This window comes from Calonectris borealis, chromosome 1 (genome assembly GCF_964195595.1).
Source record: "Calonectris borealis chromosome 1, bCalBor7.hap1.2, whole genome shotgun sequence".
NCBI lineage: Eukaryota > Metazoa > Chordata > Aves > Procellariiformes > Procellariidae > Calonectris > Calonectris borealis.
This window is the reverse complement of record NC_134312.1, coordinates 121,383,545-121,527,723: the sequence shown is the minus strand read 5'-3', so window position 1 is coordinate 121,527,723 and position 144,179 is coordinate 121,383,545. Positions and strand designations below refer to the sequence as shown.

Below are 144,179 nucleotides of genomic sequence, written 5' to 3'. Positions count from 1 at the left end.
AGGGGAGGACGCCGCGGAGGACGCGAGTGCCGTGGATGGGTGGGATGTGGCGGCCAAGGCTGCTTCAGTGGTTCTTCTGGTGCTGCTCTGCTGCGGGCTGGGAGTGGCTGTTGAGGAGCCCGCGGGAGAGGAGGCGGAGTGGCTCGTCACTGCCGAGCTGGGCCGGAGAGGCTCGGAGGCGGTAGCGCCACTCGCTATAGCCACGGGGGTGGCAGTGGCGTTAGGTCTCGTCGTTGGGATGGCGGGGCTCGTGGCCTCACTCCCGGCAGACACCCCGAGTGAGGTCCCTTCCCGAGCTGGCGTGGCGGGCGCAGTCTGCGTCCCCCCTTTTCGGCCCGCCGTCGTCGTGGAGGGGGTCGCCAAGGATGTGGCAGGGAGGGCGAGGGACGTCTTGGCATTGGGCTCAGCCGTCGTGCCGCTGCCCTGGTTCGTGGTGGGACTTTGGCCTTCGCTGGCAGGAGTCGTGGCACGGCTAGGCGCAGAGGCCGTGGACGCGGCGGGCGAGGGGCTCCCCGTGGACGACGAAGTGGCCCCGGGTTCCGCCGTGGCCTGCCCTACCGTGAGGGGTCTGGAGGTGAGGCGCGCTGGCTGCGTCTCCGCACTGCCAGCCAGCGTGGAGGAAAGGCTGGCCTCGGTGGTATCTGAGGCGGGGGACGTGCTGGAGGTGGATGCCGATGGCTTGGGGCTTGGCGTGCCGGGAGCGGGGCTGTGCGTCGCGGTCTCTGCCGTCGCAGCGCCCGACCCAACGCTGGGAACGCCAGGAGGGGAGGACGCCGCGGAGGACGCGAGTGCCGTGGATGGGTGGGATGTGGCGGCCAAGGCTGCTTCAGTGGTTCTTCTGGTGCTGCTCTGCTGCGGGCTGGGAGTGGCTGTTGAGGAGCCCGCGGGAGAGGAGGCGGAGTGGCTCGTCACTGCCGAGCTGGGCCGGAGAGGCTCGGAGGCGGTAGCGCCACTCGCTATAGCCACGGGGGTGGCAGTGGCGTTAGGTCTCGTCGTTGGGATGGCGGGGCTCGTGGCCTCACTCCCGGCAGACACCCCGAGTGAGGTCCCTTCCCGAGCTGGCGTGGCGGGCGCAGTCTGCGTCCCCCCTTTTCGGCCCGCCGTCGTCGTGGAGGGGGTCGCCAAGGATGTGGCAGGGAGGGCGAGGGACGTCTTGGCATTGGGCTCAGCCGTCGTGCCGCTGCCCTGGTTCGTGGTGGGACTTTGGCCTTCGCTGGCAGGAGTCGTGGCACGGCTAGGCGCAGAGGCCGTGGACGCGGCGGGCGAGGGGCTCCCCGTGGACGACGAAGTGGCCCCGGGTTCCGCCGTGGCCTGCCCTACCGTGAGGGGTCTGGAGGTGAGGCGCGCTGGCTGCGTCTCCGCACTGCCAGCCAGCGTGGAGGAAAGGCTGGCCTCGGTGGTATCTGAGGCGGGGGACGTGCTGGAGGTGGATGCCGATGGCTTGGGGCTTGGCGTGCCGGGAGCGGGGCTGTGCGTCGCGGTCTCTGCCGTCGCAGCGCCCGACCCAACGCTGGGAACGCCAGGAGGGGAGGACGCCGCGGAGGACGCGAGTGCCGTGGATGGGTGGGATGTGGCGGCCAAGGCTGCTTCAGTGGTTCTTCTGGTGCTGCTCTGCTGCGGGCTGGGAGTGGCTGTTGAGGAGCCCGCGGGAGAGGAGGCGGAGTGGCTCGTCACTGCCGAGCTGGGCCGGAGAGGCTCGGAGGCGGTAGCGCCACTCGCTATAGCCACGGGGGTGGCAGTGGCGTTAGGTCTCGTCGTTGGGATGGCGGGGCTCGTGGCCTCACTCCCGGCAGACACCCCGAGTGAGGTCCCTTCCCGAGCTGGCGTGGCGGGCGCAGTCTGCGTCCCCCCTTTTCGGCCCGCCGTCGTCGTGGAGGGGGTCGCCAAGGATGTGGCAGGGAGGGCGAGGGACGTCTTGGCATTGGGCTCAGCCGTCGTGCCGCTGCCCTGGTTCGTGGTGGGACTTTGGCCTTCGCTGGCAGGAGTCGTGGCACGGCTAGGCGCAGAGGCCGTGGACGCGGCGGGCGAGGGGCTCCCCGTGGACGACGAAGTGGCCCCGGGTTCCGCCGTGGCCTGCCCTACCGTGAGGGGTCTGGAGGTGAGGCGCGCTGGCTGCGTCTCCGCACTGCCAGCCAGCGTGGAGGAAAGGCTGGCCTCGGTGGTATCTGAGGCGGGGGACGTGCTGGAGGTGGATGCCGATGGCTTGGGGCTTGGCGTGCCGGGAGCGGGGCTGTGCGTCGCGGTCTCTGCCGTCGCAGCGCCCGACCCAACGCTGGGAACGCCAGGAGGGGAGGACGCCGCGGAGGACGCGAGTGCCGTGGATGGGTGGGATGTGGCGGCCAAGGCTGCTTCAGTGGTTCTTCTGGTGCTGCTCTGCTGCGGGCTGGGAGTGGCTGTTGAGGAGCCCGCGGGAGAGGAGGCGGAGTGGCTCGTCACTGCCGAGCTGGGCCGGAGAGGCTCGGAGGCGGTAGCGCCACTCGCTATAGCCACGGGGGTGGCAGTGGCGTTAGGTCTCGTCGTTGGGATGGCGGGGCTCGTGGCCTCACTCCCGGCAGACACCCCGAGTGAGGTCCCTTCCCGAGCTGGCGTGGCGGGCGCAGTCTGCGTCCCCCCTTTTCGGCCCGCCGTCGTCGTGGAGGGGGTCGCCAAGGATGTGGCAGGGAGGGCGAGGGACGTCTTGGCATTGGGCTCAGCCGTCGTGCCGCTGCCCTGGTTCGTGGTGGGACTTTGGCCTTCGCTGGCAGGAGTCGTGGCACGGCTAGGCGCAGAGGCCGTGGACGCGGCGGGCGAGGGGCTCCCCGTGGACGACGAAGTGGCCCCGGGTTCCGCCGTGGCCTGCCCTACCGTGAGGGGTCTGGAGGTGAGGCGCGCTGGCTGCGTCTCCGCACTGCCAGCCAGCGTGGAGGAAAGGCTGGCCTCGGTGGTATCTGAGGCGGGGGACGTGCTGGAGGTGGATGCCGATGGCTTGGGGCTTGGCGTGCCGGGAGCGGGGCTGTGCGTCGCGGTCTCTGCCGTCGCAGCGCCCGACCCAACGCTGGGAACGCCAGGAGGGGAGGACGCCGCGGAGGACGCGAGTGCCGTGGATGGGTGGGATGTGGCGGCCAAGGCTGCTTCAGTGGTTCTTCTGGTGCTGCTCTGCTGCGGGCTGGGAGTGGCTGTTGAGGAGCCCGCGGGAGAGGAGGCGGAGTGGCTCGTCACTGCCGAGCTGGGCCGGAGAGGCTCGGAGGCGGTAGCGCCACTCGCTATAGCCACGGGGGTGGCAGTGGCGTTAGGTCTCGTCGTTGGGATGGCGGGGCTCGTGGCCTCACTCCCGGCAGACGCCCCGAGTGAGGTCCCTTCCCGAGCTGGCGTGGCGGGCGCAGTCTGCGTCCCCCCTTTTCGGCCCGCCGTCGTCGTGGAGGGGGTCGCCAAGGATGTGGCAGGGAGGGCGAGGGACGTCTTGGCATTGGGCTCAGCCGTCGTGCCGCTGCCCTGGTTCGTGGTGGGACTTTGGCCTTCGCTGGCAGGAGTCGTGGCACGGCTAGGCGCAGAGGCCGTGGACGCGGCGGGCGAGGGGCTCCCCGTGGACGACGAAGTGGCCCCGGGTTCCGCCGTGGCCTGCCCTACCGTGAGGGGTCTGGAGGTGAGGCGCGCTGGCTGCGTCTCCGCACTGCCAGCCAGCGTGGAGGAAAGGCTGGCCTCGGTGGTATCTGAGGCGGGGGACGTGCTGGAGGTGGATGCCGATGGCTTGGGGCTTGGCGTGCCGGGAGCGGGGCTGTGCGTCGCGGTCTCTGCCGTCGCAGCGCCCGACCCAACGCTGGGAACGCCAGGAGGGGAGGACGCCGCGGAGGACGCGAGTGCCGTGGATGGGTGGGATGTGGCGGCCAAGGCTGCTTCAGTGGTTCTTCTGGTGCTGCTCTGCTGCGGGCTGGGAGTGGCTGTTGAGGAGCCCGCGGGAGAGGAGGCGGAGTGGCTCGTCACTGCCGAGCTGGGCCGGAGAGGCTCGGAGGCGGTAGCGCCACTCGCTATAGCCACGGGGGTGGCAGTGGCGTTAGGTCTCGTCGTTGGGATGGCGGGGCTCGTGGCCTCACTCCCGGCAGACGCCCCGAGTGAGGTCCCTTCCCGAGCTGGCGTGGCGAGCGCAGTCTGCGTCCCCCCTTTTCGGCCCGCCGTCGTCGTGGAGGGGGTCGCCAAGGATGTGGCAGGGAGGGCGAGGGACGTCTTGGCATTGGGCTCAGCCGTCGTGCCGCTGCCCTGGTTCGTGGTGGGACTTTGGCCTTCGCTGGCAGGAGTCGTGGCACGGCTAGGCGCAGAGGCCGTGGACGCGGCGGGCGAGGGACTCCCCGTGGACGACGAAGTGGCCCCGGGTTCCGCCGTGGCCTGCCCTACCGTGAGGGGTCTGGAGGTGAGGCGCGCTGGCTGCGTCTCCGCACTGCCAGCCAGCGTGGAGGAAAGGCTGGCCTCGGTGGTATCTGAGGCGGGGGACGTGCTGGAGGTGGATGCCGATGGCTTGGGGCTTGGCGTGCCGGGAGCGGGGCTGTGCGTCGCGGTCTCTGCCGTCGCAGCGCCCGACCCAACGCTGGGAACGCCAGGAGGGGAGGACGCCGCGGAGGACGCGAGTGCCGTGGATGGGTGGGATGTGGCGGCCAAGGCTGCTTCAGTGGTTCTTCTGGTGCTGCTCTGCTGCGGGCTGGGAGTGGCTGTTGAGGAGCCCGCGGGAGAGGAGGCGGAGTGGCTCGTCACTGCCGAGCTGGGCCGGAGAGGCTCGGAGGCGGTAGCGCCACTCGCTATAGCCACGGGGGTGGCAGTGGCGTTAGGTCTCGTCGTTGGGATGGCGGGGCTCGTGGCCTCACTCCCGGCAGACGCCCCGAGTGAGGTCCCTTCCCGAGCTGGCGTGGCGGGCGCAGTCTGCGTCCCCCCTTTTCGGCCCGCCGTCGTCGTGGAGGGGGTCGCCAAGGATGTGGCAGGGAGGGCGAGGGACGTCTTGGCATTGGGCTCAGCCGTCGTGCCGCTGCCCTGGTTCGTGGTGGGACTTTGGCCTTCGCTGGCAGGAGTCGTGGCACGGCTAGGCGCAGAGGCCGTGGACGCGGCGGGCGAGGGGCTCCCCGTGGACGACGAAGTGGCCCCGGGTTCCGCCGTGGCCTGCCCTACCGTGAGGGGTCTGGAGGTGAGGCGCGCTGGCTGCGTCTCCGCACTGCCAGCCAGCGTGGAGGAAAGGCTGGCCTCGGTGGTATCTGAGGCGGGGGACGTGCTGGAGGTGGATGCCGATGGCTTGGGGCTTGGCGTGCCGGGAGCGGGGCTGTGCGTCGCGGTCTCTGCCGTCGCAGCGCCCGACCCAACGCTGGGAACGCCAGGAGGGGAGGACGCCGCGGAGGACGCGAGTGCCGTGGATGGGTGGGATGTGGCGGCCAAGGCTGCTTCAGTGGTTCTTCTGGTGCTGCTCTGCTGCGGGCTGGGAGTGGCTGTTGAGGAGCCCGCGGGAGAGGAGGCGGAGTGGCTCGTCACTGCCGAGCTGGGCCGGAGAGGCTCGGAGGCGGTAGCGCCACTCGCTATAGCCACGGGGGTGGCAGTGGCGTTAGGTCTCGTCGTTGGGATGGCGGGGCTCGTGGCCTCACTCCCGGCAGACACCCCGAGTGAGGTCCCTTCCCGAGCTGGCGTGGCGGGCGCAGTCTGCGTCCCCCCTTTTCGGCCCGCCGTCGTCGTGGAGGGGGTCGCCAAGGATGTGGCAGGGAGGGCGAGGGACGTCTTGGCATTGGGCTCAGCCGTCGTGCCGCTGCCCTGGTTCGTGGTGGGACTTTGGCCTTCGCTGGCAGGAGTCGTGGCACGGCTAGGCGCAGAGGCCGTGGACGCGGCGGGCGAGGGGCTCCCCGTGGACGACGAAGTGGCCCCGGGTTCCGCCGTGGCCTGCCCTACCGTGAGGGGTCTGGAGGTGAGGCGCGCTGGCTGCGTCTCCGCACTGCCAGCCAGCGTGGAGGAAAGGCTGGCCTCGGTGGTATCTGAGGCGGGGGACGTGCTGGAGGTGGATGCCGATGGCTTGGGGCTTGGCGTGCCGGGAGCGGGGCTGTGCGTCGCGGTCTCTGCCGTCGCAGCGCCCGACCCAACGCTGGGAACGCCAGGAGGGGAGGACGCCGCGGAGGACGCGAGTGCCGTGGATGGGTGGGATGTGGCAGCCAAGGCTGCTTCAGTGGTTCTTCTGGTGCTGCTCTGCTGCGGGCTGGGAGTGGCTGTTGAGGAGCCCGCGGGAGAGGAGGCGGAGTGGCTCGTCACTGCCGAGCTGGGCCGGAGAGGCTCGGAGGCGGTAGCGCCACTCGCTATAGCCACGGGGGTGGCAGTGGCGTTAGGTCTCGTCGTTGGGATGGCGGGGCTCGTGGCCTCACTCCCGGCAGACGCCCCGAGTGAGGTCCCTTCCCGAGCTGGCGTGGCGGGCGCAGTCTGCGTCCCCCCTTTTCGGCCCGCCGTCGTCGTGGAGGGGGTCGCCAAGGATGTGGCAGGGAGGGCGAGGGACGTCTTGGCATTGGGCTCAGCCGTCGTGCCGCTGCCCTGGTTCGTGGTGGGACTTTGGCCTTCGCTGGCAGGAGTCGTGGCACGGCTAGGCGCAGAGGCCGTGGACGCGGCGGGCGAGGGACTCCCCGTGGACGACGAAGTGGCCCCGGGTTCCGCCGTGGCCTGCCCTACCGTGAGGGGTCTGGAGGTGAGGCGCGCTGGCTGCGTCTCCGCACTGCCAGCCAGCGTGGAGGAAAGGCTGGCCTCGGTGGTATCTGAGGCGGGGGACGTGCTGGAGGTGGATGCCGATGGCTTGGGGCTTGGCGTGCCGGGAGCGGGGCTGTGCGTCGCGGTCTCTGCCGTCGCAGCGCCCGACCCAACGCTGGGAACGCCAGGAGGGGAGGACGCCGCGGAGGACGCGAGTGCCGTGGATGGGTGGGATGTGGCGGCCAAGGCTGCTTCAGTGGTTCTTCTGGTGCTGCTCTGCTGCGGGCTGGGAGTGGCTGTTGAGGAGCCCGCGGGAGAGGAGGCGGAGTGGCTCGTCACTGCCGAGCTGGGCCGGAGAGGCTCGGAGGCGGTAGCGCCACTCGCTATAGCCACGGGGGTGGCAGTGGCGTTAGGTCTCGTCGTTGGGATGGCGGGGCTCGTGGCCTCACTCCCGGCAGACGCCCCGAGTGAGGTCCCTTCCCGAGCTGGCGTGGCGGGCGCAGTCTGCGTCCCCCCTTTTCGGCCCGCCGTCGTCGTGGAGGGGGTCGCCAAGGATGTGGCAGGGAGGGCGAGGGACGTCTTGGCATTGGGCTCAGCCGTCGTGCCGCTGCCCTGGTTCGTGGTGGGACTTTGGCCTTCGCTGGCAGGAGTCGTGGCACGGCTAGGCGCAGAGGCCGTGGACGCGGCGGGCGAGGGGCTCCCCGTGGACGACGAAGTGGCCCCGGGTTCCGCCGTGGCCTGCCCTACCGTGAGGGGTCTGGAGGTGAGGCGCGCTGGCTGCGTCTCCGCACTGCCAGCCAGCGTGGAGGAAAGGCTGGCCTCGGTGGTATCTGAGGCGGGGGACGTGCTGGAGGTGGATGCCGATGGCTTGGGGCTTGGCGTGCCGGGAGCGGGGCTGTGCGTCGCGGTCTCTGCCGTCGCAGCGCCCGACCCAACGCTGGGAACGCCAGGAGGGGAGGACGCCGCGGAGGACGCGAGTGCCGTGGATGGGTGGGATGTGGCGGCCAAGGCTGCTTCAGTGGTTCTTCTGGTGCTGCTCTGCTGCGGGCTGGGAGTGGCTGTTGAGGAGCCCGCGGGAGAGGAGGCGGAGTGGCTCGTCACTGCCGAGCTGGGCCGGAGAGGCTCGGAGGCGGTAGCGCCACTCGCTATAGCCACGGGGGTGGCAGTGGCGTTAGGTCTCGTCGTTGGGATGGCGGGGCTCGTGGCCTCACTCCCGGCAGACACCCCGAGTGAGGTCCCTTCCCGAGCTGGCGTGGCGGGCGCAGTCTGCGTCCCCCCTTTTCGGCCTGCCGTCGTCGTGGAGGGGGTCGCCAAGGATGTGGCAGGGAGGGCGAGGGACGTCTTGGCATTGGGCTCAGCCGTCGTGCCGCTGCCCTGGTTCGTGGTGGGACTTTGGCCTTCGCTGGCAGGAGTCGTGGCACGGCTAGGCGCAGAGGCCGTGGACGCGGCGGGCGAGGGGCTCCCCATGGACGACGAAGTGGCCCCGGGTTCCGCCGTGGCCTGCCCTACCGTGAGGGGTCTGGAGGTGAGGCGCGCTGACTGCGTCTCCGCACTGCCAGCCAGCGTGGAGGAAAGGCTGGCCTCGGTGGTATCTGAGGCGGGGGACGTGCTGGAGGTGGATGCCGATGGCTTGGGGCTTGGCGTGCCGGGAGCGGGGCTGTGCGTCGCGGTCTCTGCCGTCGCAGCGCCCGACCCAACGCTGGGAACGCCAGGAGGGGAGGACGCCGCGGAGGACGCGAGTGCCGTGGATGGGTGGGATGTGGCGGCCAAGGCTGCTTCAGTGGTTCTTCTGGTGCTGCTCTGCTGCGGGCTGGGAGTGGCTGTTGAGGAGCCCGCGGGAGAGGAGGCGGAGTGGCTCGTCACTGCCGAGCTGGGCCGGAGAGGCTCGGAGGCGGTAGCGCCACTCGCTATAGCCACGGGGGTGGCAGTGGCGTTAGGTCTCGTCGTTGGGATGGCGGGGCTCGTGGCCTCACTCCCGGCAGACACCCCGAGTGAGGTCCCTTCCCGAGCTGGCGTGGCGGGCGCAGTCTGCGTCCCCCCTTTTCGGCCCGCCGTCGTCGTGGAGGGGGTCGCCAAGGATGTGGCAGGGAGGGCGAGGGACGTCTTGGCATTGGGCTCAGCCGTCGTGCCGCTGCCCTGGTTCGTGGTGGGACTTTGGCCTTCGCTGGCAGGAGTCGTGGCACGGCTAGGCGCAGAGGCCGTGGACGCGGCGGGCGAGGGGCTCCCCGTGGACGACGAAGTGGCCCCGGGTTCCGCCGTGGCCTGCCCTACCGTGAGGGGTCTGGAGGTGAGGCGCGCTGGCTGCGTCTCCGCACTGCCAGCCAGCGTGGAGGAAAGGCTGGCCTCGGTGGTATCTGAGGCGGGGGACGTGCTGGAGGTGGATGCCGATGGCTTGGGGCTTGGCGTGCCGGGAGCGGGGCTGTGCGTCGCGGTCTCTGCCGTCGCAGCGCCCGACCCAACGCTGGGAACGCCAGGAGGGGAGGACGCCGCGGAGGACGCGAGTGCCGTGGATGGGTGGGATGTGGCGGCCAAGGCTGCTTCAGTGGTTCTTCTGGTGCTGCTCTGCTGCGGGCTGGGAGTGGCTGTTGAGGAGCCCACGGGAGAGGAGGCGGAGTGGCTCGTCACTGCCGAGCTGGGCCGGAGAGGCTCGGAGGCGGTAGCGCCACTCGCTATAGCCACGGGGGTGGCAGTGGCGTTAGGTCTCGTCATTGGGATGGCGGGGCTCGTGGCCTCACTCCCGGCAGACGCCCCGAGTGAGGTCCCTTCCCGAGCTGGCGTGGCGGGCGCAGTCTGCGTCCCCCCTTTTCGGCCCGCCGTCGTCGTGGAGGGGGTCGCCAAGGATGTGGCAGGGAGGGCGAGGGACGTCTTGGCATTGGGCTCAGCCGTCGTGCCGCTGCCCTGGTTCGTGGTGGGACTTTGGCCTTCGCTGGCAGGAGTCGTGGCACGGCTAGGCGCAGAGGCCGTGGACGCGGCGGGCGAGGGGCTCCCCGTGGACGACGAAGTGGCCCCGGGTTCCGCCGTGGCCTGCCCTACCGTGAGGGGTCTGGAGGTGAGGCGCGCTGGCTGCGTCTCCGCACTGCCAGCCAGCGTGGAGGAAAGGCTGGCCTCGGTGGTATCTGAGGCGGGGGACGTGCTGGAGGTGGATGCCGATGGCTTGGGGCTTGGCGTGCCGGGAGCGGGGCTGTGCGTCGCGGTCTCTGCCGTCGCAGCGCCCGACCCAACGCTGGGAACGCCAGGAGGGGAGGACGCCGCGGAGGACGCGAGTGCCGTGGATGGGTGGGATGTGGCGGCCAAGGCTGCTTCAGTGGTTCTTCTGGTGCTGCTCTGCTGCGGGCTGGGAGTGGCTGTTGAGGAGCCCGCGGGAGAGGAGGCGGAGTGGCTCGTCACTGCCGAGCTGGGCCGGAGAGGCTCGGAGGCGGTAGCGCCACTCGCTATAGCCACGGGGGTGGCAGTGGCGTTAGGTCTCGTCGTTGGGATGGCGGGGCTCGTGGCCTCACTCCCGGCAGACACCCCGAGTGAGGTCCCTTCCCGAGCTGGCGTGGCGGGCGCAGTCTGCGTCCCCCCTTTTCGGCCCGCCGTCGTCGTGGAGGGGGTCGCCAAGGATGTGGCAGGGAGGGCGAGGGACGTCTTGGCATTGGGCTCAGCCGTCGTGCCGCTGCCCTGGTTCGTGGTGGGACTTTGGCCTTCGCTGGCAGGAGTCGTGGCACGGCTAGGCGCAGAGGCCGTGGACGCGGCGGGCGAGGGGCTCCCCGTGGACGACGAAGTGGCCCCGGGTTCCGCCGTGGCCTGCCCTACCGTGAGGGGTCTGGAGGTGAGGCGCGCTGGCTGCGTCTCCGCACTGCCAGCCAGCGTGGAGGAAAGGCTGGCCTCGGTGGTATCTGAGGCGGGGGACGTGCTGGAGGTGGATGCCGATGGCTTGGGGCTTGGCGTGCCGGGAGCGGGGCTGTGCGTCGCGGTCTCTGCCGTCGCAGCGCCCGACCCAACGCTGGGAACGCCAGGAGGGGAGGACGCCGCGGAGGACGCGAGTGCCGTGGATGGGTGGGATGTGGCGGCCAAGGCTGCTTCAGTGGTTCTTCTGGTGCTGCTCTGCTGCGGGCTGGGAGTGGCTGTTGAGGAGCCCACGGGAGAGGAGGCGGAGTGGCTCGTCACTGCCGAGCTGGGCCGGAGAGGCTCGGAGGCGGTAGCGCCACTCGCTATAGCCACGGGGGTGGCAGTGGCGTTAGGTCTCGTCGTTGGGATGGCGGGGCTCGTGGCCTCACTCCCGGCAGACGCCCCGAGTGAGGTCCCTTCCCGAGCTGGCGTGGCGGGCGCAGTCTGCGTCCCCCCTTTTCGGCCCGCCGTCGTCGTGGAGGGGGTCGCCAAGGATGTGGCAGGGAGGGCGAGGGACGTCTTGGCATTGGGCTCAGCCGTCGTGCCGCTGCCCTGGTTCGTGGTGGGACTTTGGCCTTCGCTGGCAGGAGTCGTGGCACGGCTAGGCGCAGAGGCCGTGGACGCGGCGGGCGAGGGGCTCCCCGTGGACGACGAAGTGGCCCCGGGTTCCGCCGTGGCCTGCCCTACCGTGAGGGGTCTGGAGGTGAGGCGCGCTGGCTGCGTCTCCGCACTGCCAGCCAGCGTGGAGGAAAGGCTGGCCTCGGTGGTATCTGAGGCGGGGGACGTGCTGGAGGTGGATGCCGATGGCTTGGGGCTTGGCGTGCCGGGAGCGGGGCTGTGCGTCGCGGTCTCTGCCGTCGCAGCGCCCGACCCAACGCTGGGAACGCCAGGAGGGGAGGACGCCGCGGAGGACGCGAGTGCCGTGGATGGGTGGGATGTGGCGGCCAAGGCTGCTTCAGTGGTTCTTCTGGTGCTGCTCTGCTGCGGGCTGGGAGTGGCTGTTGAGGAGCCCGCGGGAGAGGAGGCGGAGTGGCTCGTCACTGCCGAGCTGGGCCGGAGAGGCTCGGAGGCGGTAGCGCCACTCGCTATAGCCACGGGGGTGGCAGTGGCGTTAGGTCTCGTCGTTGGGATGGCGGGGCTCGTGGCCTCACTCCCGGCAGACACCCCGAGTGAGGTCCCTTCCCGAGCTGGCGTGGCGGGCGCAGTCTGCGTCCCCCCTTTTCGGCCCGCCGTCGTCGTGGAGGGGGTCGCCAAGGATGTGGCAGGGAGGGCGAGGGACGTCTTGGCATTGGGCTCAGCCGTCGTGCCGCTGCCCTGGTTCGTGGTGGGACTTTGGCCTTCGCTGGCAGGAGTCGTGGCACGGCTAGGCGCAGAGGCCGTGGACGCGGCGGGCGAGGGGCTCCCCGTGGACGACGAAGTGGCCCCGGGTTCCGCCGTGGCCTGCCCTACCGTGAGGGGTCTGGAGGTGAGGCGCGCTGGCTGCGTCTCCGCACTGCCAGCCAGCGTGGAGGAAAGGCTGGCCTCGGTGGTATCTGAGGCGGGGGACGTGCTGGAGGTGGATGCCGATGGCTTGGGGCTTGGCGTGCCGGGAGCGGGGCTGTGCGTCGCGGTCTCTGCCGTCGCAGCGCCCGACCCAACGCTGGGAACGCCAGGAGGGGAGGACGCCGCGGAGGACGCGAGTGCCGTGGATGGGTGGGATGTGGCGGCCAAGGCTGCTTCAGTGGTTCTTCTGGTGCTGCTCTGCTGCGGGCTGGGAGTGGCTGTTGAGGAGCCCGCGGGAGAGGAGGCGGAGTGGCTCGTCACTGCCGAGCTGGGCCGGAGAGGCTCGGAGGCGGTAGCGCCACTCGCTATAGCCACGGGGGTGGCAGTGGCGTTAGGTCTCGTCGTTGGGATGGCGGGGCTCGTGGCCTCACTCCCGGCAGACACCCCGAGTGAGGTCCCTTCCCGAGCTGGCGTGGCGGGCGCAGTCTGCGTCCCCCCTTTTCGGCCCGCCGTCGTCGTGGAGGGGGTCGCCAAGGATGTGGCAGGGAGGGCGAGGGACGTCTTGGCATTGGGCTCAGCCGTCGTGCCGCTGCCCTGGTTCGTGGTGGGACTTTGGCCTTCGCTGGCAGGAGTCGTGGCACGGCTAGGCGCAGAGGCCGTGGACGCGGCGGGCGAGGGGCTCCCCGTGGACGACGAAGTGGCCCCGGGTTCCGCCGTGGCCTGCCCTACCGTGAGGGGTCTGGAGGTGAGGCGCGCTGGCTGCGTCTCCGCACTGCCAGCCAGCGTGGAGGAAAGGCTGGCCTCGGTGGTATCTGAGGCGGGGGACGTGCTGGAGGTGGATGCCGATGGCTTGGGGCTTGGCGTGCCGGGAGCGGGGCTGTGCGTCGCGGTCTCTGCCGTCGCAGCGCCCGACCCAACGCTGGGAACGCCAGGAGGGGAGGACGCCGCGGAGGACGCGAGTGCCGTGGATGGGTGGGATGTGGCGGCCAAGGCTGCTTCAGTGGTTCTTCTGGTGCTGCTCTGCTGCGGGCTGGGAGTGGCTGTTGAGGAGCCCGCGGGAGAGGAGGCGGAGTGGCTCGTCACTGCCGAGCTGGGCCGGAGAGGCTCGGAGGCGGTAGCGCCACTCGCTATAGCCACGGGGGTGGCAGTGGCGTTAGGTCTCGTCGTTGGGATGGCGGGGCTCGTGGCCTCACTCCCGGCAGACACCCCGAGTGAGGTCCCTTCCCGAGCTGGCGTGGCGGGCGCAGTCTGCGTCCCCCCTTTTCGGCCCGCCGTCGTCGTGGAGGGGGTCGCCAAGGATGTGGCAGGGAGGGCGAGGGACGTCTTGGCATTGGGCTCAGCCGTCGTGCCGCTGCCCTGGTTCGTGGTGGGACTTTGGCCTTCGCTGGCAGGAGTCGTGGCACGGCTAGGCGCAGAGGCCGTGGACGCGGCGGGCGAGGGGCTCCCCGTGGACGACGAAGTGGCCCCGGGTTCCGCCGTGGCCTGCCCTACCGTGAGGGGTCTGGAGGTGAGGCGCGCTGGCTGCGTCTCCGCACTGCCAGCCAGCGTGGAGGAAAGGCTGGCCTCGGTGGTATCTGAGGCGGGGGACGTGCTGGAGGTGGATGCCGATGGCTTGGGGCTTGGCGTGCCGGGAGCGGGGCTGTGCGTCGCGGTCTCTGCCGTCGCAGCGCCCGACCCAACGCTGGGAACGCCAGGAGGGGAGGACGCCGCGGAGGACGCGAGTGCCGTGGATGGGTGGGATGTGGCGGCCAAGGCTGCTTCAGTGGTTCTTCTGGTGCTGCTCTGCTGCGGGCTGGGAGTGGCTGTTGAGGAGCCCGCGGGAGAGGAGGCGGAGTGGCTCGTCACTGCCGAGCTGGGCCGGAGAGGCTCGGAGGCGGTAGCTCCGCTTGCTGTACCCACGCCAGTGGTAATATTAGTTTCAGTCGTCGAAGTGTGGACTGTTGGTATTTTCCCTGTAATTATTTGAAGTACTTTAATACTCTACCCAGTATAATTTTATTCTGTGTGAAGATTTCATTTTTCTTTCTCATCTTTATTTTTTTTCCTTTCCTTCCTCATTTTCAATTACATACTTTCTTTGCTTTTCCTTAACTACCATGAGATATTTATGCTATTTCCTTTTTTATTTGCATAGATTTGAGTAGCTGTTTACCTTACTGATTTCCTGATAGTAATTTTCTTTTGTGACATTTTAGAAATTCACATTACTTTATTATATGCTTTGCTGTTGATAGTCCACATTGTCTTCAATTTTTTATGTTCTTTTCTTCCTCTAAATGTTATTTCTTGTACACTTAGGGATATGATTTGGTGTTGGACTTGGCAGTGTGAAGTTTACGGTTAGACTTGATCTTAAAGGTCTTTTCCAACCTAAATGATTCTGTGATTCTATGATCTCTCTAAACTAAAATGTCTAGACTGTTAACTCGGAAAAGTAATAATGAAAGGAATGCATTTTTTCAGCATGATTTTCTCCTCAGCTGTTTCTGTGTATTTTATTATTTCAATTTCTTTATTTTGCAAGGCAATTATGACTTTCTTATTTACTGTCTGTCAGGCAGGAGAGAAAGCTTTTTCTGTGCATATATTTATGTTGATGTCCTAAATCATAATAATCATGGGAGAAAATTTATTGCTTTCTTGTGTTTACCTGTATCTCTAACTATGAATAAATTGTAACTACTTTAGTTCGCAAGTATGAAGATGACAACATTTCCAAGACTCCTGAAATTTCTTTAAAGGGAAAATCAAATCCTTTTTCCATTTTGATTAAATACTCGGGCTAATTTGGGCTCATTTCATTTACTTGCTCAGGTAATTTAACCTTGATTTTGAGGAGTGTTTTTTTTCCTACTAAAAACACAGACCTGGTCTTCTGTCCTATGTTAATATTACTCCTTAGCAACACTTAGTTATTATCCTGGGTCTTTGGTTTTGGCTGTATAATACTTAAAGGATTCTCAGAGAGGGTGTACTGCAGTAGCTGTATCAAGGTCTTAAGAACCACATTAATTAACTTCTTTTGACTCTGCTTACCTGTAAAACCAAAGTGGTATTTTCATATCATTTGGTGTATACATAAAAGCTTGTAATGTAACAATAGACATTTTGCAAAATTCCTCCTACAGACTGATATGGTTTTTGCATCCCAATACAGCTTGAATTGTAAGACCCTGTGCTTGTATCCCTTGGATTATTAACAGCAAGTACTGATCACTCAAGAAACTTATACTCATGTGCATTGAATGACATGAAACTAGACAGTAAGAATAAAATAATGCAGCCCTCTGAATTTCTAGATGTTATTTCAAAAAACTCTTGCAGTACAGTAAGAACACAGCATAATTAATACAACCTGGTGCATGCCTTCTTATGAGTCTTTTCCTAAAGAGTGTCTCAGGGGAGAAAAACTGGTGAAATAGATCATTCATTGGTCTCACAATAATCATAAGCTTTAGGCTAAAAAAAGTCATAAAATCTCATCAGATACTGCATGTTTCATCTTTTAGGTAAGAGTTTTCCAAATACTTTGCTCTTATTCTTTTATCTACTTAACAGCTTTATGTCCCTACTAAAATACCTGCTGAAATACTACACATACAACAGAAATTTAAAAAAAAAAAAAATTAACTGTAAATATTGCATGTTTTTGCATTTTATATTGATTTTCAGCCATCCAGCCCCCCGAGATTATAATTTCAAATGTATCTCAAGGACATCCTTTAAATATATAGCAACAGTAAATAATCAAATAGATTTTAACTTACACAGAAAAAAAGAGAAAATGAAATGCCAAAGGTAATTCCAAGTCCCCATGTTGAGTTTTCACCTCCTTGCAGTACTCTTTCCATTTGTGAAAAAGACATTTTGAATTGAAGACTTCAGTAATTTAAACAGGGGTGAGGCTGCATTATTATGTCTCAGGCTCAGCCAATCCCTCACACAAGTGGGATCACAGCCAATGTAATGAAATTCTCACACCTGACCTGTACTATAATAAATTCCAAAGTTGTCTGTTGAAGTATGCTTGCCTTTCTTTCATGGAACAAATTCTGAATGTGCTCCAAAGGCTGGTGAGTCAAAAGGAAAGACAGACAGAATTCAGTGAGCAGTGCATCACACCTGAACATCTTTTTGTTCAGGATATTCCATAAGCAGAATATTTTAACAACCTGGGGCCTGGGCAATGCATGACTAAGATACAGAACTGAGGACCCTTGAGTCCAAAAGTCTTGCCCTAATCAGGAGATACTACTTTTTTCCTCCACATTTTCCTGTATTTTTAATTATTTAGGAGTAAAAGTTTAAGTATTCAGTTCTAACTTGTATTTTTATTGTATTAGAATGGCAAATTGCTAGAAATGCACCAAACAGACATCAGCCTTTGGTTCTCCAATACTGTAAGGAGGCTGGAGTTGTAAATCTCTGCTACTTCACCTCTTTGAACTAGGTGGAAAATACTGGATGACCAGGACTCTTATTCTAGCTGAGTTTACGCACATTTTCTTTAGAGATGAGCTCCTCCTAACTATAGGCAATTGATACAGTCACTGCTGGTCACCTGCTTTGGGTCACAACTTTACCGCAATGATACCATACCCGCCTTCCTTCTCTTCAGTGACAAATCATTATAGAAGCCCCAGGCTTCTGTGTGCCTGTGGGCTCATCAATGACTTAAACATTTACATTATGTCATATTTTTAATACCCTTTCCTGCCTGAGATTTATGCTGACAAAAGCCTTCATTAAATCATTTTCAGTGAGATTTTTTTTTCAGCCACACTATGTGCAGAGAAACACTGCTAAACAGTCAGAGCACTTGTGGTCCTTTGCAAAGGGAAAGGGCTCCCTCTTACGCTGCAGCACACCAGGAGTTAATACCTGCCTCTCTGGGGGATGCTACCAGTACTGGCACAGAAATAGCAGTAAACGTATTTAAATTTCCTGCACGCTCTGTCTGGAGTGGAGTAGGGTGGAGTGGAGCAGAGTAAGGCCTGAAGAAGGAAGACCATTATTTATATGAACTTTTTTCAAGTTTTTTATAGATATGCCAAAACCTGGCATATCTATAATTACACGAATTCTAGATTTTGCTCCAGCAGTTATGTTTTCTAAAATGAGTTTCATTTTGGTTTTACTTTGACACGGAAGTAAGATGAAGACAAATAGTCCTTGAAATGAACCCAAGAAAGGGTATTGTTGTTCTCTGGTGTGAGGTAGCAGATTTCAGTTTTGTGCCTTGCTTGATGTAGGAACTCCTGACTCAGTCAGATATTTTCTTAGCAATCACTTGTTTACAGCTTTAACTGAAATGCTTAAAAAACGCATATAAGCTATTTCCTCTTGCATGAATCATTGGAAATTCCATCTTCCTTTTACTCAGAAGGTCAATGTCTTCAGGCTCCTCTCTTTCTTGGACTCCCATTAGCCTAACACTAGTCTTTAACTCATACTCAGCTTGGGCACTTATGGTGGTACCATTCCACACACAAGGGTAGTGTTTGGATCTAATCCCCTCCCATGACCTCTGCAGGTCCTACTTATCTGCGAAAATGTACGAGCATCAATGCTCTTGCAAACCAGAGCCTTCTGTCCCTATCAAGGAAAGGGCAGAATATGCCACTACCTACCTTTCTTAACCAGGATCATCTTCTATGAAATGACAGCCATAGAAAATTGCCTGCAAAGTCTATTATAAAGTCAGGTTTTTAACTACCTTAGAAGAAGCACCACTGTTTTTTAGCCTACAATGACATTTAACTTGTATGAAAGATGAAGTCCTTTATGAACCAAAAGAACAAACCAAGTTCGAGTTTAGTAGTATAAGCCCATTTTTACTAACATACAGCAAATGACATATTAACTTAGGAAAAAAAAAAAGGCACCTCTTTTTTCGGGGGAATAGATACAGTAGGGTGGCTGGTTGTTTCATTACAGCCTGTTACCAGAGCTGAGGTTCAGGTAAGCCTCCCTGTTAGGCAGCCTCGATTTCACAGTTTCTCTTTTTACACCTGTGACAATTTATGCTGCAAAAGCAATCTAACTTCTAATTCAGCTTGCCATATATTTTACCATAAAAGTGGCTTTCTGGCAAATACAGAACAAGTTTTACCACGTGCCTTAAAGATATGAAAGTTCCCAGTATCAAACTGGTGATCCTTTTCAAATTTTTTAAATGTCTTTTGATTCATCTCACCAACCTACAAACTCAAGATTTGACTGACCACCTATTTCTTACATGTATCTTTCAAAGCTTGTGAGGAAACGCAGGTTACGCCTACAGGTAGGAGGTGAAGATACAAAAGGAAATAACAAGTTCACTTCTTAAAACCTTGGCATTCCTTTGGGATGCTGAAAGACTCTGGACTTTACATTGCAAAAAAAATCTTAAGATATTAATTTCCATCCGCTTAAGAACATGTTGTTAAAAGCCCATGTTTACCAAGGCCTTAGCTTCTCAAAAAAAAGGACGAAACTGAAAGATATGCAGAAGGCAGCTTTATTGGCAAAGGCAGTATCTTTTATTAAGTCAAAGAATACAATGGGGAGAAAAATAAAACCCTTGTGGGCATCTAAGCCCCTCAGCCAACTTGAATCACAAGCAGCAAATATTGGGGAGAAATGCTAGTTACTTCTAGCTGAAAAGATAAACAACCCATTTCGAGGTACTCAGTTTTCTAATGCTCCCTTCTGCCAGCCATCACCAAGCACTTCCAGACTCTCACTTGCCCATTTATTAGTCAAAGATGGAATTTCTTGGGAAAAACACAATTCAGGGGAAGAGGATAATGCTATTTTTAACTTCTTTTTTCATATTGTAGTACCAATCTATCATATCCAAGAACCTCCAAAAACATATCAGTACTGTCAGTGTATTGCTCTGTGGGCATTAGGAGTGAAAGAAAAAGGGTTTTTTAGGTAGGAACTGTACTTTCCACATGTATAAAAATATCTGTGAGGCCACATAACTGTCATCATTGTTAAAAATCAAAATCTGTTCCACCATCTTCTTAGAATAACACAAAAGGAGCTCTGTAATCAACCTGTTCCCATACAGTAATGCCTGTAATTGAAACAGCCTTAGTTAGAAGCAGGATGTACCTGCACTGTTACAAAGTACGGCCACAATATGAATTTCCGACATTCAAACCCTCCTGCCTTCTGCGGTGACTCAAGAGGTTTTTGCTGGAGGAATAGTTGTTTGGTTTTTTTTTTTTAATACTAGCTGTGGGTCAGTGACATTTCCAGCTGACATTCTGTATCATTTGCAACTACACTTGTGTAAGAAGTGCCCTATCACTGAATTTTCTCAGAATCAGGAAAGCCCAACTAATCTTGATGTTCGACTACAGACAGTTAGTCCTGAAAAAAAAAGTAGCACTATAACACTAATGAGACTATGCTGCTTCTGTGACTTCATTAGCAACGTTTCTTGACTTTCTTCTGTGCTGTGCAGATGTATTAGTTCGGTTGTAGCTATATCAGGGAATTTCTAACACAGCACTGCATAAAGCTGTGTAGAAAAATTGTCCCCATAGGTCTGGACAGGAAAAGGAAGAAGAGAAAATTACTCCAAACAGGAAAGTCCAGTTCTCCACCAAGCAGCATCACTGATACAGCATCTGCTTCAGAAACACATTCAAATAGCCCACTGCCAGAGAACAAATATTCATGTTAATCATAAACTACAGATGAGAATTAAGAAATTAGCTGTAGGTTCCAGGGCAGAATTCAAAAGACAGCACTCAGCCAGGGATTATTGCCAACAATAACAATATAACTTCACTACATAAAGCAGGCACCCAAAATAGTGACTCCCAAGGAAGATCCTCCTGTCTTGGAGGCTTGCTGCATGGGATCTAATGCCCTTCTCACAAATTAACAGAAATATGGTGGTAGACAGAGAGATCAGGCTGCTGTCAGCATGGCTAGTGACACGCATTGCTCCGATGGCTCTGTTTCCCTCTTCATGTTTCATTCGCCTAATTCTGAAATATTTTCTTTTTTCTCCAAAATAGGACTTCCTAGCACCACTGAGATGTTTCCCATGTGTAGAAGATCTACATTCTGTAGCATAACAATTGTAACTCTATGTAGCGTGTCAAACCTTCTATGGATGCACAGACATAGCTGTCATGGAGAACCTCAGAAGAACCAAGTTAGTTGATCTATCAGAAAGCACTTTTTGATAAAGTTTCACCTTTTTTGAAGGATCCATTTCAGTAGCATCTGCCAGCTGAACTGACTCTCCCTGAGGCCACAGAATCATGGAATTTGAAACAACTGCTGGGCACATAAGGCATACGGCTAGAGAAGAGGGTGGGATGGCCCTTCTTGGCAGCTGCCAGGTATGAGATTGGCAGGGCTGTCATGCCATGTTGCAGCTTCACTGTCTTCTGTGAAGCAAATCCTGGTGCAAAACCCGCAACTGTGCAGAAACATTTTGAGCTAGTTCTAATTGTTCCACCAACATAGTCCAAAATCAGAACTCTGATAATCTATATCTACCCCCATGATCAATTCTTTTATTTCACCTACTGCATATTGGAACAAAGAACTCTTTCAATAAGCACCTTTTTGCTACAGGTAGTGTTTCAAGATGTTTTTAAGAAGGGTTTTTTATAACTCACTTTCTCCTCTTAGCAGCATTAGTCCAAAGAAGTCAGCCACACAGTTTTGAAAATTCTTTGGGCTCAGCATTTCCAAAAGTGCCAGCAGGCATGAGAGCCACAGGAATCTCTGTGTTGTTTCAACACTTTGAAATTTTACCTCATATTGAGTCAGGACTCAAAATGTTACCTCTCTCCAGAGAACTTGTGATACAAAGTGTTTCGAAAAAAAAATTTCAGTCTTAAGGAAACTTTTGATTGCAGTCAGGCTGAATGGTCTTGTTTTGACTCTTATCTGAGTTTGAACACTTTCACTTTCCAACTGTATTGAATTGTAATGTTATCTAAAATGCAAAATTATAAAGGCAAAATAAAACCTATTTGACAGTATTTTGGAAAGAAGTGTTGTGATAACTTCTTCCTGGTAATTTCAGTGAAATCAGTGCACTTCTCAGGGAGAGTTTCTTCTCACGTAAACAAATTTTTTTCAACAATTCTCTTCCCAAGCCAGCAAAAAAAAAGTTAAAGACCTTTCAACAGAGCAGTATTTTTGCCAGGGACTCCTCTATGTTGATCATTTTCTTTTACATAACTTAGGTAGAACTAGATCTGGAAGATTTCAGGACCAGAATCAGAAGATGAGACCATCACGAATAAAACATACTCATGCGAAAGATATGTGGGGATCTCTTTTGCCTGAGGACTAAATGCTGAACATTAATTAGTTGCTGTGTTACATAAGCAATTTATTGCCAAGAAGTCACTCTATACCTTTGGCTTAACCAACTGTGTGTAGCAGCTAAATATTCCCTGTTCGAACACCCTTGGAATTCAGCTGAATTCTTACAGTCTGGGTTGGATCCCCCCGCACAGATAGCTGCATGGAGCTGCTCTCTGCTAAACATTCAGGTAGAGTGACTGACACTGTATTTCTCACTAGTCCAGCCTGCAGAGGAACCCACAGGCTGTTAGTTTAAATTTTCTTTCACTAGTTTAATTCTTCTTTCACAAAGAATTATTTCTAGCAACAAGACAGCTACAGCCTTTTTTTCTAGATAGGTAGCCCTAATATAGAACTCATTCCACGGAAAGTCTGTGTTCTTTCCTCCTTAAATACAGTGAGTAAATAAATGCATAGATCAGGTAAATGACAACATAATGAACATCTTCAAAGGAGTGAGCATATGCAAAAATGAGATAATAAATGCTTCATATAATTATACAAATATAAATATTATACACATTACAGCACGCATTACCCTGAAGGTGTGCACAACATCTACATAGATATACGATGTGACTCTCCCACTCCTCTGCATATCCTCAGTTCTGCAACAGAATGTCAATGCCAATTACTATAATTAGTGACAAAGTTAATTCCATGAGTATGTGGATTATTGAATGCTTCCAGCTGCTTTTTTACTCCCTATGAAATAACAGTCCCAAGCTTTGTGGATTTTGAAAAAAAATAATTGCCTGTAATGACTGCTCAATGTACCTGGCATGGCAGCACAATCCCTTTTTGTACTCCAGAGCTACACAAAAAATGACCCTATGCAACACAGCTGTGGGAACAAGAAGTCAGCGACATTTGTGAATAGGGTACAGACAGCTTAAACAGCCTTGGCTTGCTACCATCCCAACCAGGATAGCCAATTTTTTAGTGCTCTGCATAAGTTCGTAAAGGACGATTTAGCTTAAGGAATGACTTTTGATTTGCCTGTGACGTTGCTCTGGGGCAACTCAAAGCCATCAAGGTCCTTTCTAGATTAATATAACTGCAAGGCAAGGGCAGCTAGGCTTTAGCTATCCATGCCTATTATTCGGGAGGAACCATTTTGCAAGTCAGATATGACAACAGCAAGGGCTTAGCTGGAATGCAAATTACTCTTCTGGGGCCTGCCAGAATTAACAGGAGGACGATGGGACCCATAGTCTTGTTTTGTTCAGTTTCAGGACTGAATATAATGGAAGGCTCTTTTTCCTTGTTGCTGCCTGCCTTTGTAGACTCCAGCAGGAGATCAATGACTAAGATTTGTCCCCTGCTGTTATTTGTGTCTCAGTTCTTTATAATGCTCTTTTCTTTCCTCACTTTCTTTAATTTGGTCTCATTTGCCCTCCAGAGAGATATTAATTTAATATTTTTCTAGCCTACCTTCTGACTTTGGAGACCTCCTCCTCCACCAGCCCTATTTGTCCATAGCTTTAAAAATACACGTATAATAATCTAGCATCTTTATCTAGCAAGGATATTCCCAGAAATGGTTGATGCAGTAAAAGGATCTTATTCTAAGCAAATTTAGCTAATGACCCTTCTCTAAAGCATCAATTCTTTCAAAAAATTTCTTCAAATTTGTATACAAGCCCAGCAAAGGAAATAAGCCTGAGAAAGTGCAAACCAAACATCAGACACAATACCTGAAACTTTTCTTCAGCTTGTGTTTTTGAATCTAATTATGGCTACAGAGCTCTTCTTGAATCCCTCAAGTATTTAAGCATTTTGCTGCTTTTTGAAACAATGGTAGTTTCGCAGAAATACTGAATGCCCTGCGCTCACTGTTATCGCTATGACTTTGAAAAGTCATACCAGTTTACTGATAATCCCGCTTCAGGGATCTAGATAACCTGCATGGCAACACATTGCTGATAGTGAGGATCACAGCTTAGCAAGGCACTGGAGTGTTTAAGTAAGGAGGAAAGGCCATAAACACATATTTACAATCAAGCAGGTACTGCTGGATTACAGCTTGACAACACAGGGCTGAGTCAGGAAAACATTTCAAGTGTAGAGAGCACAGGATAACAAGAGTATCTATGATCACTAGCAAATGAAACAATATTAAAATCATTAAAAATATTAACAATTAGCAGAGCAAACTCCAAGCCCTCCAAGCCAGTGTTAACATTGGCAAAGTCATTTGACTTCAATGCCTAAGGATTGTGAAACAGAACCTTAAAGTTTGCATCTCTATAGCACCTGCCATCTGAGATTTTCAGAACGTTTTATGAACATGATTTGGCTACATTTCACAATGTATCTGCCCCAAGGGTTTCTCTAAGCTTCATTTCCCTGATTATATTAACAGAGAAACTGAGTGGTTAGATATCTGGCTCAAAGTAGTTACACAGAAGAGTTCCTGAAAACTATGAATACCACTACTTAGAGGCTAGAAATCTGTCCACTTCTGCCAAAGATAGCTTTCAAGTGAATGAGTGCAGCAGAGCAATTGGTACTACAAGAGGTGGAGAACTGGTATGTTGAAATTTCAAACACTTGGAAAACTTTCTATTTCCCTGAAGAAAGCTTAAAAGCTAAATAAATTTAAGTGATTAAACAATGTGAGGATATGTATCCTGTTTATTTACTTCTACAATAGGAATGCAAGTTGGGGAGAGCTGTAAGTAGAAATTCTTGCTATGTGGTAGGTGAACAGAAATAGAGAAGCTTTAGGAATAATACTATATTCCTATATTAAGAAAACCCCCTGTTTGATTTTGAGGAGAAAGCTGCAACACTTCCTTATGATTTATGTATTACAGTCATGGTGTGAAACCAGCCATTCCACTGAATGAATTCAAGTTTTGGACATTTCATTAAATGTCTGACAATACAGAAATTGTGTTACAGTATGTACTGGAATCTGTTTCTTTCAGGCATTTTATGTAAGATGAGGCTAACATTCCTGTTAGTCCTGGTGTGAACCTTGGCTCTACAGGCATCCTGTTGTACTAAGAGTGGACAGAGGAATTCTTTGCGGGACATTGCCTGACATACAAATTTCACTCAAGATCCCGCAATTTCTAACTGATCAGATATGGGTAGAGACAAGCCCCTAGGCTCCCATTATCAGATTACAATGGATGATACCGTAACAAAGCTAGCAGTATGTGGGGTCTGCCCCCTGTGCAGGAAGACTGATCACTGAAGTGTCTCTCAGCAAAGTCTTCCCAAATGGTAATAGTAAGGTGGGATGAGAGCTTCTAGCTTTCAGAGAGCACTTGAATTGTCTTTTTTCTCTTCATGAAGCAACTTTTCTGGTGTTTATTTCTCCAGCAAGGAAAGTAGGGAAAATCCAGCTATTGATGGCAGATCCCTCTCAGAGTCATCTTTCAAGACAAGGTTTCCTTGAGGATCCCCTTCAAGTTGCACCTGAGCCAGACTGTTCACCGGTTTGTGCATCCAGAGCCAGGGCATCGCTGCAGACCCTGCATGTTAGAAGATCACTGTCCTTTGGTCACACAACAGAAACCCACTTGAGGACCTTCATGGCTGTTTGTGTCCATGCTGATACTAATCTCTATATTCAAACTGTCAAACTGGACGATAGACTTACTTGCTATGAAATCACTAAGCTGGATCAACAATCAGCAATCATGGCACATTGCAGAAGAGGTCAGGATACTTCTGTGGCCTCCCGGTAGAAGATCACAACCGTGTACAAGTGTAGCACAGACACTTAGACTTTTAGTTCACCTTACCCAATAGTGCACCATTTCAGAGCTACATCAACGTGACTTAACGTTTGATAGAAAGTTCTCACAATTGCCATTCACTAAAGTCTCTGAAATGAACCCCTCCTCTCCAGATGGATTAAAAAGGGAGTGCTGTACCTATAGTGTGAATGAATCATAAATGCTCCCTCAAGAAAGGAAGAAAAGGTTACCTACTGATAACTAGAGTACTTCGAGATACATTGTCCATATACACATTTATTACTCATTCTCCACCATCTGTCTCTCTGATCAACAGCTTTCTGCAGGTGAACAGAAACCACAATGCATAAAATAGCTTGGGTGGAGGGTGGTATATGCCCCTTTGTGTGGAACATAAGGGGAGGTGGGCCCAGACGTTGCTGAAATGAAAAAGCCTCAGTGCTAAGGTCTTTATGGCATATGGTGTATGTGTCTTTACAGTATACGAGTATAGGAAATATATAAATATATGCACATATGAAATACAAACCACAAAGAACACTAGCTGTTGAAAAGTAACTTCCTTTTCTATGATGTGATATGTATTACTGTATGGGAGACATATTTCTGTATGGCTTAAAACTAAACATAAATCTTTTTTAGATCAGCAACTGGGTATTTCATATAATGTTTATTTCTTCCACTGTCACTTTTTACACTGAAACCTCTTTGGAGAAGGGACAGTAATGTCCTACAAAGTGTCAGCACCAAGCACAGGGACTCCACAGCCAATCTGGCCTCCTTACTCTACTGTAACACAAATTAGTAAACACATTTGTTTAGCATTTCTATCAACCTTTTCTTCTAGTTACTGTTGAAGACATGAAAGGAACTGTGAACTCGGTCTCAAGAAGTGAAAACTGGCTTCATAAACCAGATGATTCTGAATTAGTCTTGCAACAAGGTGCTGACAGCTCTCTGTTCAGCTCTGCTAAGTAAAAGGGGTGGGGAAAATTACACTGGTGGGTGAGATGAAAAGAAATGGGGAGACAAGCCAAGGAAAAAGCCTTTCCTTCATTGTATAATCCTGAGTGTACACCTCACTTTGCAGTGCTAATAGCGAGGTGAAAACTGCCTTCTAACTTCCGCTTATCCTGTTAGTGACTCAAACAGCATGTGAAAAAAATTTACGGGGAAAGATTTTTATACAAGTGTAAAAGAAAAGTACACAGCTGGGGTATTTAAAGAAGTACAATAATACAAGAACATAAGTACTCTTAAGTATACTTCTTCGTAGGTTTCTTAGTTAACTGCAGGATTTGTTGGCTGAGTGAAAGTATTTTTATAAACCTGACTCCAATTTTCACCATATGGGCTGTCCAAATAAGCAACACTACCTGAAAGTTAATGTCAAATCTATAAAATTAACCTACAAAGGTCAGTACCTGCATTCATTTAAGGACTAAAAAATGTAGGTGTCCGTTCTGATCTTATCATTGCAGATCTGTGTTTGTTTTTTCTTCAGTACATTCTTTTCTGCTTGCTCCTGGAGCTGAGACATGTGTAAATGCATCATGACATAGCTTGACAGCAGGATTGTTGAGGGCTTTTCCCATCGTCCATTACTATGGTGGCATGCTGTGGCTGACTGCACTTCGTTGGCACAAGGTACACATAAGGGAGGAAGGAGAGGACCAAGACTACATTACCTGAGAGGAAGTTTGGGAAGAAACCATGGCTCAGTCACAGCGCAACTCCTCCAAGCACAAGAAGGTAGATCTCGACTAGGGACAAAACATGTCCCACTGGCATGTTCAGATGATGTGTGTTCTCTAGAAAGTGATAGCGAGCAGGACAAAGTCATTCTCTATCTCTTCCCTCCAAGTGTTATCAGAGACCAGTCACCAGGCTAAAAGTATCACAGCACTGTACTAACTAGCACAAAACCCTGAAGCTTGCCTGAGTGCTAAAATTTGTCTTTGCTCTTGTCACATTATAAGCACTTTGTTTTGTGCTCTGATGTTCAGACACTTAAAAGCATCCTTTCCTTCTCCAAAATGTTCTGTAAAACCCCTTCTCCTCATTGCTGCACATGCAGGCAGAAAGTTGTGCTGTGGGTCACTGTCGCAGCTGGTTGCAGGGAACAGGTAATCAGATCAGTTCCCAGGACTAGCAGATCTCTGGTAAGCAGGACAAAACAATCTCTAGGCTGAAGTAAGGAGCACAGCAGGCCTCCACAAGGTCAAGTTGGCAAAGAGGCACAGTGGACCAAGCATTCAGGAATAAGCTCTGCAACTCTCTGGAACGGAAGTCTGCATGCTAGACATATTGTGGTCTGGGCTGACACACTCACACACAAACTTCAGCACTTGCCTTAGAAGTCTCAGACCTGTGTAGCAACCTCTCTTAGTGAGTAGAAACCTCACTGGCGACAGTGAAGGAGTCACAATTGCACTGGAGTATGCTACGGATTTGTACACACCTTTGCTGAATGCTTATTCCAGTTCCAACTTCAGTGTCCTGGACCAGCTTCATTAATATTTTATCTCCCTGCCCTCTCCCTGCCCTAATGCATCACCTGTTCTTTAGATGTGGGTTCTCTGGGAGAGGAGTTACCTGATATTCTGTGCCTACACTATGCCTCTACCTTCCATAATATAATACTCCTTTGGGAGTAGTGGATTGCAGTGTGCTATTGTCCTAGCTCATCCAATTAATTACGTAAAAACACAGGTGAAGGGGGAGTTTGGGCAGTCCAAGATAGCAGTTTTGAACTGCCAAGACTTAAAAACACAAATGTAAGGCTCCTCTTCACAAAACAGCAAGAGGATCCAGAGAACTTCAGGTTGGTCAGCTGTATTTCAGTCTCTGGGAAGTTTATGGAGCAAAACCCCCTGGAAAACTTTTCTTTCAGGCATATGAAGGAAAAGAAAGTGATTGGGAACAGCCAGCATGGATTTACTGATCACAAACTGTGCATGACCAGCCTGAATGCCTTCTATGATAAAATGTCTGGCTCTGTGGACATGGAGAGAAGAGCAGATGTCATTAACCTGGGCCTTAGCAAGGCTTTTGACAATTTCTCCCACAGCATCCTTCTATCCAGCCTGGGAATGTATGGACTGGATGGGTCAAGACAAGCAACTCCTAAACACAGTAGGAGTCTTGTGTTCAGTTTTGGAACTCCCCAGTACAAAAAATATATCGTGAGACTGACGCAAGTCCAGCAAAGGGTTACCAAGACAGTTAAAAGGCTGTGCACATGACATCTGGGGGCTTGAGAATGTCCCTGGTGTGCTGGTTTTGGCTGGGATAGAGTTAATTTTCTTCATAGTAGCTGGTATGGGGGGGCTATGTTTTGGATTTGTGCTGAAAACCATGTTGGTAACACAGGGATATTTTAGTTACTGCTGAGCAGGGCTTACACAGAGTCAAGGCCTTTTCTGCTCCTCACCCCACCCCACAGCGAGTAGGCTGGGGGTGCACAAGAAGTTGGGAGGGGACACAGCTGGGACAGCTGACCCCAACTGACCACAAGGATATTCCATACCATATGACGTCATGCTCAGCATATAAGGCTGGGGGAAGAAGAAGGAGGGGGGGATGTTCAGAGTGGTGGCGTTTGTCTTCCTAAGTAACCATTACACGTGATGGAGCCCTGCTTTCCTGGAGATGGCTGAGACCTGCCTGCCGATGGGAAGTAGGGAATGAATTCCTTGTTTTGCTTTGCTTGCGTGCGCGGCTTTTGCTTTCCCTATTAAACTGTCTTTATCTCAGCCCACGAGTTTTCTCACATTTACTCTTCTGATTCTCTCTCCCATCCTGCTGTGGGGGGAGTGAGCAAGCAGCTGGGTGATTCTTAGTTGCCGGCAGGGGTTAAACCACGACACCTGGTCAATAGGCACAAAAGAGAGTCCTCTCAACAGTCTGCCAATAAGTTAGTTCTAGTATGTTCACACAAAGTGCTTTCCCCACAAGTCTGTAGGCAGTGCGTTGGTTCGGGTGCTTCAGGCAGGGAAAGGGAGGTGGAAACTGTGTCATCCTGTGCTGCTGGCAGGCATTGGCTGCTCTGTGTTTTGTTTTTGTACTGACAAAGGATGTCAACTCAAGGTGCCCCTTTTTTAGGAGAGAGGTACTTGGATAGTCTGCAGTGCAAGTGTGGTTAGATGAACATGAAGGTGCCTTAAGCTGGAAGAGCTTCTGCCCGTTCCCATTCAGCTCACTAATTCTAGTCTGAGTGCATCCTGGACAGGAGACTTCTCCTTTCACTACTCCAATACAAAAAAAGATGACAACATTAGTATATGGAAAAGGAGCATTTTTGGTTTGAGGGAAGGCAGGGAGCCTTAGTGGGTGTCTTCACTAAGACCATCAAAAGCTGTGGGAAATGGGTGAATGCTATTCAGAAACAACTATGTAGCTTCTACTGTTTCCCAGACACCATTACTCTCCAACTGGATAGGTTTTTGTGAAATCCACTCGCCCTTCCTTCCTCCCTCCCTGTTCCCCCATGTTCACCTGTGACTGACATCGCAGTGGAAGTCATGCCTGCTCACACAAAGAGCCCACAAGAAGAGATGTCCCCAGCACAAAGATTAGGTATGACCCAGCAAAAAAATTGACTGTTTTTCTGGATCAGGCAGTGCATGCATGAATCGAACTTACAAATATGTACTCATATTTCTTCTTTATTTGTTCAGAAACTGTCTATTTGATTTGGTGTGTTAAAACAGATAGCTTAACCCACACTGGCACTGCTTAGTCCATGCCGATTTGTGTTCCTGTTTGCATATAGATTTTTTTTTTTACAGGATGATTATCTGTCTATATCTATAGAGAGGCTTCTGGGTTTGCTTGTTTCCTGCATACTCGTACTGGGAAGCAACACTTACCCAAACCATATTTAACTCCTGACAGTTGGAATTAATAGTTATTAATATTGCTGCCAATCCAGAAATAGAGGGGGATGGGGGGGTTAGAGGTTCATTTTCTGACTGGAAAAACATGTTTTCTTTCTTAGGCTGGTTTCTCTCTGCTAAGTTATTCATTCGAAGACATCCTCTCATAAGATCCCAGAAAGGACCCACTCCTAAGCCATGAAGGCTGAAATTTGACTCATTTTGGTTGGCTCCCCAAACTCCCTTAATGTCCCAAAGCTTTTCCCCCTTTCTCCAAGTAAGTAAAATCTTAGCTTCTCCAAGCTTCTCTCTGCGGATGAGGGAACAAAACCGTGGAGGGTTCTGGTAAGATTTACCACTCGACTGTGGTCTCTTGCCACCGTGGGTGGGTTCATTTGGCTGGTGTAGTGAACTTACCTGCCACACTCCAGCCTTGCCAGAAGCTCAGTATTCTAGTTTTTCAAAGTGTTTTCAGCCAAGCTACTGTTGGCTGAAGGGGGAGAGGAGTCTGTCCACCCCAAGAGAAAGGGGGGAAGAGGGGAAAGGGGAGAGCTTTGAATCAGGAATGAAAAAGCAGTTTTCAATAGTGTTGCAATCACATGGCAAAATACCTCAAAAATGTAGAACTATAAATGCATTCCAGTTTTAATTAAGAAAGTTCCTTCTCACCTTCTAGCTGGTCAAAGCTGAAAAGAAATGAGCAGGTGTAGGACAGAACTAACGACACACCTGATCTTGATGTTGTCTCACTCATATCTCTCCTTGGCTTGTTCTCCTAACCTGGGGAACAACGGTAACAACGTGAGTAGACAGTTAACAGCTTTGCCAGATGGTTATCAACAGGGAAGTGGAACTATAAAACGAGTCATTTTGACATCTCTAAAGATCAGTGACAAATAAATGTTTTATGGCATATAAATATGGGAATGTGCAAAATACCTGCTCATCCACATACGTGAATGCAGTAGTTGGAAGAGCTAAAATATTGCATACATGCATCAGGCCTCAAACCCTCTTTAGGGCATGGGATGCTTTCCAGAGAGGCCATGGGCAGATGAGCAGGAAATACATTCAAGAGCCCAGCAGAGGCAAAGCTACATGAAGGCAGGCTCACACTACCCCTGCCCTCCAAAATTTGGGCCTTCACTTCTACCAGAGGTTTGATTTCAACCCATCTGACCATAACGCTCAAATCGTGCCACTGGCTGCGGTAAGAGAAGAGTTATCTCAGTGACTTAAAGCTATAGAACAGGATCTGTATTACGGAAGCTATTTCCATTTGAAGAAGTGTAGAAATGACTCAGTATCCAGTTCTGTAAAGAAGGCGTATGGCCTTTGATCTGTATGGCATTGTATAGAATGTGTCATTTGCCACAGGACAAAAAAAAGAAACAGCCGTAATAGGCATTGTGTATTTATCAGATGAAAGTACACAGCAAGCAGCAACAAACTGCAAACAACTAAATTATTATATCGGTTGCTATTTTAAAGGGAGAGGTTGAGAAAGGTGTGGAGGAATGAGTGAGAAAATTCTTTCCTGAGGTCAGAACCACCAGCACAGACTTAAGAGAGAGTTACAGATCAGGCAGCTGGGGGAAAAGCTCTTTACATGTTTTGTGTGTGACGTCTGTATCACACAGATTATCAATAATGATTTTCTTGTGCATGGCTCTGCAAATCCCAAAGCTAAAACCACACATTGAGAATTTACATATATCTGTGGTACAAAAGAATATGACATATATTATGCAGTAATAAACGCACCTTGCCAAGACATGTCAAGTCACTAAGATTTATAATCTGCCAGAAAATATAACACTTTAAGTAGTTTGTATTGGAAATATTAAACATGTTCACAACAGAAAAAAGATTTTTTTGTGTAGCTGTAAAGAATGTGGTAACCTGTGGTATTCTTAGCATCTGTATCTAGCACCTACTCAGCAATACAGGAATATGTATGCTAAGCACTTATGGGGGCTAAGCACTTCCTGGGATCTGAGTTAATGTAAAGCTTGTGAGACCACTCACAGTTTCCCTGTCAGCAATTACCAAGAGAGCTTTAGAGGCAATTGGCACTGGTTTTGACAGTCTTCCTCCAAGTCTTTTAGGATTAATTAGCAAACACCTCATTAAGAGTGTACCCCATTTTTCCAGGCCATCCAAAGACAGAGCAGATAGTCCCTTTCTGATAAATATACATGTATCTAGCAGACAGCTTTCTCACAAGTACAGGAATTCTTCCATACTCAGCCTTGGTGATTGTTAAATGTAATGCAAAACGTGACTCGGTTAGAAATGGGAAGATCAACTTCTCAACTTCTCCAACAACGGTCTGCTTTGCTTGGTATTAAATGGTACAATATTTATACTAATTCATTTATCCACCATCCATATCCTATAGTCAGGAAATAAAATTAAAACATGCATTGATTGATATATTTGGGGCATGGTTTCAAACTACTTTGAACAGTTAGTTATATGGCTTCTTCTGCTTATCAGTTAAGCAGGAATAATGTGCCAAATCACTAGAGAGTTCTCACTATAGAATGAAATGTGTAGTGAGAATGAAACGATACTTTCATTTCAGATACGGAACAGCTTCCACATTCTGCTGGGAAGGAAAATCCACCAGTGCAAAATCACATGGCAAGGAAGTAATGTGGGAAAAACGCTTTCTCCACGCATAACTCATTGCTGGCTTACTTTAGCATGTGTAGTACATGAAATCTGGAAAAGAAAAGGAAGCAACTGACTTCGCAGTGTTACACAGTAGGGCAAGAATTAAATATAAGAGATGAGCTTTAGGGCTTGTTTATGCTCCTGCTGATATGAAGGGGAAATTTAAATGCTTTCACACCAGCCTTTCTCAGCTGAAGAGATATATCTTGCTAATGCAAGGTTACTACCTTAACAGCCCCACTGATCTTTAACTACAACTTTGGGTGAATGCAGCCTCAGAGATGTCCCTTTGCTAACTTCTTTTGAACATGCTTGTGTCCTGGTTTTGGCTGGGATGGAGTTGATTTTCTTCCTATTAACTGGTATAGTGCTGTGTTTTGGATGTAGTGTGAGAATAATGTTGATGACACACTGATGTTTTGGTTGTTGCTAGGTATTGTTTACACTAGTCAAGGACTTTTCATCTTCCCATGCCCTGCCAGATGTGCAGGGGGCTGGGAGGGAGTGTGGCCAGGACGGCTGGCCCAGCTGGCCAATGGGCTATTCCATACCATATGACGTCATGCTCAGCATATAAGGCTGGGTGAAGAAGAAGGAGGGGGGGCGTTCGGAGTGATGGCGTTTGTCTTCCTAAGTAACCGTTACGCGTGATGGAGCCCTGCTTTCCTGGAGATGGCTGAACACCTGCCTGCCGATGGGAAGTGGTGAATGAATTCCTTGTTTTGCTTTGCTTGCGTGCGCGGCTTTTGCTTTCCCTATTAAACTGTCTTTATTTCAACCCACGAGTTTTTCTTACTTTTACCCTTCTGATTCTCTCCCCCATCCCACCTGGCGGGGGGGGTGAGCGAGCGGCTGCGTGGTATTTGGCTGCTTTTTGGTGCACCGGTCCCAGCATATCCTGCAAGTGGGATTAGTCACGGTGATTAGAACCATCATCACTATCTCCTCCTCCTTGTCTGGCCACTTTCTATGAAAAACAGCATGATCAGATCAGAAGTGCCTAGCTGCAACTAGAGACTCCAGGGTCTGCATGCTGAGTGGGCAGAGGATCCTCATACCATAGAATCATAGAATCGTAGAATCATTAAGGTTGGAAAAGACCTCTAAGATCATCGAGTCCAACCGTCAACTCAACACCACCATGCCAACTAAACCATGTCCCTAAGCGCCTCATCTACACGTCTTTTAAATACTTCCAAGCACCAACACGGATAACCAAGCTGCAGAGAAGGGCGGGAGCTCATACCAGTTTCTTCATATTACTTGGCTGCAGGCTCTAGGCCCTGGCCAGCATATCAGCTTCTTGCATTTTCCTCTGAAGCGACCGCAGAGGGTATTTAAGACCTGCCAGAGGCAGTATGGTGCTATTCCTCCTGCCAACGATGCATGCATACATATATTTTAAGACCTGCGACAAAAATGCCAAACACCTGGGCAGTCCACATCTTCTGCCACATCATAATAAGCCCTGGTAAACTCTGTCCCTGTGTTGTGGTTTAACCCCAGCCGGCGACTAAGCCCCACACAGCTGCTCACTCACTCCCCCCCCGGTGGGATGGGAGAGAGAATCGGAAGGGTAAAAGTGAGAAAACTTGTGCCAGTCCCTGGCTTTCATCCAGACACAGCGGCGAGGGGGAGCAGCCTGGCCCACATCAAGCAAGGTATGGGTATGGCCCACATCAGGCAAGCTCCTGTCAGCCGGTCTCCTTGTCCTTCTGCTACGTGCCCGGTGATTGGCACCGAACCACTCAGCTTGCCTGGCAAGGCGCTGCTCTGTAAAGCAAACCGGGGCTTCCTCCCTCCGTTTTCAGAGCAAGATGTTGTATCAGCTGCCAGACTCCCGGTCTGCGCCCGTTCAAATCCCTCTGTGTATCTTACATTCAGACAGGTGATACAAGTGCACAGCTGTGAGGAGCTGCTTCCCGCCACTCTGTGAAATCGTCGCGGAGGCCAAAGGCACCACCGTGTGTCCCCGGGAGAGAGGGAGAAGCAGAGAAAGGGGAAGCAGGTACAAAACATTAACTCACCCAGTTGTGCTGAGCGTATTAGTCAAGGCTGCATTTACAGGAAAAATGTAGCAAAACTTTCCATGAGACTTTACTTAGATATATTATTAATGTAAGGTTGGTTTTCAAGGTCACCATGAAGCACTTCTTAACTACAGCAGCTGTAACTGCGGATTTTGTGTGTAACTAGACAAATGCAAGTAACTAAACCTGTGTCACTAAATGTGTAGAGCATGGCTAAGTGATTCTGTCAGAAGTAGGTTAGCAGGGTCCATCTTATTCCCCGAGGAAGCTCTAAAAGAAAAGGCAGTTCTGTTTGTATCTTTATGGGGATTGGGGAAGAAAACAACCTCCTAGCAAGTGTGCTTAGAGCACAGATACATTTTGTTCAGCTGATAGTTACTAACACATGTTCCTTAACAAAGGAAAAATAAGCCATACAATCACAGAAAGAATTTAAGGTCTTGTTCCATCCTTTATCAGATCTCCTGCTTCATCCATCATCTGCCAAATGCAGCAGGAACTCCAGTAAGAAGCTGACATGCAGACTTACCTCAAATATCAGGACCTTGCACAAAGGGAGGTTGTATTTTTACTCAGCACCTCACTTTCAAAAAGCCCAGGCACCATCACATTAAGTTCAACTGCATTTCGTACTCTTAATTTCAAATTTCATTTGCCACCATGAAATAATTGAGCAGATGCCTGCATAGGCCTGAATGAAGACTTCTGTGAGGCAACGTATGTCACATTTTGCTCTCAGTGACAATTGGCTGAGGCAGTCACAGCAGTTGAATGAATATGAATGGCACTGTTGCTTTGCTGGAGAACTGAAAACAGTAAAAGCAAAGATGCACTATACCAAGACATGGTTCAAATATTGGTTGCTCGTATCAATGGGAAGACACTACCATTTGTGGTTACAACAAAGGAAGACAGTAAGTCAATAGCATAGGCCACCTCAGGTGTTCCTTTCTCTGATGCGTATGGCTTTACTCCATGAAAATACCAATATCAGTTTAAGAAACAAATTTTGGGGGAAGTGCTAGAAATGACAAACCTGGAAGTTACTAAACATGTATCTTCCCAGGGAGGCCGTGCAGCCTCCAATGGTCTGTATTAGGGAGTACCAGAAGAGGGATAGTACGTTATCTTCAGTAGTACTGTCGCATAAAAGAAGTCCAGGATATAGGACATCCAGGATATAGGACAAGGACCACAGCCTGGACATCCTCACATACTGACTTTGGCTTTCATAGAATTCAGGTGAAAGTTAGATGTCATTTCAGGGGAGAGACTAAACTTTAGAAGGTGGTGCTTCTTATACATCTGTAAGACAACAGAGGTGCCTTCCTCCTGTTTACGAACAAGATGTCACAGCTGTAGCCAAACAAGTAAAAAGGAGGAGAACAGATGGATAGTCAAATAAATGCTGAGAAACTCATGAAATTGGCAGCAGTATCTAGTACTTCCTGAGAATAAGTCATCTGATTTTTAAATGGACTGCAAAATGTAACCTCAAACAACCTATCAGCTGAAAATCTTTCTGGGACATAAAGAAAACACCTCCAGAAGCCAATAGCACCTTGTTCAATTGTACTGCTGACTTATGCCTTACTGACACAGACAAGAGCTGTGGCATCTGGTTTGGTCCTGTGCTTTGCAAAAGCTGTTCCGTAAAAATTAAAGTTGGATTCAGTAAACCTCGCATTCCAAATTCCAGTTCAGCCATATTTTCACATTCTTTGCTGAGTAACTCAGTGGACAACGTTACGTTCTCACTGAGCGGGTATGATAGAGTGCACAATTAAATATGCTAGACTAAGCTTAAGAAAGCTATTCATGTATAACATTCAGTAATTAGTCTCTCAAGGTTGGCACTAGAACAAACACAAGACCCTTCTATCTCCATGTACTAGTAATAGCCATATTTGTTCAAACTGTTGATGTGCAGCACTTCCTTCATCCTCTCGAATTGCCAGATGCCAAAGGCAGCTAATAAATGGGAGCATTGTTTGTGGCCAGCTTTTCATATCAAAGCTCTAAGCAGTACAAGAGGCAAAGCCAGACATTTCCTGAGTGGATGTGAAGAGTTTAAGTATTACCAAACATAAGCCATGAAGAACCAACACTGTCAATAGTGTTATTAGCTGTCAGCACATTCCCAAGGATATAGTGATATTGTTTGCTGGAAAGATTTTACCTAAATGAAAATTCTACCCAAATGTCTCTGTCAGAAAGGCAGCCTCTTCTTGGAATTCAGAGTCACCTTCACAATCCTGGAGCGAGCAAGGTTTCTGGGTGCTTTGGAATGGATTTGCGTCAGCCTGTTGAGAATACTGATACCCCATAACCTACTGCACCATGCCTGATCCACTTCCCAACATCAGTGAAAGTAGCTCCATAAGGCCACCATACTTGGAGTTCCCCAACACTCCTCAGTGCTTATATGAAGCTTTCTTATTTTTCCCTTGGATTTTCCCAAAGGCTCCATCCAGGTGAGGAAGAGTAAAATGTCCCATGTAGCAAGGTGCCAAGTAGTCACTGCACCGTCAATAAACTAACTGGGGCATATTTTCTCTTCTCTGTGTCCTTAGGTTCTGATTCTCCTCAGAGTTATTTGTAGCAAGAGAAGACACAAAACAGGTAAAGAAAAGCAACTGTCAAGAGATCATGTTCTTTACAGGATTAAACAGAAAGTTCATGGAAGAGAAATGCCACTTTTCTTTTGAAATTGATTACTTCCATAGTAAAGCAGGAAAAGGAGAAAATCAGTATTTAAATAAAGGTTTATTACTTCATTTGTGCCTACAAATACTTGCAATTTTCCATAGTTTTGTATGTGAGAAACTTGCATAGGGAAAAACACTTCTGCTAATACTTTCTCTGAAAGGACAGGGAGAGAAAAAGGGAGAAAAGTAGGATCAAATCAAGCTTTCTGCGCTGTGTAATTGCAGTATTCCTAAACATGCTGAATTTTGTCTAACACACACCCAAACACACACAAAGGAAGCTTGATAAGAGTACTATATCTTTTCATTCCTTACAGTTATTATTTCAACAAATCCAGTTTCTAGGCAGCAACATGTATTTACCCTAACTGCCCCAATACAGTTATAGCCTTCATTATAGGTAGGGCTGAGCACCAGCTGATATAAAGAGAATAGTATGAGCGGACATTTCGGGTTCCATTGCAAGCACTACACCAGTGATTTATTACTGACACTTCCATACAGCATTTGAACTTCATTGTTTTGGTCCTTTACTGCTCTTTTCCTTGCCAACTCCAAATGTTCTGGCTTTTTCTCAATTCCTCTTTTATACTTGTGTTACGATTGGTTTTGGTGGACAACTCTCTGTCTGTGTTAAGTCTCTGAAACTCTTCTTTCTGTGGATTTCAGAGGAAAAATCTCTGTTTTGGGAAAGAAAGGCAGGAGAGGCAGAGAGCAGTTTCAGGGGAATTTGCTGCATGTGGAAAGGTTCTGCATTGACAAATCTCCTGTGTTACCTCCAGCAGACAGTGTCACATCCAGACTGTGTACCTAAGAGTGTCTTTAGCACAAGGTGGTAGCTGCCCACACAGCCAGAGGGAGGTGAGTTGAAGAAACAGGCAGAGATCCCTTGAAAACTCTAGGCTGAAGTACTGTCCGCAGTGGGCCTGCAAGGATCAGGAGATAGCAAGGAGAGAAGAGAAATCTGCAAAAAAAAGAAGGGGGTCTTGGAGAAAAGTAGTACCTCTACAGAGAGGATACTACTCAGTTGTAGGTTTGCCACAAGCCCTGCAGGACAGACCCCCGGGCAGAGTAGATGTTACGGAGCAAATCAAAGAAGCCATTAGGCGGCTCTGTGCTCTAGGCTTTCTACCAGATTGTAGCCAACATCATGTTTTTAGATCAATTGCAGTTAAATATTTTCAGTTCCTTTAACTTGTTTCCTTCCGCAGCCTACAAGAAAACTTTCCAAACAGGCATTAAAAAGTCAGCACCTTTATATTTTAATGGACAAGGAAATTTTCCAATTATCTCAGCTTTTTCCCAACCCCACTGGGGGTCCCGCTGGGACCAGAGTTTGGCAACATTATAATACGAGAGAGAGGAATAACGATGAGTGTTTTGCATCAGGTGTCAGCAGTGTTGTGTTCTCAGTGAACAATAGGGACATTAGGCACGCATACCACCGGTCTAAAGTGCTTCTTAGGAAACAATGTAAGAAGTCAAAACTAAACCTTCATTTCTACATATTTTTCATCCATTGTCTCAAGTAATTATCTAGAGCCAGTGTTTCATTAACAGAACAAAAGGTGGGCAACACCAGACTGGAAAGGGGAGATGGTCAGAGCTGCTCCTCTAGAAGATTTCTCCTTGGTCTCAGAACTACTGGTTTGGTTAAATTGCCTGATCACTGATGTGGGGAACTGACCACAGCAGTCTAAAATGAGCCCTCCAAAGCCATCAAAACTTGTCTGAGCAGCAGATGGGGTGGACGAGTAGAGACATCCTACTGCACCTCATACATTTCCTCCTTCATAGAAAACACCTGTGAAATGCCTCAAAGGAATTAGGATGTGTTCCTCTAAAAAGGTGACACGGTCGATATCCCAACTTACGTGCATCTATACCAATGCACAGAGCATGGGTAACAAACAGGAGGAGTTGGAAGCCACTGTGCAGCTAGCAAGCTACGATCTAATCGCTATCACTGAAACATGGTGGAATGGATCGCATGAGTGGAGCACTGCAATTGATGGCTATAAACTGTTCAGAAGGGACCGGCAAGGAAGGAGGGGTGAGGGGGTTGCCCTCTGTGTAAAAACATTGATTGACTGCACAGACCTGCCTTTGAAAAACAGCGATCAACAGGTTGAGAACTTATGGGTAAAAATTAGGGGCCAAACCAACAAAGGAAACTTTGTGGTTGATGTTTACTACAGGCCACCCGACCAAGGGGAGTCTGTTGACAAAGCATTCTTACTTCATATTTGCAGGCTCTGATGCTGCTGGAGACTTCAATCACCCTGACACCTGCTGGAAAAGCAGCACAGCAAGCTGTAAGCAATCCAGAAGACTCCTGGAGTGCACCAAGGATAATTTCTTAGTCCAGGTGATAGACAACCCAACCAGAGGAGAAACGTTACTAGACCTGTTGCTTACCAACATGGATGAACTAAATAGAGATGTCAAGATTGGCAGCAGCCTAGGCTGCAGTGATCATGCCCTGGTGGAATTCACAATCTTGAGGTATATGGGCCAGGTGAACAGTAGAGTCAGGACACTGAATTTTAGGAGAGCAAAGTTCCAGTTGTTTAAGGAATTAGTGGATGGGACCCCCTGGGCAACGGCCCTCAGGGATAAAGGAGCTGAACAGAGCTGGCCACTCTTTAAGGACATATTTCTTAGAGCGCAAGGGCTCTCTATTCCCATGTGTAAGAAACCAGGAAAGGAAGGCAGGAGACCAGTATGGCTGAGTAAGGACCTCCTGGTCAAACTAAAGTGTGAGAAGGAAATGCACAGGCAGTTGAACCAGGGAGGTGTATCCTGGGAAGAATATAGGGATGCTGCCCAGATGTGTAGGGATGGGGTCAGGAAAACTAAGGCACAGTTGGAGCTGAATTTGCCAAGGGATGCAAAGAATAATAAGAAGGGCTTCCACAGGTACGTTGGTCAGAAAAGGAAGATTAAAGAAAATGTCCCCCCTGATAAATAAGACAGAAGAACTAGTGACAACCGTCATTGAGAAGGTTGAGATACTCAATGAATTTTTTGCCTCAATTTTCAATGGTAATCTCTCTTCCCACATCTCTCAAGCCCCTGAACCTCAAGGCAGGGACTGGGGAAATGAAGTCCTTCCCATCGAAAGTGAAGATCAGGTTTGAGACCACCTGAGGAACCTGAATATACGTAAGTCCATGGGACCCAACAAGATGCATCGCAGGGTCCTGAGGCAATTGGCTGATGTAGTTGCGAAGCCACTTTCCATCATATTTGGAAAGACATGGCAATCAGGTGAAGTCCCCAGTGACTAGAGAAACATCACACTCATTTTTAAAAAGGGTAAAAAAAAGGACCATGGGAACTACTGACCAGTCAGCCTCACCTCTGTGCCCAGTAAGATCGTGGAGCAGATCCTCCTGGAAGACATGTCGAAACATAGGGAAGACAGCGAGGTGATTAGAGACAGCCAACGTGGCTTCACCAAGGGCAAATCACGCCTGACTAATCTAGTGGCCTTCTACGATGCAGTGGCTGCATCAGTGGACAAGGGAGGAGCTAGGGATGTCATCTACCTGGACTTATGTAAGGTCTTTGATATGGTCCCCCACAATACTTTTGTCGCTAAATTGGTGAGATATAGGTTTGACGGATGGACTGTTAGATGGATAAGGAATTGGCTGGATGGCCATGTCCAACAAGTTACAGTCAATGGCTCAAGGAGTAGAAACCAGTAACGAGTGGTGTCTCTCAAGGGTCCGTACTAGGACCAATACTATTTATATCTTCATTAACAACATAGACAAGGGGATTGAAGGCACCCTCAGCAAGTTTGCAGATGACACCAAGCTGAGTGGTGCAGTTGATTTGCTAGAGGGAAGGGTTGCCATCCAGAGGGACCTTGACAGGCTTGAGAAGTGGGCCCATGTGAACCTTATGAAGTCCAACAAGGCCAAGTGCAAGCTCCTACACCTGGGTCAGGACAATCCCCAGTATCAATACAGACTGGGGGATTAATGAATTGAGAGCAGCCCTGCAGAGAAGGACTTGGGGTTACTGGCGGATGAAAAATTGGATATGAGCTGGCAACGTGTGCTTGCAGCCTAGAAAGCAAATTGTATCCTGGGCTGCATCAAAAGAAGTGTGGCCAGCAGGTCGAGGGAGGTGATTCTACTCCTCTACTCCACTCTCATGAGACCCCACCTAGAGTACTGCATCCCATTCTGGGGTCCCCAGTACAAGACAGACATGGACCTGTTAGAGCAGGTCCAGAGGAGGGCCACAAAAATGATCAGTGGGCTGGAACACCTCTCCTATGAGGAAAGGCTGAGAGAGATGGCGTTGTTCAGCCTGGAAAAGAGAAGGCTCCGGGGACACCTTATTGTAGCCTTTCAATATATAAAGGGGGCTTATAAGAAAGACAGAGAGAGACTTTTTACCAAGACCTGAAGTGACAGAACAATGCACAATGGTTTTAAACTGAAATGGGGTTAATTTAGATTGAATATAAGGAAGAAATTATTTATGATGAGGGTGGTGAACCACTGGAACAGGTTGCCCAGAGAAGTTGTGGATACCTCACCATTGGAAGTGTTTAAGGTCAGGTTGGACGGGGCTTTGAGCAACCTGATCTAGTGAAAGCTGTCCCTGCCCATGGCAGGGGGCTTGGACTAAATGATCTTTAAAGATCCATTCCAACCCAAACCATTCTGTGACTCTATGATACCTCAACTGAACAATCTGTTCCGTGCCTCAGCACGAAAAGGAGACACAAAGGGACACAGCGCTGAGGAAATAGTGACTGGCAGCCACTGAAACACAGCACAGAAAAAAATGACAAATAAAGGAAAAGGGTGGCATCTGTGCAACACTTTTGCACAGGGATGAGAAAGGAAGCATTTGGAGCAAGTGCTGGTGCTCTTCCCTGCTTTTCACACTCGGGTCAAGAGAAGTCCACTAATGCCCTCAGGGTAAGCTTCATTGAGGGTAAGCTCTGAATATGCTGCTTTTGGAGCAGCTGTCAGAACTGTACAAATCAAATGCCCAGAGAGGCTGGTGTGACACTAGTTTCAGATTGGGTCACCACTTTGCTGCAATACTATTATTGGATTGGGAATGTTGAATACTCTTTTGGTTGTCTTTGCTGCAAAGCATGAAACTGAAAATACATTTGCCCTTTGTAATGTTGAAGAAAGAGACCCTTAGTAAGTGTATGTACGTAGTTGTTGGTAATTGCAGTCCAATGGCGTTTGGATAAAGTCATGTATTGTGTTTTGAGTGATGTTTGAACATTATACTGATACTTAAACAGTTCTTCAGAAGCTGCCACATCCACATGTACATGTCCACATGCACATCCACAATGCACATCTCCATACCTGTGACTCTATCCTAAAAGGAAAATATAACAGTACAAAAGTCAACAATAAGTTACAAGAGTGCTTTTATTAAGACACCAAAACTCCACTAAACAGACTCAGTCACAATAGCAGTTTCTGCTGAGCGTGCAAGGTATCAAACACAAGCTACTGATTTGCATTTCATCCTGAAGACTGGTGCTCAGCTTTTGTAAATGGCACAGCTCCACTGAAATCAACAGGCAACTCTCTAGTCCTGTCACTTTCAAAAGGTTCAGGACTGTAAGTACTAAAAACTAGAAAAATATTTATAGTAAAATAGCTTATCCTTTCACTGTGTGCAGAAAGCAAACACATTATATACTTGAGAGCAAATTGAGCACAAGTTAAGAGACTCCTACATAATAAAAAGCTAATGGTTATGTTCATCAGACTCTAAGATTGCAAAGATAATTTGCAGTTTCACTAATGAGTTGCAACCAAACGGATCTTTTTTTATATCAGGATCTGGTAACTGATATTTCAGCAAGGAAAAGATAAGTCAAAGATTTTTACTCCTTATAGATTCACTTGAATCAAAAGCAGAATGAAATGATTATTCTGAAATGTATTGGTGTCTTTAAAAGGTGTATATATAACCTCTAAGATCAATCAGTACGACCTTTTGCAAAATGTAGAAGTCCTTTACCCAGTAATCTTATTACCTAACAGAAATTGGACTAGGGCGATGGAAGCTAGCAGCTTTCCAATGCTATTCTGTACCTAAAAAAAATCAGTACCTAAATGCTATGGCTACTAAGAGTATTTGTGAGTTCAAGTTAGTGACCAATTTCCACTAAGAGTTATTTACAATGGTGTCCATTGAGCTTAAAGAGGAATTAGCTTGTTCACTGTAAATCACTGAATTACATGTGACCCAGACGCAGCAGACTCTTATCACTGCGCAGGAGGAATGCATGCAGCAATCAGAACCAAAGGGTGGTGGGGACAAGTTACCACACCGCTTTACTCTCCATCTTCTAACACGCTCACTGAAGTGAAGGTTTGGGGCAGCAGAGTAAAGAGGAGTGCCCTGGGAAAGAGTCCTGCAGGAGACGCTTACTGTGTGGAAAAGATTTTTGTTCCAGTTTACCCAGCGGAAGAAACTGTTGTCATTCATGTCCTTCTAATGTATGGAGCATGTAAATTAAACCTTTGCTGCTGCACTAACAGTAGGGTCTTGAAGCCAGGAAAAATTCAGCTCAAATTTATAACTATTCTGTTGTAATTGGAGTGCTCTCACTTAGGTGGGCAGCACACTGTGGCTTGACTGCACAATCATTGTGGTCTAATTAAACAGAATATGTAGGTACCAATTGACTTATCTGGAAAAACATGGGCTGCCAGTAGGAAAAAATAGTTTCTTTTTTCGTTTTTTTTTTTCACTGAGTCCTTGTCGATTAAAGAATTTACAATCGAATCTCAAAACTCATGCTGAAGAACACTCCGAGTAGGTTAAGCTCCAGATTCATGGTGCCTTTTCTTTATTTGGTGGCAAATCCAATACTTGCTCTCCAGCTTCTGTATACTTAAGGCGTTGCACAATTAGGTCTTCAACATTGCTGCAGCTCAAAGTTTCAACCTCACCTTAAGTCAACAGTGAATTACAAACTGAAAAGGAGATCTCTCTAAGGGTTTGCTGATTTACTTCCTGGAATATTTATAGAAACATGCAGCTTGTTAATAGTAATGGCACAAATGATGCTAAGATGGGCACATAGTAATGTGGCACAGTAGGAGAGCCAAATCTTGGAACTTGAATAGAGAACCATGAAGTCGTTCTTTTTTCCCTTCTATTTTATCCATGGAAAAACCTGCCAAAATTCACTTCAACCTGGAGCTGCAGTCACAAATAGTTCTTAGGACACCAGGAAAGAGCCAGATCGCTAAAAAAAAAAAAAAAAAAAAGAGGGGGGATAGAAGCTTTTTGTATGCGACATTAATTTGGAAGAGTCAGTGTTGCAACCAGTCATGACCACCATTGTGAAGAGTAATGAAAGCCAAATGCTGAGTGAAGACAAGCTTCAGTTCTCCATGTGATGAGACATGATCCAACTATAAAAAATAGAAAACAGACTAATCATGATTGAGAAAGGTAATCAACTACCTTCCAAAGAAAGTAAATACATAGGAAAGAAGAGCTGAGTAGTTCCAGCATCTAAAAGGAGCCATTAGCTGAGACTCCAACGTGATGTATAAGCGTTATGAGCCTGACAATAGCCTTTGTGCTACAACCTCATTGCACAACTCCAGAATTCCCATTACTATCCAGTATTGCAATCACCCGTGACCATTCATGAAAGCAGAATGATGAATGAAGACAAGCCATTCTTCTCTCTGTGGAGAGACTCGAGGCTTCATATATAGCTTTTAATTTAACAGACCTAGATATGCCTTTTATGCTGGATTACGGCTCCCTAGTGGGACCGGTATCACGGATGGCACTGGACAGCTGCTGGAGCTGTACCAAGGAGCCCAGGTACCTTCCCTTCGGGCTCCCGACAGGCAGCCCTGCCCAGCCTTTGGGAAGCAATCAGAGCATCACCCTCACCTACAGCGATCTTCTAGGAGCTGCCCATAGATGACTACAGAGGGTGGTCTCCGTAATGTAAGACTAGGGGAAATAGAGCCAATAGTGACTATTCAAGACTTTACAAGCAGATAGCTGGGATACAGTCTTCCCTGTCCTTTCTCTGTGATATATATTAAGCGTTATTGTACTTAGTGAAGCAAACTAAATTATCTGCAAATAATGATGATTCATGATGAGTCTCGTGAATTTACTGTGGTGATGGCAGCTGCATTGTCATGTATATGAGGCCTCCATCAGGAAAGGGTTACTGACTAACTCTGATAACAATGTCAACTAAGCCTGTTCCCAGGAACAGAATTCAATCAGATCTGCAGTAAATATCCTTGAGTTGTGAAGCAAAGGTGTTCTTTTCCAGCAAGCCAGCTTTCTCATCTCTTTCTCCTCCTCTTAAAGGGACAAACATACAAATGGTGGTGAGCAGCTAGAACACACTTATTTTACAGAAAAAGTGCTGAATCCTACGGTGCTCTGGAAAAGTGTTAAATTCACAGGTTGCAGAGGCAGAATGTGTGGTAGTGGTTAACACTCCTCAGAGATGTCTTTTCAGACTCTCTGCAAGCACTTGTAAGTGCTGCTTATGCATTATCAATATTTCAAGCTCTCTCTGTCTAACATCCCACTATTTTCTTGAAAAACATCCCCCCCCAAAAAAAAAAATTGAACCCAAGCTTTTGCAGAAAGGGCTAACGTCTGAAGCAAATTAGCTTCTGAAGCAGATTTATAGAGAGAGTGGTAAAGTTTCTCTCCTTTATTACACCAATCCATGATCCAAAACGAAAAGTGATATGCTTTTTGTGGAAATGGTTATTGGTGTTCTTCTAAAGTGGTGTGTCATGTACTCTGATTGAGACCGAAGTCATGAAGGAAGATGAAGAAGAGAAGGTTGTCTTCCTCTTCTGTAGTCTGCAGCATTTGAAAACAGGTGAGAACAGTAGGAATTTCATTCTTACTTCGACGATCTTTACCCACAGCAAACAGAACAGGAGGTTCAAATACTCTTAAACAGAGGAGGATCATCTGCAAGTATTTAACCATTTCAGGAAAAGATAAACAGCTAAAAAAGGTAACTGATCATGATTCAGTACTCACATCTGGTAACTTGGAGATTGCTAATCGTAGAACACTTGGTAGCTGAAGTTGTCAGACTTGATTCTGAAGTTGTATCTTCCTGTCTTTCGCTGGTACTGGAAAATGAGAAGGCTCACAACTCCCAGCACAAAGACAAACACAGTAAAGGCAATGAGGATGATGTATCCAACTCCCATTCCAGCCTCTGTCTCTCTCTTCAAATCAGATGCTTGAAAGAACCAAGAGGTGAAAGGAAAAAGGTTTGAAATTCCTAAATCTTTTCCTGGGCTAAGAAACAAGCCCTGCCTTCAAATTAGCCAACATGCCTGTTGAAGCACAGGGCTGTGATACAGAAGTGAATCAGCCTTTTGGGGAGGGTGATTCTCATGGAAAGGTCTCTGAGCCAGAGTCCAAGTTCTCTTTTTACATACAAGTATAGAGTCCCTGCAGACATGAGTGTGACGTGTCTTTGGAATTTGACTCTACAATTTTCTGTTAATAAGAATTAAAGGATCAGCACTGGTGACTTTTTGAAATACTGCCTTACTTTCAGAATGACCCTAGAGGTGAAGCATTCTCCCATCTTAATCCTGCCCCCATTCATCTATGATTATTAAAACCCACTGATTTGCTTTTATCTCATGTGTAACACTTCTTTAAACAAAAAGTATTTAGGGAAGGATTCTCCATGTGTGCTGGGTCTCTAAGCTCCCATTCTAGTCAGCAGAGATCTGGCTGGGGCAGTCAGTGGAGGCAGGCAGGTGAGTCACACTGTCTGGCAGACATGGCATGGGACCTGCAGGAGACCTATAGTCTTTTGGAATAGCACCCAGACACTGAGGGGAAGGAAAGAATAGGGCACCATGGGTCAGGAGCACTAAATGCTTATGTGTGGGCAAGAGTCAAGTCCCTTGTTGCCAGCGGTCTCCCTCACCAGGAGGCTCCACTGACCATCGGCAGAACGTGTTCGCCTGGTTCACATGTAGACATTCCCATGTATTTGTCCAAATCTGCAAGCAGAATCCCCTCTCCCTTTAACATTATGCCTCTATTCATGTTTGTACATGTACTCTTGCACGCTTCTAATTCATTCTTGTAAATGCTTGATGCACCTACAAAAACATCTATTTGTCTGCATACATTTTCAGGACAGCACTTATTTAGCCAAGCAGTACCTGAGGTGCACAGATAATGCATACATGCCTGGCCAAAGGGCACTGTTGGCAGCCACAGAGGTGCGCAACAGCGGTGTCCAACCTACGTAACATCCAGGGCATCATTCCAAGACAGGCCAAAGCAGTGTTGCATAATATATTTAGGCTTATTTCTGAGTTTCAGTATGAAACAAAGGAATAAAAAAGAAGGTGCACAGTGGAAATGGCAGCCTGTAGCCAGACACAGACAGAAGAGGCCTTCCTGAGGACATGTATCAATGGTCTTTGCTATAGCATGTGGCCAAGCAGTAGAGGCAGAGCAGTTAAAGCTTTTTTCATGTTTCATTGCAGCAGCTTAGCTGACATCATAATTCATGTTGTCTCCTTCAACAGAGAGACGCATATCACTGTCTAGGTCTAGCCTCACACTTAAAATGCAATGTGAGTCTCCAAATTGGAAATAGGAGACAATATCTAGGACTGCTACCTTTGCCTAGGAATCGATGTAGTACAACCCAAATAAAGCTACCCTCACTAGAGTTCCTTTTGTGTAATGACCATTTTTCAATATTAGAAATGCATTGGGGTCTCCAGTGAAAATGGGAGTGAGATCTGCTTGATATAAGTGCTGTACAAAGAAAGCTCTATTAATTGCTAAGTTTTGAAAAAAGAACTAATTCAGAAATTAACATTGAAGGCCTATTCTAACAGACTAATACTTGCATATAATGGGAAAAAATACAATATGCTAAGTCAGAGCCAGTTTCTAGGTCCAAAAGAACATTGTGACCATCACAGCAGAGGAGAAAAAAATACCCTGAACCCACTAACAGTCCAGCACTAACTTATCTCCACAGTCAGAAGAGTGTTAACTGACTGGCAAAACAGGCAACCAGCAGGAGGAAAGGGGGTCACTTCTGTCTATTCACAGTAGCCATGTGTTAAAACTCTGATACTGGTGTGTACAAATACTCTCAATGCATGTTTTATGCTAGTAAGATATGAATGCAAATGGCTGGAGGAGGCCAAATGACTGAAAATGTTAGGGGCCACAGGTGCCCTTGAAAACATCACTTGGGGTAAATGCAGAAGAGGCAGATGCATAACAAATTAGACCTTGCTTGTACACAGTGCTGGTGTTCACTCTCTATTAACCTGTATGTACCACTCCATCAGATTAACCAAGGTGCTGTGCATCAGCCGTGCTCTGCCATTTTCCCTCACGGTAGCAATGAAGTCAGTACCAAGGAGTCTAAGGAAACACAACAACACAATCTCTTATCTCCTCTGATTTTGGACTCCAGAGCTCAATATAATTGCGGTATAACAATAGTGTAGAGTAAACACTTGAAAAACTGATTGCAATCTAAAAAATTCAAGCTGCTTTCACACTTTACAATTGTAATAACTGTTTGATTTTGTGACTGTTGTACTTGCTACCCTGTGCAAATAGCTACCCGACGCACTTTATCCTCTTCCTTTCTATATTCCCTTGACAATCTGACAGTCACTTCACCGAGGAGGGCACATGCTTTTCCACACTGCCACATGGCTTCAGTAAGAACGCCTGCTCCTCAGAAAAATATGCAGAGGGGCATGAAAACCTTGTATCACAGGTCTTCAGGTTCCTTTGCCAGTGAAAAAGAATCTTGAAATGACAGTTACTCTGTGTCCCCTTTTTGTAAGCATCTACTCATAACTCACCAGACGATTTACATAGGGGTCCCCAAGACGTTCTGTACGCAGCGATGGTTTCACCAGTCTTCAGGGATCGAACGGCATGGCATCTCTGCAACAATCAATTCAAACTCCAATGAGTAATATGGCTTACTAATTAAAAATACAAAGCCCTCTGATGAGTATGTGAAAGCCTAGTGCTATTCTCACTCATTGGGGTTTTTGTTTCTTAATGTCATGCTTTGTTAAACTGAAATGAGCACCAAATGGAAGTTCAAAAGGAATGGCATTAGGGAAACATCAGTATAAAATCTGTAATTAGTCACACTGGAAAACACTGCTGTGAACAGACATTCCACACAGACAATCTCTTTCTTTTCATTAACTTTCTGTTTGTTTTAGAGAAACCTTATGGGAGAATAAATTTCTCACTATTTCTATATGCCAGGTTTTTGCAAACATTTTTGTTTGAATGTTTCTACTGCCCATGGCAGGCACAGCAGGTACTACAACCAGCACCAGCAAAAGGCAACCTTCAGCCCCTGCCAAGCTGTGTGTCATTTTGAAGCAACGCACAACTCTTCAGTGACATATGAACTACTAATCTGGGAACTACTAGTTTGAAAGCCCTGCCCTGTGAAACCTTGGGGATTAGCTGCTTTAGCTTTGCGTAAGCAGCACTTGCAGAATACACAGCACGCACATCTTTTGCACACTTCCTCGGTAGCACCGTTCAGTTTGTTTGCTATCTTTTTGGTTTAAGTTGCAACCTAAAGGTCTCTGATGGGAACCATAGCCTGTTGAGATTATTCAAAAGATACTGTGGCTCTCCTGGAAGTGCACATAAAAACAGAGAAACGGCAGTACCATACTATAATCAGCAAAAGAAAGCAGGGAAGTGCAAGGGTGTCTTACCAGCTTGTCTACACAAGAATGTCTCACCAGTGTTACCAGCCTGTTACACTGAAAAACCTCTACAATCCACTGTCAGCAAGTGTCTTTAGGTAGGTCAGCCCCCAGAAAAATACTCATATAGCTGCGACTTTGGCTTGCCCTCGAATAGCTTTCCCAGCTAGGCGGATCCATTAGAGAATACGGTTACATAGCTGCTCCCTGATGTCGATGATTTTTTGGTTCCACATGGCCATGGAGCAGCCACGTTCCACCAAACATATGCACGGTGGTGGCACATCGCTCCTCTTCCCATTCAAAGTCGTGTTCCTTATTCATTCCTTACTACATTGCTCCCCAGCCTGTCTATTTTTTTCTACTCTAAACTTTAGAGCACCTTATTCTCTTCTGCCAAGAAAACAAGGAATAAAAAGACTGGGTAAGAAGAAATAATAGAAGATATGTCTCAATTTTGTGGGCAAAGAGATGAAACAAATCTGCCCTGAAGCAACTCAGTATTCTCCAGAGTAGCAGACAGATCAGAGGATCAGATCCCAGACCCTGGGCACTTTCCCAGCCATCTCACATTATTTCCAAATATACTCGTTCTTGCTCCAATTTTCATCAATCTTTGCACCTCCTGCAGCTCCTTTCTCTTCTTTGTGAAAGCCATTGTCATCCTGTGTAGATGTGCCTAGTACTTGTCTTCTCCGCATAGCATTTTAGTCTCAATCTAAGATACTGAATTCACTAACTTTTCATAGGGGGTAAATTTTGCATAGGAGAATGAACAGTATATCTCATATGTATGTAGGAATAACATAGAATATATTAAAGAAGAGGGCCTCACTGATTAACTCCGCTGTGCCTTGTTTATCGCAGATGTCAATCTCAATCAAACCTCACCTTGGGCTAGCAGAATTACCCCATCACAGACCCCTGTAATTCAGATCAAAGCCAGTCCTTTAGTTAACCTTGTTCCTAAACTCTAATCCATACAGCGAAAGCCTGCTCTAACAGCAAACCCGGCGGCTCCTAGCAAAGCAACTCTTTGATTCCTTACAGCAGCCACACAGTCCCTGTCCTGCCCATCCCCCTCATTCCCCTGCCTTGCACCCACCACCATGTCCCTCCTCAGCTGTGCAGGGCACACGGTGAACTCGGAGAGGGCACCACCTCCTCCAAAGGAGGGCATAGGCCGGGCGTTGCTGAAGCCCTGATTTTAACACGCAAATTCAGCTGTGAAAACTGGAGCCGTTTGTCAGTCATGTTTCCTGTTCCTCCCTTTTTTTTTTTTAATCTGGAGGAAGTTTTATACTTTGAGAAAGGAAACAAGTATCTTCTGCTAGCCATTTTTAATCTTTTAGGAAGAGATCGTTTGCTTTATAATGGGCTTAAACTGAGTTATTTAGAGCTAGAGGAAAGTGTTAAACAATGGAGGAACACCAAACTGCTAATGAAAACATCCTTGATAGAAAAAGAGCCAGGAAGGCTGGCAGAGAGAGAGGAGAATTCCTGTGTGTCTGCTATAAAGAAAAAAAAAGCCATCAGCAAACCTTATTTTTTCTTATTTCTGTGGTAGCAACACATTTTTAGATGAAGCAGTGTGTATCAGTTAGAAGTAAAAAGAAACAAAGCAATGCTTTGGAGCACAGACAATTAGAAACTGAAGTTGTTATCAGAACATTGCTTGGTTTATTGCTTTAGAAAGCAATAGGGTTTTAAAAAGCCGTAATAAACTCTATTAGAGTCACAGCCCTAGAAACTTAATGCCACTGAGCTTCCGTTCCTGGCACCTAAACTCTCACCTGGAGAAGCAAATCTCTAGGGGGAAGAAAAGGAAAGAAAAACATCCCAAATCAACTTTCCTGCTGACACTGTCAATATGAGCGCTCGCTTTTTTGTGACATGTCTGTCTGAGCTGACACGTTTCTGAACAGCCTATCTCATTGTGACTTCTGTTCATTGCCTTATAGCCACCCCTCTGCAGAATCTCAGATGCCCCAACTTTGATTTCCCCATTTCTGTGCAAGCTCCATGCTTTTAGCTGTGAGGATGAGGAACAGGAAGAAAGGCGGACACTTCCATATGGTTGTAGTTCTTCCCACTCCTCTCTGCTCTCAGCAGAGAATGAAGGAAAACTTCAAGAGCTAGTCTAAACCCTGTTTGGAAACATTACTCCTTCAATTCCATAGCAGGACTGCATATGGCACGTCGGAGAAAAACAGCATATCGGAGCAAAATACTTACTGTCCTGCAGGTTTTTCCTTGTGTCTCCATACAAATACGTATTTTGCAGTGTAGGTAAACCACAGAATTGTTGACAAAGGAAAAAATTTTCATCTTAAACTGCGCTTTGTTTGAATTCCCATTCTCTAGCAGTGTGGTGTACGTATTTGGGATGGGACAGCTGAAAAGGAAGAGAAAACACATACATAGCAGTTAGGGCTATAGAAGGCATGTTGCGGTCATAGTACATAACTCAGGATGTAAGGTTCCTTTAGAAAACCATAGCCAGACCCGTCATGAAGCAACTCTCCAGCAGTGCAGGGGTGACAAGGGGCTATTTGCTGCTTTATTCTCACAGTATCCAAATAGAATAGGAGATTCGAGAAGTGGTTAGAGAGTTGGAAAAGAGGGAAAGTGGCAGAAGGAAGGACATAAACTTGGCCTCACCAAACACAAAGTGAAAGAACATCATATTAAAAGGAATAGCTTTTGTTACTGAGTTAAAGCTCTATCCTGTATTTTTAGGTGGCGGGTGAGCCCAGGTAATATGACATCAGGGTGAGATCAGGGATCCAGGCAGGAACAAACCTCTTCTTTTACCAGAGGCTGCATTAATACTGTCTGTGAGTCACAACACATAGGAATCAACTAACCCGCACCTTCATTGATGAGAGTCACATCAGGTCTTGGTAATACCTGAACTACAGAGAAATAGATAAAGCACACACTTTTCCATGTTCTTTCACTACTGACTGCCAAAACCACCTATTTCTTCAGGTCAAAAGTACAATTCCTCTACAAAACTATGGGGAAGACAACCAAACTCAAACAACTACCACATTACCCTTTGAAAACATTTTCTTTTCATACTTAACTTCCTTGTTCAAAGAAGGTGTGACCAGTCAGAATGATAAGGGACAGCGTACGTGAATGATGAGGACACACATAAAAGGCATTTAAAATGTTACACATTAATAGTCAGCACCACTGGAAGATCTAAGGTATGGCACATGCTATTTGCAAGTGGCTTTGCTGTACCTGTTGCTGATAAAAGCAAACGAGAAGGGATCCACTGAGTTATTAGTTGGAGTCGCCCAGCAGTCAGTGAGGACCACCTTGAGCTTGCTGCCTGCTCTCTGGATCCCCACTTCAATCAGTACATCATCACTGGCAGAGACACTGAAATTTTTTGGTATTGGGGAGTTTCCAATAAACAACTGCATTTCTGTTCTGAAGTGTCCAGATCCATGCAAATCCTCAAAGATGGTGTAAAGTCTGAAACAACAATTAATCTCCTTTAAAGACCACAAATTTGACCGTGTGTTTCTATAAATCAGTGCCTGTTTCTCCACCTCTTGCACATTTAAGTAATGAAGAGATACCTGCAGTCCAGGATGTTAGGACACTGTTCAAGAGGAAAGGGTGAAAATGCATCGAGTTTTTAGTTGGGAGGGTAGGGGCCATGGAAACGCAAGTGGGAAAACCAAAGGGTGGAATGTCTGGCAATACAAATAGAGCAGAGAGAGATATTTGAGTGGAGCTGACGGGGAACAAGACTATGAGCTGTCTTAAAGTTCAAAATAAGGAGAGTAAAAGCTTAGTGAAGAAAAGAAGCGCCAAAAAAGTTAAGGAGAAGGGACAAATCTGAACAGTAAGTGAAGGACAGGAGAAAATTATAGAGCTCGGAGAGACGGGGCCTGACAAAGACTTTGCAGGGGGGTAGAAAGGAAAATACAATGTCTGGAGGGTTAGGAAACAGAAAGTGGATTTGGTGACGACAGCTTAAGCATGGTGCTAGGCAAGAGAGAGGAGGTGCACTTGTACGAAGGGAGAACATTCACCATCAGAGCAAAGCTTGTGCTGCCACCTTTTCTGTGAGCGTGGGTTTGATTTTCTGTGAACAGTGAATTAGATTCCATCTTACTTGAAGATGGGGCCTTCCATAAAAAAGTATCTGCATTACATATCTTCTCTTTTTTCCAAGTTGATCAAAAGAGGATTTGTGGGGGTTAAAAATTGCCATCCTCAGCACCCACATAGCAGTCTGCATGCCTACATCAGTTGAAAAGATACATCATTGTTATGTTCCAAAAGCAGGAAAAGACTGTTATTGCTACACGTGATTGCCCAGGAAGGCAAAGAGGAGTCAGGAATTCTGGCTCCCGAACCTGAACCAGTAGCTTCCAAAGGTTTATTTTCATCTATGGTTTAGCCGGGCAATTGCCAATCTTGTTGGCTGTTGGATCTATCAACACCTTAGATGGAGTAGGAGAGAAGCCCATAGCAGGGATCACCTGAGCACAGGACTCACAGGATGGCAGACTACTTGGCATAGCAAGGACTGTCACTGGGTACAGCGAAGGTCCCTGAGGATTTTTCTGATGCAGCAGCGCTCGGCCACACAACAGCATTTCAAAGCAGAGAGAGTTGTTACTTACCCTTCTGCAGTGTATCCAGAGGAAGTCAAGAGATCGTTTTGAAACACACAGTGAATGGGACTGGCAACTTTTAAATGGTGGATTACTCCCTGAGCAGAAACGTCATTCCGAAGGATGGTTTTCACTATGGTATTAGTCACGTTCTGGAACACAGAAAGAAGAAAGCACAACTTGTGAACATCAGCATATCTAGGGATATAACAGAACTACAGGCTTACCAGCTTCAAGTGCTTAGGAATTCTCCATTCTCCTGGCTGCAAAAATCAAACAGATTAAACCTCTAGTATCTTATTTGCTGTACAGTGAGACAATGAAAATCCACCAGCCTTCCTCAGTCTGCTCCACAAGGGAATTTCTGTACTTTGACATGGCCTGAGCATAGCGTTTTGTTTGGGAGCCAAAGAGATAGCCATCACTCTTGTCCCCATTACTGGTAGCAATTGGGGTATTTGACTAAATATGATAATGAAATTGCTTTTAAGAAAAGAGAAGCTTCTGACAGCTGCAGAGGGAACCCAGAGAGACAGGGGAAGTGACTCTCAGTTTGGAGAAGGCCTTGAGTTTTGCTACCTGACCCCAAAGATTCCCCTTCTCTTTCTTGCTTGCCCTCCTCCCCAAACAGCGAGGTAACTTTCCACTCACAGGAAGAGGTTTTCTTTCTTCAAAGAAATTTCTTCGTCCAACATTTCAGCAACTAATAGACTGTACCCCTAGCTAAGGATCTGCCATTGCCCCCCTCCTCACCCCACCCCCGAGACCAAAACAAAATGCTCCGGGGCTTCTTCGCATTCACCAGCTCAGGGGACTTACAGTCTCAACTTCAGTGCCACAGTCGTTCCAGCCTGCCTGCAGCACAACGTGAGTGCCGTTGCTGATGCTCACGTTGCAGCGAGGCTCCCCCAGGTACAGGGAGGTTTCCGGGATAGACTCCTGCTGTAAAAATCTCTTCTGGACAGCAAGGACGATCTTCTCGATTTCACAGAACACTCTCACTGCATCTTTAATGGAAATCTCCTGGGCAGGTTTAATGACGGGGACAGGAGATGCTTGAGGAGAAACGTCAGGAGTTGACACAGAATTTGTGGTGAGAGGAGGCAGCATCAGGCTGGAGAACATGGTGTCCTCCAGAGCTTTGTGCTCAGCAGTAGAGAAGTCCAATGAAGCAGGGGAGGAAACATAAGATGAAGTTTGCAAAGATGTTGCAGGTAAAAGTGTGCTGTGTACAGGTCTCTCATCCATCAGTGTTGCCTCTTGGCTGACAGGAAATGCTGAAGAGTACCAAAAATAAAGGTACTGTTGTAATTTACAGATTCAAATTGATTTCATAAGGTAAGAGCAAACCCTTAGGAGGAAATTCACAGTTACTGGCAGGAAACTAGCTTCTTTTGGTTTTTTAACCCGCTCTACTTACTGCCAAAGCTGTGGCTTTTCTTTAAGAAAAGCGCAAGACATACATAAAGCTGAAGTCCTTTATTTCCTGAGAGCTGCAATAATTAGTGTGCTCATGGTAAACATGTATATTTAGCTTTTGGAGTATCAGTGCTTGCAAGAGATCCCCAGCTGGAAGCTGCTCAGCAAGTGTTTATGTTTTTTTTGCCTAGTACTCTAGGAGACTGCACACTTCTGGATGTGGGGTATAAACAGGAGCAGAGTTTGTTAAGAAACCTGGCCCCATTTGTGACCAGTTGGTACCCAAAAGATATGATCCTGAGCGTTTTGGAAAACCCATTTTGGGGGAAGTGCAGGACAAACCTCATGTAGCAGGCCCACATTGCACATATGTGTCCTGAGAGACACAGTGGGGAGTTGAACAAATGTGTTCATAGCAATCTTTAATGTTTTCAGGAAGAAAGCAAGCAGGGGAAAAGGGGAAGCACAGGTTGAGATCAATGTGTGTGTCGCACACCCGACAACCAGCACAGGCTCTGGGGTTACCCCATGGCTCTTTGCTGGCAGAAACAACCTATTTGAATACAGTCCACCACTGACTTAGAGAGCACCAAGACAATAAACTCCATTTGCAGTGAAACACAAAGGATGTGTCTCATCGCACAAAAAATCTCTTAAATAATTTTAATGGGTTATACAAATCGCATCTATTTCCCAAGCAACATATAAAATCTGTACATATATATATATATATATATCTCCTTCTGGAACTCCCCAGGTTTTGGAAATGCCCCAAATTTAAAAGTTGCTGATTTGAACGGAAGAGGAAGAAAAAGAAAAGCCTGAGCTCTTTCAGAGCTGAATTTCCCAAAAGCTCATTATCATAATGCTAAATATCTTGGTTAAACAAAACTGAGCAAAAGTCGGTATCAGTTGACAAATCCTTGTGACTTCACCCAGAGTAGCTTATCGCTGTGGTTACAAAACCAAATATAAATTACTGAAGAAGCCCGAAAGAATTTAGGAGCTTAAAGACCCGTCATATGTCAGCTAACAAATGATTTAAGGAAAGAGAGAAGCTATATGAATTGACTCATACAAAAAAGTAGTTTCTAATACCAACATTTCATCCCTGCTGCCATACAGAGGTCATAGTGCTTTCTGTTACCTCCTCTGTTATCTCTGCTATCCCTTCTGATACTGCTAATGAAAATAACTAACAATCTTGACAATCCTATCTAATTTTAATGGCAAATATGAGAAAACAGGACTGTTAAAAGAACCTTACAAAGACAGCATTAAATATTAATATAGTAAACTCTCATGACGGAGTATTACAGTCAGAAATACTTAAAGTCTGCTGCAAGACTTTTCCTATTAGGATCCAGCTGAAAACAATGAACCAAATTCATCCCTGGCAAAATTTCAAGACCTGTGGCAAGTGTGACCATGATCCAATAAAGATCAGACCACTAAGTTTTCAGTTAGCCATTAGACAATAAAAAAAATTTTTGCCTTCACAGCTTCTTCCAGGCCTTTCTGGATGCACATCAGCAAATCCTTCATTGCAGCTGCACTGGTAAAACCCAAGTGTGTTATGGCACGATGCATCCGGGGAGCAGTCATCTTCTTCGCTTTTGCACTCATCATAATCTGTTGGGTATATTCAAGCAAAAGGCAAAGGTTGAGAGTGTATAAATGAAAATGCGATGGTTCTGAAACTGGAGCATGGTCGTATTATCATGATATCACGGCGGGATGACACCTCTTAGGTGTGATACTCTACTGTACTTGTCAGGCAGCTGCTGGGTCTAGAAGAGGTGGGACACTGGAAGAACAGCCTAGAGGGCTAATTGCAAGGCACTGACAAAACCCTGAAGGAGCTGTGCTACCAATGATGCTCAGCAGATACTCACTGAAATGTAGGCACCCTGCTGCAGAGCTCCTATCCTCCTAAACTGATAAACAGCCCAAGGGGACGCTTCTAACCCGGGAGCAAAGCAGAGGGAAATGTGTTTCAAAATTATTTTAAACACAGCTAGTTATGTCTGTGTACAGGGACCTGTTTCCACTGGTAGCTGATAAAACCCTCTAATTTGTGACCACTGTTTCTAACGTCTCTGTATCTTCTTCTCTATAAAATTAATGCTAGTTATAGACAAAAAGACCAGTTGGTTTTGTCCTTCTGGATCAGGAGTACCTTACTTATTTAATCTTTTGATGTTCTCTGAAAAAGTTTAATGGATGGATAAGCAGGAGCAATATAAGGAGGGAGAATGTCTTTTCATCCATCTGTTTTACAGATACTTTCACCTCAAAAAATACAGATTAATAATAGGCTTTATCATCTTTCTAGTTCTGAAGAAGTATTGGGATACAAGCTGCTCCTTACCGTTTATGGCGAGATTGCTCTTGTCAACTGTGAAATAGGAGCTGTGTTCAAAGGCATCACGAAAAGTGGTGATGATGTAGTAGATATCCACATCTTCTGCAATCAGTAAATTGAAACTTACCACTGTGCTCCCATTAGTAATACCCGTTATCAACACTTTAATCAGACCAGCATCCATCTGCTGAAGAACCTCAAGGGGCAGAGATTTATGTACCTGGAATAAAAACAAAATGCATGTGGAGATGGATAGATAGAAGCAATTACATTTTAGGCTTTGTACGCTGCCCAGAAGACAGCATTGCACATTACAGTTGTGCTTCATAGTCTGGAGGGAAGCAGCAGAAAACTGACCTTTTGCTTTATAACGTTTCCATTCTACAGCAGCTGAAGGATATGGTATATGTTTAACCATGCATATCAAACAAGCTAAGCAATTAAGATACCTCGTCTCTCATTTGGCATAGGTCCTTGCCTCTGGTAACAGCAAGGGAGGGAGGAGACTGCAGGGAAGCTCCCATGTTCTGCCTCTCAAAATGCCTCCAGGGAGAGGGGGCAACCCAATACGAGGAGGAGCTGCCAATGGAAGTGGAGAGGCCTCCTGACACTCTATGCTGCGTATAGATCTTGGAGGGCTCCCTTAGCTCAGGTATGTTACAGCTTAGAGCAGACCACCCTCAAGCCTTTCTTCACAGGTGATTTCTCACCAGAGCCCAGCAAATAAGCAAAATTCTCCTGCTTATCATTGAGTGTAAACTTCCCTCTTTTTAAATGCCTGGACCAGGGTAAAGAAAACAGAAGGGTGTTTCATGCCATCAGCACTGCCACACAATTCAACCTTCCATCAAGTCAGTCCTCGATTTGATTTCAGAAATATTTCATTGAAGTCTTCCCCTAGGAATATCACATTATTTCTGCAAATTCTGACTGTCACTGGGGCACACAGCCCCTACTCATGGTCCTCGCCAAGAGTCTAAGAGCAGGGCTAGAAGATGGCTCTGCCCTATTTTGAACAGGAACAGTCACTCTCAAAGTATTGCAGCACCAAATCACAGCTGAACTTAGGGCAGTCTAGAGAAATCAATAAAATAAATATTCACGGTCTGTACACAGTGACCTTGGAATTCAATAGCGGACTAAGAAAGAAAATGCCACCTTTTTCAAAGTACACTGAGCCTTATTCATGATAGCCCCCAAAGCAGCCTTCCTTACCACACTGAAGAGCAGGAGGGTCTGCTGTCTGTGGGATGGGAAAACACAACGCTGTGTGAAGCTTTGCATCAGCTGGGCTGCTCAGCCTCTCCACCATCCAGCTGGATGGAAACACCAACCCCTCTCAAAGAAATAAACAGACTGGAGCTGCATGTTCGACCTCTTCCCTTTCCACCCTCCAAGGCTGGGTGGTACCTCTGGAGGGCAGCTGCCCATGAGAACATCTCCTTCTCTTCCCATGGTCTGGAGGGCAGACCATGGGGTAGGGCACCCGGGCATACGCAGGAGTCCAGGGGGGACGGACAACAGCTTTCGCTTTTCCAGCACCGTTCCCCTTCATCTCCAGGCCCAGCACCAACCACAGGAGGAGCAGACACAGGTCAGATGGCATCACCTCACAGGACCAACCCCAGACAAGACACAAGGCTAATATTAATTCAGCTTGAAAAAACATGTTGAGAAAACATTATACACAGAAATACAGACCTATTTCTGAGAAACTCACCACAAAGAGAAACTGGTAAACATCCACAAATGCTCCCCTCAGTCCTTTTCCTCTAGTCGCCCAGACAAGGGGCCCGATAAGACTGCACTGGACTCCCTGCCTACCTGCATGTCCCAAGGGAAAGCAGGGCACGCACACACACACACGCCGAGGTTTGCATGCCAGATCTTGCCCCAACATCTAACCACAATGCAGGCAGAGTGCATACCTGAAGACTAGATGCCAGGGTAAGCACAGGCTGTGCAATACCATCCATCAACGTCCTGAAATTTCCATTACAATTGTATATTTTCTTCTCGCCCTTTCTCCAGGAGATGCTCCCAGATCCTCTGTGTTTCTTAGTATCTTTCACATGTGCCTGGGAAGTCTTTTTGAATTCTTCCACACAAATAAAAAGTGCAGCAACAGAAAGTGTGGGACATAACTCTCAAGCCTGCATCAGGCAGGTAGTACAGGCTGTTCTGAGCTATTGGTATTAAAATTGCACTTAGAAACTGCCAGCAAAAGTGCAACAGGAGACCGTCCATGGTAAGAGAGCAGCTCCCAGCAGCACATGAAGGACAAATCCCATGCCATTCCTGTCAACCCTCCTGAGCCTGGGATACACACAGCTTCCTTCTACAAAGCAGCCACTAGCTACAATGCAGGACAGAGAGAGATGGAAACAGCCATAGAATCACCTAAATTTTTGTGATTTCTCAGCATACTTGCACTTTGCCTTCACCCTCCCATGGCTGTCAGGCTCCCAGAAGATGCCAGCAGAGAGGAAGGCACAGAGCAGCAGAGCAACCGCACCGTAAGGGCCAGACGAGCGGCACTCGGCCCAGATGAGAGCTGGCACATCGCTGCCCTGCGCAGGAGAGTCGCACCTCTTTCCCAGCACCTTGCTCTGCTTTAGGACCTCTCTTTAGGGTACATCGCTCACTTCCTTCCCTAGCTCAACTTTCCAGAGAATTAAAGGGGCAGGCAGGGGCTACGTTGCGGTCACCTCCAACCCCTTCTTCCTCTACACATCTCCTGCAGGAAATATCTGGAGCAGCCGGGCTGGATTTCAGCCATGAGTTTAAGGCAGAGCTTATGTCAGTGGTGTAATGCCCAGGGGTGCAGGCAGTGACTCCTACCAGGGACAGCCCAGGGAAAAGGCAAGGCAAGGGTCAGCGGTGGGAGCCGATGGCAGAAGCAGCCTCATTTCTCTTGCACCCACGCACAGAGCTCACGCATTTTGTGCTGGATTCTCCCAGGTGACCACAGCTCTTGCGCACCTATGTGCCAAGCCTGACTTACCTGCCTGCTGTGTGTTATCCAGCCCCTACTTACTTGCCTGCTATATATTATCCAGCCCTGCAGATGGCCCCAGATTTTGCGGGCATGCTGCAGCCCTTTTCTGAGTCGCCAGAGCTGATGTGTGTTGCATGCGCTTGGTGGCAAGGTAACACTGCACAGAGCAAACCCCCTGATGCCCCTGGGAAGGGCTCCTATGCGCCTGGAAGTCCCACACAGCAAACCTTGCAGTGCCTCACAGGGCAGGCAGGCAGAGCCGGGGGCATGGAAAGAGCTAACTTCCCTATGGAAGCCTGGGCAGACCGTAGGCTGCCCTCGTCAGCCTCAGAATCTCCCGTTTCACCAAGCCAGGGGACTCTGGGGCCCCTTCTCCTCTCTCTTTCTGCTGTTTCACAAGCATGTACTGAAAAGTTGGAGGTCAGCCCTAATTTTTCATCTTTCATAGTTTTTGTCTGAACTTCTGGACATTAAATACACACACCTGTGACATCCTCTTAGCCCATCCCCAACTTCACCAGTATTCCCTTCTCATCTATCTCCTGAGGATTTTATTTTATCAGTGCTTCTTTTTACTAAGACTTAGGAATTTTTTTTGTCTGTTTTTGTTTGTTTGTTTATTTTGTTTCTGTGTTTATTCATATTTTTCCTCACAAAGCAGGACTCTGAGCTTGGAAGGTGTCAGGGGGACATTCCCTGTATGTGCATTTAGCCACTAGGTGACACTACAAAACCCTTTATCCAGAAGGCTACATGATTTCACAACAGTAAAGCCTTTTGGCTTCAGTAAAGCCTTTGACACTGTCTCCCACAGCATTCTCCTAGAGAAGCTGGCGGCTCACGGCCTAGACAGGTGCACTCTTCGCTGGGTAAAAAACTGGCTGGACGGCCGGGCCCAGAGAGTTGTGGTGAATGGAGTTAAATCCAGTTGGCGGTCGGTCACGAGGGGTGTTCCCCAGGGCTCAGTACTGGGGCCCGTCCTGTTCAATATCTTTATCAACGATCTGGACGAGGGGATCGAGTGCTCCCTCAGTAAGTCTGCAGACGACACCAAGCTGGGCGGGAGTGTTGATCTGCTGGAGGGTAGGAAGGCTCTGCAGAGGGACCTGGACAGGCTGGATCGATGGGCCGAGGCCAACTGTGTGAGGTTCAACGAGGCCAAGTGCCGGGTCCTGCACTTGGGCCACAACAACCCCAGGCAACGCTACAGGCTTGGGGAAGAGTGGCTGGAAAGCTGCCCAGAGGAAAAGGACCTGGGGGTGCTGGTCGACAGCCGGCTGAACATGAGCCGGCAGTGTGCTCAGGTGGCCAAGAAGGCCAACGGCATCCTGGTCTGTATCAGAAACAGTGTGGCCAGCAGGAGCAAGGAGGTGATCGTGCCCCTGTACTCGGCACTGGTGAGGCTGCACCTCGAATACTGTGTTCAGTTTTGGCCCCTCACTACAAGAAGGACATCGAGGTGCTGGAGCGTGTCCAGAGAAGGGCAACGAAGCTGATGAAGGGCCTGGAGCACAAGTCTTGTGAGGAGCGGCTGAGGGAACTGGGACTGTTTAGTCTGGAGAAGAGGAGGCTGAGGGGGGACCTCATCGCGCTCTACAACCACCTGAAAGGAGGTTGTAGCGAGGTGGGTGTTGGTCTCTTCTGCCAAGTAACAAGCGATAGGACAAGAGGAAATGGCCTCAAGTTGCGCCAAGGGAGGTTTAGACTGGACATTAGGAGGAATTTCTTTACTGAAAGAGTGGTCAGGCCTTGGAACAGGCTGCCCAGGGAAGTGGTTGAGTCACCATCCCTGGAAGTATTTAAAAGACGTGTAGATGAGGCGCTTAGGGACATGGTTTAGTGGGCATGGTGGTGTTGGGCTGACGGTTGGACTCGATGATCTTAGAGGTCTTTTCGAACCTTAATGATTCTATGATTCTATGATTCTAACAGGTATCAAAATAATGGTTGATGAAGTGGGGCTAGAGAAAAAGGAAAAGAAAGAGTGAACTTTTTAGAAGGAAAAATTCAATATATAATACCCTTGAGTATGAGGTTTTCTTACTAGACAAATAAATTAATTTGGGATCCATCACTGTATCTACAATTTCTGTAGTACACAAAGGAAACACTAGCAATGCCAGACCAGGAGAAATTTGTATGCCAGAAGAAGAGCCACAAGAAAGGGCAAAATTAACACCAGCATCGAGGGAAGGGAATGTCCCTCGCTGAGGCAAGAAAAACAGGAGGCAGATAAAGTCCAAATTCAGGGCCAGATGGACACCACACTAAAACCAATTTAACAGGATTGGAAAGGCTAATAGGTTTTTTGAGCAAAAGGAAAGTGGCAGGGTCAGGCAGCCATGCTCATCCCATGGATGTCTGTGGCATGTTTGGTGGGTTTTCTGGAACCACCCATCCATGGGTCCCAGGCAAAATGTCATCAGCTCGTTGGAGCTATTGTGGGTACCTGCACAGGAGCCTGCATGGCCAGCAGAGCAGGGAAATGTACTGGCAGTCTGGAAACTGGAAATAAGTTAAGTAAAAGGTACATTAATTTGAACAGAACCCTGCATGAAGCCTCTTTTTTCACTCAGAGACAAAAAAACCCTCCCCACTGTCTGTGTTTTGGCTGCACCTTCAGAGGGAAGGTACTAGAGCACACATCTGCCCAGCCACCATCACCAGCAGCTTTAAGGATGTCCCAAATTGGGGATAAACTCAAATTAACAGAAGGGGTGAAATTACACTGGAATAATGAAACTGCCTTAATCCCTGTATCAACACTCGTTCCACATTCAGATAGCTTTAACTGCAATCATTTTAAGTGCACTAAGCTACATCAAAAAAAGGCTATGTCACTTCCAGATGAGGAGGTCACCTTGATAAGGCAATATCATTTCACAGTTTTTGTCAATCAGTTAAGTTTAAGACACCCAAATTCAAAACAACCTTTTCCACTCAGGAATTTAATGCAGCTCAGTGAATGCATTTTCAATCCAAACCTTTTGTCTTCCTGATTCATTTTCTTGAGGACAAGCCCTAGCTGCTATGATATTCTTCCTGGCTGTTGTAAAAGGCAGGCTGAGGAAAACCCAAGAAGACTAAAATTCTCTCTGGCCCTTAGCTATGTTGTTTTTCAGTTGCATTGCAAGGAGGATGGTGAAACTAGCCTGGACAATGACAGTGCAAGTTATCACATCAAGTTTTTACCTCATTCACCTCGTTACTTAAAGGACGGTATTTCCGTTTGCTGTGCTGCCAATTTAACCACATGGCACTTAAGTGCTGGGGCATCTCTACGCTAAAGAACATTATATGCATTAGGATTTATAAATCCTCTGAATTGTAGATGGTGACTCCAAAGAGCTTTAAAAAAAATCTCTGGCAAAGTTTATTTAACTGGAACCTGATAGTGCTTTTAAAACCCATGAAACTTTCCTCACATACTTCAAAGGATCAATTTCTGGCCCTTATAACCTGAAAAGAAAATATGCAGATCTTTTTGTTTTCCTAAACTTCCTTTTCCTTGGCATCTAGAAACACAACGTTTGAAACAAAACACTCGCAACATATTTTGCCATGTACAGTAGCTATGATACTATAGCCTATATACAGCGGCTCGGAGAGAGATGGAATCAACGCTAACACATCTCGCCGGCTGATCCACAAAGCCGGTGCACTTGCAAAAGGAGTTAGTTCCTTATAATCACAAGTGATCATTTTCTGCCTGGAACTTGGAGAACTGGGTAAAACTGACACAAAAGCTTACTTTAGTTCCTTTATGTAATAATTTTACAAATCTTCCAAATATATTTGTATCGATGATTTTCTGGATTAAGGTATCCGACTGAGTAGCCCATGAAGAAAATCTATTCATTTTAGTCCATTTTAATACTATGCTATTCCAAAATAGCCTCGGGCAGAGAGTGATGCTGAATGAGAGTGAGGTCAGTGGAGAATTGTTCCCTTTTCACTTTGCTAATCACATCACTCTCGTTTTGTGACTGTTTTTCTGATGTGACAGCTTTGGGCCAAAACAACTCCGAGAAAGCAGTGCTCCGCTAACACATCCAGAAAGGTGCAAAACGGTAACGACCAGTGGGAAACTTATTTGATATCCAAGAAAACATCACGCACAGCTAAACGGATCACGCTTTTCCCTCCTTGCAGTCGTCTCTATCTCCACGCTGGCCTGACCTCTGCCCGAACAGAGGCCGTTGTCAGTGCACCCGCTGCGGGCAGCTGCGCTTCAGTGACAGGTTGTAACTCTGTACACAGCGAGGGCTTGCGGAGGCTTCTGCAGGATTTGAAAATTCATATGATTGTCAGAGATGGATTTACCATCACAGTTATCAAGGCCTCTAAAAATACAGACAGTTAAGGGAGATAGGGAGGCAATAAAGCAGCCCAGCATAACCAGTGGTTTTCCAAGCCCAGCTGTGTTTGAGTAAACACCAGCAGGAACAAACTTCTGATAAATTCACTAAGAAATTAGGAGAGTAATACTGTCAAAGGCAATGCCTGACAACTATGAGAGCATTAAAGGCACGGCTGATATCGCAGTGTGCTTTGATATCGTGTGCTCTAATTAGAAGTGAGGGCAGAGGTGACTTAGCAAGAAACCACCCCCTTTCCAGATACGGGGCTACAAAAACAAGGAGGATTATAAGAAATGTCAGCCTTAAGGTATTATGACAAAGGGTAATAACAATCATACAGTTCATTAACATACTGCTGTGCAAGGCAAGGATATCAGAGCACTTCGCAAATATCCATTAACTTTTCACCACATCCCTGGAGGAAATCAATAAGCCAGCATAACTGGGCATGAGAAGCAGAGGAAATGGAGGTACCAGAGAATCCCCAAATCCTGATCTCACTCTAAACCACAGCTGCACGCTCATCCTGCAGTCTCAGACAGTGAGGGGGACCCAGACCCTACAGGTGTGTCAAGGGACGCACATGTGGCATACAGCCTTCACGGGAAAAAGATCGTACGCGTGGTTCCATTGAGACCAGTAACAGATCACGTCCTTCTTAGCCACTTACTTCATCAACAAAGAGCTGTGCAAAGGTTTGGTATTCCTCACTGCTTGTATTGCTAAAGCCCGGAGAGTATTTCACATTTGTTATCCGTACGGTGCCACTAAGTTTCTGGACAGCTGCAAAGTAAGAAAAAGACAATTTAAATACGTGTTCAATGGACTGTAGTCCATGGACAAGTGTGTGACAGTCACTGGCATGCCTGGCCACACAGGGTATGCATCAACTCATAACAGCAGAAGGCCAGGCCTCTGAAATGTAGCCAAAACCCCAAATGCCTAAACATAGGTATCCAGCACCTTAGTCTGTCCTCTCTGGCCTCTGGATGCCTCTCAAGAAGGGCACAGACCTCCTGTAGGTCTTATATCTGCCAGCTCTGTCTTGGATGCCCTGGGGCATCTGAAATGTTGCTCTATGGCTATGCTCAGGCACCTGAATTGCTCTCCTAGACTCAGCTAGCTGTCCCAGCCCCCTCTACACGCAACGGGGCAACACCAGTCCCTTCAGGGGGCAAATCATTCCAGCACCAAGGTCCTCCCTCCAACCTCAGAGGAAGGCTAGACCACTGCCTGAGATTAGACATCTACGTTTTAGGCAGCTATTGTAAGATGAGATGAATCCCAACAGGGCGTACGCCTCCTCCCTGAAGTTGTATCTGCTGAATCACATTAAGGCAGTCTCAAATGTTTTAGGTCATTTCTCACTATCACTGGTTTTGGCATTGTCATTACAGACGCTGAAGGTGATCACAAGCAGGAGCAAAAGGGCTTCTCAAGACATGATTCATACCCCAGCACCCTTTTAGTGGCTAGCCAGGCAAGCTGACTGCCATCACCCAATACCGTGATCATTGCCAGCCAATTTTCTTCACAGTGCCTTCCAGCTGCTAACAGATCATCACTCCTAGCGCATCAAGATCTAACATTTCAATGTTTTATATGAATATAGGATAGTCTTCACCAAAGGCTTCAAGAACTCTATCATCTGGCTATGGATTCAATTTAAAATTGTTTCTGAATCAAGTTACCAGTCTTTACTTTCTGGTGTACCAGCTTGCTTTCCTCCCAACACACATATGTCCTGATTTCAACAGTATATAAGACACCAGGTTCCAGCTCTGAGACTGTCAGACTCCTATACTGGGTTTTAGTCTCCCATATTAGCTGCTTTTTCTGAAGCAACAAAAATTGAAAAGCAGGGCTCTGCATAAACTCTGTGGACCATGTTATATCAAAGTTGGTTCTAGTCACATTGGGGACAGTAATCATTTGAGCTGGGACAGGTACTAGAAGAAAAGAAATAACCAAGTAAAGCTTTGCAGGTGAGAGGAGAAAGTCATGCCTGCTTAAAGCAAGCCGCCAAAGCAGGCTTTATTTATCTCAGCACACTTCCAATCTCAAAGGAACCCTCACCACTACCAGTCAGATCAAAGGATTTGGGTTTGCTTTTTGCTATGGCTTGTCCTGTCATGTGAACATAGTTATTTAGGAGATAAACCATATTCAGTTACCTGATGGTGAGAAGGGAAAATGTTCTGAACAGTTTTTGAACAACAACAAAAAAATCAGTATTTAAAAGACATGACAGACTATGAAGAGTTGGCTGAGGTTGACCCGCCAGGTCAAAGACGTTGCCACAAGGAGGAGCTATATATTAAACTTCACCAAACATGGATTTTTGGCCTCTGAATTTCCTGCCCTGGGCTAGTGAGATACCACTATAGTGGCTCTTCCTCTTGTTCCCCAGGCATAACCCCTTCACAAGCTTCTTTCCCAGCAAAAGCATTTGGCTGAACATTTGATTCATCAGGAAAAGAAAACAAGTTTTTATAAACAGAACTTGTTTGTGTAGAATTCTTCAATTTGTTTTCCAGCTGGGATAAAATGACCTTTGTTTTTTTGACAGTTAAAATTAGCTATTTTGATATTTTTTAAAGAATGAACATTTTTGGGTTTTATTTAAAAAAAAAAACACCACACATTTTTTTACTCTTCCCTACATTGAGAGGGGGCAGGGGCAACACAAAGCAAAGCAGTAAATGGAGCTTTTCAATTTAGGTCAACATGTTGTTCGGTCCAAAATTATTTATTTCCTCCATTTGGCCACCGAGGTCCCAAACCAGTTATTTGCCCGGCTCTGTTCCCAGGTCTCACCAATGCCAGGCAGAATGAAGGATACAACATGAAGAAGAGAGGAGACAAAAGCTGAGCAAGGGCATCGGCATGGCTGCCCAGAGCTTAGCAGGACTGGAGAAGTGGACACTGTGGTACTGGTGATCAGGACTGGTGGCACAAGAGAGGCTGGAGAAGCAGCAGAGCTGGCCTTACACGGCTGAAAAGGAGGTTTTCCAGGGAGAAAGGAATGAAGGAGAACCAGAAGTGGGGCTGGATGAGTGGAAACCCCCAGGAACAGGAGATCATAGGGAAAGGGAAGAGAAAATAGCAGAGGGGAGTACGGTTTGGGATCGGAGAGATGTGGAGGGCACGAGAGGCAGGATAAAGACAAGCAGAAACAAAACTGAAATAGGTATCACTTACTAACACACTAAAGAAAAAATACATTTAGTGATGGGCAGAGACAGCAGCATTCCTATCCCAAACAAAACCGTAATTTAAAGACCAAATCTGACTCTAACCTTGAAAATATGATTCAGCTCCAATCAACAGAAAAATCCCCTAATTAGCTGCAATACATCTGCCCAGACCCAAACAGATGAAGCCCTCCCTGCCAGCCTAGTTACTCTCAATTACAGCTCTTGAAAAAGTGGCTCACAGGTTTCCACGCAGCTCCTGCCCGCAGGGATTTGCGGGGCTCTGCCTAATCCATCCTCCGCTGAGAGGAATAGGAAGGCAGGTCGTTTGCCCTCCTGGGTCTCTAAGGTAACTCTACAGGCGGCTGCTGCTGCAGTACCCTGCTGCCAGAGCATGCAGGAGAAACCATGATGTGTGGCAAAAGGACAAGCAGCATATGTTTCCATGAGCCACGCTCAGTGCACTGTATGACTTGCTTCATCTGCTTTGAAACGAAGAAATGTAACATCGATAAAACTAACTGCCAAATTACCAGAAAGAGAAATTATTTTGACATGCTCATTTAGAAAAAAGTGCCAATTCCTGCAAGAAAAGAATTTTGACATAGACAAACTAGTTTCAGATGCCTTCACCCCAGACCACTGATTCCAACTGTGCATCCTTCTGGACCCTGAGTGAGGCTTTGCTTCTCACTCAGCGGAATTACCACGTGTGCCGGACGCATACTCACTGCGGTCCATGGCTAGGCCTGGCGTTGGGCTGGGAGCTGGAGAGGCGCCTGGCAGAGCTGGTGACCCCAGGGCTCCAGCATATTTCTCGGACCAAGAGCTGTTCTCTTGTCCCATCTCTACATGTGCTCTGAGAGTGGCGTTGAGGGTGGGAACACCAGCATCCCCTGTGGCCGGCAGAGCTGTACCAGGACCACCTTGAGAGTTAGCTTGAGACACATCAAAAGCTGTGTGACTTCCAGTGGTAGCAAAGGCCGTTTGATTTGGAAACACCAGCATTGGTGAACTGAGTTGCTCTTGCCCAGCTGTGCCCACGGGCGCATTTGTGAGAGAAGCCGCTCGCTGCGATGCACCGGGGGAAGCCTCTGCCACAGAGCTTTGCTGCGACGGACTTATAGCCAGTTCCTTGCTGGCTGCCACCCCTGTGGCCGTGGAGCTGTTGTCCCTGCCGAAGCCCATCTGTCGTGCCAGGCCTTTTCTCCAAGGGGCTGGAGCAGAGCTGGTGGGAGAATGACCGTGGGGCATTTGCTTGTCACCCAGGGGCAGTGCAGCAGGGAGGTGTATGGTGGTGCTCATCTCGGAGCCTACAGCAGCCACCATCTCAGTGGTGGCAGGGGAAGCAGGGGCTGCAGGGCTTCCTTCTTCAGGAGCAAACTCCATGCTGTTTGTTACTTCAGGAGCCGTCGTTTCAGTGAGAGGGTCCACAATCTCACCTGCAACACAGCAAACGCACATTGAAATGGGACCTCAAACTGGATGAGGAGGCACCAGGGTCTGACCTGAAAATGGGGCTGAGACCACTCAGCCATACGTAATAGCGTTACAGAAAGAGGTCTTGGATATTTCACTAACACATTGTAGCATATGTGATTTTCATGGTGTTGAATCTGGTTTGTGCCTACACAAAGAAGCAGATTTGATTCCTGGGTCTCCTCTTCTGTTTGGGAGGGCATGGGTCGTTACAGTGGGAGGAAATTAGCCATAGACATACCAAAACAGGGAAAAGTATGTGTCATGTTTCTCAGCAGTCATCCATTTGGCTAATCAAGAAAGATCTCAGAGAAGACACATAATCTGAAGACACATATAAGGTTCACCTTCCTGTTCAGAGACAGATCATATATACGCCTTCAGCCAGAGACTGCAAAGGTGCATCTACATACATGTTGTGTGCTATATAAATAGTTGCAATAAAAGCAGAGGTAGAAAAACGCAATTTATTCCAACCTTTCACGGCTAAGAGAAACTATGTGCCAGTCTTTTGCTCACCCTCACAGTTTCTTCCAGGTCGGGATGGATTGGTATCCATGGTTGTCTTGCATCTGCACAGGTACGAGCCCATCAAATTGATACACTCTGCAAACACAGAGCAGTCATTCTCGGCCTGAGAAGCACATTCATCCCAGTCTGTAAGACCAAAACCAGAACATTGGTCAGTCAGCCTCCCTTCTGGCTGCATTAAGCTAGAAATTCATAAACTAGTCCTTTCTTCAGTTTCTGAATTTATGAATGTGGTCTTCCTTTTTCATCGTTTACCTGACAGCCAAGCTCAGAATGATACAGAACACTATTTGTGGTGTTATTCTCTCACATAAAAATCAGCCTTTGTCCTTGTACTCTGAAAAGTATTTTCTCCAGGTAAAGACCTTTTCAATAATTTTTTTAAAAGTAAGCATTTATTTGAAGTGAAAAAAATACTATAGGTTTGTACTATAGCTACATCAAAAGCATACATTATATCAATTTCTGCGTACAGTACCTCCAGATACATCAGGTAATGAATAGATCTGTTACCACTAGCCACCAGTAGATAGAATATTAAATAGAGACTTAATCCAAATAATTTTCTGCTTCAAATAAAAGGTAAACGTAAGTAACTCCCTCAAGAAGCACTCTTCAGTTCTTAACAGAAGAAGTGCTAAGGGCAAAAACTCTTTTTAGAAAAGATTTTTTCTCGAAGGTAGAGCTGTAAAACTGTGACCCTCTTTCTGGTAGTCTCAGAAAAGAGATCCTGGTTCATCAATGCAGGAATATGCTCTAAGGGTGTTCCTTATGTCTAATTTCTGCTGCTCTGAATCAGTTAGAGATGATGCTTTTGTGGAGTTATAGACCTATTTTATTTCCGAGCCTTTTCACTTTTAAGGGATTTAGATCTGGACTTTTATATTGCCATTCGCACCCTGTTCCAACAAACATGCAAAAGCCAAGTTAACACTTTGGACATGAATAATCTCAGTGAATCCCCTGTGAGCCCTCCCTGCGTGCACTCCCTTGTGCATACACCTTCACTGCCTCAGGGCCCTAAGTGAGGGAGAGCAGAAAACTAGACTGAAAACTGTGCCTTGGGACAAATAATTCTGATCACAGGCTAGAAAATTGTTTTGAACAATGCATTATTGTAAGTGCTTGTTCTGCAACTGTGCAGAGACTGATCACTGTGATTATTTCTCTGAAACAAAGAAAAGTCCCATTCTAGAAACAGAAAGCGCAGAGCAGGTGTGTGCATGCACATATATGCATTTATCTTTGGGCTTGCAGATAGCCTTCCCCTTCTACTTCTTTCCAGCTAATATTTCAATTATTTTTCCTTTCTTCCTCATTAGATAATTGTTGTATCCATGATAGTTTCCATTAGACAATTTCATGTGCCTATGGCCAGCATCTGCCTATTACGTTACAGCCTAAGCCACTTAGAGGGAATACAGAAGTATGCAGGATTGACTAAAGCACCAGCAATGAAAGTGCTCTCATTAATGTCTTACTATGCTATGAGGTAATTGTGACTCTTCATGGCTTCAAACACCATCTGAGAGATGTTCCTGCGCTAATTGCTAAATGACTTACATTCACTGGCTCCATTGTCTCTGAGGGTTTCCTTTCTCATCACTTAGCATGGCTTTTTAAGCAAATTCCTTCACCTCCGATGGCCACATTCAATCACGCATCAGGCGAAAACACTTATGTTCTTTTCTCGGTGCTCACTGGCACTAGTACATCACTCATGCACATACATGCACACACACACTGCACTTTTTTCCTCTATAACCATTGCGTCCCACCCAAGGTGTGCTCTGTGCTCTCTTTCTGCACTCTTGGCATCTCTCTGGCCTTTCACATTTGGCAAGTACCTTCCCCCCACACACACCTCAACCAATAGTCCTACTCCAAGAATTATAAAAAAACCACCTTTGTGTTCGCTCTGATTACCCATTATACCTGTAAGAGGTACATGCAAAGGGTAAAAATCTGTTAAATTCCTTGCCTAACGATGTTGCAGATGCTAAAGGCTTGCATAACTTCACAGAGAAACCCAAAGAAATCACTTTGGATTCAGGGAGTCCTGGAGCTGAAAATAGTTGGTGGCTGAGAGAGTTTTCGTGAGAGGCATCGTCTACCCTTGCTGTATTCTTATACTTCTCCAGGAATTGGCTCCTGGCTGCTACTGAGGACGTAATATTGTGCTAGATGGATCTTGGACCTGACTCAGCACACGTCCCTTTCTCCTTCCTTCCCATGCCTCACACAACAGACAGCCATTTTAGTGTCTCTATTAATCATGGCAGTAAACTTAATAATTTATGGGTCTACAAAGAGAGGTGCAATTGCTCCACTCCCTTCATTTGTGCTATCCCTTCTGACTTCTCATCCTTGCTGTTTCAAAGTTGAATTCCCTGCTCTGCCACTGTCACTAAACCAAGCACGTAGCCTTTTGGTGGCCAGGCTCCACAGAGGATCCAGGTGGCATTGCTCCACCGCTGCAAGAGGAGCTCTGCGGGCTTACTGCCAAAGGGCACGTTCCAGGGCTCTCAGGGGTCAGGAAGCAATACAGCCCAGTATACAAATCTTTCCTTCATGTGCTGCACTTCTTCACCTTATTTTCCACATTTAACTTCAGGAAACTCATGTCAAACAAATGCTTGTTTGGGCAGAGCTAAGAAATAGACCCCTTTTCTCTACCCCTAATGCGGAGTTGGCTGTGCTCCTGGCTAAGGGCGGTGCTACTGGAAGCCAGTTGGCTTTCTGCAATTAAAGTAACCATCCAGAGCTATTGCCTTCTTCCTCCACACTCTTGTGGTCCCAGGATCAATAATGTTTGTATTTTGGCACACATCAGCATCTTGCAATTCAGTATCTGCTACCACTGTGATATTTGTAGGCTTCAGGTGCAATTTGCCTCTTCTGTTGTTTTCCTGTCCTGTTCCCCTTAACCTCCATATGCTCTGCAACTCCAAAGGGAGTTTTCTCTGATCACAGTAAATAAGCTTTTGAGGGCCCAATGCACTGGGGGAGAAGAAAAACCCATTCTGTTGGCTTTGGCAACTCTCTGAACTCTGGCTGGCTCTGCCAGCTGGGAAACCTGAAGCCAGAACTTAATCCTTTGAAGATAAAAATGGTGATTACTGAAGATCAAACAAAAGCCTAGTTTAACATAAATTCCATACGTGTTTCTTTAGTCCTATTCAGAGGACATTTGGGAATTTCTCTAGATGGATTTCTATAGTGAAGATGTTAGATTTCTTTTCTTAAACCCTGGCCCAAATACAGCTCCACAGCCTTGAGGCACAAAACCGTCTAGAGGGCATGTGTATGCTAAAGGCTACAAATATTCCACAGTAATCCTAGCTGCAATTCAGTGCGAGAAAGATATGGCAAACTTCTAACTGCTCACAAGGAGAAAGGAAAATTAGTAGGGAAATCAAGGGCTCCACTCCTCCTTAAACACAGCGGAGGGAAGCAGCGCCTGCAGATACCTGGGGACAGCCAGTGCTCCTTCTTCTGACCCCTTCTGGGCGTGTGGATAAAAGCCCACAGAGGAGTTTCATGTCATGGTTTTCCCTCCAACAAACCACTGTAAGCTCCACATACTTTGTCTCTCTATAAAGTATTTTTCATGAAGAATGCTGGTGATACTGTGCGTGATCAAAATACAAACCCTGTTTTGTTGTTTGGAAAAAAAAAATTTAAAAAATTACCTTCTACTACAGTGTTTTGCTGATCCACCAAAAGCACAGAGCCATTGTACAGGTAAGAAAGCACCAGGGCAAATGTGGAGGCATCGACTGGAAACTCGGGGTCCTGCACAGTGATTCTGAGCCTCACAATGATGCTTCCGGCTTGCAGGGATTCAGTCTGCACTTTCAGCTTCCCAGATTTGTATAAAGCAGAAATGTTGGTTGGAAATGAATTTTCAAGCTGAGCAAAGGGAGAGAAGCATCGACAATTAGGAACCCAACAGGAATAGCTCCTTTTAAAACTGAACTATGGTGGTACCATTTTAAAGATTTATATACACACAACATAGAAAATGTTGTAAAAATAAAAGTTTCAAAGTGTTTCAGAAATCTTACTTTTCAGAGATTATTGAGGCACTGAGAAGTGTGAGTCTCCTTGGTGCACCTAGGTACCCTTGAAAATGGTACTCATCTGACCACTGGTCTTACAAAACAAATTTCATTTAGGCTCAAGGGAGCAGAATTCCTTCTGCCCCTGTTGGCATGCGTCACAGCTGAATTGGCCCTGCATGCGTGGGGTTCCTTGACGTTAGCTCTGTATGTCACGTAAGCTTTTTGTCCCAAGCTTCCTATACATTCACCTCTGCACTCCCAGACACTGGAACTTGGTCATCTCCACTGTTGCTGGAGCAGACTCTGCCTTGATTTTGGCTGCTACCAGCTAGCAGCCCCCCAGGCAGTACCCAGAGTCTGACACTTAGCATCGGCCAGGGGCCAGTCCCAACAGGCGATCTGAATGTGACCGCTGTCCTTCGGAAGACCCAGCTGCACGGGTGCAGGCTGGTTTGTGCCAATTGGTGTCGGTGTCAGAGAATGGTTCAGGAAGTTTCATTTACCAGCATGGGCATAGCTTTAGATCCCAGGGATTATTTGAAACTCACCAGTCCAATTCCAGCCTGCAGCCGAATATAAGGCCAAAGAAATCTCAGGACGAGAGACAAGAAAAATGGGGGTGGATAACTTCAAGAAAATGTGTTTGAGACAGCCCAGCTTCAAGGCAATATCACAATTATGGTTGATTACTGATCCGGTAAGTAGATACATCAGTTGAACAAATGGTGTTACTCTGAACATTAAAGCTGGCATACTGCTGTCAATATTTGAGCTGTGCAGGAGTTGGCAGCTTTGCCTTACATCTCGAGAAGGCATCTCCGTGCGCGAGCCTTTTCTTCCTACATACACCTCAAAGCAGGCCTTTGAGCATGCAATGCAGCGCCATAAATCAACACAGCTTTGCTCCTATTCAGCCAGAGTTTGCTCCAAAAATTCCGACAAACAAGCTGTTTAACTGGTCTAAGTTCAGATCAGGGTGGGGAGGCAAGAAAAAGAGAGGAGAGAGGAAGTGAAAGGGGGATGTTGTTCTCCCAAACACCCAAGGAGGCAGAAGCAACACAGATGAGCAGCGCTCCTTTTTCTTCCCAACCTCATGATGCCAATTAGACCTGCATTAGTCTCAGAGGAGATTCACTGACAAAAAACCTCCTGCACAACAAAAGCAAACAATTTGCAGCTATGGGAAATAAAACCATGTCAGGAGGTTCAACTTGCAATTTCTCATGAGCAAACGCCTCTTCTGTGCTGCCTTTGAAAGTATAGCTCCGTTATTGTTTTTTTCCTCAGATTTTTATTCACATATGTTTATGAGTCCCCCTTTGTTTTGGGAAAGTCTAATTTTGGATGGAGATTCCAATTCCTCTGTATGGGCCCTGTTCTCTACAGCAAAACTGTAAGAGTGCTACATCTGAAAAGTCCCCCCTCTTTGGGAAGCTGAGAGCTGGTAACAGACTTCATGGCTCAAGTTTTGTTCATGGCTGATTACACCTGAGCGTGGACAGTGGCTCCATGTGCGCATGCAATGAATGGGGCTGCAGAAGAAAGCCTGACCCCGTCACTTTTCCTTAAGAAGAAAGAGCTTTGAGAGGAGTCAGACGTTTATTGAGAAGACAGAGCTGAAACGAATGCCAGCAATGTCATTTCAATAATCCATTAAAAAGCTTCAAGTCAATTTAGTGTGAGTTTATTGCCAAACTAAAGATCCAAGGAAAGGAGTCCCTGTTGCATGCCTGCATTTTTAATTCTTTCACTCTTCTGTAGAGGAAAATTCTCATTGGCTCCATTGCTAATAAGGCCAAGGACTTGATCTGTTTGGTCAGTTGAATTTTGTTTTAATTATAACGAAAGGTCACAGGAAACAGTATGATGATTTTCAAGGGATATTTCAGCCAGGCATAAAAACCTCTATTACATTAAATAAATTCTAAATTGGAAAAAATATATATTACACACAGATATTTTAGCATTACCTCTGTAAGCAACAGTCTTGAAAATTCTTCATATGCCGAGCTGCTGGCATTATGGAAATCATCAGTGAAGTTGTAGTTGAGAATCCTCATAGTAATACCAAATATCTTGGCCTCTGTAGGACACAATTATTAAAACACACACTGACAAAGCAGAAGAGGAAAGGATCCAATCAAAACTGATGTACCCAGACCAAAATCTCAGATGAAGGAGGGAGAAGGGGGGCAGAAGATAGAGAGAGTTTAAATCAAGAAAATAAAGCCAATATTCTGCTACAAGCTTCCTGTACATTGGGGACTTACATCAGATCCATAAAGACATTTAGGTGCCTAATTACAACTGCATAAGAAGTGGGTATACACATATCCTTGTGGACCTGACCCTACATAACTCCTGCATTTGAGTTACATCCAGGGTTGAATTGCCTGTGAGCTCAATTCTGGTCACAATTATTATTTTTTTCTTGATCTTGGTAGCGTGGATGACTGAAAATAACAACAAAAACAGTGCATGCCACCTCTATCTGGTAAGCCCTGACAGATAACGTACAGAGCACGTGAGCCAAAACCAAGAGCCAAGGAATCTTATTAACCACTTTAACCTGTATAAACAATCTGAGGCTGTTACTCTTTGGACTGACCTTTGGAAAACTTTTCTGTTTCTCAAGGGCTCCAACTTCATCCTCTGAAGTTCAGCCCCCTGTTTCCATAACCGCTAGACCTCCTACTTTCCCTCTACAAAGGGAGTAATTTCCTTCTGACCCAAACTGGAATCATCCCTCATCTGATCAAAGGGAAGGCTCTTATGGATAAACATAAACAGCAGCATTCTCACTGTGGCCAGTATTAAATAGTACACTGCCTGCTTTTTGAAGAAAATGTGGAGAGATTTATTTCTTTATTTGCATGAAGGCTTAGGAAATAATTTAAGGATAAAGGAAAAGCAAAATTATGTTTGATCAACACACCAGGGTCTCAGGGAGCTAGCATCACTAGCTAATGGAACAAAATTATGCAGGTATTCTGCAAGCTTTCTTACACAGGCCTTGTTTTTCCCTTTAATCCTGGTCACTCCCAAATATTCAACTAAATCTGGCCTTCCTCTGGGCACTCTTGTTAGCTCAGCTGAGCCCTTGACAAACCAGTTGACTGGGTTTCTCACTGGCCACTGCCTTCAACCAGGAAAAATGGGGCCTGATGGGAGATGGGTGGCAGCAGAATGCAGTGCCAGGCACAAAAAAAAAGAAAAAAATGTATTCTAGCTTAGCCTGATATCGGTAATAGTCTGAGTGAGCTCCAGCACTGCTTTATCAACTAAGGCCAGAGCTCTGCTGCCTGACAGTCTGGATTGCATAAATGCTGGGGTAGAGAGAAAAAGTGCTGAAGGAGGTGGAAAATGGAGTTCAGGGAGGACCAAATGGATCATTGCTGAACTGCAAGTGCGTGGAGAAAGACAGAGAGAGAAAAAAAAAAATTATATGTATTTTAAAGTAGCTATTTACCTGTTTTAACGTTTTGATGGGAGATGCTGGTTTTTCCACAGGTTTCATAGCTGATCTCTACTGAATACATCACACCTGCTTCTAGTCCAGACACATCTATTTTCATTTCCTCTGTCTTCAAGTTTTGTATAATCTCTTTGCCCTTGAACACTTGGACTTGGAAAGTATGGTTCAGAGTAGAAGTGACATGCCAGGACATTTCAAAACTGTTGCTGGTAACGCTGGAGATTCGGTGGTTTCTAACTACAGAGGGATCTATCGCAGTCCCAGGAAGAGTCATCACAGAAAAATCAACATTTCATATTTAAAGCATTGTGCTATTCTAAATCCATTATAGACAAGCACTTTGACAATCAATAGGGGAAGCTCCTTTTTACATTACACCAGGACAGATTCTGCCCATCTCAGAGTACCAGGTACCCTCATCCATGAACCATCCCATTAGGGTGATTAATTGGGGTTTTTTTATTTACTCTTTTTATTTCCTTTTACTATACCTGTTCATGTTGAATCTCTAGTAGCACTAGTAATCAGCCAGTGAGCTACAGGTTCGAGCAACAGAAGTAAGTTTGGAATAGTGAATCTGTGTACTCTACGTATGTTGACACCTGCTGTGCCTCTTGTCACTTTAATCATCAAAATGCACCTCTTCAGGCAAAAGCCGCCTTGATTTATGCCTGGAAAAAACCCACAGACCCCAGCTTTTACAGGCTGGGGGCAGAGTCTTGGACAGCGTTTCACCTATTTATGCCACTCTAGTCCGATGCAATCATTGTCATGTCAATGGGAAAAGACAGGAGCCTTCAGAGATGATTCCTCTCCTCAAAGGAGGAGGAGGTGTCTAAATTGGATGAAATGCCTTCCAGCAGAGCCTGTCTGTCTCCACTAACTAGAGAGAGCCCAGACTAGACACCTCTCCTGTAGACAGCTGGGATCAGGTGAGATGCACATCATCCCCCACGCTAACCTAGAGACCATGGCATGCTACTGCCACAACTTCAATTCTTTCATACTAATGGTTAGATTGAGAAAAAAGTTTGTTTTCTTAAATTGTTTCAATAGGACACAATTGTTTCCAGGCCTCTGAGCCAGGTGGCTGCCAAACACCCCCAAAGCCATATGGCCCCCGACCTAGAGGGACTTCAGTTTAATTCCTCTAGCTTCAGCTTGGATCAGAAGTTGCGGATGAAGATCAACAATAGCCAGCCTGTCTCTCTGAACTAGGCAAAGAACTACTTAAAGCTATTTCCTCCCACAAGAAGAACAGGATGTTGTTATAAAAGCATTGTGATAACTCTCACCTGAAAGTGCTGAAGTCACCCATATAAAGACAAACCTACTGGGGTTTGTTCCCCCCATAGTCCTTCAGACAGCTATCATGTATAGCAGGGAGAGTATTCACAAAGGCTAACTCCACTGTAGAGTAGCTTTGACCAACCTCCCTGACTCATGTGCCCCACCAACATCTTCACGGACTCGAAAGCCAGAGGCCCTCATCCCGGTGGGTGTGGCCAGGAGGAGCTCCTGTGGTCAGCAGCAGATCCTCCCATACCTTGTTCCAGGACAAGCCTGGGACATGTAGTGAGCTGGGTCCAGGGCAAGTGAGTGGTGCTGGCCTCTCACAGCCCTCACTGGCATGCTTCTCATGCTGGTGGATTATCCAGCACGAGCCCTATGATGGGACCTGCACTTGAATGGTTCACCAGGCACAAGTGGCTCAGGAAGCCAGCGCGGCCACCTCCACTTCCAGGAGGCCCGTTCCCTTCAGTAGCCATGGGAATAACAGTGGGGCTTCTCCATTGGTCACAGCACTACAGACCCCAGTGAGAACGTCCCGTTGGGGGAGCCTCCCTCTTTCCGTTTCCATAAGTGGAGATTCACTCCAAAACTATTACCAGCTTCTGTGAACACCCTCCTGTAACTCAACCAGCCCCAGGACAAAGGGATCAAAGAGTGGCTCAATTAAAAGCAAGACAATATTCATTCAAATTCAAGGTTACTTACAGCACCCAGCATCTGTAGCCTGGTAAGTCATGGACAAGAGACTTGAATTACTTATAGACAGAGAGCTATTGCTAGTGTTAATGAGATCCAACGCTGAACTTGGAGTAGATGCTGCCATGCCTAGGGGAAAAATAGTAGTATCAAAGAGTTAAAGCATTCCTAACAAAGAAAATCCAAAATAATACCATTCATGTTTTCCGCAGCTGAAAAACAGCAATAGAAGTAATATAAATAGAAATGAAAATAAACGTATCATCTCACAAAAGCATAAAGTAATACATTATCTTAATTTTTGAGATTAAAGGCTTGTAAAATTGTTTTCTAACTAAAGCATTGAATCTGCAAGCACTTATTTATCTCATTATCTTTAAGCCTATTAGCAGGCCCATTGATGTCTGTGGGCTGTCAGTACACGCCTCTATATTTTGCTGAACTGGTACTGCAAAGTATTATTTCACCCATTGCCAAACTCCGTCTGCCTCCAGCAGAGGACCCTGAATAATCCAGGGTGGGATTATACAACCACGGAGTCCCGGCTGCAGTCACGCAGTCAAAATGGGAAGGTGAGCTCATGCAGAAGTAGCGTCACTAATTGCATTTCCCCAGGAGGCCGGGGAGGTGTACTGACACCGAGTGACTTGCTCTGAGAAGCAGTCAGGGTCTGAAGCTAGAGGGTTTGGCAGGTGTGTGAGGAAGCTGAGGGTGAGATAGGAGAAACTGCCAGGTACTGTGAAAGAGAGACACTGCATTTCAATCAGAAAGAGCTAACAGCTGGCTTATGTGGCATCTTCTCCCAACAGCAGGAGAAGGGGCACTGTGTGCTCCAGAAACCTTTGCCTTGCAGGCGGCTCCCGAGACAGACCACAAAGTCCTGCAGAAGCATTCTCAGTATTTCCCAAGGTGAGACCTACGTTTCTTACCTTCCTCTCTTGGGCTCAGCTGGTGAGGGTTGACATCTGCATGTTGATGCTGAGGGTTGCAGCTGTAATAACCCTCCAGATTTACACAGGTGTTTTTCTCAGGACAAGCGTTGAATTCAACATAGGAACATTCATTGACATCTAAGAAGAAGAACACACCTTGCATAGATACTGATATCAACGTCAAGATTGATCTGCAATGTGTGTAGACCAGGTTCTGGATATGATAAATTCAGTGTAAATCTGCAGTAACTCTACTGAAGCAATTCTGGGTGTATATGGGTGCAATGAAATCAGAATGCTGCTCTTCCCCGAAACTAGCCCCCATTCAGCTATAACCCTGTCACTTTGTACTCCAGTTCACTGGAATAAGAGGACAGTTAGTGGCAGCTCTTGCTTACAGTTGCAGGGTGTCATTCAAACCTAAGAAATGTCAGCGGCAGGGAGGAGATCTACCCAGTGATTTCACTGAAAGTTGGACTGAGTTTTTTTGATAAAACAAAGAATAAGACACACAGTAAACACAGAATAAGAAGTGATGACAACGGTGCTTATGGATGCATTTCAGGAGTGAAAATGTTCAGATAACTACACAGTAATAAGTAGTTTAAAACAATTTAAACCAAATATATTTAAATATTTACCTAACATTTAAAAAGTAGGTAGTAATACACTATAGTAATTAACAGATTATAAATACTCCTTGTTTCATGCAAGCTATTGGAAGTAATACATGTCTATAAAACCAGACTATGTTTCCCAAGAATACTTTAAACACTTTTTTAAGAGCCTGTTTAATACAAATTTTGAACACCTTTGATTTTTCATGTGAAGATGGTCTATGCTATGCTAGTAGGAGAAAATAAATTTAATTGAGGAAGCAGGAGTATTCCCCTCCGAACTATTCACTCCAAAGTAATTATTAACTAACTACAACCCTCTCCATTCTATAATGGATTGGTTAGGGCCATATTTGCAAAGTTTACAAGATTCACTACGCTATTTTTGAAAGCAAATTGATAGTCATACAGATGAAATCCCAAGTGAAGATGGATGAAGCCCCCTGAAAAAGCTTCCCCCCGTGACAGGATTATAATAATTAACCTTGCACTTTCGTGTCAATCACTTCATACACACGCTTCACAATGTCCTTCAAGGAAGAAGAAACCTCTGCTAGCAGAGCTGGCTGATGCAGTCCAATGAGAACCTGGGAGGCCACTGTCCCAGCGTATACTTCTGCACGGTTACTCTGGATATGGTGCACAGAGGCATTCAAGGGCTGTAATGCACCAGTAATCTGGAAAACAGGGGAACAAACACTTTGGTATCTCACTTCTTTATCAGCACAACTGTATGCCAGAGGCATAACCTATGCAATGATTATCATCATAATTTGAGTGTAGAAAGCACCAATTCAGAAACCATAGGAAAGTGGCAACATTTAGGTCTGTATTTATGCAAAGTGGGCTCTTCTTATTATTACATTTCACGACACAGTTACAGGACAGTAATGCCAAGCTAAGGGAGATGTGGAGCTTCATGTCAGATCTCAAATGCTTAGGCAGGAGGATGCAACCCAGAAAGATAAGGAAAAAGTCTCTTTGGCATGTAATGCTTAAACATCAAAACCTCAATAGACAGAATATACTTTAGACATGCTATTACAATTAATCTGTAATAAAGCTGTCCAACACTTCTTTCTTTAAGCAACTAAAAAGAATGCTGGCAAAGGGAATAGAAAGAAAAAGAAGAAAAACAAAGACTGAGCAAGAAGGCTGCGACTAAGAGCCACAGAGAGACCCCAGGACTGACCAAGTCATCACAGCTGCGACTCAAGGATCAGAGAAGGGACATGGTGGTGGGCTGAGCGTTACGAGTCAGTGGAGCAGGCAGGGCCTAGAAGACATTCCTCTGAGTAGGAGGTCATCGCAAAGCTTCAATTTATATTTCCTATTTTTTGAGTGTTTGACTTTGCCATAGCTTGCTTTAGACAAGATATGAAAGTCTTGGTAGATCATTGCCCTCTATTCCTTACTATACAGCAACAGGACGAGGGTTTCTCACTTTTTTAGGATATGAGAAGGGTGAATTCAGGTAGGAGGAAAAAGTAAATTCATGCAACATCCTTATGCTACTGCTACTTTCTATTCTTCTGCCCATCAGTGCTAGTTGATGATGGGAGAAGGGTTTCCTTCGCTACTAGCCCACTCCCAGCTGGAAACTGGGGAGGAGTAGAAATAAAAATGGAGGGAAATAGGGAACCGCCCTCTTGGGTACATTCCAAAGGCCACATCCATGGTTTTCTCCATGGCATGGTGGTATCTACTAGGGAAATGCTTCAAGTTTATGGCCTGGAAGGTCTTTGTCCTAGTTCATCAATCCATTTCCTAAATACCACTTCAAGGACAGAGCGAGCCCCCCTCTCTGAGCGCAGCTTTAGTTTGCAGCCTGGTTCTTCCTGCAGATCCTCCTTTCGGGAAGCGTGGGGCTGTGCTAGGGCTGTGTTTTTCTTGGTTGCCTCGGACTCTTCCCACCTGCCGTGTCGGGGATAGGGAAAGGCACGCCGTGTTGCTGTCGCGTGGCTGTGCACAGGTTGTTGCCAATGCTGCTGCTAATCCATGCACGAGGCAAAACCTCGGTCCTACAGCAAAAGCAACACCCTGCTGTCTCCCCCAGCACTGCTTCTGTGGTAAGAATGACAACGAAATGCCCTTGACCCAGACACAGTCCCCTTCCATAATCCTGGGGTTTCACAGTGAAACTTCTGGCGCTGCTGAGTCCACCTGCCATGTAGTTCCCAGTGCCATAGATCAGGTTTGTCTCTTGAAAGGTGTAACTCAAAACTCCTTATTAGAAAACATCACTCTTTGCAGGTCTTGAAATCCTGTTGGTCATAGACCCAAAACTGAACTGAGCCGGAGGTGGAGCAAGCAATTCTTAAGCAGGAAAAAATCCTATATTTCAGAATGTCTTTAAATTGCCCTCGGAAGAGACCTGAAAAATTTACTAAAGAAGCTGATAAATCAATGTTTCTTGAGCTCCTTGAGAATGAGGCTGACATTCATCAATTAGGGATAAAATAGGGCCCAAAAAAATCATCTGGTGAAACAAAGAGGAAGCGACTGGTTATGCCCAGCACAGAGGACTCCGAGATCCCTCCTGGGCTGGAGCAAGTGCTGGTTACTGAGTAACAGAAACGTGGATGCAACGAGCAACACATGGGAGCGTTCGTGTTTGTACGTACCATGGAGTGCAAAAGGCGTGAATGATTCAGAAGGTGGGAATCCACTCTGATTAATTCATTAAAATCCATTTTCACAAGCACTGTCACATTGTACCAGAATGTTCTTCCTGAAGCGTACAAAATAAAAGAGGCAAGTCATCTCAGGTCTGATGCTATAGAAAGCGACAGAGCTATAGGAAGGCTCTGAGAAACCAAAGCAAGCTTTAACTTGGCAAATACAAAGGGCCCATGTACAGGAGTCAGCTACGGCCTCGTTCGCCATATGCTGCAGGCAGCGGCGCCGGCGAAGGAGAAAAACCTGAGCAAAGTCCACTGGAGCCGCAGCACCCGCGGATCAGCACTCACGGGTGTGTGCTTGTTTTGGCCATACTAGCTACTATGGAAAAAATTAACTCTATCCCAGCCAAAAGTAGCACAGAGTGCAAGTACTGAAAATGAATATCCTGGAATGGATCCAAGGCAGATTCCCATATTTGTTTTATGAAGAGCTATGGTAACAGTTTTCCTGCCCACTCCCACCCTCAGAAGGAAAAATAAAGCGTATTTCTATTAGAAGCAGTCTTGAGTTTATCAGTAACATACCCTCTGGCATTGGATCCACACAGCCTGCTCCTTTGGATGAGTTGCAGCATTTTTTAAGGCCTGGACATTCAGTATCGAACGTGCAAGGATAATCAGATGTTTCCATATTCTCCATTGGACAAATACCAGGTCTTGAGGCAAATACACTGGATCTATTGAGTGCTAAGTAATAAAAACATTTCTGAGACAAAAATATAGAAAATTGTTTCCATAAAATCGTGCTATTTAATTTACAGCAAACACCTCCTCCTCATTTTACAAGTCTGTTCTGAAGTCTTCATGGGGAGAAAACAGCAGCCTAAAATACCATTATTTTATTTCAAGAGTGTAAATGTTCTCAGATTTTTGTCTCATTCATGACATTCCTGTTACAAAAATTTTGAATTTATAATTTTCCATCAATAATTAGATAGATAGATAGATAGTTTCTGAATGTGGAGACATTGAAGCACTGCAAAACAGAAAATGTGCCTGATGTCAGCTATGACTGATCCAAATAATATAAAATGATCAAAGGAAACAGGTAACGTCTAAGCTAGAAATCGGGAGTTTTCATTTAACCTTTTGTTGTGACAAAGTTAACCTTTAGTTATGGCAATTGAAGATGTTATGTGAGAGCAGAGACAAAATGCTGTTCTTGGGTAGTTCAGTGGGTTACAGAGAGGGGCAGGAGATCAGAACTGAGCCCGTAGTCTGCAGCCTGGCAGCACCCGCTCCAGTATCTAGTTGAAGATGTCCCTGCTGATTGCAGGGGGGTTGGACTAGGTGGCCTTTAAAGGTCCCTTCCATCCCAAGCTATTCTATGAACTATTCTATGATTCTATATCAGCCAGACAGCCATCCCGGGAGGTTGGTAGCCCACGCTGGACAGCCCTGCAGAGAGGGCAGCTAAGGCAGACGGTTACTGCATCCCAAACCAAGGGTTGGCTCAATGCCAGCACATACTCTTCTCTGGAGGAAAAGAGAAAATATTTCTAAGCTCTACGAACATTGTTTTCACCCACGCTCTCAAACATAGCTCCAAGTAATGCTCAGCTCTAGTCTTTCCAATCAACCTAAAAGATTCCTCTTTTCTATTCATTTCATGCCTAAAGGTTTTTGATCCTACAAAGTCTTGATCCATTACCGAGCAATTAAAGTCATCCACTGGACATGCAGTCATACTTGCATAAAGAAATAGCCTATTAAGACCAGTGGTCTGTGTCTTTTAAGTAGTAGTCTGTTTTAAGACTATGGTCTGTGTCTTTTTGGTGGCCCAAAGCATGCTTGTCAAGGGTCTCTGAAAGGTAATTAAGAAAAGTAAGTATAGCTTAATGATGGGGGTCCATAGCTCCGTTGAAAAACCTGCCAAAACCCACAAGCTGGAGAACAGTGCACTGAGTTGAGACCTCTCAGCACATGCAGGTTACTTGCAGGTGTAATTTCAAAGATTTGCATGCACAATACATGGAACAGCACTTTCCCACACTCTTTTATATTTTATTTGATACACTGTGTGTGTACGCTTTGTGTGCACACAGCCAACGAGAACACGCTTTCACAGGGCTGTGAGCATCTTTCAAAGAGAGTTGGTGTTAGACCCACAGGAACTCTGGGCAGCAAATTAGGAAACTCTATCCCCAACCCCAAGAAACGGCTGACTGCACTACAGGGAGCAGGATTTGCCCTGCTACCTAACGCAGCCTAGTGTGGGCCCCTTCATGCCTGCAAACCAAGGGCCCTTGCCCTCCTTAGTCTTCCCCAGGACCAACTCTGCCTCTAACGTTCATTTTGCATCATAGGCCTAGGTTTGCAGTGGATGAGAAAAAAAAATCAACCCTGTGCAATCTTACTCAAGTTACTTCTGGGTCCAGCAAGCCCCAGTAGTCTTACTCTGCTTCCCAGCATGGACCAGGAACCTCTACTTCTGGCTCTGGGGCTGGCACTGTGGGCCATTCCCCCAAACGGGTCCTACCGCTAGAAAGCCTCTTCCCAATTTCTAGTCTAAAGCCACAATAATGTGTGATACAACCTCAGTTGCCCTGAGATGAGTCCCCCACACATTCCCAGTCTCACGAGATTGCTCCGTCCCAGCCTCCCGGGCAGAGAGCCTAAGCAGCTTCTCGCACCCGGAGCGTGCACAGACACGAACACCAAGGGATTTCCCTGTGTTAGTACATCAACAGTGCTCCTCACTATTCAAACCAGGTGGATCTTGGTAAGCTTGACACAAGCATCTAAATCTCTCCAGCTCTGAGATTCAGGTGCAGTTCAAGCAGGCTTGAGGTTCAAAGCAGCTTTTCCACTGGGGTTTTTTTTGGCATGTTTAGCTGCGGTGTAAAAGATTTAATGAGTCACATGCAATCTCAGAAAACACTATTGAATCCTGGCCGACTGCCACACTAACCATTTATCTAAAATCAAAAGGTCATCATTTTCGCATCAGCGGAAACAGAGATGGATTCACATCACATTTCTGCCTAATTGTACAGATGCACTTTGAAAATTTGATTTATGCTCTCCACTTCTATCATCTTGGGGACAGTCACCTACCAAGCAACACTGCCAGCACTGGGGAGCAAGCCAGCCAACTCCTCTGTCAGTCAGATAAAGTATAGGCTTTTCTCCTCCATTATTTGCATAAACATACAGAAGCAGAAATGCAGCACCCAGCGCTTAGCAACAAAAGCTCAGTTACCAGCCTGCCCGCATGAGAGCTGCCAGGTCTGCTGCAACCGCAGGGTGGGGGGATCTCCCAGGAGACAGGTGCTGAGGGACACCATTATCTTGGCCGTAAACACCTTCCTCTCTCTCCTTCCACCTGGAGGGGCTGGGTTTCACCCAGAGGGTGCAGCAGAGCCAGGGACCAAAACCCTGCATTCGTCTCAGGCATCAGAAGGTGGAGACAAATCTATGATATTATAGAAAGAGCTCCTGGCAAAGCCTGTTACAAAGGCAGACTGACAGTTTTAATTACATGACCCTGTTTTGGGGGTCTTTGAGCATTGCTAGACTTTACCTGCTCATATGAATGCTTTCTATCCCAATTGCCTCTCTGGGAGTTAACTGGGATGGAGGGCACGTGCTGGTTCAGCATCTGACAAATATTTAATACCTTTCCCTGAAAAGACATATTATTCACTAGAATATATTCAGGAGCCATGGGCTGAAATTCGGCAAGGACGCAACTGTTGGACATGGAGGAACATGGCTTTCGAAGCACAAAATCAGTCTGTGCATGCTCAGAATTAACTTAATGAAATTTAGCCACTGCCACCTCCAACAGGTTCATCCCCCCAGCAGCACCGCAACGTGGCCATGCTCTGCCCCGTCGGCACTTGCACTGGCAATCGGTGGAGAGCTGGCAGGGGCCTCTGGTGAGCCCGCAGCTCGGATGCGATTTTGGGTACCCCTGCTTCCCCTGGGGCATGCTGGCGGCAGATGGGGTACACCTGTCTCAAAGGGGGAAAAGGATCTTTGCGCAGGAGTTAGCAGGGCTCGTTGGAAGAGCTTTAAACTAGATTTGAAGGGGGAAAGGGATAAAACCAGGCTCAGTAGAGATAAGCCTGGGGGAGGCACGCCAATGTTTGAGGGATGGGTGTGCTAGCGAGGTCCTTCAGTCTGCCATCTCAGTGAAGGTAGGGGATGGAGATCCATGCGGCAGCAAAGACGCAAGGGTTATGGATGTGTTAGAAACCACAGAAGTGCCTGAGAACGGTCGCATAGGAATTAGGGCTTCTGCCCCCAAAAAGGTGGCAAGATCAATAGCCCAACTGAAGTGCGTCTACACCAATGAACGCAGCATGGGCAACAAACAGGAGGAGCTGGAAGCCATTGTGCAGGAGGAAAACTATGATATAGTTGCCATCACAGAAACACGGTGGGATGACTCGCACAACTGGAGTGCTGCAATGGGCGGCTATAAAGTCTTCAGAAGGGATAGGCAAGGAAGGAGAGGCGGTGGGGTAGTCCTGTATGTTAGGGGGTGTTTTGATTGTCTGGAGCTTAATGATGGTGATGATAGGGTTGAGTGTTTATGGGTAAGAATCAGGGGGAAGGCCAACAAGGCAGATATCATGGTGGGAGTCTGTTATAGACCAGCCAACCAGGATGAAGAGATGGATGAAATATTCTATAAGCAGCTGGAAGAAGTCTCACAATCGCTAGCCCTTGTTCTCATGGGGGACTTCAACTTACGAGATGTCTGCTGGAAATACAATACAGCGGAGGGGAAACAGTCTAGGAGGTTCCTGGAGTGTGTGGAAGATAACTTCCTGACACGGTTGGTGAGTGAGCCAACTAGGGAGGGTACCCCACTGGACCTGTTGTTTGTGAACAGAGAAGGACTTGTGGGTGATACGATGGTTGGAGGCCATCTTGGGCATAGCGATCACAAAACAATAGAGTTTTTGATTCTTGGAGAAGTAAGGAGGGGGGTCAGCAGAACTGCCACCTTGGACTTCTGGAGGGCAGACTTTGGCCTGTTTAGGACCCTGGTTGATAGAGTCCTTGGGAGGCAGTCCTGAAGGGCAAAGGAGTCCAGGAAGGCTAGACATTCTTCAAGAAGGAAATCTTAAAGGTGCAGGAGCAGGCCGTCCCCATATGCCGAAAGATGAGCCAGCAGGGAAGAAGACCGGCCTGGAAAAACAGAGAGCTTTGGCTGGAACTCCAGAAAAAAAAGAGAGTTTATGACCTTTGGAAGAAGGGGCAGGCAACTCAGGAAGACTACAAGGATATCGTGAGGTTATGCGGGGAGAAAATTAGAAGGGCCAAAGCCCAACTAGAACTTAATCTGACTACTGCCGTAAAAGACAATAAAAAATGTTTCTGTAAATACGTTAACAACAAAAGGAGGGCTAAGGAGAATCTCCATCCTTTATTGGATGCGGGGGGAAACATAGTGACAAAGGATGAGGAAAAGGCTGAGGTACTTAATGCCTTCTTTGCCTCAGTCTTTAATAGTAAGACCAGTTGTTCTTGGCGTACCCAGCCCCCCGAGCTGGAGGACAGGGATGGGGAGCAGAATGAAGCCCCCATAATCCAAGGGGAAATGGTTAGTGACCTGTTACACCACTTAGACATACACAAGTCTACGGGGCCGGATGGGATCCACCCGAGGGTACTGAGGGAGCTGGTGGAAGTGCTCACCAAGACACTTTCAATCTTTTATCAGCAGTCCTGGCTAACCAGGGAAGTCCCAGTTGACTGGAAGTTGGCAAATGTGATGCCCATCTACAAGAAGGGCCGGAAGGAGGATCCGGGGAACTACAGGCTTGTCAGCCTGATATCTGTGCCGGGGAAGATTATGGAGCAGATCATCTTGAGTGCCATCACACAGGATGTGCAGGACAACCAGGTGATCAGGCCCACTCAGCATGGGTTTATGAAAGGCAGGTCCTGCTTGACTAACCTGATCTCTTTCTATGACAAGGTGACCCACTTAGTGGATGAGGGAAAGGCTGTGGATGTTGTCTACCTAGATTTTAGTAAAGCTTTTGACACCATTTCCCACAGCATTCTCCTGGAGAAACTGGCTGCTCACGGCTTGGATGGGGGTAATCTTCGCTGGGTAAAAAACTGGCTGGATGGCAGGGCCCAAAAAGTTGTGGTGAATGGAGTTAAATCCAGTTGGAGGCTGGTCACAAGTGGTGTTCCCCAGGGCTCAGTACTGGGGCCAGCGCTGTTTGATATCTTCATGCACAATCTGGACAAGGGGGTCGAGTGCACCCTCAGTAAGTTTGCAAATGACACCAAGTTGGGCGGGGGTGTTCATCTGCTTGAGGGTAGGAAGGCTCTGCAGAGGGACCTGGACAGGCTGGATCGATGGGCCGAGGCCAACTGTATGAGGTTCAACAAGGCCAAGTGCCGGGTCCTGCACTTGGGTCACAACAACCCCATGCAACGCTACAGGCTTGGGGAAGAGTGGCTGGAAAGCTGCCCAGAAGAAAAGGACCTGGGGGTGCTGATTGACAGCCAGCTGAACATGAGCCGGCAGTGTGCCCCGGTGGCCAAGAAGGCCAACAGCATCCTGGCCTGTATTAGGAATAGTGTGGCCAGCAGGAGCAGGGAGGTGATCGTGCCCCTGTACTCGGCACTGGTGAGGCCGCACCTCGAATACTGTGTTCAGTTTTGGGCCCCTCACTACAAGAAGGACATGGAGGTGCTGGAGCGTGTCCAGAGAAGGGCAACCAAGCTGATGAAGGGCCTGGAGCACAAGTCTTGTGAGGAGCGGCTGAGGGAACTGGGGTTGTTTAGTCTGGAGAAGAGGAGGCTCAGGGGAGACCTCATCGTGCTCTGCAACCACCTGAAAGGAGGTTGTAGTGAGGTGGGTGTTGGTCTTTTCTCCCAAGTGACTAGTGATAGGACAAGAGGAAATGGCCTCAAGTTGCGCCAAGGGAGGTTTAGACTGGACATTAGGAGAAATTTCTTTACTGAAAGAGTGGCCAGGCCTTGGAACAGGCTGCCCAGGGAAGTGGTGGAGTCACCATCCCTGGAGGTATTTAAAAGACGTGTAGATGTGGTGCTTAGGGACATGGTTTAGCGGTGGACTTGGCAGTGTTAGGTTTACGGTTGGACTTGATGATCTTAAAGGTCTTTTCCAACCTAAATGATTGATTCTCTGATTCTATGATTCTAATGGGAAAGGCACGGGTTGAGTAACTGAATGGAGCAGAAAACTTGCAAGATCAGACTACTAAAAAGGCTGGGACTTTTTGCTGTGAGAGAAGGCTGAGGGGGATGCGATCAAGGTTTACAAAATCCCAAAGATGGGGAGTAAGGTGAAAGCAGAGCTGGTATTCACCAAAGCCCACAATAAAACGGGTAAAAGTACGCACTTCTTTACCCAAAGGGGGTTGAACTTCTACAATGTGTCAGTCCAGGAGGGTGCAGAGACTGGCAGCTTCAGTTGGCTCAAAAAGGGACAAGACAATTCCCGGACAGGAGGCCCATAAGAAGACACCACGGGGAATTGGCAGGGACGTACCCTCCGACACCCGTAATCCCATTTCTGTGGCTGCTGGGGGCACACAAGGGACCCAAACCACAGGGCAGCCAGAGACACCTGCTTCTGGGTAAGATTCCTCCCTTCCTACCCTGGGGGATATTGCAATGCTGCCCGCGTGCCCCTGGTGACACCACTGTCCCATGACTTTCTGGTGACAGCCCAAGCAGTAGAGACAGCCGTGCTGCAGCTCCCTGCTGCTCTGGTTAGACCCAGCGTGCAAACATCTGCACGCAGGCTCTGAAAGGTCCCAGCCCCGCTGAGGGGGCTACCTGGGCACCTAAAATGAAGGGTTTTTTACTTTACAGTTGTTTTTCTGAAAACCTTAGGAAGTTATGCACACAAAGCATACCCTAATTAAAGTGTGGCCTTAACATTGCAAATCAAGTGCTCTCCAGTTAAGAACCTCCAGGATTAAGGTTGTCTGGGCCTTCTTATTTCACCGTATTTTTGTACACGTGTGCTTAAAAAACAGCCTTCATCACATGCTGATGCACTCTTTTGCTCCCTGGCTGGGGATCAAGCAGGGTTAGATGGCAGATGAGGAAGCTCTCTGGTTTCATCTTATGCAGTAAGGTGGAAGATGGGCAGCAAACCACTCACCAGGAGAAGTAACCATACCATTGATTCAAGCAGGCTGGAAATTAGCCTGGAGAATTGGACCCTGTCTTTGCCTAAAAGAAATTCCTGTACAAGTCTCGTACAACATACTCGTAACAACCTTTCAGAGCCGTGGGTTTTGCAGGTCCAGGAACCTGACCTGCAGCTCTGGGACCTGCTTAGCAATCCAGGGACTGCTCACAGTCACCATCGAGGACACGAGACTCTGCGATCCAACCAGGCGAGTTGTTAAAGGCAGCGCTAAGCACTCTGAAAATCAAAATCAAAATAAATTTTAAGAAAAATTAAAACCGCACCCTAGGTGTCTGAGGGTGGGCACACAAAACGGTTTGATCTCAGTCTCTCTGCAGCTCAGTTGCCCAGCTGTGAAAGACAGAGAACCTCCCTCCCTTCCCGCAGGCTTCGTGAAGACAAATTGCTGTCTGTGAATCGCCCCAGGATTCACCTCCAGAGGTGATAAATAATTCTATGTTCAGAGAGAGGCTCAACAGAGCACTGAACCACACACTGAATGCGGAGTCCAGGATGATGCGCTGCTGGGAAGCTCCTTAGAGGGGCTCCGTTGTCCCTGAGCACCACGTGGAAACGTGGTCCTCGGGGCAAGGCAGTGTGGGATCAGGTAATTAAAAGAGTTTACTAATCTGCAAGCATAAGCACAAAGAGAAGAAACAAAGATTGTTTTTATTTAATTCTACCTTTATAATTCTACCTTTATAATTAATTCTAGCACTTCATAACTTTTAGATACTTAACTTTGCAATTTTTATTTTAAAAAAGTTGAAGTCATTTGTGTGTGTGTGTGTGATACTATCCTAATGGATTGATGGGCAACTAGAGAGAACTACCAGAGCAAGTTGACTAATGATATAGACATTTTTTCCCCAACAATAAAGAAATAAGAAAAGCGAGGCCTGCCATATCCCAGGCAGGGGTAAATGTTTCCTTCTAGGAAGAAAAGGTGGGGAATGGCCAGGAGCAGGTTACCGTGAAAGGTCACGGAAACCTTTCCGCTCCTAGCAGGATGGAGAGCATGCCAGCATGGATAACGTCAAGAAGAAAATAACAGTAGTTCAACAGCATGCTGTGCAGTAATTTCAGCAGTTCCAGTTTCTCTTTTCATCATTTATTTAAGACTGTGTCTAGACAGTGCATTACCATTCACAGAATTTATGACTAATGCCCTGAAAAGCAAAGATACCGGAATAATATAAACATAGAAGTCACCTAGAAGCCATACAAATCCTTTTATGGTTTAAAATATTCCCAAATTAACTTTGACAGGAAGAGTCAAGGTGACCACAGTATTTCATGGACAAACCTGCCCAGAGTGTCCATCAACAACGTGGCAAGGGCAGAGCGGAAATTCTGCAGCTAAGCTTTACAAGAGATTTACAGATTTGTTAATGTTAAATTAAATAAACTCACAACAGCTCTCAAGCCTAAAATATCCCCAGAGATATTTTTAAAAGGCATGGAATTATACTGGGAAAAAATATTTAAAGAGTTACCAGGATGCCTTTTTTTCCGCCTAAGAAGATGGTCTTCATTTTCAGAAGTTCTGAAACACTTTGAAAATCCTGATTACTCATAGAGTTTCTTGTGCAAATAGAGACAACCATAACTAGCTAGTGACTCTTCAACATTTAGCTGACACCGCTATTTCCTTCTACTACAGAATTAAAAAGCAATTTTCTCCGATTGCTTCTCAGCCTTGTCATTTGATACATCTGTGCACACATGTATGCACTTGCATGTGTATCAAAAAGACCTTCCTGAAGTGACTATTCAACACTAATTAGATCTCCTGGAGATTTTCCCCAGCATGGAACTGCTGCTTGGAAAATACATATGATCAACAGTGGGTCCATTGCCAGTCTGAGAAGACTGCCTGGACATACTGTAACCTGCAGGTCAAATTTTGCCCTGGCTGACGCTCCACAACAGCCATAGAGCCAAACAATTGCAGGATACAATAAATGAGGGATGATGTGTATCTAATTATGCTTTCATTCCTCTTCTCTAGCAAATCGTTTTAAGAACAAGTAAAACACAACGACCACTTCTGTTAAACACAACCACTCATCTTTCTGTTAAAGGAATTTTCCTGCTACACACAATATCCTACTAGTAACTGTTGAGAAAATTGCAAAAATTGTTTGGAGGTTCATTTTCCAATGCTCTGAAGCCACTTAAAAGTAGGATGAACACATTGTTCTTTACAGATCCCATGACAAGACATACGGCTCATACCCTTTCATGTCACGTTATATGATCTGATGCAGGAGCAGGTTCAGGGACATTCCCACAGAACTGAGTCACCCAAGTCTTATGACCCAAAGCGAGGACCAGGGCTGCAATAGGACCTTTCCTTTTCGATCTTTTGTTACAGTGTTGAGACTATGTAAATTCCCAGGACAATAACTTGAAAAGGGGAAATGGAGAAAATGCAAAGTCATACTTTGGAGACAAAATTATGTCCTGCAGAACTTTTCTGGATGCTGGAACAGTTCAGTGTTGGCCTAGCTAATCCAAGATGCCTGTTCAGCTTATAAACATGTGGCTTTATCCATTAACAAAAAAAAAAAATTCCTTTTCCCCAAGGAATCCCTTCCACCTACGACTTGAGTTCTGTTAAAAATTAGCAATTTCTTGTTAACAACTGGTAGCCCTGATGTGCGAAGGGGAAAAAGCTTCTATCTTGAGTCAAAGATGATTAAGTCTTCCCAAGTAGAGTCTTGTTAAAACTCAGAAGTTAGATCAGATCCACCAAAAGGTTCACCAGTTTCCAGTCCTCCAACATAGTCCTAGGTAACCAAGGAAGCCCTGAGAAAATGGGCCCTAATGTAGTTTTGATCGGAAAGAGGTTGGTACCAACTTGTCCTGAGGCTACAGGTTGTTTTAAATTAACACCAAAACTGGGTTTGCATCCTGGGAACTGACCCTGCTCCAAATCAAAGCGGATGTTATCCTAGTGCATCCTGAATTACTTTTGAGAGGAAAGTTCCTACTGTAAATGCAAGCAGACTCAGAGCAGACACAGCACCAGGCAAGGCTACGTGAGTTACTGCACTTCGTCACAGATACTGGCCTGAACCAGGACAAGTAATGAGCCCTTGTACAGGTAACAAGCAGGTGCCTTCCTCATGCCCACCTGGAACTTTAGTGAATTTGTGACTAGGGGTGGCAAAGAGCAAGAATCAGGAGCATTAGTCTTTCATGTCTACTCCTTACCATGTTGGACCAAGTTTACTGTAGATTTTTGCAGACTCACTGATGTCAGTGAACAGGAACCTATTGCCCAGGACTGAATTAAGCCTTTACATGTCTCAGTTTAAGTGAATCCTCTTCCATCAGACATTTATTTCAACTATTAATCTGAGTAAAACTTACCTAAAGAGCAGTAGAGTCCAACTTGCTCATATCCTTCACAGCAATCTGTAAGAGTGATGGTTTCAGGGACTTCAACTGTATGATACTGCGTTTTATAGTACGTCCGGGGACACACCATCCATGGTATCCACCCTCCACAGGAAGTGCTTTTCTCATAGGACTTTTGGTAGGCAACCATTTTAAACACATTTTTGGTCAGGTTATAGTTGCACAGATGGTACCCTAGCAAAGAGAGGCCTTTTTCTAGGGAAGAAGAAAAAAAAAAACAGGAAAGAAAGGGATCAGCACTAACTTGTCACCCCAGAGCATAAGTTCCCTGCAGTATCTAGTTAAAAATACTGTTATGAGAAAGCGGGGACAGAACCAACACAGATGAATGATTTCCAGGAAGGCTGAAGAACATCACTTCAGAAAACTGACAGAAGAAAGAATTAGTAGTGACTGCTTGTCATAGGCATCACTTCAGTCATAAAAGGATGCAGATTGGCAGAAAATTCAAAGAGCTCTCAGTGCCTTCAGGTGCAAGGCAGAAAAAGGGCAATTTAACTCAAGTAAGTATAAAGGAAATTAATACACATTAATAGAAATTAACAGTAAAGCAGAATAGACACTTCCAGGGCAGAGTCATCCAAGTACTTTAGATGTCCGCTCCAGGCTCACGCTGCCAAAGTATTCGTCTTTCTCCGCTGACAATAAAGGGAATGAAGGGCGAGGAACCATGGGCAGATGAGTCACAGTAGATGTCTGGAATAAGACATCCTTCAGACATTGCCCTAGGCTAAAACTGGGTACTCATGCATCATTGGGAAGGACTTTCAGGTATCTGATACAAAAGATATTACTGGAGCTCCTATGTTGCCTATCTGCATTTGTAGCAGACCATATTAGACCAGGCCCTTTGAGAGCTGCTGTGGTTCATTGACTTCAGTATAAACAAAGTCAGTAATAAGTTCATTAACTACATGATTTCACGTGGGTCTGGGAATGGGACTCAGCTTCTGGAGATCTGAAAAGAGTCACTATGAGGAGCGAACTTGTTACATGCTTTACTTGAAACTGGAATACTTGAGCAGGAGCAGGAAAAAAAACCACACCACAAAGAAACCCAAACAACAACAACAATAGCAGCAAAACCAGATGGAGTTTAAGAATTAGCAGTAAGCAACCTACAATCATGTCACAGATATCAGGCTGTCTCCTAATGAGATGTTATAGAAGCCGGAGGGGCTGAGTCACCCTGTGTCCCATTTGGGAAATAGATGGGATAGAATTAAAATGCCTATATCGTCCTTTAGACAAAGCAAAAGAAACTTTAATAAGGATAAATGTGGATTAGCTGCAGGGATTCAAGTATGGCAGGACTGTTATTTCTGAGACCTCTGAGGGGACCAGGGCCAGTCAACAGATAGACTGAAGCTAACATAGTATACACAACAACAGCATACAATTAAAATATTTACAGCTTATCTTATTTGTACAGCTTATCTCTTGGCTGAAAAGATGAAACATGTAAAAACAATTCAAGAAAAAAAAATGTCAGGTTCTTAGGAATCATGTGCTTTTATCATGTTCAGCTTTCCAGCTAAACAAAAGATACCTGTGCAATTTGAACAGGGCTGGTAGAAGAGCTTTGAACAGGATGATCCATTTGTAGTGCAAGGACACTCCAGAAGAAAGCATGGGATAGATACCATAGGCCACAATACGTCCCTCAGGCTGGCTCAACCAAATCACCCAGAAGGTCTTCCTCCAGCCCTAATCCTAGCAACTGCTCGAATAAGAACAGCCTGAAAGATATCCCCTGCCTTAGATATTCAAAAGGCCATGAAGAAACATGGATTTGCTTGGAGCAGTCCCAAACGGAGGCAGACACCTCCCTGCGGACAAGGGCACTTTGGAAGAGCAGAAGGAAGCAGAAGGCAGCTGGGACTGACCATAGACCACCCCCAGCCTCCCCTCTCGACTATAAATAACTCGTGTCTGACCAGACCCAGGGAGAACATTGGGCCCCTGGGAATCCATCCCTGCTCTGCCTAACCCATCTGTGCCTTCATCCTGCAGCAAAAGGCAGAGTTTGATGCCAGGGCGTGCTACAGAGGGTGCGTGTGAGAGCAAGAGACCTCACTGCAGGCTCCAAGGAGCCCGTTCTGCCGCTTCGAGCAGGTCAGCAGGAAAATATCAAGAATAAGGCCATATCTGGAAATCCCATCCCTGCTTCCTCCTCCACCCCAGCCTCCAGCAGGGCACCTCTGTGTCCGGTCCCTGAAGCCAGCTCCAGAGACAGCAGCTGAAAGTCCTTCACATCACTAAAATGCACCAGGGCTGTTCTTTGCCCTTAAGAAGAGAGTGAAAGGAGATGGTCATGAGGGGCAGGAAGGAAGACACCCAGCCTCTCTCAAGCCGAGGGGCTGAAACCCATACCCTGCCTGACCCAGGAGAGGACCCCAATGGCTGGGATAGAGATCTGACCAGGACCATGACAGCCCATACCCAGCTGTGGCACGTAGGTCACGGCGCAGGAGGGAACTGAAGGTGAAGTGAGTCAAAGAAAATAAGGTGGCCTCCCACCCTTGGTTAAATTTAGGACATCCCTCTGGGAGAGGGGAAAAGAGAACAAATGTGGGTTCTGGAGCGGAAATCAGAGACCAAGGGCTGCTTTTTATCCAATGCATTTGATGATTACCACTTCACATAAGGCACAAGTGCCTTACAAGAAACAGGTAGCTGTCATTGCATTTTGTAAGGCATTCCCTTGCCACATGTTAGAAGTGCTCCAAGAATACCTACCCCAGCAAATGCTTCTAGACATGTAGACATGTAGGCACGAACCTCGCTTCAGCTTTTTTTTTTCATTAGTTTGGGACCTGAATGGCTAAATACCCTAAGTGGGATGGAAAGAGTACCCAAATCATTTTGGACCTAGCCTCTATCTGGAGAAAGTGCACAAACATCTATTGGTGATCAGGGAAAGTGGGAGGAGCAGGACAAATTTTGTTCTATGGAAACGAGAAAAAGAAACTATTCCACTAAGGAATCATACTGTTACAGTATAAAATTATGTTAGAGGGAGGTAGGGGAGGTAAGGTAGAAGAGCTCAGCCTGGTTCCTTGTCACTATGATCCCTCCATTTCCCCAGAGCTCACGTATTAGCACGGCTAGAGCAAAGCAGACACTGGAAGAGAACAACTGAGTACGGAGAGCACTGAAGATTCGTGTTGTCCGTGCAGAACTGCGACCGTAGTGAGGACATAGCACTGGAAAGCTAAAAATTCCAGAGTCAGCTGAGCTGGCTTAGGCTCTACAGCAATGTGCGACATAAATACAGGTATGAAACTGAGAATAAAATGGTATAGAGTTAGACACAGTTTATAATTAGAAGCTACAGCTGTCAGAGCAGATATGAAATCATATTTCATACTTAAACATTGATACTAGGTACAAAATGAAGCTGCCAAAGCCAAAAGAGAAGGTTTGAGATATGGCTATGGCAGTACAAAAAGATACCCTCGCTGGAAGAGATTAGACTGAAGGTGTCAGGGAAAGGTGCAGCACCACCAACCTTACCATCATCCATCACTTCCACCCAGTTTAAAACAAGCTTTGACACTCTCAGAGTTCAATTATTTGCTGACAGCAGTTTCCTGCTGAGCAATGTGGCTTAGATCAATTTGGGCTCTTTAGCAAATTGGCTTTCTGTTCTCATTACCCCCATCTATGGGATTATGGCACTATCAAATGGAATTAAAATACTGTTGTTTCCAGCAACAGAAAGCCGAAGTCAATCACAAAGCAGGAGAAGGCAGTCACCTGACATAGGGCTACGTTACGCCTATCATCTCTGGACTTCAGGTTTTTATCTCAGTAACCACCAGCTTTCAGCACTGTCAGGGAAAGTATAAATTTTATTATGTTAAGCAAGAGCAGAAACAATTAAAGCAAACACTTTATTAATAGAAACAAATCCTGAGAGGAAAGGCAGAAAGGAAAGTCTGCGTAGGAGCAGGCTGCTTATAACTCAAGGTCAAACCCAGATCAGAACTGAGAGTATGAACAAAAAATCAGCCATAAAAAATGCTTGATAGCATTTATGCCACAGACTTAGCTGCAATTCTGGAAACTTCACTGCTCAAGTGCCAGAAAAGCCACTGTGAGCTGGGATCTGCAAAATCTTTTCTCACTGGAGAACAGCAAGAGCCAAGGACAAGCCCTTTTCTTGTCTTGACGTAACCTTAAAAGTAATCTTTTGGAACAGGTTCACAGAGGGCAGGTTCAAACTCAGCTTTAAAAGGCGAAGGCTCCGAAACATGAAGAAAAATGGATTAACGGCTCGATTTTTCTGAGTATTCCAAATTCCTTTTAAAGTCAATGGTGTTGACTTTAAATGGCATTAGAATAGGGGTTCTGCTGACCCCCAATCTGTAGAAACCTCTTTTGCAGCTGTGACTTTGGCAGAGTAACGGAAAAGTCTGCAAGGCCTTAAGAAATATGGTTTGTACTTTAACTGAGACTTGCAAAACCACTTAATTAAAAAAATGCAACAAAAAGCAGCCAAAAATCACTATCTTTTCTCATCTAAATAAATCAAATCAGAAATTAAGAGCAAATTAGGATTTAATTTCACAGTTACAACATAGCAATTGGGTTAGGTTTTTCCAAATTACAGCCCATAGCATAGATGAAAGTTAAACATGTCTTCTACAGCTTCATTTTATGCATCTCTAGGAAATTTCTACATAATTTCCTCCAAAAGTTTATTTTAAAGACAATTTTCATAAAAATTTTACTGAACACAAAGCAGCGATCCTACTCATTCATTTCTGGCACAAAGGAAATGACAAGGCCTGGGGGTGAAGAGTTGGGGACAAAGGCTATATTTTGGCTTGGTCAGATTTTCTTTGTTTAATTATCGGCAGAGGATTCTTAAATGGTCACCGAGACATTGTCAGCTCTCCGGAGAGTGGCCACCTTGGCCGGTTTATTTCAAATGTATCCCACATCCAAACTAAGCTGTCCTACATAACAGCCCTGGTCCTCTCACCAGGTTTGCATCACTCACCCGTAATTTCATTTCCCCTTCCCTGCCGCGTGGTTGCCCAGAAGATGAGAACAGAAATAAGAGTGATCCTGGTCATTGTATCGCCCGTCCTGGATAAGCCCTTCTTATCGCTTCGTTTCCAAGGCAGTAGAGCTCGATCGTCCTTACATGCAGGCTTTTGGATTAGGGGAAAAGGTGCTCTCTTTTTTTACCTTTTGCAGGTGGGTGATAACTACTGGCAACAGAAACAAAGAGGCTCCGGTGGGAATTTTGCCAGTTCTCTCTCCTTCGCGCTGTCCCCGAGGAACCTGCCTCTTCTACCTGCTCAGCTTGGCCCCCCCTCCCCGCCTCATTTGGAGAAAAAGGCATTTCAAAATTGCTGGGTTTGTCCATGTTTATCCTTCTGAGCACTTATTCCCTCTCGCACCTTGAACACCTGACAGGTAGGAGCCAGATTTACATACCGCGAATATCAGGTATATGCATCTTGAATTTCCCTTCTGTCCACACATCAGGTGATACTATTTTTTAGGTCTTTAATTCTGTACTTTGAAAACAAACCAAGAGTAAAAGCAAACGTCTATGTCAACGGGTTTTCCTGAGTTTAAGCTGTTTCACTAGCTGCTCTCATTGTGCTCCTCATCTCATTGCAATTTCAGCATCACATAAACCACAGCAATGCTAGGCAAACAAGAACCTTATTAGGCAGGGCATGAATCAGGAGATTGGAGAAACCAAAATCCCTTTCTTTTCATTGTGTAAATCACGAAGGCATGTTCCCAAGATAGATGTGCCTGCAGCTTTACAATGCAGGACAATAACTTCAGTGCAGTATCACTTGGCTCACGCAAAGAAAAGGAGTAAACACAATATGATATTTTATGAGGAGCTGACACTGAAGCATGGAAAATCACAGGTACACTTCTTGAAGCTGAGGCAGTATGTTCAGACCAGCACTTAAATACACATTACAGTATTGTAGACAATTTCATGTGGATGAAAGAGCCAGATGTAAGGGAGCCAGAACCACAAACTCTCTCATTTGTGTATGTTCGGAATACCAGTAATATCACTTCTGTAAAACACTGTCAGGCAATCACCGTGTTAGCACAAGGTAGCAGAGCTGGGGCCCTGGAGAACATGCGGAGCCAACAGGGGAGTTGCTGGATGGTTCAGATCCTCTGGCGGAGGGCAGAGCCAGGGCTCCATGTAATGTCGAGGCACTTGTGAGCTGTTTTTCTGGCTTGGAAAATAAAATATCAAGCTTATCAAGAAGGAAAAAAAAAGGAAAAAGAAGAAAAAAAGGAAAATTAAGGCTTGCCCAAACTTCAATTGAAAAATGTTTTTGCAGAAAATGGGAAAATGGGTAGAGGAGAACATTTCACCCAAAAAAAAAAAAAAAATATATATATTTTGGTTTGGAAATATTTCTGCTATGTCTAAGGAGAATGTGTACCTTAGCACCCCTTCTCCTGCACGCACCAGGATGTCTAGTCAGCCTGTGTCCTGCAGGTCCACCATTCACATCTCCTGTCAGCACAGGGAGGCAACAGGGAGACCCTGGCTGTAGGCTGTACAGAGGATGCCATCTGACTTAAAAACCCCACTAATAAATAAAATAAAAAAAAGAGGACTTGAGTCAGTGAAGTTCAATTTGCAAATAGAAATATTTCTCTTAATGGTCTATTTTTTTTGTTAAACAATCTAAATTTTCTGGAAAAAATATCTTGATTGAAATTTTTTAGCTAGCACTCACAAAAAAGATCTTTAGCCCTTAGAAATGACTTGGCACCTTCTGCAAGAGGTGTATGGCCTGGCCAAATTCAAATATAGGTAATTCCAAACTGGCATCTGAATTGGATTGCATTTGGGGCCCCCCACTTACAATCCTAAATTGCTGGATAGGGTTGCCATGTGTCTTAAACAGCTGCTGCTTTCCAGAGTTAGCTATAAAACAAATGTCACCATCTTCACTGCTGAGGACTTCTATGACCGAAGTATGATCCTCCAAATTGCAGTAAAGGACTAACATCCCCGTTTCAAAAGAGTTAAGTATACATGCTCATCTTTAGGAATATTAAAAAACATGGATAAAACTTTGCGTATTTACAGCTCAGTCTTATGGCTGGCAGCTGGAGCAGGCTTATGTTCAGGGTGAGTTGCAACTTTATTGTAGTAATGAATGAAATGGTTCCTAAATACAGAATATGCAGAATCCCCTTTTCAGTCAAAACTGTAAGTAAAGTCAGTGGGTGTTTAATCTAAATAAGAAATAGCTACAAAAGTCATGTGTATTTCAGGATTTACCTTGTAATTTGCAAATCCTTTGAGGTTCTGATTCATATCTGCATTTTTTCTTCAGTGTTACAAGCATTTAGGCACACAGCAACTTAGCTTTTTAGCAATGCAGATATTGGAAGAGACCACCCAGGCAATTAAGCATGCATCCTACGTCGTGTACAACCACTTTCACATCTTCCAGACTCATTCTTGCACTGCGTTAACTGCAGTAAGTTTAAGGTGATGCCCAGGCAGCAGCATGTGCTCTTTCTTCATATTACTGCAGTTGCTGTAATGAGCTGAGCTTACTCAGCACATGTCAATACAGAGTCTCCTGCAGGGAAACTAGATAGATTCATCAATCATTTTGGAAAATGAATCACCTGTATGTGCATGGCTGATTACATAAAATTACATTTTTAGTAACCATTGGTATATTTCATAGGTAATGTTTTGGTCTTTTATTCCTCTTTCCTTTCAACGAGGTGTTATCTTAGGACGCCAGTGCAAAATTTGCTCACTTTTGCTTTCGTGGGGAGGAAGGTCAATGGAAAGGAAGGGAGAAGGACATGTTTAGTGGAATAAAAGCCCTGGCTGTGTGGTGCTGGTAGTGAGCTGGAGTGCACTTTGGAAGGAGCTCCTCACAGTCCTCCTGGCCCAGTCATCTGGAGCTGATCAGTTCTCCTGGCTCTGTTGTTTATATTTTCTGCAGTTACAGTCATGATGTTTGAATTGATTTAAAGTATGCAATTTATACAAAGAAGGGCTGTGTCAATAAAAGCCATGTCAAAATCCATTCTAGGATAATTTTTCAGGATCAAGAAGCAGATTTTTAGAGATGGGATTTGACTCTCCTAGACTGTACTATCAGTAATTGGAATATTGTGGCTGCCAGCAGGTTTTCTCATCATATTTTTTAGGCATTTTTTTCTTTAGACGGATTCATTTTTTATTTAATTAGTCACTTAGAAGATCCTGATCTTCTTTAGGCTAGGAATTTGACACAGAAAGGTCAGTTGATGGAACATTTCTTTTTGCTTTGCAAAAAATTATCTTGTCTATGAAGTAATCACTATTTCAGATGCCCCAAATGGTCATGATGTTTCAAGACAGACTGGTCTGCATGCAGGAAACAGGACTATGCATTTGGGCTCCATGGGAATCTAACAAAAGCTCCAGAAGCCCGAACGCCTTCCCGTAGATGTATAGGACCTAAAGCTTGAGAACCATTAAATCATTTAACCTGATCTCTCAAAATCAGCTGTCAGTAAATTTCTCCCAGATACCTCTTCCAGACTCCCACCATTTCAATCTGATTACAGCCTGTCAGGCTGAGAAAGCCCAGACTATGGCCACAGCAGATTGTGCGAATGGATAGAGGTGCCACCAGTCCCGAGGATCTCCCAGTGGAAATAAACTGATCCAGGTCAGGAACACGCAGGCGAAACCGTGCCGCTAGCTGTCAATGAAGGTGACAGGAAGTTTAGATGGGCCTGATTTCCATCTGATTTCTGCCCCACGATTGCGTTCCCTGGTGCCTGTGACTCCCACGTGAATTTTGTCTCCTCATCAGGGCAGTCTTCAAAACTGCCCTTGCTGTGACATTTCAGATATTTGGTAAGGGTTGAGCTCAAACCACAGTCTTTCCCTGAGTGGGGCATTACTAAGGTTTCTTTCCTCTTCTCCACTCCTGATCTTTGTGAAGCCTGCAGGAACTTAATTGCCTTTGAGCCTGCAGCTGATCTGAAACTGGCTTAAATCAGTCAGCAAGGCCAAAAGGTGTTAGAAGAGAGGAACAGGCTGACTTAGCCAGAAGTAACCTTTTTGCAGCTAAAGACAAAACAAAATAAATCACTCCTGCCATCAGGATACAAACTTATTCCAGCTTCTGAAAATCAGTATGTATAACGGACACCTTAATGTCTACTCCCTGCTGAACTTCTCAGAAACTTTAACTACTCAGCTCTGAGTTAAAACGCTAGTCCGCGATTTCAGGGACTTGAATTCCCTGCCTCTGCCATGGACCTCTTGTGCAGCCACGAGCAAGTCACACCGGTCAAATCTGCCACTGCAATGAAGTCATGGGGGTGGCAGAAAGCCCAGTATTTCAGACCTTGTGAAAGCCATGGCTACAATACTATAAATATGCTTTTGCTTATGTTACCTGAGAAAAAAGTAGAATAGAAAAAGCACTGTTTTGCCAGCATATGCTAGGCCTATGTTAGGGTGGACAACAGCTAAACTGGCAGGTTTTTGAAGGGGTCCTTTTTTCCCTGAGCTTCAGAAGCATACCCAAAAAGTGGAATAGTAACACTTGCTTATTTCGCTGATGTGTTTCAGAGAAAAATGCATTAAAGATGAAGGGACATGCACAAATGACAGTAAAAAGCCATTCACTTAAAGCCCTAAGAGTTAATTAGCTCAACTGTGCAGGCAGAACAGTCCCTGACTGTATTCGGTGATTCGTTCTGTCTCATCGACAAACTGTTCCTCAGGAAAATCTTTGGGTTTTGTTTTTTCCCTGAACACGCAGAAACTGTTTTAAAGTGACTCATGAGGAAAAAGTTCTTATTGGTAACAGGAGGAAAAAATATGAGTCAGGCGGAGGTCATGCTGAACCTCTGCCTGGCCTTGCTCCTCCGACTGAGCGCTGGTTGTGCAATCTCAACACAGAGAAGCTCTTGTTTGCTCCAGTGCTTTGATGGCATGGTCCCATTCCCAATGTCAAGTTTGGTACCAGATGAGACCTCTGCTCACACCTCATACATGGTTTAGCAGTGCTGCAGGGAATTAAGTTCCATCTAAGACATTTCGTAGTGTGCTCCTTGTTTATAACTCTAAAAAACAGGCGTTTTCAAAAGAAAGCAGTCTGGGCAGCGGGTATTGCCCTTTGCTATGAAGGCTTACTTGGAAGAAAAGTCAGAGGGCCTCCTGCTCAGCATCCCCCATGGGGTACAAGGGCCAAGTCCACCTGAAGGTCCTATTCAGCAGAGAGTATCATGCCTGGCCTGTACCAGCAATAGGTGATGGGACCGGAGCCCCTCCTCGCTCTGTCTCGCTGGCTGGACCACCGGCTCTCTGCAGCAAAGGGCCAGGAACACAGCGCCGACCCCGACCTCGCGCTTCCTTGCTGACCCGATGCCACAGGGCTCAGGAATGGCAACGCCTTGTAAACATCAGTGACCAACCCACGGTTGTGGCCAGGCTTCACTGGTTTGCGCCAGTGCCGCTGCCTGCAACCCATTTTTACTGAAGGCACCTGCTGCTCCTCTTGAAAGAAGGATGACTTCCCACTTCTTATCCCTCCTAAACCCATCCGACATACAGCCAGGATACAGATAGGAAGGAGAGAGGACCGTGCATTCAACCGGCAATTCCCTTTGTAAATCCATCTCTTGCACACACATGCAAAATCTGCCTCTGTTAAGCAGGTTTGAAGCACAAAATAAACCAGCCAAAATATACAATTGGCTTTTTGCTGTCAGTCAACGTAAGATTCGGCCCTTATTTCCAGCTAAGAGATATACACACAGACCCAAGTGCACGTTTCTGATGAAAGATTTTTCTAAATTGTTGCAGAAGCTAATCTATAGTCCAAACCCCAGAAAATGTTTCACAATTTGTACAAGATCTTTTACTGATGCATTAGATTTAAATACTTATAGGAAGATTCTCACTTTGAAGGATCTAAAGGAAAATTGTTTCGATGTCCTCCTGAGCCAGCTAAATTAAAAGCAGAGAAGCCTATGAAGGAAGAGGAATCTTTCAAAGCAGAAACACTGGACTAAAGCAACCTACTGTACAGACAGGGCAAGTTATGGCACCCCACTTCTACTGTGTGAATACAGAGTAAGGACTTCAGGAAAGGTTTGCAAAAAACCAGCACATTTTAACCTGGTTAGAAGGTACCAACACTTGAATAGATGTGTTTAGAAGAAGGAATGCAGTAAGTTGTTTTGGGGAGGTGTATGATTTCTTTTTTTCTCCCTGTTAATACCTGTAATTGTGATCAACCCAGACGAACACTGGATTACTAAGTACAAAGGAGGCAGGGAGCTTTTTAAACAGGCAGAAAAACACCAAATGATTAAGAACAATATGGAGTGGAAGTTTGGGGTAAAAGGAAGCTTGGGCTGCAAGAAAAAGAATAAGAGATTTAATCTTTGTGCCAAAATATAATGACCAGAAAGTTGTGAACCCAAATCTGAAGAAACAGAGGGAATCTGAACAAACAGAAAATTCACCGGTAGTTTCAGAGATCTCACTGTATCCTGTGAGGAAATGCTTTTCTTTTTTCATGTCTTTTTTTTTAAAGAAAATCCTGGCCTGCTGTCAAGTAGCTGTTGTTTTGAAATTATTTCTATTTTGAGATTGATACTAAATCATCAGTGTGATTAAATCAAAGGATCTATGGGTTTTCCACGCCTTTGCTCATACCCTTCCCCCAAATAAAGATTACAAACTACTTGTAAGAACCCCTGCACCAGGTGTCTGTCAGAACCAAGCCAAGTCTGAACAAACATTCAGACTTGCCCAGAAGGCACTACAGGGCTAAACCGCCCTCTGAATTACTCAGCAGGAGGCTATTAGTGTCCTGCTCTGACTCTGCATTTTGACACGTATACATTCACCATGGGTTCGCCCACCAAGTGAGTTCTGTCATCTGAAGCATCTGTTGAGTTCAAGCTTTCGCTTACACAGAGGAGAGCAAAGCTCCAGCTCACACAGTGTTTTCCAGCACGCTAGCATGATTTATTCCATCAGTACCTGTGAATTAAGTAATGGAAGAGTGAAGTCTAAGATTAGCTCACAGGTCTCTCGCAAGGGGACACTCTGCAGGACTGTGCAGCCAGAGGGAAACCTCTATCCTCAGAGCATCAGTTTTACATTATACTGGGGAAGAACCGCGCTCCGTCTCAGCAGAGTTTCTCAGCACTGGTATTTCCACTTCTGATGCCAGGAAAACTGCTGCTCTTTCTATACCCTATCATACATGCAGCCCCTGCCTCAGTTAAATACCACCGTCTGCTTCTCCAGGTACTCAGGAAAAGAAAATCATTCCAACCTCCTAACAGCATCAGCTGCTGACATAAACATTGGCACTTTCTCTACGATACCATAGTGCTGAAAGGGGAAGTAGAAATCTAAATGCTTGGTTTGGAATAAAGATTATATTCCATCACTGTCTTGGTAATCCATAAAAGAAAATCGATCGCCTTTTTCGCAAACCTAATCAAGAAAAAGGAGAGATGCCTGGCAAGGAGGTTCGATGTTTGGAGCGCAAAGAGACTTCACACCAGGTTTTGGCATTCTCAGGTGAAGAGAAATATGTGGTCATGTACCGTAAAATAGGAGGAAAATAATTTTCTTGATTTTTCTCTCTTTCCAGTTTTCAGACCACAAAAATGCCAACTAAAATTATCTCACTCTATTTAACTAAAAAAAAATCACATTTTGCCAGATATTGAGAGTTGATATTTAAAGCTCAAAAGGAGATGCTTTTTAAAATGTTTATTGGCTTGTGAAAACAGTGGGTTATTTACTGAATCTGTTCTGCACCCTTAATTAGCACAAATGCCAGTAGGGAAACTTCCTGCGTGCTTTCTCCCATGCTGACCTTCTGCATGAGAAAAATTCCCTAGTGAAAATAGATTTTAATTCCCTCCTTGAAATCAAACATCTGGCTTTGGTTAAGGAGGCACATGACCCTGTCCTTTGCGATATTTGGATTGCAAGTGCTCTGGGGCAGGGAATATTTTCTTTGTTATTTGCTGCTGAAAATGCTATCTTCAGTTTATAGATATAATAATGATAATGCTACCACTGAAGGATGATAACATGATTGTTGTAATGATTAATATTCATTTATCATTCAAATGCCAAGTATAAATATCAGCACGCATATTCCATCACTCCTCATCTTTGCAATTAATTTCTATCATATTCTAAAAACTACCGAATATTGTCGTACTCAAGAGACAGAGCTCATGAACTGATCTAATGCCTTAAGTTCTCATTGAAAGGTGGGAGTCAAGGGTGCGTCAGTCAGTGCAGGTAGTACTGCTGATATAATTACATGCATCAGTTACATCAGTTTAATGAGAGACATGAGAATGTGTGTGCACTTCTTAAAAAGTGGGAGGCAAATGAAATAAGATTGCATCTAGCTCATTTTCATTCAGTCCACTGTTCTTTGCTTCTCAGAAATCTGACGGGATGGATGGACCAGGACTCACTGGCAAAGTCAGAAAAGGCCTTGGCACAGTCTACAAAACTTCCATGCCTTAGCTGCAAAGGATTTAAGGAAGCAAAAGCTTAGCTGATGACACGAATAAACGAATGCTTTGCCTCTATGCCCTGATTCTAAGCAATCATGCACATAAGAGGAAAAATATTGAAGGGCAACATCATTCCCTGCTTGCAAAAGATCTGGTTTTTACAGACCTTGTACTTCCCAAAGCAAGAGGGACAAGAATACTTAACACAACTTAGGGCACTGGAAAAGTTCACATGATGAGCCTCGAGGGCTTATAAACAGCAGCAGATGGGTAGACCCTTAATCATCAGTCCGAGAAAATCACCCTGATGTCAGTGCTGGAATTTGATGCTTCCTCTAGGATGTGGCGAGTATGTTTCCTTACCAGAAAGGTGGAAACCTGATGCTGTGGAAGGACACAGAAAAGTATCCTCATGGGAACCAGTGTATCTTTACGATAACAAGGGTCCAGTAAGAAAGTATTTATCATATGGTCCACAACTAAAGCAGTATTTCCATGTCAAAAATGGCATGGCTGAGGCAGTTTTGCATTCTGAAGAGCTGCAGTGAGTGACAGAAAGCAGCCAAACACTCAGCAAATTGCCTGGAGTTTCATTCGGCACAAGGGTGATGTAGACCTCGAAAAATGGGCTCTGTAATTCTCTGATCCTTGGGGCAGAGAAAAGGAGGAATAGTCAGAACATTTTTACCTTTATGATGCTGCTGAAACACCCTCCAAGAGAGGCAAGAGGATCAAGAGGAGGCAAAGGCAAATTCCAACAATACTGGTATTCCCTTGCTTTTTGCTGTGCCAAGTACAAAAACGGGAGGTCTAGCTTCTTTTTTTAAAAGCAAACATCTGAATTTTGAAGAGTCATATGCCTACATTATGCAACTACCTAGTGCCTAACGAAATGGGCTGATTTTCAATCCAGGGTTTTCTAAAAATAAATCTGGGAGGACTGTTTTCCCAAAAGGGTAAAGGTTATGCACATAACTCAATGTCCACTTAGGAAAATCTTTTCTGCATTCCTACAAACAGCACTAATGATTATCCAAGCAGAAAGGTCTTTTTAATCTAATTTACTTTTAGGTCCTCTTCTGTCTTTCCTCTTTTACACTTCTATCAGTCTGAATAGTAAATACAGATGAATGTTTTGCTTAGTTTTTTTTCTTATCGTGATGTCTCTGCCATTATATACATTTATTTTTATAAACATCTGTGTTTATATTCACACACAAACATATGCACATGTATATATAAACAGATACATACAGGTATATGCATACATATATGTGTATACACACATACATGCAAAGATACAACCATTGCAAGAGGAATTCTATTTGATTCAACAGTGTTAATATATAAATTAAAAATGATGGAACTATATCAGCCTGTTGAAACTTGATCTTACAAACCCCATTTTTCAGCCATGATTATTATACTCTTTAAGCATCACAATTTATACAGAAAGCAACTGTGACAATGAAGGACCAGTTCTGGCACAGGTAGACGAGACAAAGGAGAAAAAAAGAAATAGAAACAGTGGCTTGCATTACAGTCTCCAGCAACTGTGTGCAAACAGTGAGGAGGGAAATGGCTCCCTGCGCACTGGATGCTTGAGTTGGATGTTGTAAACACCCTCTAGAAGCTTTTATCTATCAGTTTAAGCCTCTGTCCTTAACAAGTCTTTACATGCGCACCATAAAGGCAAGTCCCATAGCACCTTATTAACTTGTTTATTCTTTCCAGCTCTCTGCATTCAAGCTAAATCACATTATGCAATTAGCTGCTCTGAAAACAAATGAAATGTATTTTGGTTTTGCGTGTTTAAGGATCAGTTCAAAATCTGTTCTCTTCAAAAAGTATTTGACAGGCTGACTTAGGATTAGTTTGATGTCTGAATTATTTTCCTGTACTATGAAAAGAAGCTGCTGCTGAGGTTATGTTTAAAACCATTGAGATGGCGCAAAAAAATCTGTGACTTGAACAGTGAATTTTGATGATTCGGACAACTTCATCATCTTTCCTATAAGAACAAAAGAAGTCATAATTTTTAGGAGGTAGGCGTGACAGGGTCATCTTGACATGCCACAAAGTTAATCCTGTAGCATATTAATATTTTTTCCATTGAAAAGTCTTGCCTCCAAATTTCAGTGTTCAAGTGATTCAATTATTAGCAACTTCTTCTGGCAGATAAAAGGCAGCACATCTCAGCTACACTACAAGACTTTTATTTGTATGGGAAAAGGAAAGAGACAGTTACCATGTAAACAAAAGAAAAACAAGAACAAAATCTCACTCACTCAGTTGAGCTCATCACCAGCTAAGCCTAATTTTGATTAGCTCTCCCATCAACAGCAGGATCCACTCTAATAGAATTTACCATAAAAGGAGATTTGGGGGTTTACTGTTATCAAAGGGATTGACCAAATGTTAAAATACCAACAGCGAGAAGACACTCAAACTATTTGAAACTGTTGATTTTAGCACGCATTTGTTTTCTAAATGTGTAATACGTCCACCGTGCCTGTCATCGGAATGGCTCTGCATGATTTATTTCATGATCTTCTTCATGGAGTCAGTTCATACAAGCCTGTTTCCAGTATTAATGTATTCCCCAAAAAATGCAGATTGAAGGCGTACACTGGGTGTATCCCAGGTCCTAGGAAAAACTTAACCCAGCCCAAGAAACCATGAAGGTTTTTGTCCTCCTCTTACCAGTATATTCCAGGAGAACAAAGACATTCAACTTGTGCTTTTGGGGGGCTGAATTCAGTCACAAAAATGTCCCAGTCCTACAAGTGACGGTAAAGACTGTTGTTCAGGGGGGTTTGCAGCAGCTTACTTGCCTGAAACCTACTATGGAATTGGGGTCTTCGTATTCTTCTACCAAGCATAGGACATCGTGGGTGTATGAGGTTCCCTTTAAACCAAATCATGCATACATAAATGTCATCTAGAGATACATCAGAAAAATTCATAGTCCTCCTTGAAGAAAAGGGAAAAGATTTTTGCATGCCATGTGAAGACAGGATTATTAAAAAAGAGTACTTAAACTAAAATTTAAATAATAAGCTATTTAGAATAAGTTCAAGCTAATTCCCACTGAAAATAAGTGGGATGAATCTGAGAAAATACAAGGTTGTCTTTCAGTAAATATTTATGGAAATATAGAAAGAGGAACAGAAACTTGGTCATAAATTTGCCAAGATGAATTGAAGGTGTCATTAACATTTGCTCTCTCTGTATGAGCCATGGGTTCTTCCTCTTGGGGGAATCACAGTGGAAAATTGTAAGCAAATTTTTCTGCACAGCATCATAAGATAAATTCCCAGTTCTGTATTCAGTGCCAGAGATATTGCCAGGCAACAGGAAATGATTGCTGTATCTTGAGAGAATGCCCTGAATTTACTATTTTTAGGTCATCCGTTAGTGACACAATGCAAAGTTTCACCTAGGTTTTGTTCCAATGAGCCCACTTGAAGCTAAACAGATGTCCAGAAATTTCAGCAGATTAAAAAACACAAAAAATCTCTTTAACTCACTAAAATCTGTAGCTATCAAGTGACAACAATCAGTATGCAGCTTAGCAGGAATTAAGAGTTTGGCTATGCCCACTCAACATTACCCTTCAGGCTGCCCCATTCAGAGCATCAAGAAGACCTGTGGCGGCCAGTTCCCTGCTGAAGCTTTCCCACGGGCTCCGGACACACCGCCACGCCTGCGGGAACGCGCCAGGCACATGCACGGGCTGTGGCACAACCTCCAGACAGCAACCTGGTCTTGATGACAGGGAAGCCACCATAACCCTCAGCAAATTGTTCCAGTGGTTAATAGTCCCCACTGTTAAGATAACCCTGCCTTCTTCTTCTTTCTTGAAGTTACAACTTCGAGTCCTGGAAACTTGTTAGGTTTTTTGCTATAACATTAATTACCTTTTTTGCTTAAAACATTTTCAGAGGAAATGCTCCTTGCTTTCCCAATTTTTTTTTTTTGTTGGAGAGATGATTTTGAAAGGTTCAAGTCTTTCAAGCAAGCAGAAACGGTAAAGCTCTACCAGAAGCTATAAATTCAGTGCAGGGTTAATGGAGAGCTTTGTGGACTATTTACATGCAGAGGTGTATTACATGACTGTAATAGTCCTCTTTAACTTCAGAATTTTAAAATCCCAAACAGAGAGTTCTGTGTAAGTAATAATGACAAATGACTTCATTTTCAAATGCCTCCTTTAAAATGTAAACGCATACATCATCTTTGAACACAAATCTGTTAGCAATTTGGCATCATAGATGGCATTTTTAAATATCAAACACTTTGATGTTCACCATTCTTAGTGGTATTTTATTTTGTTCGCTACTGGCTAAAAACATGTTTCCAGCCAGGTTTTTCAGCTTAGGTGGCAAGCGGTAATCTGTTAAGCTACGGTTAACTACAACACTTGCAATGGCCTCTCCACACCCACCAGCTGCACCCAACTGACATATGGAGATGCAATTAGGTTGAGTCCAGTTTTTAATCACTGTACACAGAAGCAACTGCTGTCCTTGTGTTGGTACGCACTCAGGTGGAGGGCTGTTCTTGGTGGTTGAAGGCATACCTTGGTGGGAAAAGGTCAGAGCGGGAAGAAAAGCAACCACGCCACCCTCTGTGCGCTGGGACTGTTACCGAAATCAGGAGTAGCAATAACTGCTGACGTAGTATCTGAAATACTCAGCAAACGTGCTGGTCCAGGACATCTCCTGATATCCTCTGCCTGCAAGGTTTTTTGTAGATACCTGGCTGTACCTTAAAACAGCGTGAAAAGTCGTGAGGACTTTCCTCTGAGCTAACTCATGGCTAAAGAAAACAAGTCACATTTTAGCAGCAGAGTGAGCAAAACCCTCCAGCTCACTCCCTGAAAAGCTGTAGTGCAGTAAAGGCAAGAAGAAAGAAACCACCTGGGATTGAGGAAGGTGAGGAGGGGAAAGCAGGAGAAAGCAGAGGAGAGAGAGAGAGGGGAAAGAAGGGAGGGAGGCAGGGAGGAAGGAAAGAAGGAAGGAAGGAAAGAAGGAAGGAAGGAAAGAAGGAAGGAAGGAAAGAAGGAAGGAAGGAAGGAAGGGAGGAAGGGAGGAAGGGAGGGAGGGAGGGAGGGAGGGAGGGAGGGAGGGAGGGAGGGAGGGAGGGAGGGAGGAAGGAAGGAAGGAAGGAAGGAAGGAAGGAAGGAAGGAAGGAAGGAAGGAAGGAAGGAAGGAAGGAAGGAAGCTGTATGTTGCTAGAAATAGCATTTGCCAATTCCATATAGACTGTAATGCCTCCAAAAGACCCAATTAAGGCAATGGAAATACAGAAGCAGTAATGCAGAGATGAATCATCTGACCTAAAATAGAGGGAATGCTGAAACATATAAGGGAAGAAAGTGTGTCATTTTAGCTTTAACAGCAAAATAATTCCAGATATAATCTTTCAAAAATGTTTGGCCAACACAAACCATAAGACAGTGTGGTTACTATAGCTATCCAGGTACAGCGGAGAACTCATCTATTACAAGCTATAGTTTGAAATGGACAGGTCTGCCCTTCTGCAGGTCTCAGACACAAAAGCTAGGCAACACCCAAAATACCACACGTGCCAGCCAGTCTCCAAGAGGGACACTGTCAATTAAGGATATAAAATAATTTAAAGATCAATTTATCAACTTTTTAAAATAGGATGTCAAGTATGTAATGAATTACAGAATCCCCTCTCACTTTCTCTCTTCCAGGTCAGTGTTGTACTAATAAATAAAGTGAGACCACACACTAACTCTCATTGCAATATAGGTCTGCATAAGTTTTGAAGCAATGGAGAAAAAGTTTCCAACGCAGAGAGCCTGCACATATTCCCAGAACTTTTACAACCCTAATTTAAATGAAAAAATGTCCAGCTGAAGGGGGGAAAAAACATATCCAGGCAGCTGAGCAGCCTGCCAGAGAGGACAGAATTTCTGTTCCACATCACACATTTCTGCAGATTCCCAGGAACAAATATGCCCCTTCAGTAACTCCAGAGTCCATTGACAAGACTGCAGGGGTCAGATTCCTCAACCACAGAGGTCAGGGTTTAAGACTAGCTCTAAACCATTCAAACCTACCCTCTCCTCTAGCCTGCAAAAAGCTGAACTAATCTCCCCTGCGAGTGTGTCAGGTTCCAGCAGCAATTCCCCCGTATGCCATCCTGGCAGCATGGCACTCCCTGCCTTTTCCCACTTTGACTACCTCCATCATTCACATCAAAGGGAAATTTGTATTTTCACCACGTTCTCTCCGACAGGGAACTTCCTTTTTGTATTTAAAGACAACTTTAATACAACTTTGTGCTACTTTGGAAATAGGAGGAGACCTTAAGAGGAGAAAGAATGGCTACATACACTGAAACGCAATAGCTAGGTCCTTCTATGCCACTCTCAGACTCTCACTATTTTCTGTGCTTTAATTAGCCATCTGATAAGTGCCACCATCTTCTAATCCAGTGTCAACATATACCTGCATAGCCTTAAAGCCAATTTCAACCTAGGGGCCAATGTCAAGCTAAGATTTCTCTAGACCTGAGCCATCAGATACCACAGCTAGGGAAATGTTTTCTCGTATGTGCAGATATCCAACATCACAGAGTACAAAAATAAAAAACAGTTTAAAGACAGATTTGTCTGCATATCTTCATCCTTTTTGCTATGATTCTGTTTAGCTTCATAATTCGTGCAGAAAAATGTCCAACACTCAGTGTCTTGTGGCAATGCATGTCACATGCACTATAATGCTGAGGCTTCGCTGCAGTCTGCCCAAACAGACATTAACTGCAAGGTGGAAGTCCAGTTTCAGCAAAATTGACACTTAGACACTGTGCACTGAGACACGTGCAGACCACGTGCATTTGCACCACCATACAACCCTAGCTCAGACTGAAGAACTGAGGTACACTGCCTGAGGTCTTCCTATCACTTCCATCTCACTGACCCCGGCCCTTTCTAACTCTGATGCCAAGCGAAGATTCTTGGTGAGAGATCTCCTGTTTAGCCAGCTCTGTAGGGACCTCCCTTAGGTCTTCAAACTTTGATTAAAACTCTGGGTAGTCTGGCTATTAAAAACCCTTCTTTTTCAAGTGCTGGGTTGTGGGGTTTTTTTCCCAAGAAGTCCCATGACAACATCAAGGGAGATGCTGTAAGAAGTCATCATACTGTGAAGAGTCTGGCAACCAAAGCAGTGCAGCTCATGTGTGCGATTTTACCATCAGAGTTGTTTTCAGCCAGAAACACTTTCCTGTGGTTCTCCAGTAAGTATTCTTGTTGAACTGGTCATGTGCGCTCTAGAGCTATGATCTCTGCCAACATAACTAAGAGAACTCATTGGAGAGAGTCATGTTTGTACATTTGAGGGAGGGGAAGCCAACTGTGTAATGGCATGGCCAAATTTCCAAATTTTGCCTCTTCACATTCAGCATTCAAAATGACATATACATAGCGCTGTGTAAACACATATACCTACCAAATGCCTAGAATATAGCACATTACAGCCAGTTAGGCCCCATGCAAGATGCTTGTACTGGAGAGGCAATCAGCCTGTCTGTGGTCCACATATAATTGGCTCATGTATAACGAACAGGCACAGGGAACCGGCGGGAAGAGCGTCAAATTGACAGAGAAGCAAGTCAGGTGAAAAGGCCTCTTCCAGAGCACCGTTTCTGTACTTCAGAAATGTAAAGCAACATTTACTAAATAAATCCCCATTCTATTTTGGGTCTGAACACATCATGCAAAGAATGTAATTAGACAGTACAGAATTGACAATAATAAATTCAGCCAGTAGCATGAATATAAAGACATCAATAATTCGATATCTTGGTTATTTTTGCTATGCCACTTGAACTTTCTACTCAGTAGAATAAATAAGTACGGAGATGACATCAGTAAGACTGCACAGGCTACAGAAGTGCAAAGGTTGACCCACAGTTATTACAGGGCAGTATTTCTGTATTCAGGCCTGAAAGCAAGTTTCAGTTCCTCATCTCAAACCATGGTCATGTCTTTGTGGTGCACAGAAAGGCACGAGAATAAGTTTAAAGTTGTTATAAATGGCAAGTTTTCCTCAGAATACGCATTTTGTAGTCTTAGGACCAGCATGTTAACATCACATATGAAATGACTTAGTGACACACCAGCACCCTTGGGTATAGTACATGAACAAACAAAAAAATAGCTTTTTGGCTGTACAAACAAAAAAATACCATCTAGAAATAACACTTCTGGCACTATTTGATGAAACAAAGAAATGTAGACACAATTATTCAGCAAGCCAATAGGTTTACTTCCTAACTTAAGCATTTTTCACTTGATGAGAACTTACCACAAATCACCTCTAACATTTGGATACAATCTTCTGAAAAGAAAAATAATCCACTCAACACACATATTTTTCCAGCATCTTAACAATGCACAAATGCACTTGCTGCAACTCCAAAAATTACTATCCATCTCTGTGTAATCTCTAACCCCAGAAGATTGTTGTTTGAGGCCACACCGTCTAATTGATGCTAAGGAATTAAAGCATCAAGCTGACTTTTAAAATATACCATAGCACTAATAGCTCTTTGTTGCACTCTCTGATTCACTTACATAAACCTTCTAGAGAACTGAGGCTACAGTCACAGTGCTTTCTGCCAAGAAACTTGATCCCTAAAGCCACTATTTACAGGAAAACGGGATGATAAACATAATTATTGTACTAATGCAAAATTTTGCACTATCATTCCATTTATTCTTCCTGAAAATAAACTTTGCTGAACATGAACAAAAGCATAAGCCTTCCTTTTTTACAAGAAGCGTAAGACACTTCATTTTGCTTTGCTCTTCCTTGCTTGGAAAGGATATGGACAGAATTATAGAACATGCTTGCCATATCACCCGTCTTTCCATTTGCTTTTTCCTGAATTTCTTTACTTTTTACTTTACAGTTTGCCTAAAATAAAGAGCCAGGATGTATACACTTGTAACTAGGAAATCAAAACCACTTTTTAATATTGTCTTACACACTTCCACTGTAATCAGAATACTCAGGATTTTATTTTTAGAAGACTCAGACACCGAACTCCAGTTGAAGTTAATCAGAGCTGTGAAAATTGATAACATGAAATTGCGCCCTATCTGCTGCACTGTGACAGATTTCGTATTTCAGTTGCTCCTGCAGCTTTTTATCAACGTGTTTTTTAAAGTCCCCACGAATGGCTTACTAGTTGCAAATGAAGATACGTTATTCTAAAATTTTAAACAACAGTGATAGTACCATGACCATCTGCCCGCTTAGAGAACGCATGCCTTAGTACTTGTAGCATATTTTTCTCTGAATCGTTGTCCGACCTGTGGAACAATCACGTTTTTAAGTAGGTATGTGTTTACTACTACTTAGCAATTTTCTAGGGTAATATTACTGCCTAGCTTGTCCTTGTCCGGCAGCGTTTATCTGAAACTGTCCGAGCCGTTAGGCATGTGGATTCTGAGTGGAAAATATTAACTAAATTGTGCTATTTGCAGAAGAATGAGGGTGACAGCTAAAAAAGCTCAAGACTTGGCACTCAGAAACTGCAATACCAAGAATGAAGACAGTTTTACATTATATTGCATTATAGTTACTTTCCTGGTAAGAAATTTAAATCCTCAGAAAGAGCCTCGTCTGTCTACCTTGCTTCACACCGGTTACGGAAACACTGCGATTTTTGTAATATTCTCATTGTGTATCTTACTGCCTGGTTGTCTCTCTGAATACTGATAAGTGTCTGTACTTTTGTGACAAGATAAGTAACAGGTTTTAACTAGAAAAAGTAAGATTTCTTTTTACCTGCTAGCATTTGTTATGGGAGATTTCATACAGACATACTAGAAAAAGATAAAAATAAAAATCCAGGCACCCTTTTCCATGCACAGCTGTCAGCAATGAGAAACTGGTAGAAAATTCTATGTCTGTATTTTGGCAAGTCATTAAGTTACCTATGTTTTGGCAGAGTATTTGGAATCGATAAAGCTAGACCTGTAGCGTCTCCAGAAACATTTGCTGCATTCAACAGTGGCTGAAAGGAACAGGTTCATTCAAGTGTTTCCTGTGATCACAAGTAACAGCGCTTTGCTTCTCAGAAGTTCTGGGATAGAAGCCGGTATCTGAAGGAACAGGGTAACAGCCATAGCGTGTCCTGCGGCATTAGCATTTGCTCCACGGATAAGATTTTCAGGGCCAACTGAAAGAGGAGGCAGTTTCTTAGAGATTAATTATCTTCCTCTGCAGTATGTCCTTGGCAATAGTAATTCCAGAGTTTTTGGTGGGAAACAAGACAGACATAACACACTGTCCCTCGGGTACTGCATTTCTGCTATTACAGCAGCTATGGGAGAACCTTAGAGTTTGAAAAGCCACGCTGCCTAGGAGGAGGGGATGCAGCAGCAGCATATACTCCTAAAGTTATCAAAGTACAGAATGGACCTCTCTATACGGACACAAGACTCAAAGAAAAGTTACCAAGATGAAAAATTTTAGCATCTATACCTAGTCAAGGTTCCCCCACCGAAATGAAGCAAAATTAGACTGCATGACATTCCTTCTGAGGTGCGTTCTTTCTTTAACATTTCTCCTTCCCCAAAACCAAGCTTTTCTCTGCAAAAGTCTTTCTCAGCTGCTAATACAGTAGTGCCTAAGGGTATCTGAGATACTTCTAAGGCTCTCTAGAAGAAAATAACCTGATGTCATTAGTTTTAAATTAATCACACAAGGTCCAAACCTTCACTGAAAAATTTTCAGGGGTCTCTATATGAAAAAAAGCTGAAACTACAGATCCAGAAAAAGACAGCCTAGCTCCAGGATATGACTTTATTCAAATTATTTTTATATTGAAAATGAAACAAATGTTAGCATTAAAAAACCCTAAACTATTCAGAGTACACAACTTGGCCCTATAGAACAGTATTTGCATCACAAAAAATAGTAACTTCTCATACTTACACATACAGCGAAAGCAAGTGTTTTAGTTTTTACATGTAAATTTTCTCACAAAGTCCATGTATAATCATCCATACTTTTAAAATCGTTTGCTTTACATTCTATGTTTTGCAGGGTTTCAGTTTTTAACAAAATTCCAGTGATTAAGCTTGTTGGCAAGTATGATCAAAAGTTAATCTGAGCAGCTATTGGATACTCTGAATGGAAAACAAACCTTATACTCAACAAACATGCATCTGGTAATAACAGCTGCAACCACACACACAGAGATTAAAAATATATCAAACTAAGCACTCCATCAAAGCATTTAAAATTAGAAATGTTTGAAAAAATGTTCATAAACAAGCTATTCTTGAAGAACGAGAAAGTATTCAAATAATTGTGAATGGTATATTTGACAAAATTAACCTACTTAGAGATAACTTAAACCCCAAATAATTCTACAGCATGAATTCCTTGCCTAGATTTCATTAGAATCAAGAAAAAAATAATTTACAGGGAATTAAGGCATCCATACAACTTTAATAACATCAAGTCAATCAGACTCAGTCATGAAATACAGTCAGATTGAGTCTTATGTCCCTTCAAACCACAAAATCTTTGAGCATTACATTCAAAATTATCTCAAATCATCTGCTTAAGGTAAGAAAGAACTACAGAGAATTGCTGTCTGGTGCCAATATTATACAAGCCACTACATAGTCTCTATTCTAATGGCTGCACTTTCACTAGGGAAACTGACAAATTAAAAATACTGGGAATAAATACTGGCAATAAATACTGGCACAGTAAGACATACTTATACACATGTGTGCGTACACCTCAAAGACCACAACTTTTTTCGGCAGAGCAATTCCAGCACGAAGGACACAGGCCCTTTTGAAGAAGTGTGGACGAGAAAACAATTATGCAAGACCAGTTTGTTTCTGCTTGGCTGAGAAATAACTGAGTACATATGAAAAAAGTTAGCAGGGCCTTGCTAGATTTACGAGCTCAGGTTAGTTTCACAAATGCTTCACCGGCAGCACAGCCAGTGTCACTGCGTAAACCGGTTTATGCGAACAGATCCAACTGCTTTCTTAGTTGTTTGTTCCCATTACCACAGCAGGCCCGCTATTGTGCCAGAGCAGTTGTCTGCACACCCATGCAACAAACCAGATCAGGGAACTATTCCAGATAACACCAAGCAGCTCGCTTGGTTTTCGTCCCGGCTCATCACACAGCCACACTCATGTCAGGACAGAAGCAGCAGTGGCACAAGAAAAAAAAAACCACTCCTTTACAGGCAGCAAGTTTGCAAAAACACCAAAAGAGCCAGCAATAGCAAAAAATGTATCTGGAGAGGTGAGAGAGGAGCTGGACCCACTGAGGAACATCGCCATTTTTCCTACATGGGGCTTAGCCCATTTGCAACAAACTCTTGGCAAAAAGGTTTAAACGCAGTGCTAAACACATTACAGAGATTCTAGTAGCTGCTTCAGAGTATTTGTGACTTATGTGGAGTATCTCAAAGCACTGTTGGAAAACATGTATGCGGATTAGATGTTAATCTCTAGAATTTGAGCTGTCCTTAATGAAAATGGGCCAGATTAGCTTTCAACAAAAACAAGAAAAATCTTGTAATTCTAATTTCTATTTTAATACTTGTATTTTGACACATAAGGCCCTATTCAGGTATTTAATTCAAAGTGGATAATTTCAATGAGAAGCAAGCCTAAAGCAATGATAATGTCCATTGTAATTTCTGAAATCGCATCAAGATGAACGGGTACAGCAGTTACAAAGGGTCTGAGCCAAAATCCACCAGCACCCAGGCATGTGCCTCCCTGCTAATGCCGGGGAACGGTGGACGAGCTTGCGAGGACGCCACGTGCGTGCCACCAGAAATCGAGCCTCTTCGCAAACCGCCCTGGACCTTCCCCCCTACGTTTTAGAAAAACACGGACTTACATGAAAAAACCCACAACAAAACAGACAATTAAATTAGGGGAACTGCGAATTAACGCTGCCCGCAGAAGTTTCCCCCCCCAGACCCCCGCCCGCAAGTCCGCGGGGCCAGGCCAGGCAGGGGGTGCGGGTTACCACGCCGGCACCCTGCCAAACCCCGCGGTGACACCGGCCCGACAGTGGGGGTGCGCGGCGGGGTGGGGGACCTGCCCCCGCCCCCGCGCCGCGTGCCGGACCGCAACACCCCCCTCTCCCTCTCCCCGCCGCGGCTGCCTCAGTTTCCCTCCCGCGCGCGCCAAGCCGTTAGCGGGCGGGGGGGCGGCAAGGGGTGAGGGTGGCAGCCGGGGACGTGCCGGGGGACTCCGGCGTTCGGCGCCCTCCCCGCCACGCGGCGCCGGGCGCGGGAGGCGGGAGGCCGGGGCGCGCGTGAGGGCTCCCGCCCGCCGCGCTACCTGTGGGGGAGGGGCGGCGGGTGGGGGATCCCCCGTAACCGTCCCTAACCGCTACCCTCCCCGCCGCGCCAGCGCCTCGCCCCCCGCTCCCCCGCCGGCCAATCGGAGCGCTGCGCACGTGACGAGCGTTCCCTTCGATGACCTCATCCCTGGTGTGGGATGACGTCAAATTCAAGATGGATGGAATCACGGCGGTGGCAGCAGCGCGCGCGGGCGAACCGTGAAAGGAGGCGCCGAGGGGGGCAGCAGGGGGGGGCGCGGCTGGCGGCGGAGAGGGTGAGTAACGGCCGCGTCTCGCGCCCGTTTCGGGGGCTGCCCGCGCCGTATGGGTCTCCCCGTGTACAAAGGCGTCTTTTCCTGACGTAACTCTGAGGTGTTTTTTTTTTTCCCCCCACCGAGCGGGGCTGCGGTCCCCGAGCAGAGCGGTGCGCATGCGCCGGTTACGAAACTCGTCTCGCTCGCCTCCGCGCATGCTCCGTTTGCTTTGAGGAAACGGCTGGTGCCCGTTGCGCCGGCACACGCCCGCCACATAGCCCTGCCGGGCTGCCTTCTGCGCATGCTCGGCGCCCGCACGCCGCTTCAGCTGTCCCTCGTGCGCGTGTGCCGCGCCACACCGCCCCCCTTTTCCCGGACTGGGATCCCGCGGAACTGCGCCTGCGCGGCGGCAGCGCCTGGCGTCGCTCTCCTTCACGGCGCATGCGGAGCGGCGCCGTTGCCGGGCGGGGGCGGGGGCGGGGGCGGGGGCGGGGGCGGGGGGGGGGGGGGGTAGTAGCGGCTCCGCGGGGGGAGTGGGGCAGAGCGGAGCGGAGCGGAGCGGGGGGGGCGGGCGGGCGGGCGCTGGGGCGCGCGCTCGCGCCTGCGGCCCCGCTAGGGCTGAGTGGGGTGGCGGGAAGGTGCGCGCGCCCGCGTGCAGGTGTGCCCCTACCTGCGCCGCGGCGGGGGGGGGAAGGCGCAGCGGCGCCTCGAGAGGCGGTTACCCCGCCCCGCCCCGCCGCAACGGCCGCGTGAGGAGCGAGAGGGACGGGGCGCCTCGGTGGTACCGGCGCTTCCTCCTCCGCGGGAGCTGCGGCTCAGGGCTCTCCTCGGGCAGATACCGGCTGTGATCCGAACTGTAAAACATGACCGAGGATGCGGGAGGTCTGTGCCCCGGTGTCACAGGTCCTCCCCGGTGTGTCTTGAAGGGAGAGCCACGCTAGCCTGCATATTTCAGGGCGGAAAGCAATCCAGCAAGGTTCCTGCGACCTATAAGTACATGCAGGTATTAAACGAAGTGTAGTTTTACTAGTCCAAGCGCTCTTTGGCTATATTCTTCACGAGTAGGAGAAAGTACATCTCGTAGTCTAGTGGAAGAATCCTCTGCGCTGTGTACCAGCATGGGCTATGCATTTGCAGAAAGCTGTGGAAGGTATTTTGCCCGATCACAGCTGTCGGAGAGAATTTTACTTTAACGCTCTTTGAAGTCCAGACTGTCATTATATGTCCAGATCGGATGCAGCTCGTGTAAAGTATCGAACGGCAGGAAAACTTAATCTAAAGGAGTTATTATGAGGCAGGAAATATTGTGGAATTTCATTGTGTACGGAGTAAACTCTTCTTAATAATTAAATGGCACTTGTTTTAAAAGCTATTCAGTTTTTTTGTTGTTGGACTCACAGCGGAAGTAAGAGGTAGGTAGGCTGTAGGTACAAGAAGAGATTGTGATGAATTACATAATCACACAACTTTTTGTGAATACAGTGAAGATCTTGTAGTTAAGTTATAGTTAATATTTTTATCCTTAGATACATGTTAATATGAAAATAGATTTTTTAAAAATGTATTTTTGTACAACAAGGCTTTCGATATTAAATCAGGAGTAGTAAATATGTATTACAGGTAAATCTAGTACTGCTTTATGTTTGTATTGCCTGAACACTACCAATTATAGTGTTCTCTTCTGACTTTGCTCAAACTGACAAACTAACTGCTTTGACTAAAATTTTCCACCAGGGTTATGCTGATGTTCTTGAGGGGAAGTTTTGAGCAAACTTTAGCAACTGTTTTTGTATTGTTTGCAAAAAACAAATTATGTGGCCGTCTCTTGGGTGGAAGGGGATCTGACATCCCTTTCTCTCAGAAATTTTATTACCCACATGTTATACAGTTGTAATCTCATAAGAACATTTGGTTTATGCTACCTGTAGAAAATCCACCCAACCTGTCTGGATTGTGAACATTTAAAGAACTGTCATTTGCATGTTCTCAGTAGGGACTCGCAGGGAGATGTCACAAACTACAGCCTCTCGAGTTTTCAGCTACAGCGATGTGTGCCAGACCAGGATTTATCAGGGGTTTCTCCAGCTGTGAGCTCCCCTGAGCCTGCTGGAGCCAAGATAACCCCTGGGGATCAGAACTGAGAGTGAGTGACCATGTCTCTTGCTCTCAGTGGTGCTCTTACTCCTCCACTAATTTCAACATTGCCCCGTGATCCAAAACAGGATTAAAGCCATAATGAGTTGGGTGCTTTTTTAACGCTTAAGGTAACTTACCCTTTAGTACGTATTAGCACTCTTATTTAATATAAAAAGAGGCAATAACTTATAAGAAGTTCCTGAAGTCCTCTTTGCGCTGCATATTTAGTGGTACACAAGTATGATAAGTGTGAACATTTGTGCTTCCTTTGCCTGCTGTGTAGGTTCCAAGTGGCAGGGTGATACTCTGTCAGCTGACTCAAATTCAACATGCTTCTCAGACTGAGAACCCTCCAGAGTGCTAGAAGCTTGATATCACTAAGAGATTGGGTTTTGTGAGCTCGTGTTTTTTGTGTGTATGATGCTAGAGAATACTGATACACAGAGAATTAAATAGTTGGTGCTCTGATCATCTTCATAGTAATGGGTGACTATGCTTTCCTTAAAATTAGTGAGAGGCGTGCCAACATTTGGGTTTAAAAGGACAACTTTACAGAAAGCCGTGAGCTTCATACTGTATTGGTTTTTTTTGAACTTCGGTAGCTGTGAAGCAGTTACCGTAAAAAACATCAAGTAATTTCCCATTATAGTTTTCAAGGTTTTGAAAGTTGTTTTATCTGCAGAATAGTGATAACTACGGTCTATAAACAAGTGTAGACTTACAGAGTAGAGGAAGGAGGAGCTGAGCAGGGGAAGTTGGGCTGTAACCACCATATGGTTTGTACTGCACTGGGAGGTACTGTGCTGTGAGTCACACGCTACAGTTGCAGCTATTTCCAGCTCTCATTAAAAGAAATTCTCAACTTTTGAGCAAGTGAGCTGTTTCATAATGAACTCTGCTACATTTAATGATCAGAGATCCTCGGAAGGGAAGAAAAAAAAATCTTTAGAGGCAGCAAAATCATTTGTTGCAAGTGGAAAGACTGCAATATGCCCTGCTTTAAAATAGATACTCTGTGCAGAGGGTGTTGCTTTCCCCAAATGTTTATGGTATAGATTTAATATTAGTCTATGTATTGTAATCTTTTTTTCCAATTTTTTCCCTAATGATAATATCTAAGATAGCAGTTCTCTTATATTTTCTTTCATTCAGCAGTGAAATAAAAAAAAAATCTGTTGTCTTGCTTATTGGTTACTTCATGTATTATGTTGTTCTAGAATAGTTCAGGCATATTTTATGAACAAGAAAAGAAAGTGTTGAGCAACTCTTCTTCCTCCCTAAACTCGTTCTACCTCTACCACTACCACCAGCAGTTCAGCAGTCTTACAGCCCTTCAAAAATAAAGTTTTAAAATCACCTAGTCCTGATTGTTGAGGGGGTTTTCCCTCTGAGATTTAGTGAAACACCACACCTTTGTGGTGGAAAAATCTTTCCATACAATCTGTGATGAAAATGCATGAAAAATCCTGTGGCCAAATAATTTCAAAAAAATGTTGTGAAACTTGTCCTTTCACAGTAATTTGTATACAATTAAATTGCATTCTTCATGAAAGGAAGAAATACTTTTCCCTTTTTTGTCTCAGAGCATTAATCTCCTTATCCATGGTTTATCCTACATCAGCACTTAACAGTGTGAGTGATCTTTAGGATGCAATTCATTCTCGGTAATCTCTTTGATAAGTTGTGGTTAGCGCAGGGACAGTTCTTACACGGGGGACAGTGAGTGTCCCTGCAGCCCCCTCACCCCCATCCCTCTGACTCGCTGATTTCCCTCCAGCACTGTGTGGCTCATGCATAGGCCAGCACCAGGCCTGACACCACAGTGTGCTGGAACTAGGTGTACTAGGAACTAGTACGAGTAGTCCCAGTGGGGTGGGTGCCCACCAGCTGAAAAACATTAGAACTACGTTGGGGTGCACTATTTGGCATTCTGGTCTGAATACGTTTGTGAGTATCTTCGGAGAATTTTTCAGAAATAGTGTACTTGGTACAGTAAATATGCCTCACAAAAATCCTTTTAAAGTAAATTAAGGAACATGGAAGGAAAAGCAGCAGAATTACAGTGATTTCTAATCACTGTTTGCAACAACTTAATATACCTGTCACAACGAAAAGGCATTAGTTTATTTTGTGCTAGGATATAACTCTGAGTGCAGTCCTTCAGCTATTGAGGTCAATGGCCAAATTCCCTGTAAGTTCAGTAAGAATAGGACCAACTCCTTTCTCATAAATACTTTTGAGAAATAAAGAAAAAATACGTAGTGTTCTTGTTCACGGAGGAGGATTTTTTAATTTTTTTTAAAAAAGTATGTGAGATGTTGCCTACCTCCAAATGCACGTGGATTTTGAAATAAGCTGAAAATCTTCCATGTGCTATTCATGACCTTGTAAATCTCTTCTGTAAAAGTCATGTAAAATTGCTGTTGTCTTTCCGCTTTTACAGTATCCTGTATCGTCTTACCAGTGTCTTGTCCAGAATTAATGATGACTGAATGGAGATGATGGCTGAATGGCGTTTTCTTTGGATCCCTTCAGTGGGTGGAAGATACCTGCGTTCCCTGAATCATAAGTTTCTCACTTGGCAATTTTTTAGGCTCAGCTTTTATATCAGTTCTGCATGACTTTTCCCCCCATCTCTTGTTTTCTTACAGAAACCTTAGTGTAAGCACAATTCTGTTGATAGAAAAGTACCTTATATGGGTATAATTGGCTTCTCTTCCCATCTAAAATACGCTATGCCTGTAAAAAGCATCTTTATATTAATAGAAATATGCCCACGATTAGGGTTTGTCATTTTCATATACCAGCAAAATTAAAAGCAGTATGTAGACAAGATTTTATGGTGAATTGGGCGAGTTAAACAAAGAAAGAGTGGCTCATATAGTGAAGCAGATGACTGAATATTATTCAGTTTGGTAAGTATGTCTCAGCATTACCAATAAAATAATAAAGTCAACCTGTAGAAAGAGTACAAGTGTACACATTTGGTGTGTGTCTCCCCTTCTTCAAATTCTTGATTTCATGCATCTCTTGCCAAAAAATCACATGAATTATTGCTGGGGATGACGTTTTTGTAGGTATTTGGCTATCAAGCCTTTTGGTCTTGTCCCATCAGAGAGTTTAATGGCAATGTTACAAAACTCAAGAGAATGAAAACTGAAGAACTCCTTAGGGAAAGGTATTTTTAAACTTTTTAGTCTCTTAATTTAGTTTACAGCAATTTTGATGATGAGTTACACACCTTTCAGTTGAGGCATTGAGGCCAGGACAAATATTTTATCCAACTGTGTTTGATGTGTTTTAATCTTCATGAGCTCTTTCAGGAAGAATCAGAAAAGCTGACGGCCAGTGCACATTCCTGCCCTCTCCCTTACATCCAGTAGTTGTGCAATCCCATGGTCAGCTGGATCAGTTTGCTGATCTGATAGCAAGCTAGTCCTTCCTTCGTGGGGGAGGAGACATGGACTGCTCCTTGCAGGAGCAATCCCTAGTTAGATTGGACTGAGAGTAAGATGAAATTGCACTCTTAGCTGCTGCTTGTTTGTAAACAAGAATGAGAGGACAAGTGGAGCTTTGTGGTGTTACTCTGACATTTTGTAGTTCACTGCAAGTCGGGAGGAGCTATTTTGAGTGTCAATTGGCGAAACTACGGGTGTGATCTGAATGTGAAAGGTAGCCTCTAACTTCTAAGAGAATTTCTAGTCTGTATCAGGAAAACTGCTAATTATTTGTCTCTAGTGGAGGGCAAAATTGAGAGACTGCACAATATTATAGTATTTCTTCTTTTCCTATCCCTAAATTTCTGCTTCTGTATGTGTGGAGGATAAATAGTTGGAAATCAATACATCAGTTTCACACACTAGCAAATATGTTATTTATCTGATTTTATGCCTGTCTTCATACCGGTGAGTCTCCCCTTGCTGCTGACCTATTGGGAATGAAAAACATTTGTCTTCATGAAGTAAGTTCACAGTATTGTCTGCAGTGGAAAACTGCAATAGCAGTTTGTTCTGGTTTCGGCTGGGCTAGAGTTAATTTTCTTCCTAGTAGCTGGCATAGTGCTGTGTTTTGGATTTAGGATGAGAATAATATTGATAACACAGGGATGTTTTAGTTGTTGCTGAGCAGTGCTTACACTAGTCAAGGACTTTTCAAGTTCCCCTACTGCCCTGCCAGTGAGGAGGCTGGAAGTGCACAAGAAGCTGGGAGGGGACACAACCAGGACAGCTGACCCAAACTGGCCAAAGGGATATTCCATACCATATGACGTCATGCTGAACAAAAAAAACTGGGGGGAGTTGGACGGGGCGGGGGGGGTGCGGCTGTTGCTCAGGAACTGGCTGGGCATCGGTCAGCCGGTAGTGAGCAATTGCATTGTGCATCACTTGTTTTGTATATTTGTTTATCATTATTATTATTTTCCCTTCCTTTTCTGTCCTATTAAATTGTCCTTATCTCAACGCACGAGTTTTACCTTTTTTCTGATTCTCTTCCCCATCCCGCTCGGGGGGGAGTGAGCAAGCAGCTGTGTGGTGTTTAGCTGCCTGCCGAGTTAAACCACAACACAGTTGAAATCACATTTCGTTAAATCCAGGAAGACAGAATCCCCGAACTTCCAGCAAGAGATTACTCAAATATTTAGTTAGAAAAAGATTATAGAAGTGCAAACAATCTTGCTCTGCAGGTTTGGAGCTTTTACATATAGCTTTTGGGGGTGTGTAGGGGTGTGTGTGTGTAAATATATATAGACTGTGGGAGAGTATCTATGTTGCAAAGGCTATTGATGGGAGTAGAGGCACTTGATAAACTGTTGTCAAAATCAAATAATAAAATCCAGCATAGGATCCTTGAGTTGAAGTTTGAGCAGTGCAGGTTTCTTTTGCATCTGGACTCTTGACAAGTAATGGGACTTTCTTCTGGCCTTGTGTCTGAAACAGCACACGAATTATCAGAGCCATCAAATCCTCTGCAAAGCACTCACAACTGAGTGCAACATTCCTGCATTTACCCCAGGAAATCACTTGTATTTCTTGGCAGAGTTTTATAATCCATGTTTCTTTGGGTTTTTTAGTGGGTTTTCCCCCCCCACACTTTCCCTGTTGAAACCCCTGTTAAGTCTCCCTCGCTGCCTGTCTCCTCTGTGTGCGTTTCCTCCTCCTTCCTTGTATTCTCTGCTTCTAACTGCAGTTTCTCACAGCCCTGGCGCCTCCTTGCTGCAACATTGCATCTCATTAGGTGTTTCAGAACATTGCCTTTCCCACTGCCACCCCCAACATGCTATTAACATAGCTTCAGCTGACAGTATGTCGTTATAATGGAAGTCAGCAGGCAACATCAACATCTTATTTTAGTTGCTTATGTATTTGCAAGTGTAAGCTGTTATGCTGAAACTGTTCACACAAATATCTGCCTGATTCTATTTGTAAAGTTTCAGCATCGGTGACTTCATTGTTTCTGAAAGTGAAGTTTCAGATGGGTAAAGCTGATTGAACAGCTTGCTGACAAAGAACAGGTAGTTTCATGGCTTCACTTGCTGCAACTCTGAGGCTCATCTGACCTCTTCAGTGAGCGGATTAAGCACCTAACCTATAGCAAACAGATATAAAAAGCTGGGTTGATTTTGTTTGTTTGTTTGTTTCCTGCTTCATTTTAGGGAGCTGAATCAACTTACTGGGAGGTCGAATGAGCAGCAGAGCTAGTGAAAGGAAGAGGAAGGTACCACAGGGCTGGGAGGAGGAGATGTGTGAGTAAGGGACAGAGGAAAGGAAGGGTAACTACTACTTCAAAGGCAGGTACATGTTGAAGATCAATAAACTGCTGGGCCAAAGATTAAGCTCTTTCACCCTTTCCTTGTAAAGAGCTTTCCCGAGTAGCGTTTTCCTTTTTGCAGAAAGTAATTTTGAAATAGTAGAGGTGTCTTTTTCTATCCTTGTTCAAAAAATCTTGTACCAAATATGGTACTTAAGGCTCTGAAATTTAGTTTGCTGAGATCAGTAGAGGGCTGTTAAAGATTGACACTAAAATCTCTTCCTGGCTTCCTGAAGGAAGGCTGCAGGTCCTCCTGCTGCACTTGCCCTTTCTGGGTCTGGAGTCTTGCTCCTCCTGAGGACCCGTAGCCACTATAGCATGTACCACCTGGACACAGACAATGGGAGATTTTCTGATATGCTCCTGCTGTTTCATTGATGTCACCCGAACATCATGGAAGAAAAGAGGAAACAGCGTTGTCTCCAGTCAGTAGTGAAGATGGCTGGAAAAAATGATTGGAGAGAATAGAAGCAGATTATCTGGAGGAAAGAGCTTAGGTAGTTAATGGCAAAATAAACTTCAGCTGAGGAAGTATGAGTCCTCAAACACCTGGAATCAAATCTAGTATTACAAGAGTCTGCCATAGTTCTGTTATCTACACAATAGCTAGGCACACCTTTTGTGTCGGGGCTGAGTTCACTCAGCCAAGCATTGGCTTCGATGGCAAACTGTTGTAAGGAGTCCCTGCCTTCCTATAGCTGCTCCGCTGCCACAGTTTGCTGCCCCTTCAGTTATGCCAATGCATTCGTTCTTGAGGTTATGCTTTAATACAAAAAATGACCAGCATTTGAAAAGAAATAATATTTGTTTTTTATTTATTGTCTGATCTGCTGTGTAATACAGGCCTGCAAATATTTGTACTGGCACAGCTGAAGGAGGAGTGAACTGCAGCGTGCAGATAAGATGACCAAAAGAGAGCAGGAATGTCTTGGATCAACTTTGTTACTGAAAAGTGTTCATGCAGTGAAATTTTAATACATTGTACATTTACTGTGATAATCTTTGGGCGTTTTTTACATTTAAGTATTTCAGGCTTTCAGATGATCTGTGTAAATGTGTTAAAATGGTTCTGCAAACCAGTTCTGGCTTTGTTTCTTAACGTATCATAGCTTGTTTTATTTCTGACTGTTGTGTTTAAAGGCTATTAAGCTGAAAGTCAAGCACTTGAATTAGGAAATACCAGGATTAAAGCTGCCTTTGCAGGATTAATTTGGTCCCTTGCCATTTGTGTATGTTGCAGCCTTGGTTATTGTTAAAGTGACAGAGTTACATTGCACCAAAGAGCTCTGCCTCCTTCACTGCACAGGAGAGACCTTGCTCTGAGAATGAAAGGGAGGATTGTAATAGGATGCTTGTCTCTGTCTTGTTTAATGTAATAAATTGAAGGTGCTCTATGAATAAAAAAGGAGAATGTGGAAAGAAGGATGGGTGACTATTGGATTCTGTTTTAGACATGTAGATTTTACATCCGTCTCTCCTAATAGCATTACTATGTTACGATGGACAAAGGAACACATAATAATTACATGGTGTTTATTCTGCAAGTGTCTTACACAAGACCCAAAGCCTGGGTAAAGCAGATTAAAGTGAAAGATTTGAAAATACTTCAAAGCGTTTGACTAATATACCCCTTTCTCACTGTGTCCTTGAAATATGGGTTCTGCAGCAACTTCTGTTGGGTGTCTCTACAATACTGTTTGAGTTCAAGTTTCCTTCATAAGCACACTGTTGATCTGTTACCTTCATATACCATGCTGCAGCCTGCATCCCAGATGGATCACTTCAGTTTGCAAACTCAGTTTCTTTCAGATGAAACCAAAGGAAAAGATGCATTCCTGGAACATTTGTTCTAATAACACTCTAAGTGTTAATGGGTGCTCAGACCACGAGACTGGGTTAGGGCCAGTCAAACTCCACTACTTTAAATTGCAGTGGCATCCACAAAGGAGACAGGTAGCACACCCTCCCCCTCAGACAGTACTTTTAAGCAAAACATACAAAGCAAAACAAAAAAGATTGGTTTCTCAAATTCATAGAAGCTTGACTATTCTGCTCTTTTTAGATGGAGCATAGATAACTGTGCATTATAACTATCTGAGGTGAATTAAGGATAAATTAGTGTTTGTGAAACAACACTGCAAGACACTGAAACACTCAATAAAGGGACAGATCTGGTGAGGAAACAGAATTCTGCCTTTGCTGTTGCCGTGACTCTATTAACTCATTCGGTAGTTTCAGGTGTAGAAGTGGTTGCTCGGTCCTATGATATGATCAATGCCCTGAGACACTGTATGCGGCACCCTTTGATGCATTTCTCAGTAATACCAATTCAGACTTTGATCACTTATTTATATCCATTAGTTGTAAGATTTACCACCCCCATTTATTAATTATGGGTTATGGCTTCTTAATATTGTTTTTTATTTTGATAAAGTTTTCAGTTTTCCTTGTAAGCTGATGAGTAGTGAAACCTTTTTGTTGTAGTAGCACACATCATGTATAAATATCTAAAGAGTAGTTTCTCAACTCAGCTGTAAAAAGAAGATAATTGCTTTTAACAGACACATCATTGACTTGTTTTACTACCACCATAGAGGAAGGCAGTGTAAAATTCTTACAAGTTAACTTCAACAGAATTGTAAGAGTGACCATGAAAAAAAAAGAAAATTGGATATTGCTGATTTCTCTATGTGTATGCATGTGCACAGACATATAAATTACAATTCATGCTACAGAAGTTCTTCCTTTAAACTGACCTAAAACCTGATTCTCTTCTTTTGTTAAGATCTAATCAGGAGTAGTCTATTGAGTTACTGAGACATCCTGCAGTACGAAGTGGGCTGTGTTTTGAAGCATATGGAACATGGGGATTTCTGCACTGCAGTTTAATTTGTGCTTATTGTACTCTGGGATGCACCTGAGGGTAACTGTTCCTCAAGTATATGGGTTGTGGGCATAAAGTGCTCTTATACTAATGAATAAAATGGGGAGTTCAGTTCTCTGATTGCTTTTGAGCTAGAAGAAAGCAATGCAGGGATACTTCAATTATAATTGTGAAATTTCCAAGAAACCAGATCCTGTCAGTGCAGTTATAAGTGACGCATATTTGATAGCTTGAAGTATATATCTACAACACTTATAAAACATAAGCAAACATGATGAATTAATCTAGATTACAGACAATAATCCTGCTTCCTTCTCCCTTCCCAGTATTAATGCCCTTTCCATCATCCTATTAAAAATGACAACAAAACCCTGTTAATTTGTTTAGTCAGCAGGAGGCTGTCAGGGTTGCTTAGCCTCAGAAAGGTGACTTGGCATAACTAAGCTTTAGATATCTGATTGAAGAGTTTATCAATGCAGTTGTCAAGATAGATCTTCATAAAGCTGAGAAAAAGATGATCCAGAGTGAAATGATTGAACTCTTCCTTCATGTGGACAGGTGTATTGCAGGAAGAGAACACAGCCTCCCTGCCCCACAATTAGTTAGGTGTAATATTCTTGGTGTAAGATCAGCTCTTAGTGGTGTATTTGCAAGTGGGCACGTGAGCTGGTTCTTCTCATGCCTGTGCATCTGTTGGAACTAACAGTATTGTTTTAATTCCCATACCTTTCCTCCAAACAAGCTGTTTTCTTCAGCACTGTGATGGTGGTTTAGCCAGTTTATAAAGTACAGAGGAATTAGGTGTGTTTACTTTCTCTCTAATAACAGTTCACATAAGGCAACCTACAACTTTTTGTTGTTGTTGTTCTTTTTCAGAAACGTCGGAATCATGGAGGGGCTCTTGCATTACATAAATCCAGCACACGCCATTTCACTTCTAAGCTCATTGAATGAGGAGCGTCTAAAGGGACAGCTGTGTGATGTTGTTCTTATAGTAGGGGATCAGAAATTTCGAGCTCATAAAAATGTTCTGGCTGCCAGCAGTGAATACTTCCAGACTCTGTTCACAAATAAGGAGAATGAGTCTCAGTCAGTGTTTCAACTCGACTTTTGTGAACCAGATGCTTTTGATAATGTGTTAAACTACATTTATTCTTCATCCTTGTTCATTGAGAAAGGCAGTCTTGCAGCTGTGCAAGAACTGGGCTACAGTCTTGGAATATCCTTTCTTACAAACATTGTTTCTAAGAGTCCTCAAGCTCCTTTTCCAGCTTGCCCTATTAAGAAAATATTGTATCAAGATGAGGATGAAAGTAGTTCTCAGAAGAGAAGTGTCATTGTCTGTCAGAACAGAATTGAAGCACAAGCGAAAAGTATAAATCAAACACAACATGATTTAAGCCATACCTCTAAACCTTCACCCTCTGTTGCTGTCAAAACTAGCAGTAGACCACAAGTAACAAAACCAACTGAAACGCTTCACAACTTATCACTGACTGAAAGGAGATGGCTGAAAGAAAGCCCTGTGAGCTATACCAAGCTTCATGAAACTTCTGGAACTGTGGAGGATCAGAGCAGAGGTGGTTTAGTGAAAAGGAACACAGTACTGCCTCAAATGCCTTTAGCAGAGAAAGAAATTGCAAGCGATGAACCAGGAAGCAGTGGTCAGCTTTTAAGAGGAAAGGCCGCAGAGATGTCATTAAAAAGACCGCGTCCACCGGTCTTGTCTCTGCGTGGCGCATCAGAATCTACATTTTTGTTGCGAGAGGCAGGAAAAGGAAATGGCCAAGGTGAAGACAGGAATTTGCTATACTACTCAAAGTTAGGACTAGTAATCCCATCTAGTGGATCTGGTCCAGAACACCAAAGTATTGACAGAAGTGGGCCACTTGTAAAAAGTCTCCTTCGAAGATCACTGTCCATGGACAGCCAGGTTCCTATTTACTCACCTTCTGTTGACCTAAAACCTTCACAGGTATCATCATCCTCCTCACCGGGAACTAATGATTCCCAGAAGGCATTTAATGTTGTATCTCAAAAATCATCCTTGAAAGAGTCATCGGAGAAGTTAGTCTTAGATGAAAAACCACAGGTAATACACCCACATCGCCTTAGGTCTTTTAGTGCCTCTCAGTCAACTGATAGGGAGATTGCTTCCGCTCTCACAGAGGTGCGAATAAAAACTGAACCTAGCAGTCCACTTTCAGATCCTGCTGAAATAATAAGAGTTACAGTGGGTGATGCTTCAGCACCGACAAATAAAGACTTTCCTTTTAAAACTGAGGATGATCATAAGGAACCAAGTAGACTTCCAGCAAAACGGAGATTTCAAGCTGATAGAAGACTACCATTTAAGAAACTGAAGGCGGATGAGCAGGGTTCTCCTGGGTCAGAAGATAACTTTGAGGAAGGCTCAAGCCCTACGCATCTTGATGCTGATTTTCCTGATTCTGATGTCAGTAAAGATGAATACAGTGAGATGGAAGAAGCAAGACCAAATAAAAAATTTAAATGCAAGCACTGCCTTAAAATTTTCAGATCAACAGCAGGTCTTCATCGTCATGTTAACATGTATCATAATCCAGAGAAGCCCTATGCTTGTGACATATGCCACAAGAGATTTCACACAAATTTCAAAGTGTGGACGCACTGCCAGACACAACATGGAATTGTGAAGAATCCCTCACCTGCTTCCAGTTCACATGCTGTTTTGGATGAAAAATTCCAAAGAAAACTGATCGATATTGTGAGAGAGAGAGAAATTAAAAAAGCTCTAATAGTTAAACTAAGACGTGGCAAGCAGGGTTTTCAGGGACAGTCTGCTTCACAAGCACAACAAGTCATCAAAAGAAATTTAAGATCGAGAACCAAAGGAGCCTATATTTGTACCTACTGTGGGAAATCTTATCGTTTCCTCTCGCAATTTAAACAGCACATAAAAATGCACCCAGGGGAGAAACCAATTGGAGGAAATAAGGCTCCTAAGCAGAAAGATCACATTCATATTGAAAGTCCAGTAGAAAACAAAGAGGTTTATCAGTGCCGTCTCTGCAATGCTAAGCTCTCTTCGCTTATTGAACAGGGAAATCATGAGCGACTCTGTAGAAATGCTACTGTCTGTCCTTACTGCAGCCTTAGATTTTCTTCTCCAGAGCTGAAGCATGAGCATGAAAGCAAGTGTGAATACAAGAAGCTTACTTGTCTTGAATGTATGCGTACCTTTAAATCATCCTTTAGTATTTGGCGTCATCAAGTTGAAGTTCACAATCAAAACACAATGGCTCCATCAGAGAACTTTTCTTTACCTATCCTGGATCACAATGGAGAAATAACTAGTTCGTCAAGATTGCCTCCTCAGTCAGAATCCAATAAAATGAACAATTTTGTTGCTGCAAAGGAAGATGGTGTATTCAGTGATTCGTCAGAACAAATAAATTTTGATTCTGAAGATTCCTCATGCCTACCTGAAGACTTAAGTGTTTCCAAGCAGTTTAAAATTCAGATCAAGGAAGAGCCTGCAGATGATGTAGAGGATGAGGTCACTGAAACGAGCAGAGAACCTAAGGAAGTAGTCTCCAACAAAGATGCTGGTTTGTGGCCCTGTGAAAAGTGTGGGAAGATTTTCACTGTACGCAAGCAGCTGGAGCGTCACCAAGAGCTCTTATGCTCTGTGAAGCCATTTATTTGTCATGTGTGTAACAAGGCCTTCCGAACCAATTTCCGTCTGTGGAGTCACTTCCAGTCTCATATGTCACAGGCTGCAGAGGAGTCCACAAATAAGGAGCCTGAGATATGTCCACCAGCTAATTCCCCATCACCACCACCCTTGCCCCCACCCCCACCCCTCCCCAAAATCCAGCCGTTGGAGCCTGATAGTCCAACAGGCTTGTCTGAAAGCTCCACTACTACTGAAAAATTATTTGTACCCCAGGAGTCAGATACACTCTTCTATCATGCTCCACCACTCTCAGCAATCACATTCAAAAGACAATACATGTGTAAACTCTGTCATAGGACTTTCAAGACAGCTTTTAGTCTTTGGAGCCATGAACAGACACACAATTAGCTTTAACAGATACCTTAAAAAGCTGGTTCAGTGGAGGCTGTGTTCAGGATCTCAGATGTATGCCATATAAACTAGAAATCTAAGAGGATCAAAACAACAGCGATGATGATGACGAAAAATTTGGAATTTGTGATGCTGCTTGGATTTGAAGATTAAGGTAAATTAACTTGGCTAGTAGGTAGAAAGCAGAGTAATTTAAAATACTGTGGTCTGGGATCTAATGGTAACAGAATAATTTTTATTTCATTTAACACTGAAATACGATCACATCTGGATTGTATGCATGGATCTTCATCCTGTGATGTTGGTGTGTGCGTGTGTATTATATATAAAGTTATATATTAAATGAAAGAGCAACAACAATTTGGATTCTAACTGTGAGTTTATAGTAGTGAAATACTGTAACCAACTTCATTAATTTTTTTTTTTTTTTAAGAAACCAACACACAAGCTCTATATAAATAGTTGCCATGGACTTGCAGTTAGGGAGGAAGTGGATGGAGTGTCTGGCTGTATTGACTTAGGTCTTAGAAACCTTTAGCAATAACAAATAAACCTCAAGTTTGAGTAATCCTGATGTTATTGGATACAAATGTTTGATATTTTAAGGGAACATAGAATTGTTTTGTTGTTATATGGAACTTGTGCAAATTAAAATAAAATCTAAAGTCAGCAATATTATTACTAAGATTTTATATAAAAAGTAGCAGCAAGTCTGCTTTCAGCCATTTAATTATAAGTTTCTAAGGAAAATTGGGGGAGGGGGTACTTTGCTTTATATAATGTCCCAAAGACTAACTTACTATAGATACTTCGGTAGCTAAAGTCATTGTATTAACAGCCATCATAATGCAAATGGTACTGTTTATAATATGAACTAAGATTGAATGGATGTCAGACAAGTTTCATACTATTTGTACAACTGTTTGTAATTCTAACTACAAAGGAATGTATAACTATTAAATCAAAAAAAGAGAGCTCATTAAGGGACAGAAGATGAGTTGTGTTCTATACCCAGTAATAAGCTTGGCCATGAGTACAAAGATATGTTTTAAAAAAACCTAAAAATGTAAATATTTATATAGACACCTGTATAAATGAAGAAGTATGTATTTGAAATTTGTATTAAGCATACATATCCAGCTCAAAGCAGAGGAAAAAACATCACACTACAATCACTGCGTTTTATGAATACAATGCCTAGAATATTTCTTTCTGCTGCTTTCTATAATTTGTGATACTGTGTTGCAATTTCCTAATTTGTTGAAAATCGTGGTAATAATGGGCTGCAAATACTCTGTGCGGTTCCATTATTTTACCTCAAATCAGAACTGGAGCATTTAGTGTAAGTAGGATCGTAGATATTTACCAGAAGCTATAGTAAGGGTCCAAAATTATTCTGTAAGTAAAAGAACTACCCAGAAGTAGGTGGTAAACTAGCAGTGAAAAATCCTTCTGCTGGAATTGAAACTTAATGGAGTGGTGATGGATTAAAGTGAACTTAAATGATGCAAACAGTATTTATGATCCTGACTAACTTTACCCTGTGCGGGTTGGGAGAGGGGGATTGCATTCCACACTACCTAGTCAGAGCCCAGTCTGTGTTCGCTGAAAGCAACTGGAGTTTGGTCACTATTTTCAGGGGGAGCAGGAATGAGGTTTTAATTGTGTATGTAACCATGAGGTTTTTTTCAGCATCCCAAACTGAAAAGTAAAAAGAATTGCAAGCTGACACTAAGATTTAGCAAAATTAAGCACAAGTGTAACTCCTAAGAATCTGAGGATGGGCATCCTTGGTTACGCACACACGGGAGCAGATTTTTCTCAGTGAAAGCCCAAGTGTGCCACCATTTTTTTCCAACAGATTTTTTTTTAAATTATCTTTTCTGTAAGTTAAGTTTAAAAGAATTGCCTCAGGATGGACCACTTTTTTTCAGCTATCAAAACAATTGCAATGTTAGTTTCAAGCCTCTTCTGTTTCATTTTTGATTAAAATCTAAAATTGTTCTAATAGTAACATGTTGTCCTTTTTTGTCCCCTTTCAGGCAAATTGTATCTGAATATGATTATGCTAATTTGTTAGAATATCAGTTAAACTCTTTCGGTGACATTGCAATTAAAACAAGGTACTCGTTTAATAATGACATTTCTAATTACTGACTTTTTTATTCCACCTAATAAGACTATATTTCTTTCTTACCAGAAACAATTTAAAAATAAAATGGTTATTGCAGTTAACCTGGTTTGATAAAATCAGAAAAACATAAAGTTTCGCTAGGTATCCTTTAAATGTATTTAAGAAATCTGTGTGTGTAAAATATGAACATGTTTTTGTAAAATGGTTCCTAAGTTTTCACCAATGATTCCTCTATACAACAGTCTGAAAGTTCATATGTAGCCTTTTAAAAAATCAGCGTGCATTCTAAAGGAAGATGGCAACTGGTTCAGCTATGTCATAGCCATCTAACTTCCAACTGGGAATCTGCTATGTGAGATGATGATAAATTCCACACACTTTAAATCAAAACCTTGTGCAACGTCTTTGAAGAAACCTTGACCTTTTTCCTAGTATACTATGTATTATAAAAAATCCATAAAATATTTTTGGTCTAAATAGCCTCCTTCTAAGTTTTTCTTTAGTTGTTGGGGGGGTTTTTTTGTTTGTTTTTTTGAGTTTTGTTTTTAACTTTGAGCGTGTTCTGTGTTTTTTTTAAATTCAGTTCCTGTTGTTTGGTAAAGGAATTCAGGATCTCTGAAGTTTAAAACTGAGATGTTTATAGACCAGTTCTGGTTTTCTATTAGCTTTTATACAGGATCTTAAAAAGCCCTTGATAGAAGTGTTTATTTTGGAGGATACGGAATAAATATGCTTCCACTTATATAACTTTAATATATGTTTTGAAAGTTAAATTATGGAAAAAATGTTAGTTGCTTGTTTATAAATAAAGGTCTTTTTGTAGAGTGTCTAGTTTGGCCACAGCCAAAATAAAAGGCAAATTTATTGATACAAAAACCTGTCTTCATCATATTTTGTTTAATTTTGTAGCTGTGTACTAAAGTGACACAAAGTTAGAGGTCTTGTTAAATATAAAAAGTGTTTTGCTTTTTTTCTTAAAATTTGTGACAGGAATGTGCAGATGTTTTAATATATAGAGTAGAATCTTTAATTCTTTCTGTTTTTTTCTATTTTTATAATCTGTCAGATAAATCTCAGAGAACTATCCTGCTTCAGTGGAAGTACAATGGAAACTTCCATTGCATTTAAGAGGAGCAGGGTTGAGCCATGAAATGTATTTTGTTTTGGAACTTTTCCTTTCAGGCACTGTGTTGGCAAAGCGTCTAAGCTTATGGTTAAGTTCCATTGAGATCAGTCTTAATTTTTTTTAAACATGTGCTTAAGTTCTTTGCTAAATTAGGACCATGATCAACCATTGAAAGTGAGCAATGGCAGAAAAATATATACAGATTTTTTTTTAAGTCCTAGAACCAAAAATAAAAATGAATTTTCCTCTGCCTAAAAACTGCATATACAGCTAGGGTATAATTCTGTAGTTTTACAGAAACAAAGGACGTGAACCAGTAATAATACAGTCTCTACTTCTTGTATCTGTGCTTTTTTTTTTTTTTTTTTATTAAGGGGGAGTGAAACACCCTGTGAAGTTAATGGAGCAGATAACCTGCTGAAGCAGTAGGTGACATTAGAGCTTGTCTTGTGTATTTCAGAATGGAGATGTAGCCTTATCCGTGAACCAAAACACAGTTGTAAGAGACTTGTTCCTGCATTTCCTATTTAGGCAGGCCTTCTAGTGACATCCAGTAGATTTTTTGTCTGATGTTGTTTGTTTATTTTCCCCCAAGTAGGGCATGCGGGTTTGATCTGAAGCTACATGTACTCTGTTTTTGTTCCGAGCTTCCAGTGATAAAACTAGAAGTTCCTCACATGGGATAAGGACAGATTATGCCTACCTTCTTGGCACTAACAGTGAGTGCGAATATATGGCATGAGCCTGTAATCTGGCATGTGCCTATACTGTTCAATAAAATTGTTTACATTTTCCTACCAGAAGATTTAGATAAAAATCAAAGCAAGCTTAGGGTTTGGGGTTTTTTTAGTGTTGCTGTTAATGAATCAGTGTTAAAATCTTTTTTTTGTTTTTGTTGAACACAGCCTGATAGTATTTTTTAATGTCATTGATTCTTGTTTATTTAAAATTACTTGTGAAAAACTGTACTATAAGTGTTGTACATAAAGGGACACTATCAAGAGAAAGGTTGTATACAGTAAATGTACTTAGCTATATTAAGAATACTTGATATTAATAAAATCAAAGAATTTAAAAACATGAATTGAGTCATAACACTTGAGCTGCTTGGGCATGAAAATGCCTATTAAGGGCATCCTCAATTGTTGCAAGGGTGTCTGAAAAATGTATCTGAATTCTGTGGGCTGAGCTTATTTTTCATATTGCTTTTTCTCTCACTATTCCAGAATAAAGGACTCAATCCATTTTTCCTTTTCCAGTTTCTAGCGATACACATTACCTTTTAAAGACAAGCTTCCCACTGCTGCAGCAGCATCTTTAAGTAAAATATGTACATAAAACCAGAACAAACTATCTTTTGCAATGTAACGTGCAAAATACATACAAAGTACACATTTTAAGGCTTATTCTTGACAGTGTCCCTTTTTAAAAAGCAGGAAAATGGGATCACTTTTAGTGCTTGGGTACAGGGGAAGAGTTTCCTACAGTTTCTAGAAACTGGAATTACCAATATATTTGCTATAGAATTTTCCAATTAGTTACACAAAGTAACTTGTCATTTAAAGGATTATAGAGGTAAGACAAAAGAAGCTGGTTTTATAATCCTGTATACCTTATAGTCATTGTATATCAGTTCAATACAGCAGTGTTGAATTTTAATTAAGGATGGGTTTTTACTTTTTTTAGGACTGAGACTTAATAGCTTAGGGTAACTTTTTCTTTAATGTAATGTAAATCCATTGCTGCTTTGTACAACTTTTTCTACAGTGTGTTTTCTTTACTTAGATCTTGACTAAGAAATGTTGGCGTCCAATAAACTTACACTTTGTTTCTTTTGAATTACTGTGTCTTATACTGGAATCTCTTGGCAAAGTGTGATGTTATTGTACATACCATTGTGTCTGTGGGATGGGAATTTTGTTTATAAAAGAGCATCTTTTGATCTATTTGTTGTAAATGATAGCTTTTACATTACTAAAATAGTGTAAAATAATGGCTTTTTGTTTGTTTTAGTAAGTGCCCCACTGAATCTTTTACTGGAAAATACAAGAAAACCAACTGCTCTAGACAATCTCTTAAAAACTTGAGCATAGCCCAAATTCTGCTTCCTATGCAATCAGTGATTAAAATGGGACTTTGTGGAAGCGAGGTTACATCAACTGAGTATCTCTTTCATCTAAAACTGGACTGAACCAGATGTTTGAAAATACACTGTCAGGAATGTTTATGGTATTTCACAGTGCTCTCATCAAAAGCAGTTTTGCTGCGTGTATTTCCCTCTTCAAAAACCCCTATAGTGTGTGGATTCCCATGATGCAGAAAATGATCTCTGTATCTTTTGGGAACAGGGTTTACTAGGCTTCTCTCTTCAAAGTAAATGAGACCTATCTCTGAAAACTCGT

At 45.4% G+C, this 144,179-nt stretch overlaps 2 protein-coding genes across 5 annotated transcripts; one reads left to right on the top strand and one right to left on the bottom strand.

Annotated features, from left to right (window-relative positions):
• Positions 1-42,761: 42,761 nt before the first annotated feature.
• Positions 42,762-101,526, bottom strand: UMODL1 (uromodulin like 1). Its single transcript, XM_075173084.1, has 22 exons — positions 101,451-101,526; positions 96,395-96,637; positions 85,402-85,563; positions 84,820-84,926; positions 82,680-82,872; positions 81,576-81,716; positions 80,656-80,775; positions 78,652-78,906; positions 77,153-77,265; positions 74,811-75,030; positions 71,107-71,244; positions 69,840-70,550; positions 66,585-66,697; positions 58,562-58,775; positions 57,685-57,822; positions 55,591-56,048; positions 54,781-54,923; positions 53,381-53,617; positions 52,364-52,523; positions 49,250-49,334; positions 46,413-46,620; positions 42,762-44,785 (listed from the first exon to the last, which is right to left on the bottom strand). Exons 1-21 carry the CDS (start codon positions 101,524-101,526, stop codon positions 46,433-46,435), a joined length of 4,215 nt encoding a protein of 1,404 aa, XP_075029185.1. The 3' UTR covers positions 42,762-44,785; positions 46,413-46,432.
• A 21,999-nt stretch (positions 101,527-123,525) lies between these two features.
• ZBTB21 (zinc finger and BTB domain containing 21) lies at positions 123,526-143,616 on the top strand. 4 transcript variants are annotated; one of them, XR_012677158.1, is made up of 3 exons: positions 134,338-134,487; positions 135,325-138,671; positions 142,152-143,616. XR_012677158.1 is itself a non-coding variant. In XM_075173058.1 (2 exons), the coding sequence occupies exon 2, from the start codon at positions 135,338-135,340 to the stop codon at positions 138,512-138,514; it is 3,177 nt and encodes a 1,058-aa protein (XP_075029159.1). In that variant the 5' UTR covers positions 123,526-123,641; positions 135,325-135,337; the 3' UTR covers positions 138,515-143,616. The 4 variants fall into 4 exon arrangements, 3 of the variants coding, with proteins under 3 accessions (XP_075029159.1, XP_075029169.1, XP_075029149.1); XM_075173058.1 differs by lacking the exon at positions 134,338-134,487 and adding an exon at positions 123,526-123,641 and having other exon boundaries at positions 135,325-143,616; XM_075173068.1 differs by lacking the exon at positions 134,338-134,487 and adding an exon at positions 124,338-124,623 and having other exon boundaries at positions 135,325-143,616.
• Positions 143,617-144,179: the final 563 nt, after the last annotated feature.

Coding starts and splice junctions, on each gene's coding strand:
- ZBTB21 (XM_075173058.1), top strand. CDS start 135,338: ATGGAGGGGCTCTTGCATTACATAAATCCAGCACACGCCATTTCACTT.
- UMODL1 (XM_075173084.1), bottom strand. CDS start 101,526: ATGACCAGGATCACTCTTATTTCTGTTCTCATCTTCTGGGCAACCACG. Junction 56,049..57,684: donor GCCTGGAAGAAGCTGTGAAG/GCAAAAATTTTT, acceptor GGTACTCTTCAG/CATTTCCTGTCAGCCAAGAG. Junction 52,524..53,380: donor TTTGCTTTTATCAGCAACAG/GTACAGCAAAGC, acceptor CTTCCTTTTCAG/CTGTCCCATCCCAAATACGT.